Source organism: Meriones unguiculatus, chromosome 10 (genome assembly GCF_030254825.1).
Source record: "Meriones unguiculatus strain TT.TT164.6M chromosome 10, Bangor_MerUng_6.1, whole genome shotgun sequence".
Taxonomy (NCBI): Eukaryota; Metazoa; Chordata; class Mammalia; order Rodentia; family Muridae; genus Meriones; species Meriones unguiculatus.
The window spans coordinates 109,309,529-109,450,250 of NC_083358.1; the positions used below are offsets into that span (position 1 = coordinate 109,309,529).

The 140,722-nt window shown below is 45.7% G+C and overlaps 4 protein-coding genes across 16 annotated transcripts; all 4 read left to right on the plus strand.

Annotated features, from left to right (window-relative positions):
* Positions 1-3,161: 3,161 nt before the first annotated feature.
* On the plus strand, positions 3,162-28,503 carry Prpf3 (pre-mRNA processing factor 3). 4 transcript variants are annotated; one of them, XR_009594825.1, is made up of 16 exons: positions 3,162-3,300; positions 5,517-5,709; positions 8,278-8,408; positions 10,878-11,024; positions 12,229-12,312; positions 12,485-12,705; positions 14,714-15,020; positions 15,572-15,738; positions 16,546-16,625; positions 19,623-19,766; positions 23,320-23,419; positions 23,585-23,698; positions 24,765-24,883; positions 25,126-25,219; positions 26,789-26,850; positions 28,167-28,300. XR_009594825.1 is itself a non-coding variant. In XM_021650527.2 (16 exons), exons 2-16 carry the CDS (start codon positions 5,565-5,567, stop codon positions 28,311-28,313), a joined length of 2,052 nt encoding a protein of 683 aa, XP_021506202.1. In that variant the 5' UTR covers positions 3,162-3,300; positions 5,517-5,564; the 3' UTR covers positions 28,314-28,503. The 4 variants fall into 4 exon arrangements, 3 of the variants coding, with proteins under 3 accessions (XP_021506202.1, XP_021506203.1, XP_060249067.1); XM_021650527.2 differs by having other exon boundaries at positions 25,126-25,209; positions 28,167-28,503; XM_021650528.2 differs by lacking the exon at positions 3,162-3,300 and adding an exon at positions 3,502-3,730 and having other exon boundaries at positions 25,126-25,209; positions 28,167-28,503.
* Positions 28,504-36,925: 8,422 nt separating this feature from the next.
* Rprd2 (regulation of nuclear pre-mRNA domain containing 2) lies at positions 36,926-86,429 on the plus strand. 4 transcript variants are annotated; one of them, XM_060393087.1, is made up of 12 exons: positions 36,926-37,708; positions 58,484-58,613; positions 62,696-62,796; positions 63,658-63,735; positions 64,979-65,031; positions 65,846-65,972; positions 68,835-69,010; positions 71,180-71,462; positions 73,507-73,767; positions 75,766-75,966; positions 80,601-81,782; positions 81,923-82,149. In XM_060393087.1, the coding sequence occupies exons 1-12, from the start codon at positions 37,504-37,506 to the stop codon at positions 82,009-82,011; spliced, it is 2,886 nt and encodes a 961-aa protein (XP_060249070.1). In that variant the 5' UTR covers positions 36,926-37,503; the 3' UTR covers positions 82,012-82,149. The 4 variants fall into 4 exon arrangements, with proteins under 4 accessions (XP_060249070.1, XP_060249071.1, XP_060249068.1 ...); XM_060393088.1 differs by lacking the exon at positions 63,658-63,735; XM_060393085.1 differs by having other exon boundaries at positions 36,929-37,708; positions 80,601-86,429.
* Positions 86,430-91,459: 5,030 nt separating this feature from the next.
* On the plus strand, positions 91,460-107,980 carry Tars2 (threonyl-tRNA synthetase 2, mitochondrial). 2 transcript variants are annotated; one of them, XM_060393090.1, is made up of 19 exons: positions 91,460-91,747; positions 91,976-92,172; positions 93,734-93,857; positions 95,476-95,600; positions 96,166-96,283; positions 96,379-96,443; positions 96,680-96,758; positions 98,173-98,319; positions 98,680-98,778; positions 99,176-99,390; positions 100,145-100,307; positions 100,575-100,712; positions 100,874-100,951; positions 104,799-104,899; positions 105,058-105,159; positions 105,319-105,391; positions 106,526-106,640; positions 107,365-107,447; positions 107,646-107,782. In XM_060393090.1, exons 1-18 carry the CDS (start codon positions 91,670-91,672, stop codon positions 107,409-107,411), a joined length of 2,064 nt encoding a protein of 687 aa, XP_060249073.1. In that variant the 5' UTR covers positions 91,460-91,669; the 3' UTR covers positions 107,412-107,447; positions 107,646-107,782. The 2 variants fall into 2 exon arrangements, with proteins under 2 accessions (XP_060249073.1, XP_021506197.2); XM_021650522.2 differs by lacking the exon at positions 107,365-107,447 and having other exon boundaries at positions 91,465-91,747; positions 107,646-107,980.
* A 132-nt stretch (positions 107,981-108,112) lies between these two features.
* On the plus strand, positions 108,113-114,510 carry Ecm1 (extracellular matrix protein 1). 6 transcript variants are annotated; one of them, XM_060393091.1, is made up of 11 exons: positions 108,113-108,618; positions 110,308-110,370; positions 110,539-110,643; positions 110,769-110,849; positions 110,929-111,009; positions 111,692-111,745; positions 111,898-112,211; positions 112,484-112,951; positions 113,326-113,546; positions 113,786-113,873; positions 114,173-114,510. In XM_060393091.1, the coding sequence occupies exons 1-11, from the start codon at positions 108,372-108,374 to the stop codon at positions 114,440-114,442; spliced, it is 1,992 nt and encodes a 663-aa protein (XP_060249074.1). In that variant the 5' UTR covers positions 108,113-108,371; the 3' UTR covers positions 114,443-114,510. The 6 variants fall into 6 exon arrangements, with proteins under 6 accessions (XP_060249074.1, XP_021506198.1, XP_060249075.1 ...); XM_021650523.2 differs by having other exon boundaries at positions 112,484-112,858; XM_060393092.1 differs by having other exon boundaries at positions 110,542-110,643.
* The last annotated feature ends 26,212 nt before the right edge of the window (positions 114,511-140,722 follow it).

The following is a 140,722-nucleotide window of genomic DNA, read 5'->3' on the forward strand; positions in this document are numbered from 1 at the left end:
TCTAGAAACCATGGTGACAAAAAATTAGGATTGGAGCGATGAGTCAGCAGTTAAGAGTGCCTGCGGCTCTTGCAGCGGACCTTGGTTGGGTTCCAACACCTACTGAGTGGCTCACAAGGTCTCCAGTTCCAGCCTCAGGTCATCTGTTGCCACCTCTGGCCTCTGGGCACCGCATGCATGTAGTACTGGTACTGGCAAAACACTCACAGAAAACATATACAGGTGTACGTGGCGAGAAAGGCTCAGAGCGAGGAGTAGGTGTCAGCTCTGGAACTGTGCTAGGGCCCCTGCCTTAAGTCTGAATTGGAAGGTCAAGTGCAGTAAACGGTTAATAGGGCTGTGGATGATTGTAACTTCTGCTAGACTGGACCTGAACTGGAAGCTGTGTGCCCTCAGCTTCTAGTTGGAGACTCCCATTGTTCACACCCTCCCATAGCAAGCATTCTGACCCCAGGAAGAACTCCTGCATTTCCTGCCCTGCCGCCACCTGCCTCCTCCTCCAGGCAGCATCACCTCCAGTGTGGGAGGAATTGGCGTCAGCATCTGCAGAAGTGGCAGGAAGGCCAACCATCTTCCAGCAGGGCGTTAAGAGGACGGAATTTACCGTTAGGTTATCAGTGCCACCCCCTTGTGGTGTAACATTGCATGGACTTCAGATTTCCAGCCTTCACTTTCATTTATTCATTTTTTGAGTTAGGGTCTTAGGTAGCCCAGGCTGGCCTCAGACTTGCAATCTACCTGCCTTACCCTCTCCATCTGAGGTTACAGGCTTGTCCCTTCCCTGATGGCTAACGCTGTTGAGTCCTTCTGTGAATTCCTTACGATTCCTCCTTTGAAGAAGCATTCAGTCTTGGGCCACTCTGGACTCTGTGATGGCTGCTGAGCTGGGGGTTGTATTCCCTTGACAGGGTCTTTGGTTAGAGGCCAGATGCCGCCTCCCACCCTGTGGATTGTCCTTATTCTGTTAACAGTTTTGATGTTTGTTGTGACAGCCTCCGCTGGCTTGGGACTTGCCATCGTCCTGTCTCAGCCTCTCAAGGGCTAGGATTACTGCCGTCTGCCACCATGCCCAGCCAAAAGGCAAGTTTTCCATATTCATCAAGTCCAGGCCAGTTTGCTTAGTTGCCCTTGTTTTGGTCTCACATCCAAGCATTCATGATACAGTATCATGAATACTAACCCTGCTAAGAGTTTGTGTGTGTGTGTTTGTGTGTAAGACAGGGTTTCTTGGGGGCTAGAGAGACGGCTCAGTGGTTAAGAGCACCGTCTGCTCTTTCAAATGGACTTAGGTTCAAATCCCAGCACCCACTTGGCAGCTCACGACTGTCTATAACTCCAGTTCCAAGGGATCTGACACCTTCATACTAATGCACATTAAAAAAAAAAAAAAAAAGACAGGGTGTCTCTGTATAGCCTTGGCTGTCCTGGAACTCACTTTGTAGACAAAGCTCAAATACAGAGATCCGCCTGCCTGTGTCTCCTGTGCGCTGGAATTCAAGGTGTGCGCCACCAATGCCTGTTTCTTCTAAGAGTAATGCCCTGAGGGGAAGGACCACCTTACTGCATTTTTTCCCCACCTACTAGAGATAACAGTTGCTAGGAAACTGGCCCATCCCTCTAGGGAGGGACACCAGGTCATTATGGTCTGGGGACCTTCCTATAGCCAATCAATTAAAAATGTGGCATTTTGACCAATAGATGCTTGCCAGGCAGGAATCGCCCCTGCCTTGGGCATGCTGGGAGGGACCAGAATCTATATATCACCCAACTAACCTGGGTGCAGCGCGCTCAGCTCCCACCACAGAAGCGGTGGGTGTATTGGGCCCAAGCTGCAGCTTGTAATTTACAATAAAAAGACCCTCATGTGTTTTGCAACGGAGTCGATTCCTGTAGATCTTTTGGGGGCTCGCGAACTGGGTATAACAGAATCATTCAAGTTATTGAGAATTACTACAATAGAGGGTGTTCTGGGTTTCAGGATCTCTTGTAGCCCAGGCTGCCCGCAGACTCAATATGTAGTTGAAACTGGTCTTGAACTCCCATTTTTCCTGCATCCACCTCCATTTTTTCAGACAAAAACTTAAAAAAAAAAAAAAAAAGACACAGGGACTAGCAGTATAGCCTTGGCTGTCATTGAACTCATTATGTAGAACATCTTGACCTGGAAATAAGAGATCTGTCTGCCTCTGCCTCTCAAGTACTGGGATGAAAAGCCTGAGCCAACATGCCCAGCTTTCTTTCAGTGCTTTTTACGGGAAATGTTATCAGAGGAACCGATTTTCAGTATTTAACCAGGTGAGTTTAAAGTAAATCCCCTAGTTACTGCCTGTAATTCTTCCATATATTTTTTTTTTCTGAATTGTTTCCTCCATTAGGAAATGACAAAAGAAGTCAGGCACAGTGGCACACGTTTAGTCCCAACTACTTAAGCCGAAGAATGAGGATCACTTGAGTCCAGGAATTCAAAGACGAAAACTCTTTCCAAAAGAAGGGAGGGGGAAACGGGAATCTCTCCTGTCCCAAAACAAACATAACAGTATCATGAAGCTGGGTATTCATGAGCATAAAAATGAGTTTAAAGCTGGGCATGGTGGTGCGTGCTGGAGAACACCGGAAATATCTCTTAACTACATTTTGATGTCCCTTATCTAACCTCTATCAACTTTCCACCTTTCCCAGAGGAATCCCCATTCTTTAAATCAAAATTACATTTTATTTGGGGGAGGTGTAGTGGGCCACAAGCCACGGTAAACAAGTACTAACTTGTGTCACTGTTACTGTAAGTAGAAGCAGTAAACCCAAGTACATGATATTATATGTACAGAAAAAAAAAGGAAACTAGGAATCAAGAGTGTGAAATATCAGAATAAAACAGGGTGGCTAGAAAGGTTTCCCTGGAACCAATGTGAACACAAACACGAAAGACCACTTTGAGCGCGATCGCTGAAGTCCCCGCTTTTAGCGACAGCCCACAACCCTAGCGCACCAGTTCCCGACGCGAGGGAAAGGGCTGCCGATCGATTTCCCCTCCGGGCAATGAGCTCTGGACAGAGGCGGGCACCGCTCCGCCGGCAGCCAGAGAGCCAGGCGGCAGGCTCCAGCCGCGCATGCGCCTCGCCGCGGCCGGCACCCAGGTACCGCGGCTGCGCGGCCGAGTCCCCGCCTCCCGCGGTCACGTGCCGCAGGGGCCGCAGCGTGGCGGCGGCTGTGGCGGTAGCGACGGCGGGCCGTAGGGCGACCGGAAGGTTTCCGGTTCCGGTGTAACGTTCGGGCTCCGTCTCAGGGGCTGAAGTTTGTGAGGTGAGTAGCGGCCCCGCGCCCGGAGAGGACAGCCCTCGGTCCGAGCGGCTGCACAGGGCCCAGTCCCGGGGGAGGAGCGGGCGGGAGCGCTCGGCGGGAAGCTGGCCGCGCGGGGCGCCGGCCCCTGGCGGGGGAAGGAGTCCCAATGGGCTTGCTGGAGGAGAAGGGCGGGGGCGGGAAGGAGCAGGGTGGGCAGAGCCGCTGAGGTGGGGAGTTGGGTCGGACTTGGCGGCGCGGGGGCCACCTGGAAGGACGGTAAAGGTGGGAGCGTGGGGGGCGGCAGGGGCTTGGAGCTGAGAGGAGGAAGGAATTCCTTCGCAAGATGGGATTCTGCTACCTGCCCATGCAGAAGAGCGCTCTGCTTCCCTCTCCTTTCCCTCCAACCCCCCACCGACGCTGACGCCTTCTCGCCGTTACGGTTGGACATTTGGTTAGTGGCAACTCCAGGGACTGAAACTTTCTTACCCATTGACTGTTCTGTTTGCACATCTCTGGAGAATGGGGTCGAATTTAAAGACACCCATCTGTTAGTATAGTGCTTGGGCTCACATCCCGTCTGCTAACGTGCTTCACCTATTTGGATTTTGAAAATCGCTTACACTTTTTAGCCTGTTCAATTGTAGTGGGTTGTAAGTCTCATTAACCTGAGGGCTCTTGACTGGTTTTGTTCACTGCCGTATGTGTCCCTACAGGCAGTAAGTGGTCAGCTTTACAGGTAATGGTTACTTGATTGAATGGAGTGCTATGTCAAGTGTTCCCATTTTCCAAGATGAGTAAACTGAAGCTCTGAAGAATTAACTTGCTAAGGGCTTATATGTGGTGGTTCTTTCCATACTGTCCAGTGAGCTTTGTTAGTGCCCATGTTTGCTTTTTTTTTTTTTTTTTTGATTGACAGTATACTGCTATCTCATGATGGCCCAAAAGAGCCATAAGGATTATTCATAAAACTTGTCACTGAGGCATGTCCTTCCAACTACATTCAGATATATCAAAGTTAATACTGCATGGTGACAGATCTTATGAGAGGTGAATCTGACAAGAACGTAGATGCTAATTGGATGACATCTTTATGTTTTATGACAAGATCTCCTGTAGCCACCGGTGACTTTGGACTCTGTAACCAAGGGTGAACTTGAACTCCTCATTCTCCCTTGTGCTGGGATTACAGGCTTGTATGACCACGCAGAGGCTTTATCTTTTAGATGTCTTAAAGCATCCTGAAGGAGTAATTCCCAGGTTATAGTATGATGTGTGGCAGTGCTAAGAGGTCAGCTGGGACGTTGAGGCCAGTGCAGTTCGCTGATTGTCATACAGCCATTAGGAAGAAAATCAGAAATGATGTTTTTCTCTATGCTTGTGAGGATGTTTGAGATTTAAGATTTACATTTTAGCCAAATGGAAGCATGAATAGTGTTGAAATTTTATACCAGATTGCATTAAGTTAAAAAAAATGTTGTGGAGAGTTTGGAGCTAATAAATAATAAAAGTGAGAAGGGGGAGAATTGAAAATGTGGATAGTCTTTTTTCGAGCTTAGGGTTTATTCTCATTAAGTCAGCTGACAAATTCTATAGAGTATGGTATTGAGTTACTGGTGAATAGAATGCTCACCCTCATGAACAAAACTACAGAGAAATGTGACAGAGTTCTTAAGGATTATGAGACTTAACACAGGAAGACTGACTTGGATAAACCCTCTTATTTGCATCCCTTAGAAAAGTCTTCATCCCTAGAAGGTCAAAGCTGGGCTAGAGCATTCCATCCAGAAGTAGAAGGAATAGTAAAGTTGACTTCTAGATTGACTCTTTAATGTTCTGCCTGCCCCCCCCCCCATTTTTTTGTATGACAGGATCAAAAGTTAAAACTATTTCCTCAGGCTAGGTTATTCCTAATTTGTTTATTCTTCAGATAGCATTGATGACTGATACTGAGAATTAAAACATCGAATAGTGAGGCATGCTGGTGTAATCCCAGATCTCCACTGGGCAAGTGGAGACAGGAGAATTGTGAAGTGTTGGTCAGACCCTGTCTCAAAAACCAGAAAAGCTGATAGGACCACTTCCTTCTGCTTTGAAGCTTGGTTTTTAGGGAAACTATTTCCCTCCATATGACGTAGAGTGGGTTGAACATAGAAATGGGAGAGCACTCTTGTTAGACTATCATCTTGACATTTTTGTTTTGTTTTCCTTTTCTCTGACTCTTGCTTGGTTTCTTTTAGGTATAGTATTTTGTCCCATTTGAGCTATCATTCTCCTTTTCCCCTAAAATGGCGCTGTCTAAGCGGGAGCTGGATGAGCTGAAACCATGGATAGAGAAGACAGTGAAGAGAGTGCTGGGTTTCTCCGAGCCCACAGTGGTCACAGCGGCCTTGAACTGTGTGGGCAAGGGCATGGACAAGAAGAAGGCGGCTGGTATGTACCTTTCTGTGTCTTCTGACTTAACATGTATATTGATTTGTGTTGGCATACTTTTAAAAACTGTTTCATTTATTATTTCTTAAAGCCTCTACCTCCCTTCACCCCAGTCCCTTCCAATACCCCAGTACCAGGTAGGAGAAAAAGAAGGTTCAAATGGAAAAGGGGCATAGTTCTCTTTGGCTACGTCCTGCTCTTTAGGGTCTTGGGTTCCTTGTGGCAAGTGCAGTCTTCATTTCAGAACACCTTCAAGTTCTTCTCGTCAGACTGCATCAATGGCAGCAGGAGCGGCTGGGGAGCACCAGCATTCTTCCATGGAGTGCCCCCTCCCCTTTATTTACTCGCTCTCCAGACTCTCAGAATTACACTATCTGCCGCAGGCAAAGAGCCCCTCTCAGAGCCCAGATGAGGCAGAGTCTGTTGTTGTCTGAACCAGCCCCGTATCCCACACCTGTGATTAAAACAAAACATTTTTACAGTACTATAACAGGTTCTTAAAGACACCAAAACTTCTGCTACAGATCCCAGTCATTAATTGAACTTCCTCAGATTGTCTCTATTAGGGGCATCAAAGGAAAGGTCAGACTAGCCCCTCCTCTTTTACTGTTGGTTTCTGTTTGGTTTTTCTGAGACAAGGCCGTCCTGGAACTTGCTCAGGCTGGCCTTGAACTCAGATAGAGATTCACCTGCCTCTGCCTCCCGACTGTTGGGATCAAAGGTGTACACTACTCCCTTCTCCCCTTTTTAACTTAAAAGACAGGGTCTCATGGTGCTGAGCCTGGCTTCCAACTTGCTGTGTAGTGAGGATGGCCTAAGACTTTGGATTCAATTCCCTCTATGTCAGTGATTCTCAACCCATGGGTTGTGACTCCACAGGGGTTGTGATAGCCTATACAGCAGGTATTTACATTACGATTCATAACTGTAGCAAAATTATACTTAGGAAGTGGCATTGAAATACTTGCATGGTTGAGAGTCACCACAACACGAGGAACTGTATTAAAGGTCGCAGTATCAGTAAGGTTGGGAACCACTGGTCTACCGGCATGCACCACACCTGATTTTTCAGTACTGGGGCTTGAGCAAGCCAGGGCCCAGCAAGCCCTCTACCAACTGAGCCGTCCCCTCTTATAGTACAACGGGAAAAGCTTAAGTAGCCACTTTCTGTCCTTCTCTCTCTCTCGTTTGTGGTACGTTGTGAATCACAATCTTCGGTCACCATACCAAGTCACCTAAGTCAAATTTGCATAGGAAGTATACTGCCGTCAAATAGCCTGATTCTGACTGACGTCGTAAACTATAAAGGATAAGATACATGAAAAGGGTGCAGGGCAGTAGGTTTTATCATTGGTCTTTGATAATTTGTTATGTAGGAAAGGTTAAGGTGATATTTTATCCTAAGCTGTTTTTAGGGTGCTGGGGACTGTACCCAAGCCCTTGTGCCTGCCAAGCAAAGTACTCTTCCACAGAGCTAGCTACCTTTCCAGCCCTTATCTTGAAATTTGATGCTCTGTTTAGCAGATTCCTCTGGCTGTACAACTATCTGCTCCAAAAAAGATTAGAACCTTTTTACCTTATACAGCAGGGTCATTAAGTATATTAGAAACTGGGAATTCTGTGGAGAAAAATATTTATTTCGTAGTTTTACAAATTTCACTATCTATTCCTAATTCGTCTCTGTCTTCTAAGTGCTGGGATTAAAAACATGTGTTATTGAGGCTGGAGAGATGGCTCAGTGGTTAAGAGTACTGTCTGCGCTTCCAAAGGGCTATGGGTTCAAGTCCCAGCACCCACAGGGCAACTCACAACTATCTGTAACTCTAGTTCTAAGAGATCTGATATCCTCATACCAATGCACATAAAATAGAATTAAAAACAAAAACAAAAACATGTGTTATCATGTCTACCTATTTTTATTTTTTATTTTATTTTTTTATATGTATGAGTGTTAACTAGCAAGTGTCAGATCCCCTGAAACTAGAGTTACAACAGATGGTTGTAAACTTCCATGTAGGTTCTGGGACTCAAATTTAAGTCCTTGAGGAAAAGCAGCCAGTGTTCTTGACTGATAGGCCATCTCTTGAGCCCCTACAGTTTGTGGTTGTAGATTATGTGTCTATGTATGGGTATATGTGTATGAGGGAAGGTTTCCTCAGAGGGATCAGATTCCTCTGGAACTAGAATCATAGGCAGTTGCAAGCCGCTCATTGTGGATTCTGGGTACCAAACTTGGCTTCTCTGCTGGAGCAGTGTGTGCTCTAGTCCCCTACAAAGAAGTTCTTAAAACTTTTTCCTGCTGGGCAGTGGTGGTGCAGAGGCAGGTGGATCACTGAGTTAGAGGCCAGCCTGCTCTACAGAGCCAGTTCCAGGACAGCCAGGGCTACCAGAGAAAACCTGTCTTGAAAAACCTAAATAAACAAACAAATAATAAAAAATAAAGATACAATAAAAGAAATAAAAAGTTAGAGTGTTTTCCTTCCTAACTAGTCTGTTGTTTATTATGTGTCTGGTATTGGATTATATACTTTTACCTTTTCAATCTGTGCCCTCTTTTCTTCCTGTTAGATCACCTGAAACCTTTTCTTGATGATTCTACTCTCCGATTTGTGGATAAGCTGTTTGAGGCTGTGGAGGAAGGCCGAAGCTCTAGACATTCCAAGTCTAGCAGTGACAGAAGCAGAAAAAGAGAGTTAAAGGTAGGTACGGCTCACTGTCTAATAAGCTCAGGAGTGTTGAACAATGAGGAGTGTGCTGAGCTTGCCCGGTGCACTCGTCTACTGCTAGAGCTCCTAGTGTGGAGCTGGGGGAGAGCTCAGTAAGAAGAGTACTTGCCCGGCATGCATGAGGCCCTGGGCCCAGCATTGCAACAAAAAATAGAGTTAAAAACAAGAACAACAAAGTAGAATACCAGTGTTCAAGAGGGACCCTTAGACATTAAAGGGGTAGGATTTGTAGTATCACCATCTTTTGGTTATGAGCAAATTTTATTTGAAATAGTCCAAAGAAGTAATCGATAGCTTTGTTCTTTATTTCATACATGGTTTTATTTTTCACCATTTCCTTTTCGCTAATACCTGTAAATTGATCTAAAAATGTTGGACTACTTGATGCCTATTAAGTTGCTTCATTATTTCTCCACTGCTTCCTGACTGTAGACCTCATTCTGTTAAATAGAGATTTCTATTTAATGTAGTTGTAGATAAGATTCCTAAAAACAACTACAATGTAGTCCCTATTGCTGTGTACCCTGTTGAGGGTCCCTGGCTCCATGAATGGGATGTGTAAAAGAGCTAGAAATACTCCTTTTCTACCAAGTGCCTGCGCTGTGGTTGCTGTGTAGTCATGGCCAATTTATTTATGAGCAGTGTCAAGTAGCTGGTCTCTCTTAGCTCAGTTCCCTAGTGTAGCCAATTTCTCTATCTCACTTCCCTTTGTCTCTCTTGGATTTTGGTTGGTTTGTTCTGAAATGGAGTCTTGCTATATAGCTAACTCAGGCTGTCCTGGCACTATGGTGCTCTCGAGTGCTAGGATTGCAGGTGTGTACCACCATGATCAACTTGTTTCTGTCTTCAATAAGTTTTCTTTTGTTTATGGATCTTTCTCAAAGATTCATTTAAAAATTTTTATTTTGTGTAAGTGTATGCATACAGGTGCCCACAAAGGTCAGAATAGAATGTCAGATCCCTTGGGGTTTGAGTTACAGGTGGTTGTGACCCACTGCATAGGTGCTGGGAACCAAACTCTCTAGTCCTTGGAAGAGCAGTGATCACTCTAAACCTCTGAGTCATCTCTCCAGTTCTTGTTTTGATTTTTGAGGCAGGATCTTGCTACCAAGCCTGGACTATCCTCACACTCCTGACGTTCTCCTGGCCCAGCTTCCTGAGTGCTAAGACTCAGCATGTACAATTATGCCAGCTCTAAAGTGCTTTTGATACTTTGATATTAAGTTCCTTTTCCTGAGACACAGAAAAAAAATAAGTGGTGTCTTCTTGGGTTCTATGGCCATGCTATAGGACCAAGAAAAATAGAAATTCCTATCCCTTTGTTTTTAGAACATTATAGGGTAATCAGTCCTTGCCTTAAATCAGTCTGCAATTTACGAGCGAGGAGTTGCAATAAATCAGTCACAGGTTATAAAATCTGAGTACAGTTTTGTATAAATTTAGAACTGACTATAGAATTTCAGACTTGTGTTAAACTTAAGATGATTAGTCCACAGACTTTACCGATCAACACAGTGAAGGTGATGTTGAGGTAGTACATGCCGCTGCAGGTGCCACGCCCAGGCTATGAATGAATTGACTACATTGGGTGGGTAGTAGAAGTGGTTTCCTGAGGGAGATACCTAGATAGCATGGGATATGGGTCCCATTTTTGGTCCATTCAAGTCCCCACTCCACACAATATATTATGGGAGAGTCCTTTTTCTTGAACTGTAGGAGTTCCAGGAAGCGCTCGCCCCTGGCTGAGGATATGTCCTTGCAAAACACGAGCCCTCCTAGTGAAGAGGGGATGTCACCCAAAGCCTTCCACCGGTGTGTACATTTGCTTTTTCCCGTTGTCCCTTCCAGTTGGCCACTCTCGGTCCTAGTAAATTCATTTTGCAAATTATTCAACATATTTGAGTTCCCATTATATGATAAGAAGAAAATGTTATTGGGGAATACTAAAAAAAGAACAGGCCTCTTTTCTGGAAGAACTTAGGTTTTAATTGTTTAACACTTGGCAAACAGTGTCAGCAATATGATAGAATCTAATATGAACCAGCTCTGAGTGCTAAGAGGATGCAAAAAGAGCAGTCTGATCAGAGTGGGATGAGGTGGTAAGGAAAACTTCCTGGAGGAGGTGAGTTTTAGACAGGATTTGTGGGAAAGGAGGAAGAGCCTTACAAATGTAGACAGTAGCATTGGAGAAGATCTTGAGATGGGAACATTTATAAAAACATGGAGATGAAATTTGCTTGAATGGGGTAGTAGAATGGTGAAGTTGGGTGAAATGGTCCACTTGGTGGAGAGTCTAGAAGACCCTGCTTCTTGCAAGTAGTTATTTGGAAGATTGTCATATTCCCCTGGGGAAAACACAGGATGCTGGTAGGGGTCGGGATGCTTCTTCTGGTTTTCCCCCAGGGAGGGATACAATTCTTCTTTCATCTTGGGTTCCTTTAGGAGGTGTTTGGTGATGACTCCGAGATCTCAAAGGAATCATCAGGGGTAAAGAAGCGGCGAATACCTCGTTTTGAGGAAGTAGAAGAGGAGCCAGAGGTGATCCCTGGGCCTCCGTCAGAAAGCCCTGGCATGCTAACAAAGCTCCAGGTTAGTTAAAAGAAGCAAAGTGATTCTGTCATTGAAACAAGAAACACATGGGTCCAGGTTCACCATAATCTGGGTTTGAATTGGTGTTAACCATTTGGGGACGTTTTATTTTCTGCATTATATTTTAGCGGTCCTTGGTTCGATCAGAACTAGTTCAGCTAAGGATTATTGAAATTGTATTTATTGAGTACCTAGTGTGTTGTGTTATTGTTTGCCCATGCGTCTACCTCCTCATCCCTGGGGAAATTAAATGAAATGATAGCACTCACCTTGACTATATATCCTTAGAGCTTTTTTCTGAACTTCTTAGGACACCACAAGGGTTTATAGAAACACCCCTAAAGAGGCCTGCACCGTTGCCCATGGTTACCTACACTAGGAAGTCAGGGGCTCATAGCATGATTGATACTGTTTTTTGAGACAAGGTCTCACTATTTAGCCCTGGGTGTCCTGCGATTCACTGTGTGTAGACCAGGCTGGCCTCAGACTCACAGAAATCTGGCTGCCTCCTAAGTGCTGAGATTGAAGGTGTGTGCCACCATACCTGGCTGATAAACATGATTTTTAAACATTATATATATTTATTTTATGTGTATACCTGAGTATGTATATGTGCCAGGAGCCTGTTAGAGGAGTCAGATTTCCTAGACTAGTTAGAGATGGTTGAAAGCCACCGTGTGGGTGCCGGGAACTGAGCTCAGGTCCTCTGTAAGAAAGCTGAGAGCTTTAACTCTGACCATCTCCGTCCCCACCCATTAGTGTGGCACTTTGTTAGGGAGCACACATTTAATGCTTCCCCCTTTTTAGATTCCTAGAGGTTAAGTTGTTTTTGTTTAGTTTTTTACAATTTACTCATTTTATTTCCCAGTGGTAGCCCCCTCCCTAAACTCCTCCTGGGCCCACACTCCCCTGGAGGTTAAGACATTTATACAGGCAGAAAGTGGCACTCATATTGTCTGACTCTCGATCTCCGTAGTGAATACTACTTGATAGACCTGTCCTATCTTGGGGGAGAAAGATTGAAAAATTGTAGTGTTCTAGAAGATAAGCTTATTTTTATTAGATTTTCTCGTCTATGATGAGGGTAATATATGTATTGTGGAGACATTCACAGACTTCTAGGTCTCTAGAAATGAATGCTTTTTCAGTTAGGAACATTTACGGGAGAAATTAATCTTTTCCAATTTTTTTCTTTGGAGAGCAGATCAAACAGATGATGGAAGCAGCAACACGACAAATTGAGGAAAGGAAAAAACAACTGAGCTTCATTAGCCCCCCTACACCTCAGGTATTGTGCTCAGATTACTCTGAAAAAAATATTTAGCACAAAATTTGTTGTCATTCATTCACATGAGATTCCAGAAAGTGCCACAGTTATCTACCATAATCTGCCATGGTGTGTGTATCTGTATGCCTATCTATCTCAAATCCTTGGATTTCTTTAAATCTCTGTCTTACAGCCAAAGACACCTTCTTCTTCCCAACCAGAGCGACTTCCAATTGGCAACACTATTCAGCCCTCCCAGGCCGCTACTTTTATGAATGATGCCATTGAGAAGGCAAGGAAAGCAGCAGAACTGCAAGCCCGAATCCAGGCCCAGCTGGCTTTGAAGCCAGGGCTTATTGGCAATGCCAACATGGTGGGCCTGGCTAATCTCCATGCCATGGGCATAGCTCCTCCGTGAGTATCTTTCACACAATCTTACCACTTCTGAGCTCTCTGGACCTGTTCTTTCCTCAAAGAACATTAAATAATTTCTTACAGTTCCCTTTTTGTGTTGGATTTTTGCTTGCTGTTTGTTTGTTTTTTCAAGGCAGGGCTTCTCTCTGTAGCCCTGGCCTATCCTGGAACTCATCTCCTGAGTGCTGGGATTAGAGACATGGGCTGCCATCGCCCGGCTACAGTTCCATGTTTTTAATTATGACCTAAATACCAGTTACATGTAGTTTTGGCTTTGTTGTAGAGTTTGTTGTCTTCACCTATTAATGAGGCTAAGACTAGAACCAGATTTTTGGGCTCACCACTGAAGCTTTAGCCATTGAACCATATGGAGTGAGACCAAATACTGGATGTGTGAGACACGTGCTACATCTGCAACTCTCTTACTCAGGAGGGAGAGGCAGGAATAGAGAGGCATATATGGTCTGGCCTTTCTATAGAGCGGGTTTTAGGCAAGCTGGGACTACATAGCAAGACCCTGTCTGTTTTGTTACTGGTTTGCCATCCTAAGACTGATTGAGGAATTTAGGAGCAGATGGTAGAAGTGTAGCCCATAGATCCCAGTAGTGGAACATTTATTTGGCTGGCTTTCGGGAAGTCTTGGGCTCTCAATCCCCAGTCTCACCACCACCACCACCACCACAAAAGTGGAAAGGGCCAAGCTGGCTCAGTGGTTAAAAGCACTGACTGCTCTTCCAAAGGACCGAGGTTCAATTCCTAGTATCGACATAGTGGCTCACAATTGTCTGTAACTCCAGTTCTGAGCTCTAACCCCTTCACACAGACATACATTTAGGTAACGCACCAATGTACAGGAAATAACAACATGGGTTGGGGGTCCTCGAAAGGTGGCTTAGCAGTTCAAGAGCACTTGGTGCTATTCCAGAGGGCCAGGGTTTGGTTCCTACCAACCACAGGTGGTTGTCTATAAGTCCAGGTCCAGAAGACCTGAAAATAAATTAAAAATAAAGTAATTCGAGAATAATATTTGATAATGGCTGGGCATTGCCAACACATGGCGTTAGTCTCAGCACTCCGGAGGCAGAGGCAGGGGGCTCTCTGAGTTTGAGGCCAACCTGGTCTACAGAGTGCATTCCAGAACAGCCAGGGCTACAGAGAGAAACACTGCCTTGGAAAACCAAAATATAAAAAAAGATAACATTTTTCTCAACATGATTTTACAATTTCATTTGATTGTGCCCTCTATCTAAATACTCAATTTGATATATTTTTGTGGGAGCCCATGAACTTGAATCTGCTGTGCAAATGCTCTGATATTGAGATATATTCCCAGCCTAGGGTGATATTTTATATTCATTCTTAGCTAAGAAAACTGAACTAACTTATGTTGTTGGGTTTTGTTTTTGTTTTTGTTTTTTTTATTTTGTTTTGTTTTTGCTGCTGCAGTTTTGAGATTTATTTAACTTATGTATATAAGTATTTTGCCTGCATGTGTATTTGTGTAGCACATTGTTAACTGGTGTTCTCAGAGGTTCCAGGAGGGCACAGGATTCTCTGAAGCTCAAGTTACAGAGTGGGTGCTGGAAACCAAAACCAGGTCCTCTGCTACAGCAGCAAGTGTTCTCAACTGAGTCATCTCTTCACTGCCCCTACTTTCATCTTTAAATCCAGATTTTATTAAACCCTAATGAGGAGGCTGGAGCGATGGCTCAGTGGTTAAGAGCACTGTCTGCTCTTCCAAACAGACCAGGCAGGGTTCAACTCCCAGCACCCACATGGCAGCTCACAACTGTCTGTAACTCCAGTTCTAGGTAGTCTGACACCCTCATACCAATGCACATAAAGTAAAAATTAAATAAATTAAAAAAAAAAAAGAACGAGTGCGGTTGCCTTCCCTAAAGTTACTTTATACACTTGTGCTTGTGAGGTTTGGTTTCTTCTGTTTTCTGTTGAGTTTTGCTTTAATGCTCCATGTAGGATTTATTTCTTTGTGGGGTGTTTTTTGTAGGAAAGTAGAGTTAAAAGATCAGACTAAGCCTACACCACTGATCCTGGATGAGCAAGGTCGAACGGTAGATGCAACAGGCAAAGAGATTGAGCTGACACACCGAATGCCTACCCTCAAAGCAAACATTCGAGCAGTAAAGAGAGAACAATTCAAGCAGCAGTTAAAAGAAAAACCATCAGAAGACATGGAATCTAACACCTTTTTTGACCCCCGAGTCTCAATTGCCCCTTCCCAGCGCCAAAGACGCACTTTTAAATTCCATGACAAGGGCAAATTTGAAAAGATTGCTCAACGTTTGCGGACGAAGGTAACTTAGAAGTTAAGCTGGCACTGTGTCAGGTCCATATTTTTGAAATTAAATACATAGTTTAAAATAATGATAATTGGCTTATGTGCTCTATTTTTAGAACAATTGACATTTACTAGATTTCTCTTTCTGACTACTGCATGCTGACAGTTGAGGAAAACAGTTCAGAACCATTATCTTGATTTCTTTTGATGAAAGATAGCCTGATGTTAAAATTTACTACAGAAAATCCATGTTTTTGGAAGAGTTGGATTGACTATAGTCAGTTAAGTTGACCTTTTTGTCTTCTCAAGGTGAGGTTTTCATAGAATTCCACTAATGCATGTCTACTGCAAACACAGTATGGAGTGAAGGAAGAGGGAGAAAGTGAGGCCATTAAGTAAACCTGAGTAAAAAATAGAACAGAGCAAAGTTCCTCTTTCTGATCTCTCAGAATTTGTAAATCCAATGCATTAGGTGTAAGGGCTTTAATGAGGGGTATTGCGAAGCTTATGACTCTGTGACATTCCTTTGTTCCAACTTACCCTGGTCTTGTTTTATCTTGCTTTTAGGCTCAATTGGAAAAGCTGCAAGCAGAGATTTCACAGGCTGCTAGAAAAACAGGCATTCATACTTCAACTAGACTTGCCCTCATTGCTCCTAAAAAGGAGCTAAAGGAAGGCGATATCCCTGAAATTGAGTGGTGGGACTCTTACATCATACCCAATGGCTTTGACCTGTGAGTTTGTTAGTTACTCCTAGAGAGATGATACATACACCTCAAATAAATCCAAAGGAAATAGATAAATCCAAAGGAAATAGGTAACTGCACAAACATTTTCAAACTATCATGAGTTATTTTTAGCTTTTGGGGTTAGTGTACTAGAATCAGAGACAAAAAATACAAAAGTGAGTCTGCAGAACACTTAGTTCTTTCTTCTATGTATTTTGTATTTTTTACATGTTTGTGACGATCCATTTGTAGAGCTAGGGAAAAAAGACAAAGTGTATCCTTGCCCTTTTTTCATTTACGTTTATTTAGGGGTGGGTGTGTGTGCTCTCGCGCGTGTAGGTGCAGGTGCGTACATGGCCGCTGTATGTGTGGAGGTCAGAGGACACTTTTGGGAGTCAGTTTTACTTCCACATTGTTGAGTCAGGGTCTCTCTTGTCTCCTCCAGTGTGTTACACATAGGATTTTGCCAGCCAGTTCTCTTCTTCCTGTTCCCACCTTGTAGGAGTGCTGGGATTTCAGGTGTATGCCACTCCACTCAGCTTTTTTAAGATTGATTTTTAGTGTTTATGAGCCTTTTGCCCGAATACCCTGCATGTGTAAGGATGTGCGCCACCATGTAGCAACATGTCCAACTTTTATGAAACCCTATTTTCTCAGTTTGAAAATTATGTATTACCTAAGTAGATAGTATAGGTAGTGCTTAATGAGTACAGTAGAATGCATAGAGAGTGGATGTTTTCATTGTGTTTCTAGGGTACTCTTGACATCATCTCTACCCACATATCTTGTTTTCTCTTCTTCCTCCAATTTTAGTACAGAGGAAAATCCCAAGAGGGAAGATTATTTTGGAATCACAAATCTTGTTGAACATCCAGCCCAGCTTAACCCACCAGGTAATGTATAGATTATCCAGCCAAGGTTCTAGAGCAGTATTAGCCAAGAGAACTTCATACAGAGGGCATGAAGTCTGCCTGTGCTTTCTGCCTATAGCCACATGTGGTTGTTAGCATTTAAAAACAACTGAATTAGGAAAACTGAAGGCCTTGTGTTTTATTATTTATTTATTTATTTATTGTTTTTTTCGAGACACAGTTTCTTTGTGTAGCCTTGGCTGTCCTGGAACTTTGTAGACCAGGCTGGCTGGCCTCGAACTAACAGAGATCCACCTGCCTCTGCCCCTGTGAGTGCTGGAATTGCAAGCATACACCACCATGCCTGGCTTAATTTCTTATTTTGTATTTTATTTGAATTGCTGTTTTGCCTACATGTGTGTCTATGTCAGATTCCCTGGAACTGGAGTTGCAGACAGTTGTGAACTGCCATGTGGGTGCTGGGAATTGAACCTGGGTCCTCTGGAAGAATCGCCCATGCTCTTAACCGCTGAGCCATCTCTCCAGCCCTTTGTAGTTTTTCAACTAATTAAGTTAAATGGTATAGCCAGCCAGTGGCTAGTGGGCAACATTGAGATCATTAATTAGGCCCCACTGATGGATATCATAAGTTTGAACTTTTGCCATGTTACACCACCACTAAAAACTGCCCCTGTCGGTTGGGGATTTAGTTCAGTGGTAGAGCCCTTGCCTAGCAAGCACAAGACTCAGGTTCGGTCCTCAGCTCTGAATAAAGAAAAAAGGCAAAATAACAAAAAGATCTATCAGCAGAATCTATGAAACCAAACAAACTAAAGAAATGTAAATAAAAGTTAAAAAAACAAAACAAAACTGCCCATCCTCATTTTCTTGTTGCTTTTAATATCTATTTATATATTTTTAATTTTTTCCCCCCAAGACAGGGTTTCTCTATGTAGCCTTGGCTGTTCTGGACTCGGTTTTGTAGACCAGGTTAGCCTCAAACTCACCTGCGCCTGCCTCCCTGAGTGCTGGGATTATAGGGGCGCTTTTAGTTTATTTGTTTTGGGAAAGAACCTCACTGTGTAGCTTTAATGGCCTGGAGTTCACCATGTAGACAGTGCTACTCTTGAACTTTTGGAGATCCTCCTGCCTCTGCTTCCTGAGTGTTAGGATTAAAGGCGTGTACTGTCAGGCCCCATACTTTTACCTTGCTGCCTATTAGCATTGTTAGCAACAAAATCTGACTAACTCTTCAGATGTCCTTTAGAGGCGCCACTTTATTACTTATGCTATTGGGGTTTTTTTTGTTTGTTTGTTTGTTTTATGGTTTTATTTGGGTTGTTTGGTTTTTGTTTTTGTTGTTGTGTGGTGTTTTGTTTTGTTTTGCTTTGTTTTTTTAGCTCTGGCTGTCCTGGAACTTACTGTGTAGACCAGGCTGGCCTTGAACTCAGAGATCCACCTGCCTCTGCCTCCCTGAGCACTGGGATCCCAGGTGTGCGCTACACCTCCAGGCTACTTGTGCTGTTTGTTATTGAATGTAAGCCTATGTGTTTGTTCCTTTGCCTGGGTAGGGTAAGGGTGTGTGGAGTGGTGGAGTCTGTTGGAAATCCAAAGTTCTCTAACCCAAGGCACTGAAAAATGGAAGATGTGTGCTAATTCATGTTGAATTAAAGATTTTTTTGTATGCCTGCTCTAGCTCCCAAACAATGAGACAGAGACCTATTACATTTATTAATAAGCTTCAAAGCACTATAGCTGGCCAGAGTCTCATCTATTCTAACCTGTCTATTCTTGTATAGATTATTTCCCAGCCACATACCCTTTTACCTGTCCTGTAATCTTGCCCTGGCCACTCCTTTGTCCTTGACCCTATGGGGACTCCCTCCTTATGCCCCGGTGACCCCCTCATCTCTGATTCTGTCCCTGTCCCTGTCTCTCTGTCTCTCTGCACCCTGCACCATCTGGGACCCCCCACTGGGATTGCAAGTCCCACCTTAACCCTTCTGCCCACTATAGGCTCTTCAGCTCTTTATTGACCAATCAGAGATAATGGAGAACAATTTTTACACAACATTGAGACAGGAAATTGCTCCATAGCAATGGCAATACCAGAGTCTGTTAGCGTTTAGTTCACTGCTATGTATCTCACACACACACACACACACACACACAGATGCTTTTGGAAGTCAGATCCCCCAGAACTGGAGTTTGCAGGCATTTGTGTACTGCCTGATATGGGTGGTATGAATTGAATTCAGTTCCTCTAAAAGAGCAGTTAAGTGTTCTTAACCAATGAGCCATCTCTCCTGCCAGCACATTCCCCCTAGTTCTGTACTAAAATGGAGTCATTGCTTATATAGTGGTTAGCATAGCTTCATTGCCAACAGAAAATTTATGATATAGGTTAATGGTTTTCAAGTTGTATTCCATAGAACAGAAAATATAGAAAGTAGGACCTGTGTTTAATTCTAGTCCATACCCAGTGCACATTGCATGTGGTGAAAGTATTCAGTTCTTAGAGAAAAACAACTTAGAAAATTATGAGATACTTTTTTTTAGAAAGTATTCTCTTTTTTTTAAGGTTTATTTATTATGTATGCAATATTGTGTTTGCATGTACACCTGCAGGCCAGAAGAGGGCACCAGATCTCATTATAGATAGTTGTGAGCCGCCATGTGGTTCCTTGGAGTTGAACTCAGGACCTCTGGAAGAGCAGTCAGTGCTCTTAACCTCTGAGCCATCTCTCCAGCCAGAGAGATCATACTTTGACTTAGATAAACAACAATATTATCTCTCTCACTACTTAAAAATAACAGACAGGTCAGTTACAGTTAGTGAATGCCTTTAATTCCAGCAATTTTGAGGTAGAAGCAGTAGGACTTTGAGTATAAGGCTGGCCTGGGCTACAAAGCAAGATCATATGTCAACCTCCTCCCTCAAATTGTTGGTAGTTTTAATGTTTCTTCTTCTAAATCATGGATACTCAGCTAAATCCCTCTATAATTAATGCTTTGGTAACTCATTTTTCTTTCTAACAGTTGACAATGACACACCAGTTACCCTGGGTGTATATCTTACAAAGAAGGAGCAAAAGAAACTTCGGAGGCAAACAAGGAGAGAAGCACAAAAAGAACTACAGGAGAAGGTCAGGCTAGGTCTGATGCCTCCTCCAGAACCGAAAGGTACGTGTCTTGCTGGCCCTGCTACTACCACAAAGTAAATAAGTGTCTGTGTATGTGTGTCTGTGTCTGTGTCTGTGTAGAGGAATTTTAATTCAGAACATGGCTGTTCTGGCAAGAGATCACATCCAAAGACTTTCTAGGGTGTGTGATCCTGCTGGAATACAAGCATGCTTTTAATCCAGGAGACAGAGGCAAGCAGACTGAGTTCAAGGCCAGCCTGGTGTAGAAGTTTCAGGTAAAGAAAAGCTTAGTTCCCACCATGGTTGTATACATGTAATCCCAAACAATGAAAGTAAAGTTAGTTTGTAGGAGGAAGTGCTCGTGATTGAAAGTGATACCTAAAGCCTGGCACAGTGCCTCATGCCTGTAGTCCCAGCACTCAGGGAGGCAGAAGCAGGCAGAGCTCTGCAAGTTGAAGGCCAGCCTAGTCTAAAATGTGATTCGAGTACAGACAACACTACACAAAGAAACCCTGTCTTTAAAAAAACAAAAACAAAACTAAGTGTCAGAAAAAAGTAATAAATCAGAGTGAGAAAGATTTTGACAGAGTAGGCTACACCCAGCTCTCACGAGTAGAAAGAGGACAGGGAAGCTACTTAATGAGAAATGCAGAGAGAAGAAGCCTTTTTACTGGTTGAGTTTTACAGGGAGAAGTTGAATGAGAGAACAAGCTGACAGACAGACAGACACAGGTGAAGACAGAACAAGCCAGAGAATGAGAAGGAGCCAGAAGCTGAGAAAAGATTGCTGGAGTTAGTTTGAGGCCAAACAGAACAATTAAGGGGTCAAGAGAGAAGCCAGATTGAATAAGTCATCTTCGAGAGGAGTTTGAGTCGGAAGTGGAGTTGAACCAGCCAGCTTTGAGGACAGAAAGAACGAGAAAGGGTGAGCATGTTAAGCAGTAAGTCTCAGGTGCTTCTAGGCTTACGTTAAGTAGTGTGGGGGCTAGAAGCTTCCAGGACTTGGCCTATTGGCAGACAAAGGCAGTAGTAACACTCCGAGACAGCACCTGACGAAGGCCAACAGAAGTTCCTTTTACATGTCTGTCCTCTAGAAACTTTAACCTCTTTGTTTCTCTGAATCATTTACAGGTTCTCTTTTTACCTGTGCTGTGTTTCCTAATGACAGATCAACACATTTTATTATAGAGGTCACTTAGGTGTTGTATAAGTTATTAATATTTACTATGGGTTTAACTTCTGGTATCGCTGCTGTTAATCCTCAGCAGCTGTAAAACCAAATCACCACACAGAGACTGGGTTTTTAGTTAACCTAGAACACAATGCTGGGCAATATTTACTCCCTCTTAAACCTCCATGCCCTCAGTTTCCTAACATTTAGATTTCCCACATTATACTTGCTTTTTGTGAAATCTTAGGTCTGGTTCATGTTCCAAGTCCTCCAAGCTCTCCTCTGCTCTGCTCTCCTCGAGCTCCTCCCCTCTTTCCTGTCCTCTGGCTCCTCCCATTGCACAACATTGTATCCAGTTGCTTTATTTGTGTCTTGTTTACACAAGAGTTGGGACAGGATGCTTATAGTGAGTATCACAATGCAATATCCAAATTGAAACCAGAGAGTTGGGGGTGGGGAAATCAGCATTTGAATTAACAAGGGTAAGGCATATACATTTTAAAAGAACATTATACCAACACTTAGGGTTTATTTTTAATTATTATTTACTGTTTTAACTCTTAAGTTTATTGACAGGATATCAAGTTTATGAAGACAGACAGGTGGTGGTTGGCACGTGGCTTTAATCCCAGCACTTGGGAGAAGAGACAAGGAGAATCTCTTGAGTCGAGGCCAGCCTGGTCCACAGAGTGAGTTCAGGACAGCCAGGGCTCCACAGAGAAATCCTGCCTTGAAAAACAAACAAACAAACAAAACATTCATGAAGCTAATAGTTGTAGTATTTGTAGAGATTTATACATAGTCCTCGGAATACAGACATACAGGCGTGATGGCACTGGCTTGGTAATGCTAGGACTTTGGAGATGAAGCAGGAGGTGTGCACCACTGTGCCCGGCAAAAGATGGGTTTCCAAAAACATACACACAAAAATACAGAGCTGAGCATGTTGACACTCATCTCTATTCCAATACTTGAGAGTCTGGGACTCAGGGATGGCAAGTTTGATGCCAGTCAGGGCTATATAGGGAAACCCTGTCCTAAGAAAACAAAAATAGAGACTGGAGAGATGGCTCAGTGGTTAAGAACACTGGCTGCTCTTCCAGGGGACCTAGGTTCAATTCCCAGCACCTACGTGGCAGTTCACACCTATCTAAAACTCCAGTTTCAGAGGATCTGATGCCTTTTAGACATAAGCACTGCACATACATGGTACACATACGTGGTGCTCTTACAAACACAGACAAAACGCTCATGCACATAAAATTAAAAAAAAATTTTTTTTCAAGACATATTTTGTTTGTAGCCCTGGCTGTTCTGAACTGGCGCTGTAGACCAGGCTGGCCACAAACTGGGAAATCTGCCCACCTCTCCTTCCCTAGGGCTGGTATTCAAGGTGTGCAACACCACCCTGTGGCAGAAAGTCTTTTTAAAGGGAGAAATAAAAACAAAAGCAGCATCAATAAAAAGTATTTTGAGAAAACTAGAGCAGTACCTAAGTGTTTAATACCGCTGCTCTTGCAGAGGACAGGTTTGATTCCCAGCACCCATACTGTGGCTAACAAATGCCTGTAACTCAGAGGATTTAGTTCCAGAGGATTTAGTGCCTTCTTCTGACCTCCAAGTATGTACAATGTTGTGGATAGACATATATTTAGGCAAAACACCCATAGATAAAACTAATAAAATAACTTTACTCAGGAGTAGTGGCTGGAACTTATATCCTAGTACTTAGAAGAGGCAGGAAGATCAGGAATTCAAGACCAGCTTTGAGAACATAGTGAGTTAAAGTGAGATACTTCTCTTTTTTTTTTTTTTTTTTTTTTTTTTAATTTTTTTGTTTTTTGTTTGTTTGTTTTGTTTTTGGTGTTTGGTGTTTCAAGACCAGGTTTCTGTGTGTAGCCCTGGCTGTTCTTGACTCCATTTGTAGAGCAGGCTGGCCTTGAACTCACAGAGATCCACCTGCCTCTGCTTTCCCAAGTGCTGAGATTAAAGGCATACGCTACCATGCCCCTGGAGAAATTTTTTTAATTAATGTATTTTTTTATAATTACAGTTTTTTCACTTTGTATCCCATCTGTAGCCCCCTTCCATCATCCCCTCCCAATCCCATCCACCCTTCCTCATCCCCTTCCATGCCCCTCCCCCAGAGAAATGTTTTTAAGGGGAGAAGGAAGGATCCCTCTTTTTAGTAATATGTACATGAACCTAATGCTAATTAAATGTCAGGGTTTTGTTTTTGAACTTTTACAGAATTTGAGTTAACGGAGTGAGCTCGTCAAGGTAGGAATTATTGTAGAAAGTGAATTTTGAGCAGAGATTTGAAATAAGCAGTGTTTGAGAGCAAAACACAAACAAGCAAATAACAAAAAAACAAGTTGTCTAACATAGATGAGGAGATTCATTGTTGTCCTCTCCATTGTAGTGAGAATCTCAAATTTAATGCGAGTATTAGGAACAGAAGCAGTCCAAGATCCTACGAAGGTAGAAGCCCACGTCAGAGCTCAGATGGCAAAGAGACAAAAGTAAGTGGGGTGGGGTGGGGCGGAGCCCAGGACGATGCCTTCCAGACCCTTCTGGGATCCGTCTTGGAGGGAGGGGAGAGTCCTCTGTTGCTCTCTCTTTCCCTTAGCCCTGCCTCTGATCTGCCATGACTTTCTCACTTGTGGATGTCCTTCCTGTCACGACAGAGCGCATGAAGAGGCCAACGCTGCCCGAAAACTTACAGCAGAACAGAGAAAGGTCAAGAAAATTAAAAAGCTTAAAGAAGATGTTTCACAGGGGGCGCACATATCTGTGTATAGGTAGGTGCTCACACAGGCGCTGCCCCTAAACTTTTTGTTGTTGCTGTTTATCTTTTGAGATCTCTCTACATAGTCCCAGCTATTCTGGAACTTACCATGTAGACTAGGTTGGCCTTGAACCCAGAGATCCACTTGCCTCTGCCTCCCCAGTTCTAGGATTAAAGTTGTGCTCCATCATGATCTCCTTGCACCTGAATTCTCAATATATTCCCCGTGATTAAGGCAGAATCGCTGTGGCCTTAAAAGCATACCCACCACATTATTCATCCTTGTGAAATACAAATACCTATTTTATTAACTAGTTCTTCGTCACTATTCTACAGGTAGTGTATGTATAATAGTACACTATTAGAAAGCTAGTGTTTATTCAGATTAAAATTGTTGGACCAGGTGGGATGGCGCATGCCCATAATTCTAGCACTTAGGAGAAGCAGGACAGTTTTGAGTTGAGGCTAACCTGGGCTACATAGCAAATTTTTGGCTAGCCCAAGCTAGAAAAGAAGACAAATTCTAATAATACAGAGGAGCACTTACTAAAAGAGGTCCCTCTCTGTTCTCTGGCCTCTTAAGACCACTATCTATAGGTAGTTACCTTTTTTTTTTTTTTTTTTTTTTTTTTTTTTTGATGTCTCTGCTTAGAAAGTTTCATGAATATGTGGCATCTAGAGGGGACAGAATTTTTTGCTTTTCTACCTTCTGGAACAGTGAGCTTATAAATATTTTTTGATGGTAGTATGTACCTCTCCTTCATTCATAGAGAAAATTTTAGCTACCTGCTATGAAGAACTATAAGACCAGCACTTGGGGGGCAAAAGCAGGCAAATCTCCTGAGTTGAAGGCAGGCTTGGTCTGTGCAATGAATTTCAAGCCAGCCAGACTACATAACGAGACCCTGTCTTTAAACAGCAAAATAGAATGTATTTACAGGAGAATAGACATGTAACTGTGTGTTCCAGGGGTCTTGATTTTAGAAAGATCAACGTCTTAGATCCTTCTCAATTTGCCATTCCATCAGGCAGCTTCTGATGGTAAAACTGAAGACGTAACTAAAATTTCCCTCCTCTAGAGTTCGAAATTTGAGCAACCCAGCCAAGAAGTTCAAGATTGAGGCCAATGCTGGGCAGCTGTACCTGACGGGGGTGGTGGTGCTGCACAAGGATGTCAACGTGGTGGTGGTGGAAGGGGGTGAGTGTGCAAAGAGTTAGAGAAACTATCTCTAGACCACCTTAACCCTGCAGTGATTGGCGTAGTGGGAGAAGAGAGAGATGTGGTGTTTCAGAGGTGTCTGTGAAACATGTTTTGCCTCTGCTTCTCTGTGTGCTGAGTAGAAGGCCGCACTCTGGCTCCTATGGTTAGTTCACCTACCCAGTGGTAACTGGGTTCTTCCTACTGTGCCATCTTAGCAACTCTCAACATTTCCTTTCCAGGCCCCAAGGCCCAGAAGAAATTTAAGCGTCTCATGCTACATCGGATAAAGTGGGATGAGCAGACTTCTAACACGAAGGGAGATGGTGAATTGGGGTTAGAAGGGATTAAATGGGAGAGCTATGGGAGGTGGGAATAATAGTTCTGTCTATTCTTCTCTTGACTTGACTGAAATACTCTAGCGTTCAAGAATTCTAGACAGACTTACTTAGTTTTGGTTTGTTTGTGAGACAGGGTCTCAGTGTATAGCTCTGGCTGGCCTTAAACTCATAAGATCCTGCCGCTGCTGGTGGGATTAGAGGTGTGTGCCACCATGCCCAGCTAAACTGACTTACTTAGATGGTACTGCTACATGCTTATGAAATATTTATTGCATTATCATACATATTAGCGTAAAATTATCATTCTCCGTATCTTTAAAGGATTTTTTTTCCCAGCTGGGTGGCTTTCTTTGTCTTGGTTGTGAGTTCTGGTTGTAAGAGTTTTATTTAAAGTCAGAAAACTGCTTTCACTAACAAATATGTACTATAATCTATTTTATAATATATATATATATATATTTTTTTTTTTTTTTTGAGACGAGACGAGGTTTCTGTGTTGTAACCATGTCTGTCCCAGCCTCAAACTCACAGACATCCACCTGCCTCTGCCTCCTGAGTGCTGGGATTAAAGGTGTACACCGCCACTCTCTACCGCCTTGGTAGGTTTCTTGTTAGCTATGGCACGTTGGTCCACACTGTAATCCCACTTCAGAGGCTCTTCTAGGAGTTTGAGGCCATCCTGAGCTATATAGCAGTTTTAAAGCAGCCTAGGCTATATGAGTCCCTGTCTCAAAAAAAAAAAAAAAAAAAACCAGTTGGTATTTTTTTATTAATTGCTCCAGACATAGTGGTTTCCACCGATAACCCCTGCACTCAGAATATGGGGTAGGAAGATGGTTTGAAACCAACTGAGGTCACATGCCAGTTTAAAGCAGATCATACAGAGAGCTTGCCTTCCCCACAGAAAAACAAAGTTTAGAGTATTGAGTGTATAAAAACATTTTCAGACCAAGACCAGCTTTCTACTTTAATCAGAAAAATAAATTTTGGGTTTTGTTGTTGTTTTGAGACAAGGTCTCACTATGTAGCCCTGGCTGGTCTGAAACTTTCTATATAGACCTACCTGGCCTCATACTCAACAGAGGTCTATTTTCCTCTGCCTCCCAAGTGCTAGGATTATAGGCAGAAGCCACCATGCCCAGCCAAAGCAAAGATAATTTTGGAGCTAGGGTTTAGAGTTAATTGGTTAAGCATTTGTCTATCACATTCAAAGCCCTGGACATTGGGGTTGGCCTGGGGCACAGGTAAAGAAAGAAAAGCTGTTTAGTGGGGTGTGATTGCAGAAGCTTGCAATCCCAGCATGCAAGAGGCTGAGTCAGGAGGATGGTCTTAAGCTGGAGCTAGCCTGAGTTACAGGGTAAAACCTTATCTCAAGGCTGGCAAGCCCTTGCCCGTGCGTGCATGTGTGTGTTTGCTGTTTGTTTAGTGTGGTGCACAACTTTTACCCAGCACTTGGGAAATGGAGGTGGGCAGATCTGTAAGTTGGAGGCCATCCTGATCTGTATAGTAGTGAGATCCTGTCTCAAAAAATAATACAAGTATTAAGCTCTTTTATCTTTTCCAGATGATGAGGAATCTGATGAAGAAGCTGTGAAGAAAACTAACAAATGTGTACTAGTGTGGGAGGTTGGTAATCTTTGTAAATGCTGAAGTAGAAAGTTAGCTGGAATATTTATAGCAATTTTTAGTTAAAAAAAAATTGGTCTTTAGCAACTGGAAAAGTGTATGGAAAATGCTGATATTAGGAATACAAATTCTCAACTGAAATTATATATTTCCAGGCCGAATGTGAGATGGGAGTAAATTGTATTTTTTTTCTCTGGGAAAAATTATATTATACCCTCTGTGTATAATGAAACATGATCTAGGCCTGAGAATCTGATGTTGGTTGGGTGGGGCCTGGGAGTGTAGCCAGGCGACAGAGTGCTATTCTAAAATGCATACAGCTCTGCAGCAAAAGAGATAGCATGCTGGTGTCAGCCAGCTCTTCCCTCTGAGCCAGTGTCAGATTTCATTGCCTTGTCTATAAAATATGGCTGTTATTTGATCTCCCTGATTTGTTGGTATTGAGAATAATTTAGAGCAGGCCCAAATTCAACTCCCTGTACTCACTTTGGAAGAGCTTACAACCTCCTGTAACTCCAGCTCTAGGGAGTTACAAGGACCCCTTTTCCTTGTTAGGTACCTGCACTCACAAGATCACAAACACATTTTTTTCCTTAAGTTTTTAAAAAGGTTTACTTTTGTGTATGAGTGCTTTGCCTGTGTGCACGTGCGTGCATGCATGTGTATTTGTATGTGTGTCTCTACATCATTTGCATGCCTTATTGTTCATAGAAGCCAGAAGCAAAGCTGTCAGATCCCGTGGAACTGGAGTTACAGATAATTATGAGCCACCCTGTGGGTGCTGGGAAACAAGCCTGGATCCTCAGCAAGAACAGTAGTTGTTCTTAACTCCTCAGCCATCTTTCAGAATTTTTTTTTTTTTTAAAAAAAAAAGGTTCTTGCTAGTGTACAGTGCTTTCTTTACATGCCTGACACCTAGGCTCAGTCCCTAGTACTGAGGAAAAAAAAAAAAGTTGTTTAAGTCTCTGGTTCTCTTTAAAAATAGTAAAAGAAAAAGACAGAAACCCTTATATATAATGATGCAAATATCTAAGAGGTGGTTATAATTATTTTATCATAGAATCACATTTCAGTTTGGTATGTGGCTACACACATTATTAGGTCTTTTGTTTTGCCTAACATGACTAAGGCTCTTAAGTTCAATTCCAGATATTGGAAAGGGGAGTGAATTAGAAAGCTTATTGCAGTTTTTGTCTCTCCTGGGCATGGTGGTGCATTAGGATGCTGAGGTAGGAGTTCTAATTCAAGGGCAGTGTGGGCCAAATAGCAAGTTATTCTTTTCAGATAAGTGAATACCAATTTTGCTTCTTACCTAGGGTACAGCCAAAGACCGGAGCTTTGGAGAGATGAAGTTTAAACAGTGCCCTACAGAAAACATGGCTCGCGAGCATTTCAAGAAGCACGGGGCCGAACACTACTGGGACCTGGCGCTGAGCGAGTCTGTGCTGGAGTGCACAGACTGAGACTACTGCTGCCCTGTGTCTCCTTCACCTTCGTTTCTTCGTCTTCTCACTCTACTTCCCAACCTACCCACTGTGCGTGTGATCTCAGAACTGTGCCAGGCAGACGTTGGCGCAAAGAGACTACCAAGTCGGTCTGCCTGGTGCTACCCCTCATCCTGTATGTGCATATGATTAAAGAGTTATTTTTAAATTTAGTGTTTTTTTTATATAGTCACAGGTATTAGAGTTTGGTTCTTCGAGTAATTTTTCCATTGTTCCTAGGATCCCAGTAGTTGAAGTCAATTAATACCTGATCTCTAAATACAAAAAGTACATTTTGCTGGAGCAAGTAAGTCAGGTGGTATTAAGTGGTAATGGGATGAGTGACCAAATAAAATGTGTATTTCCTAACCTTTATAGCTGTAGTAACAAGGTCAGGCCCTAGGAAATTAGTTCTTCAGATGGGTATTGATGTTTTAATTGAAATAGACACACACTGTCCACGGGCATCAGCTTGTAAACAGAGACAGAGTTTGGCAAGTTAGCCCAGTTTTCATGTTAATGATGCCATGTGGCCCCTCTCTTGGCAATGTGCTAAATAAACTTTAAGAGAAACTTGAAGATAGCATCTCATATAACCTAGAATAGCCTCAGACTTGCTTTGTTCAGTTACCTTGGATTTTTGACCCTCACTGCACCTCCCACATGCTGGAATTACAGCCTTTATTTGTGTTGGATATTGAACTCAGGATTTTGTGCATGCCAGGCAAGCACTGTACCTGCCGAGCTCATCCCTGGTCCCTAACTTAACATTTTGTTCTGGGGGAAGAAGCCAGGGGTTTTGTTTAGGTCTGTAATCTCAGTACTAAGGAGGCTACCTCAGGCAAGTTTCTGTGCATCTACTGTCAAGCCTGGTCTGCGTGATTCCGCAACAGCCTGGACAAGAGTGAGAGCCTTCCTTAAATGCCCCCGTGTATTAGTTGCTGTGATGAAACACTGTGACCAAAGTTTGTTTTGGCTTACGGTTTCAAAGGAGGAGTTGTATTGAAGGTTTAGTAACAGATGGACGGAACAGGAAGCTGGCTGATCACAGGAAGCAGTGGGCAAAGCTAAAACCCTCTCGGCTGGCCCCCAGTGACATTCTTCCTCCAGCTAAGCTCCAATCCTTCCAGGTTCCATAGCCCCCACACACAACAGTGCCACCACTCAGGTTAGGGGCCAAGTGCTCAAATATATAATTCCACAGAGGTGGTTTTGGACCAGAACTCTCCCTCAAAAACACAACAGCCAAGTGGTGGCTGCGCACTCCTTTAATCCCAGCACTCAAATTCTGATGTTCTTGCCATTTGTCACTCAAATGTTGGACATGAAAGTATGTGTGCACAACCTGTGCATGGTAAAATGGTTAAGGGCTTTTGGTTATTTGTCTCACCACCACCACTACCATTTCCCAGACAGGGTTTCTCAGTGTAACCTTGGCTGTCCTAGAACTGGCTCTGAGGCTGGCCTGAAAGTAAGAGAGAGCCACCTGCCTCTTCCTTCCTGAGTGCTGGGATAAAAGGTGTGGGCTACACACCCAGTTCCATTTTGTCTTGTCTTCATACAAAAAAAAAAAAAAAAAAAAATTCCCTAATAGTGGATGTAGCTGTATTGCTACACCCATCAAATCCTCTTCTAAAAGATAGTATGTGGACTGGGAATGTAGCTTCGCAGAATACTTGAATAGTATATACAGTCTTGGGTTTAATGACTAGCACCCCAAAAACGTGGTACACACCTATAATCTCAACACTGAAGGTAAAGGCAGGAGGGTGAGGGATTCAGGATGATCCTTGAGCTATGTTCGAGTCTGGACTGTGATGCTTGAGAACCCTGTCTTGTCTACAGAGTGAGTTCCAGATGTCCAGTGGTACACAGAGAAAATTTGTCTCAGGAAACAAACAAAAACTCTGTCTTAAAAGGGGGAGAAAAGAAGAGCCAAATGTGGCACACACCTTTAATCCCAGGACTTGGGAAGCAGAGTCAGATCTCCCAAGTTCAAGACCAGTCTGGTCTACATTGAAGTCCCGGCCAGCCAGGGCTACAAAGTGGTCCCTGTTTCAAAATAAATGAAAAGACCTGGAAGTGGTAGCAGGCCTTTAATCCCAGCACCCAGGATGCAGAGGCAAGTGGATCTCATGAGTTCAAAGCAAGCCAGAGCTATACAGTGAGACCTTAAAATACAGGGTTGGAGAGATGGCTCAGTGGTTAAAAGCACTGGCTGATCCTCCAAATGGACCTGAGTTCAATTCCCAGGAACTTGCAACTGTAACTACAGTTTTAGGGGATCTGACACCCACACACAAGCAGGCATAACATCAATGTATATAAGATAAGTTAAAAATTCATATTATAAAATACATAAATTCTTATCTCAGAAACTGACTTTCTGATGGTCTACTTAGAGGTGCGGAGCTGCCTGTGTATCCCGCTATCTTGTGTTGCCTGTTGAATGGCTCCAACCAAAGCCAAGTCGAGCACTCACAGCCCTGCTACCTGGAAGGCTTATAAAGTCCTGCCGGCACAGTAAACATGGAGAAACACAAGACCTGAGGGAAACCTAGTAGTCTCTCTTGTTTGTGTTTCTGTTGTTTTCTGGGAGAGCTGGCCTACAAACTCAAGATCTTCCTGCATTGGCCTCTTGAGTGCTGGGAATACAGCCCAACATGGGATGCATTTAAATGAAACCCATTGCTTTGTATTATGAATGTATTCTAAAATAGTAAAGATCGAGGACTAAGAGCCCCTGTTGCCCTTGCAGAGGACCTGGGTTCAATTCCCAGCACCCATATGATGGAACATAACCATATTTAACTCCAGTTCTAGGGAATCTAATGCTCTCTTCTGACCTTCATGGGCACTGCATGCCAATAGTGCACATTTACACAGGTAAACACTTCTGCATGTGAAATAATTTAAAAATAAATACAGATTAAAATTGTAAAGATGAGTAGTTGTGAAGAGTTAAGAGGGTAGATGTCATAATACTTTTGTCTAACCATAGAATGTTCAGGAGTGAGCCCTAACCATGCAAGGTTGCACACATCTATAATCCTAGCACTTAGGAAGCTGAAGCAAGAAGATCGTAAGTTTGAGTCCAGCTTGGGCTACATAGAGCCCCTGTGTTTTGTTTCATTTTTAAAAGAGCAAAATAGCCTGCTGCCTGGCCTGATAACTTTTTAGTTCAATTCCCAGGACTCACATGGTAGGATAGTATGTTAAGGCAATGTATAAAAATGCCTCAGCTGCACTGTGGTGGTACATGACTTTAATCCCAGCACTCAGGGACACAGAGTTCAAGGACAGCCTGGCCCACAGAGTTGGTTCCAGGACAGCTACAGCTACACAGACAAATCCTGTGTCAGAAAACCAATAAAATACCCAAGAGGCAGACAGAGGAAGGTGGACCTCTTTGACTTCAAGGCCAGTTAGGTCTACAAAACAAGTCCAGGACAACCAGGGCTACATAAAGAACCCCTGCCTCAAAAATAAATAAACTCATGTACTCAGACTGTTTAACCTGCCTTTAACAGAATAATGTAACAACCAACCTTACTTGCCCTGGATTGAATATTGGATCTTTCTTTTTTTCTTTTCTTTTTGTTTTTTTGAGACAGGGTTTCTCTGTGTAGCCTTGGCTGTCCTGGAGCTCACTCTGTAGACCAGGCTAGCATTGAACTCACAGAGATCTGCCTGCCTCTGCATCCCAAGTGCTGAGATTAAAGGCATGGGCCATTATTGCCCAGCCTGCCCTGGATTTCACATGTAATCAGCCTTTACATCTGAAGCTAAAATATAGCTGTAAACTTCAATGACATGCTCTTCCATGCCCATGACCCATGGTGCATGTTTATCATTTGCTGAAAGCAGAAAGATAGAGATTGGAAGCAATCTTCTAAAATGAATATCCACCATAAATGTTGGAAAGCAACATTTGGATATGGGATGATAAAGAATGATGTGTGTAGCAAAGTTATCTGGGTCAGTTGGGGTCTTTGGAGTCAGTGCCATAATCCCTCGTAAAACTGTTAAAGGTTTCTGTTAAGTATTTCATATTCTTTTCCCATGTGATGCTTTCCACACTGTTCAGTACAGACAGCAAAGCCCTTTTGTTAAAGACAGATACAGAAACAGTCATTGTTGCAAGACAGCCTTAGGGCAGGCACAGATTCAGATCCTTTCAACAGACAGAAAGGATGAAACACACAGAGAGCATGAAGCAGAGAATCCAAAACTGGACTCACTCTTGGTTATGTGACTCCAAGGGAAAGTGATTTTTTATGTTTTTTTTTTTTTTTTTTTTTTTGAGACAGGGTTTCTCTGGGTAGCCCTGGCTGTCCTGGAACTCTCTCTGTAGACCAGGTTGGCCTCAAACTCAGATCAGCCTGCCTCTGCCTCCCAAGTGCTGGGATTACAGGCATGCACCACCATGCCTGGCTGCTTTGATTTCTTAATGCAAAACCAACAGGTTATTGGTAATCACTAATCACTAATGTATTTAATCCACACAGAACAACTGCAAGTTGTCCTCTGACCCCCACAAGTATACTGGGGCATGCATACACCCCTTACCCACTTACATGTAAAGTTTGTTTGTTTTGGTTTTTGATTCATTTTTGAGACAGGGTTTCTCTGGGTAGCCCTGACTGTCCTGGAACTCTCTCTGTAGACCATGCTGGCCTTGAACTCACAGAGATCCACCTGCCTCTGCTTCCCTGAGGCTCCCAGTCTACTTTTTATTTTGAAAAACTGTCTTAAGTTGTCCATGCTGGCCTTGAACTCACTCTGTAGTCCAAGCAGAACTAGAATTTATGATTGTCAATATTTCTGAAGATAAAAATAAATATATACAAATAGGGACCGGAGGGATGGCTCAGTGGTTGAGACCACTGTCTGCTTTTCCAAAGGTCCTGAGTTCAATTCCCAGCAACCACAAGGTGGCTCACAACCATTTATAGTGGGATCTGATGCCCTCTTCTGGTGTGTAGGCATACATGCAAGCAGAACACCATATGAATAAATAAATCTTTAAAAGAAAATTAAGAATAAAAATTAAAAATCACAAAAATCCAAATAAAAAGGATTTAAGTAGGCAAGGTATGATGATGCAGACTTTTTTTTTTTTCAGACAGGATCTCTCTGTGTAGCCTTGGCTGTTTTAGAATTCAAGATCTGTAGGCCTTGAACTCACAGAGATCCACCTGCATCTGCTAGGATTAAAGGTGTGGGCCACCAGCACCCAGCTGATGACAAAGACTTTTAATCCCAGCAGCTGAGTGGCAGAGGAAGGTACATCCTTGACAGTTTGAGACCTGCCTGACCTACACACAGTTATAGGACGGCCAGGGCTGCAAAGGAAGACACTGTTTCAAAACAGAAACAGAAGATTTAAATGAGCTTTGGGTATAGCATGGGAAAGGCTGTGGCTTTGAACCCAAGACTAGAAGAAAAAACAAAAAACAAAAAAGGCTGGAGCAGGAAAGGAGAGACGGCTTGACCATTAAGAGCACTTGCTACACTTCCTGAGACCAGAGGTTTGTTACTCGCATCCATACCAGGCAACTCACAGCCTGTAGGGGATCTAGTTCCTCTTCCTGCCTTCGAGGGCATTCACTCATTCTCTCTCTTTGTCCGTCTGTCTCTCTCTCACACACTTTTTTAAAGTAGGACGTAGTAGTAAGGGGTGTCCTCAGGCCGCCGTGTGCGTTGAGCCCTTCTCTCCTACAGCGACTCCTCTAATAATTACGGCAAAGTGGAGAGGTTTTGAGAAGACAAGTGAATTTGTAGCTGTCTGACTTTTATTGTTTTCCTTTTTTTCCTGATGTTTGAGACAAGGTTTCTGTTAAAGCCTCAAACTCACAGAGATCTGCCTGCCTCTGCCTCCTAAATCCTGGAATTAAAGGCTGCACCACCATGCTCAGCCAAGTAGCTATTTTTAGACACCTTGTGTGACAGCCTGTGAAAAGAAGCTGTGAATTTACTGTGAACTCTGGATGGAGCAGTGTGCAGAATGCTCTTCCCACAAAGCGGCCTTCTAGAAAGAGGCATAAACTATGATAAGTGAATCCACCTGAAAGCAAGGACAGAGGGAATGCCTTGGCATGTCCACATTATCTCTGTGGGAAAAGCGAAGGCCTGGGAAAAATATTCTTGGCTCTTGTCACAAAGAATATTGTGACAAGATGTTAAGACATAGCATCAAGTGGATTCCCTTGCTGTCCTTGTATTTATGTAAGCTAACTGTAAACATCACCTCTTGCTTGCTTTTACACTAAAAATAGAAGTGCTTTGTTTACACTACTCTTGAGCTTTAAAGTCTTGCTCTGAAACCATCATACTACCCAATAGAAAAATGAAAAGTTAAGACCATAAATGTTCATGGTTGAAGCACTCAGTAAATCCCATCACTCAGGAGGCAGAGGCAGGCAGGATTACATAATGAGACTACTTCTTAAAACACACACACAAAGACAAGCCAGGTGTGGCAGCTGCAGTCTGTAACCCACAAGCCCAGATTGTTTTTGGCAGAGACAGGAGGGTTGCTCGAGCTTGCTGGCCACAGGCAAAACAATAAGGAATAAAGAAGAGACAAGGCAGGAGCCCCGACATCCTCCTCTTATCTCAAACAGTGAACAGACACACACCCACACACACCAGCACTGTTCCCTGATTTAAAAAGGGCTTCCTTACTACTTCAGTTAAAGACTGTTAACATTTATAGAAGGCCTTTGGTCAACTAAATCAAAATGGAGTTAAAGCCCTGTGTGGTGTGATCAAGTGAAACTTAACTTGTTTATCTAATTTTATTTTGATTTCCCAAGAAATCAAAAAAGGGGTAATAGCCAAATCCCCAAGCAGGTCAGGTCCAGCTGGCATGATAAGAAAATCCTGCTTTTAACCTTTGGAAGAGAAATAACTTGAAAATAATCAATCTGCTTTGAGTTCAAATTCTTCTTTCCTCAATTTTTTTCTTTTCTTTTTTCTTTTTAGATCCTCAACTCTTTTTCTTTGCAATGCCAAATTCCGTTCTGCTCAGCTCATCAGAATATTCGTTGTATAGAATTAGAAGATGCCTGTAGGGTCATTAAAGTTATTACGGTCTTTAAATGTTGTAATTTTTTTTCTTATACGAAACCCAAATCTCACTGATCGTCCTGGCACACGCCTTTAATCCCAGCACTCAGGTAGGCAGAGGCAGGTGGATCGCTGAGTTTGGAAGTTTGAGGCCAGCCTGGTCTACAAAGCGAGTCCAGGACAGTCAAGGCTACACAGAGAATCCCTCTCTAACAAAACAAAAAGGAGCTCAAGTCTCAGCACTCAGGAGGCAGGCCGATCCTGTCTCTGGTCTTCAGAGCTGGTTCCAGGATAGCTAAGGCTACACACAGAGAAACCTGTCTCAAAAGAAACAAAAAACAAACCCAAAGTCGTTACAGTGGCTTTCCATTCCGGACGGGAACCCTCTTCGCTCCTAGCCTTTTGTCTCACTGGCTTTCTCTTATCTTCCAGTCACACTGGCTTCCTTGTTCTTCCTCTTGGTTTTCTTTGCTAGCGCTTCCTCTTCCATCCCCTCATTTGAGCCTGGTTGCTTTTCTCAATTATCTCTTTTTAAAAACCGATGCACATCATTTTTTATTCATATTCTCAGTCTTTCTCCCTTAATCTTATACCATACCACTTTTATGACTCCTTAACTCCCTGACACCAAATCAAGACGGAGGATTGATTTTGTTTTTTTTTTTTTTAATCAGCTTTGCTATCATTTCCCTAATTCTAAAAGTTCTTGGCACAGAGACATTAATACTCAATGATGAGACGGGCTCCTTGCCTCAAAAATCTTTTCTATTAGGGAGGCATAATTAAGAGGAAATTGCTGGGTTCAGTAGGAATGTACGAACCTAAAAATTTTCCCAAAAGATTCGCACAGGTAGATGTAATGGTTAATCTGAAGCTATGTTAATAGACGCAAGACTTAAGACTTTGTACACTATAACGCACTACACAGCTGTGAGGTTATCATAACCGACCAAGGAAGCCACATCTCGCCAGAGGAATTTGTGTTTAGTGTTCTCATTCCGTCTTTCTAGAACGCGGACGGTCGAGTGACCGTGAAGGGCCTCCAGGCCCGGTGTTTTAACACCGTTTGGTCTAGGAGTCTGCGTAGAGGAGGGCGCACTGGACCTGACGCATGCGCACTTCCTACCGCGCCGCGAGATGGGGGCCAGCCATTTTGTCGCGCGTAGGCCCCCGATTTAGGGGTGGTAGCGGCTGCAGCTGCCAGAAACAGCGGCCACAGAAGGACGGGCGTTCCCCACCCTTGTGCGGGCTAGGGGCTCCCAATGAGCAACCCCTGTAAGCAGGGGAGAGCGGGGCGGGGCCCTGAACGCCGGTCTCCTATCGCCCGGCTCCTCCATCCCGCCGCCCCACGTTTTCCTCCCAGCCAGCTTCGCGCACGCCCAGCGCGCAGGCGCACGAAGCCCCGCCCCGCCCCCTCAGCGTTCAGGGCCGGAGGACTCCTGCGCGCGCTTCTCCGACCCCTCCGTTGATTGGTCAGATTGCAGCGCCATCACGCCTCAAGGTTGAGAAGGAAGCGGAGGGGCGGGGCCGCCGTGCGCGTGCGCGCTGCTTCTGCTGGTCCATTGCTGCTATTGCGTTGCAAAAAAAAAAAAAAAAAAAAAGAAAAAAATTCTGACTAGGTAGTTCTGGGCCTTCTCTGTGGTAGGGAATCTAAGGGAAAAGCCTTCCGCAGCCAAGGAGTTTTACGTTTGCGGTACCAAGGCCTCCCACCCTGGCTCGCCGGAGTTTGGCCGACGGGATGAGGCAGGGCCTTGAGAGTTGAGGCCCGCGGAGGATAAAACCATTAGTCTCGCTCGGCCTGGGCCCTCTGAAAGGCGCCGCAGGTTCCGTCTTCCTCGTAGCTCGCTCCCGGCTACCGGTTCAAACACGACCCCCGAACCTTCGCAACCCGCAGCCCCTCGTTGCAGCGTGTGGGAGCCGACGGCGCGCCCGGCAGCCGGCCCGCCTCGGTCCGGGAGAGCCCGGCGCGCGCACCGGCCCACCCCCTGGCCTCCCTCCCTCCGGCCGCCTCCACGCACTCGCAGTGATTGTTTTGCCCGCTCCCGCCGCCGCCGCCGCCGCCGCCAGAGGACCAGCGGCGCTTGTGCAAACCGGGAAGATGGCGGCCGGCGGCGGCGGAGGCAGCAGCAAGGCCTCCTCCTCGTCGGCCTCGTCCGCAGGGGCCCTGGAGTCTTCGTTGGATCGAAAGTTCCAGTCGGTGACCAACACCATGGAATCCATTCAGGGCTTGTCGTCCTGGTGTATAGAGAACAAGAAACACCACAGTACGATCGTCTACCACTGGATGAAGTGGCTCCGGAGATGTGAGTGTGGGGGCGACCGGGAAGGGGGAGACGGGGGAAATGGAGGCAATGCGGCCCCAGCCCTCCGGGCTTTGCCCGCGGAGCCTCTGCGTTCAGTTGGGGTTCACGTTACAGCTCGGACGCGAGTGTCCCCAAGCGCAGACTCCATTCCCAGGCACGGTTGCCCCGATCTGCAGGGGGCTCATTGCTTGGAATTTCGTAGCCTCTCATTTGGCGTGACCTTGGCCGTTGGGCCTAGACCCGTAGAGGTGTACGTGTGTCCCTTGCGAGCTCTGTAAGGTGTAGTGCTGGCTTTTCTGAACCTTCACGGAGACTGTCGCGTCCGTTTAGTTCTTAAAGGCCTTGACGTGTTAATGGGTTTCCTGGTGGTAGTCAAGCGATGGGGTTAGGCTATCCGCTTCTCTGCAATAATGTTGGACCATTCAGTGGTTAACGCCGACGTGAAACTTGTGATATGTGTGAAAAGGGCCTTCTCTTGACTCCCGTGGGTAGACTGGGCATGTGTTTTAAGGGAGGACTCCCTGGATGAAGGTGAGGCAGTGTGAGCGCCCCAGAGCTGGGAGGCGACCACCTGTTTTCTCTTTACCTGTGTTTGCAGCAGTAAAATACACACTTCGGGGTAGTACTGGTGTAGTACTGCCAGGACAGAACTGCGAGACCGTAATCGGTATCAGCCACTGGTACCCAAGTATAAAATGTATCCGGCCACTTTTTAATCACCTGAAGTACATTTTACAGAATTGAGTTTGTTTGCATAGGCGATCAAAATAGGAAATGTGGACTTTTAAATATTTATTCATTTTAGCATCTAACTAACCCCTCCCCCCAGTTACACTCTTGCCGTCAACCTGTGGGGCTCTCCGACACCGCTGCTTTAGTACAGAAAAGAGGTCTTCTAAAAATATGGATTGTTAAACTGGGCGTGGCGGCCCGTGCCATTCCTGAGGCCGAGGCAGGAGGATTGCCCCAAGTTTGAGGCCAGCTTGGGCTACGTAGTAAATTTCAAGCAGCCTTAACCCCGATTCCATAGACATTTGCTTGAATTTTAGTTTGGTTCCTGTCTGTAGAGCCCCTTGCCAGTGGTAGTCATTTACCATTTTTCTTATTCCATGTCTGTCTTTGCATTGGTAATATTTTTGAGTTTACTTGTTTAGTGAACAAATACTTAAAACTTCAAAATCATAGGCCCCAAATTGGAAGTCTTTTGTGTTTAAAGTTATTGATAGGACCGTTGTTCTGCTTCTTTGAAATACACTGTTGAAAAGAATATTCGGGAAAAAAGACACTATTAGCTAATTTTTATTTACTATCATCAGGTTTTTGTTTTTTTGTTTGTTTGTTTGTTTGTTCTAGCCGAGGTAAAATTAGAATCTGTAATATCAAATATGCTGTCACCTTCAAAGACTCACATATTATGTATCTGCCACACGCCAGCCATTGCCTTATATACTTTATAGGCTGTCGAGTTACAAAGGAAGAAAGTAGGGCTCAGAAATGTCATGTTGCTGAAGATTACACAGTAAAATGGTGTAGTTAGGATTCCACTCTGTCACTAACTTTGTGAAACAATGTTGGGTGCATTTGGTACATCAGTGTATTAAACAGTGCTAACATGAGAACATCTTCCACCCTGTTTTAAATCATTTTACCAAATTATGAAGCATTTTTACATCCCCTTCTATTGGGCTCTGGTGCATTAATCATATGGCTACATTATTTTCAAGAATAAGTTGGTCCCCATCTCTGCTTTCTGAAATCACAAGTGTCAGTTATCATACTTTTTTTTTCCTAGTCAGCAATAATGAGAGATGCTAGCACCAGAATTTTTCCTGCCTATGCTGTGTTGTGTCTGAGCTTATTTCCTTTGTTGGTACTAAGAGTGGTAGAATAATATTTTATCTCAAAAGTGCATTCTACATAATTTAAATGAGGTTAAATCATTTGCCCTTTTAAAACCTGCTTTCAATTTCATAGTGGAATAGAACTTAGCTTTCTAAAATGATTAAGAATAATTTGTGGATGTTTGTATTTACATGTGATAAATATCTGGCTTATAAGTAAAGCCTGAGTGATGGAAGGCTAGGATGCAAATAGTTGATGTATTAGGCCAATATTTTCTCTCTGTTTTGTAGACTTCACTATTAGAGTTTGGTTGCTAGGTTTGCTTAGGCAAAATTTAACCTTTCTGTCCACTTGTGCTTCTTCCTTGAAAAATTTTTTTTACATTTTTTTATTTTTTTTCCTGAGACAGGGTTTCTCTGTGTAGCCTTGGCTGTGCTGGAACTCCCTCTGGATACCAGGCTGACCTCAAAAGCACAGCGATCCGCCTGCCTCTGCCTCCCTGAGCGCCAAGGCTACAGGTGTGCGCCACCACGCCCAAAGCTTCTCTCTTCTTAGGACATCCACTATTTACTCATTTACCTCAGCTAAGGTTAAGTGACTGTGCTGGGTATATCAAGAGATGTTTTATCTCTGCCATTTTGTGGTGCGTCTAACTCAGGGCCTCCTGAATTCTGTGCAGGCACTACCATTGATATTCATATACCTCAAGCCCTCAGAAATGTTTTCACTGTATCCTTTACCTTATGATGTATAATTAATAATAATAATAATAACAACAGACTTTTTATTCATTGTAAAGGAAAAAATTAATGAGCAGAATGCCTCCTGAAGATGTATTCCTTAGGCATGGATTTCATGTAGGCATGTCTGTAACATTATTATCTTCTGTCAGTCTGGGTTACCCTAGCTGGTTTAGGATCAATGTGTAGCCACGTTGGCCTCCAGCCCGCAGCATCTTCCCGTCTTGGCATCCCTGTTGCTGGGTTTGTAGCTATTCACAGCCATCATCTTCTGAAGTGATCTTTCTGTGGTGTGAACAGATATCATGCCTCTACTTTTCTTTCTTTCTTTTTGAGACAGGGTTTCTGTGTAGGCCTGGCTTTCCTGGTACTTGCTATGGCAATCAGGCTGCCCTTGAAAAGAGATCAGCCTGTTTCTGCCTCCAGAATGCTGATTAAAGGTGTTGGCTGCCATGCCAGCTCATGCTTTGACTTCTTAACTCCCAGTGCTATACTGTTCTGGTACGGTTAAGTTACACGTTTTTGTACTGTGCTCTCGGAGAGAGCCTGTCGCCTGTTCTTCCTGCTTCTCCAGATCCTGCCACTTTTTCATGTAGATTTCCAATACCATCCTCCTGGGGAATTCTCACTACCTTCAACTGTTATTAGAGCTTTCCTTTCTTTCTCTTTTCTTTTTTCTTTATTTCTTTCAGTTTTTTTGAGACAGGGTCTCTCTATGTAGCCTTGGCTGTCCTGGAACTCATTCTGTAGACCAGGCTGGCCTCGAACTCACAGAGACCCACCTGCCTCTGCCTCCCTGAGTGCTAGGGTTAAAGGTGTGGGCCACTACACAGGGTCTTACTGTGTAGCCCTGGCTAGCCTGGGCTTGCTATGTCTACATGGCTGCCCCCCAGTTCACTGTGATCTGCCTGCCTCTGCCTCCTAAGTGCTGGATCAGAGGTGCTGGACACTGCACCTGGCAGGCCTATCCTCTTATTTTCAGCGTGCTAAGTTACTGTATTTACTTGTTATGCTTTTATTGCCTATTTTTCTCAAGTGTCAGGGCTGTGTCTTGTTTGTCTCTATCCCCAAGCACTTGAAATAGATTAGTAAATATTTACCAAAATAATGTTGCAAAATGGCTACTAAAGTACTTGTTTCTGGCCCGGTGGCACAGCCTGCAGTCCTGGCACTTGGGATTCTGAGGCAGAAGGATTATAAATTTGAAGCCAACTTGGACTATACTGTTTTAAACATGCATCTCCCCCAAAAAGCTTGAACAGTTTATTTCGGTTCCTTTTCATGAAAATATTTATAATTTAGTGAAAATGTAAGGGATGGCTTGCCCGCTGGTTCAGGATGCGGCTCTGACGTGGACTTGATGTTTCAGTTAACCAGGCTATCGTTTCTATACTTCATTTTTCTTCCCTATTTTCACTGTAAAACAAGGGTCAGTATAGGAAGTTAGAAAACGCGACTTTAGAATTAGAGCTAGATTCAGGTCTTAGAGCCATTGCTCCATCTTGGGGGATACAGCATGCAGAGTGCTTCAACCGTGGCCTTTCTCTCTTACCTGCAGGGAGCGTCGCACTCTGATAGAATCTGTGGACTGGGTTGAAGGCGGTAATGCATATATCTTCGTGTAGAATTAACTAAGAAACTAATAATTCACAGAGATGTGAATGATTTACTCCTGAGACCTGAGCATTCAAGAGAGCTTCAGCAGCAGCCCCTCTTAGTGAGTGAGGAGGTGCTAACAACCAGTGGGACAGAAATGAACACTATTGTATTTCCGATGCCTCTTTTAATTTTTTTAATGATTTTTTTAAAATTATATTTAACTATACATAGTGTCTGACTAGGGGTGTGTGGGTTGGATCCCCTGGAGCTGGAGTTTGAACACCTGAGGTAGGTGCTGGGAACTGAACTCAGGTCTTCTGTAAGAGCAGTATGCACTGTCATTTCTCCAGACCCTGTTCTATCTTCTTTCTAACCACTGAGTGCTTTGATGTGTTTTAGGAAGCAGAGTGAGTTCCCGCAGGGGAAGTAGAAGCCTAATTACGTTAGTTGTAAGCCATAAAATTTCTTAAGGCTCCACTCAGCTATTAAAAAATATTCCTTTGCGTTTATTTGTTTTAGGGGGAGGGACACACCCATGCCACCGTGCATATATGATCAGAGGACAGCTTTTGGGAGTCAGTTCTCTTCTCCCATCGTGTAGGTCCCAAGGTTGGCACTCAGACCATCAGGCTTGTTGTACAACTCCTTTTCCAGCTGAGCAACCGCCCTGGCCCTTCAGCTACTTTTAATTAAAATTACAAAAAATAAGCCTTGCGCGGTGGTGCGCATCTCTAATCCCAGCACTTGGGGAGGCAGAGGCAGGCGGATCTCTGTGGGTTGGAGGCCAGCCTGGTCTACAGAGGGAGTCCAGGACAGCCAAGGGTTTCTACACAGAGAAGCCTGCCTCACACAGACAAACAAACACCAGGAACAGCGGTTATGCGCTTGCCTCTGCTTACAGAGCCGATACGTAAACCAGAGTTTAAATTGGCATTTTCAGCCACTGTATATATTACACAACCTTTCATATTTTTACAGTATTTCTATAATGCAGCAATCCTTAATACCTTATCATGCAGGCTTAGGCCATGTAGGTTAGTTAGAATGTGAAGGTATTGGTGTTTTGTTTTTAAGATTTATTTTATTATGTATACAATGTTCTTCCTGAATGTATACCTGCATGCCAGAAGAGGGCACCAGATCTCATTGTAAATGGTTGTGAGCCACCATGCTGGGAATTGAACTCAGGACCTTTGGAAGAGCAGCCAGTGCTCCTAACTATTGAGTCATCTCTCCAGCCCAAAGGTATTGCTTCTTATTTTAATCTTTTAGGTTGGTAGGGGTTGGTTTGGTTTGTTTTGTGGATAGGGTTTCATGTTGTTGGGGCAGGTTTTTGCATCCCTTAGCTTCCTGCTTCCAGGGCTACTATGCCTAGCTTTAAAACAGCAACAAAACCCAGGGCTGGACTCTGTGGTGTTGGTTGTGGTGGAACTTACTATGAAGACCTGGAGACTAAACTTCCTCAGATCCTCCTGCCTCAGCCTGCTGAGTGCTAGGTTAAAAGCATGCATCTGCACCACCACACCCTGAGAACCTATTTTGTTGTTGTTTTTAAATTGATGTAAAATTGAGCATACTTATGTTGACTGCATGCATGCTTACGTAATAATGTTCAAACCAAGGTGAATCTCCTCAGACACTTACTTGCTTGTGGAGGATGGTGAAGTGTAATTTTCATTTATGTGTGTAAGTGGCCCTGCATGTGTGTGCAGGGCCTGGCGCCTGCAGAGCCGCAAGCGTCGGATCCAGGTGGTTGTGAGCTGCCATTTGGCTGCTCTTGCCGTTTTGTTGTTGTTGTTTGTTTGTTATTTTGACTGTGTGGCCCAAACTGGCCTGGAACCACAGCTGTTGTCTTTGAGCTATGCAATGAGTGATTTCTTAGTTTAAATTCAGGTTCCAAAGTGGACCAAAGGACCTTACAGAGGGACCTAGTAAGAGCAGCAATTGTTGTAATCACTAAACCTTCTTTCTAGCCCTGAGGTTTTAAATTTTTTTTGTTTGTTTTTTGTTCTTTCCCAATGGTGGTGAAAAGAATTATTTGATGTTCTGAAAATCATGTTTGTTTTTAACCTAATAAAAAGGAAAAACAAATTGAACATATTTAAGCTGTGTAAAAACCCCTCAATGGGAGGTTTACTTGCATTAAGTAATAAAAGGAAGTTTTGGTCACATAGTATTTGGACGGCGTGCTGGTCAGTAGGGGATTCGGTCTGTTATCACATATATCTTGTGGGGTAAAAGCGTTTGGGACTGAGCCTAGACTCTTGGGATGTGATCTGTGTGTCACATAAACCCTCAGCCTGCTGGCTTACGTCTGATGATCAACCCTGGAACCGTTTTCTGCAGGTCCAGTCTCTGAAATGTAGCTCTTCCCTTCCCTGTCTGCCTTCCTTGTCATCTGTCTGTTGCAGCAGGGATCTAGACTGGATCTGTAAAGTATTCCAGTGCCACATAGACATGCAGGTGAGCGCAGATGCCACATTTAACCCTGAGCTGTAACACGCTTCTTTGTGTGTTTGAGATGAGTGTTGTCTAGTCTAGAAGGTCCTCTTTCTTGCCTTAACCTCCAAGTAGCTAGAATGAGAGAAGTAACCATAGTATTCAGCTTCGAGATAAATTTTGATTATAATTCATTTATATCTACTTTCCCTAATGATTATTTTCAGTGCATTTAAGATTATTACTGCTCTTTTTTTAATTTAATTTTATTTTATGTGCATTACTGTGAAAGTGTCCAATCCCTTGGAAATGGAGTTACAGACAGCTGTGAGCTGCCATGTGGGTGCTGGAATTGAACCCGGGTCCTTTGGAAGAGCAGGCAGTGCTCTTAACCATTGAGCCATCTCTCCAGTCCCGCATTTAAGATTATTAATAACTGAAAAACTGTACAGTGGGCGGTGATGGCACTTGGGAGACAGAGGCGGGCGAATCTCTGAATTTGAGGCCAGCCTGGTCTACAGAGTGAGTTCCCAAACAGCCAAGGCTACACTGAGAAACCCTGTCTTGAAAACAAAAGGGGGCGAGGGTTGGAATGATGGTTCAGTGGTTAAAAGAGAGCACCATCTGCTCTTCTAGTCTTCTAGAGGTCCTGAGTTCAATTCCTGGCAACCACATGATGGCTCACAACCATCTATACTCAGAAGAGGGATCTGATGCCCTCTTCTGGCATGCAGATAGAGCACCTGTCTACATCAAATAAACAAACAAATACATCTTTTAAAAATAACTGTACAAATTTGTTTGGTATAGTATGATATATTTTTATTTAACTATTTTTAAGATTTTATATTTATGTATTTGAGCATTTACCTACATTAATACGTGTGTACCTGTTACCTCTTGAGGCCAGACAAGGACTGGCTCTCTTGAAACTGGAATTACAGATGCTTGTGAACCACCATATGGATGCTGGGAATTTAACTTGGATCTTCTGGAAAAGCAGCTAGTGTTTTTGACTACTGAATCATCTCTCCAGCCTGTTGCTTTTCTTTTTTGTTTTTGCTTTTGTTTTTGTTTTATTTTGTTTCTCAAGACAAGTTTCTCTATGTAGTCCTGGCTGTCCTGGAATTCACTCTGTAGAGTTTGTGCTAGCCTCAGATTCAGAGATCACCTGCCTTTGCCTCCCTGAGTGCTGGGATTAAAAGTGTGCACCACCCTCACCCGTCTCTATTTTTAATTGGCAGATAATAATTGTACAAATTTATGAGTACTATGTTCATATAGTAGGTATTAAATAGATAGTTAGTTGCTTATGTGGGTACCTTAGACCCTTTTTTTTTTTGTTTTGTTTTTCATTTGGAACTTTGAAAATCCTCTCCAAGAGGCTGGAAAGATGGCTCAGCAGTTAAGAGTGCTTGTTGCTTTGTCATGAGAAACAAGTTTGTGTTGCAGAAACTATATTGGGTACTTCACAAACACCTGCAACTCAGCTCTGAGGGATCAAATGGCCTCTGGACACCAGCACACACATGCATGTACATTCTCAGACACAGATCTGTAAACAATAAAGATGAATCTTTAAAGACAGAACAGAAAAGCGTCTATTAGCTGTCTTGAAATATAGTTAAGTGTTGATTACCTTACTGTGCTATAGAACAGGAGGTCTCTTTCTCCCCTGTAACAGCACTCCAGTGCCTGTTAGCCATCAACAAATATTTACAAAACACCTACTGTGCCGGGTACTGTCTGGACACTGGGGATATAGCAGGTGAACAAAATGGGCAAAGCATTTTCCTGTCAGACAACTTACTCTGCTGAGGTAAGGCAGACGAAAGATAAAGTAAATAAGTAATTAAACCTGCTAGAAGGAGGTAAATGCCATAAAGCAAAAATGGGGAATACAGAATGTTGGGGTGCTTTGGACTTTGAGATGAGTAGGGAACCTGAGAAGGTAGCATCTGAGGAGAAGCTAGTCCGAAGTGTTGTTTACAGCCGGAGAGGCGCTCAGCTGGTGAAGGTGTCACCACCAAATCTGATGGCCTGAGTTCTGTCCCCAGGACCCACATGGTAAAAGGAGAGAACTAACTCCTGTGACACCTCGTGGCGTACACACACACACACACACACACACACACACACACACACACGAGTTACAAAATAAACAATAAAGAAAGGTAAAAGCCAGAAGAACAGAAAAACCAATTTCCTGGGGCAAGAGTATGCTTGGTGAGTTGAAGGAACAATGAGGGACATCTGTGGCTAGAAAACACTCAACGGGGAGCTTCATTAGCACACAGTTCAGAGGTGATAATGGGGTAGATAGTACTAAGGTGGAGTAGATCAAGGCTTTTTTTTTTTAAGTTTATTGTTTATGTATATGAGAGTGTCTGTGTCCATGGAGACCAGAGAAGTATCAGATCCATCAAAGCTAGAGTTTCGGAAGGTTGTGAGCCACCTGACATGGGTATTGGGATCTGAACTCAGGTCCTCTGGAAACAGCAGCAAGTACTTTTAACTGTCTTACCAGGCACTTTTGACTGTCTTACCAGGCACTTTAAGGACTTTGGATTTTGTGGGTTTGTTTGTTGTTTGAGACAGTCTCTCGTGTACCTTGGGCCGTCTGGCCTCAGACTGTTCTTGTAGCCGAGGATGACTTTGGATTTCTGATCTTCTTGCGTCCAGGTCTTAAGTGCTAAGATTGCAGTCATATAACACTGTGCTCAAGTTATGCCTTGCCGGGGTTGGACCTTGGGCCTGCTGAATTCTAGGCATGCCCTCTGTGATTGAACCATGTCCTTAGCCCAGAACTTCTATACTGAGAGCATTTGAGCAGAGGAAGGACAGCATCTGATTTATGACAATGTGTGCTTGAATGTGTGTGTGGTGGTGTGCACATGGGATTGAACCAAGACTGAATATATACTAACTGATGTTTGGTTTTTTTGAGACAGGAGTCTTATGTAGTCCTTGCTGGCCTTAATGACATTGAACTGCTCTTCCTGCCTTTGCCTCACAAGGGGTAGGATTATGGATGTTATGGTGATAGAACGTAGACTGTCATGATGCTAGAGAGGCATTCTACAGCCAGAGCTCTAGGTGATGGAGAGGTGCCTCAGCAGTTGAGATGGTAGGGCTTGGTGCTCTTGCAAGGACATGGGTTTGGTTCCCAGTACTTGCATGGCACTCACAGCCGTCAGTAGTAACTCCAGTTCCAGAGGACCCAGCAACTTCTGATTTCTGTGAGCACCAGGCATACATGTGGTACACATGCATACATGCAGGCAGAATACTCACACACATAGAATAAAATAAATGTAACAAATTGAACTGCATCACCTGCCCCTGTTTTAAGTGTGTAAAAGGTTTTTCTGCAGAAACAAGGGCAGCAGCTAGTTTGGTTACTAGTGTCATCTGCTGTCAGTTTGTGGTGAGAGGCGATGGGAAGTAATCTTGAGTTTCCAGGAGATCTAACCAGGTCTCTATTTTAATTAGTATTATGTATGTGGGCTTGTTGTTTGCTTGGTTTTGGTTTTGGGGATTACAGGCATGCACCACCATACCCAGCTCTATTGTATTGTTACATAGCCTAGTCTGGCCTTGAACTCACTATGTAGCCCAGGCTGGCCTCAAACTTAGAACAGTCTTCCTGCCACAGCTTCTTATGTGCAGAATGTGGCCAACAAGATTTACTTAATACTATATTTTCCTAGTATATAGTCACTGTAGGTAGTGATGAGTTCTGTGAAAACGTTTTCATTCAGCTGGGTACAGTAGCACATACCTCTATTCTCATCACTCAGGGAGGCAGAGGCAGCAGATCTCTGTGAGTTTGAGGCCAGCCTGGTCTACAAAGGGAGCCCAGGACAGCCAAAGCTACAAAGAGAAACCCTGTCTCGAAAAAACAACCTTTTCATACAGTGATATCACATACTTTTGGATAGATTCGATGTTGGGCAAGAAAAGTAGTCTGAAATGTCTTTTTTTGTGTGTGTGTGTGGTTACTGGTGAAGGTTGCAAATGGAACAGACTTTGAAAGGTAGATTAGAAATTTAGTTTGACTATGTTAAATTTTTGGGTGTCTACTTTTAAAATAGCTGAGCTAGAACTCCCGGCTGTAAAATTCGCCCGTTTGAAGTTGTTGTACTGCACTCACAGTAGTGTTTATCGCCATAGGGCCCGGGAGGTTAGACGTGAGGACCGTGAACTTGCAGCCAGGGCTACACTCCAACAGCAAAAGCATGCTTAGCACACTCTAGACAGAATAGTTCAGTTTTGTGCTTGGGTGGGAACTGGTATGAAGGTCAGTGGTGGAGTGCTCATACTGTGATTCATTCTGAAGCAAGAGGGAAAGAAAAAAAGGTTTCATGTTTTGAAACATTGCTAAGAAACATGGGAAAATATTATCTGGATCATCATAAACTTATTAACACACTGGAAGAAAAAAAGGAGATACAAACATTCAAAGGGAAGACAGGGCATGACAGATAATGCAACACTAATTTTATTTTATTTGAGACAGTGTTTCTCTCTTTTTGTTTCTTTTTTTTATTTGTTTATGGTTTTTGTTTGCTTACTTGCTTGCTTTTTTGAGATAGGGTTTCTCAGTGTAGCCTTGGCTGTCCTGGACTGGATTTCTAGACCAGGCCAGGCCCGAATGCACTACCATGCCAGGCTAATGCAACATTAATTTTTTGACTGAACTGTAAAAAGCAGCAAGTATTTAGTGACTCTACTAGGCAAAATGACAATGTAGCCCAGGCTGCCTTGGACTTACTCTGTAGACCAGCTGAGACAGGGTTTCTCTTTATAGCCTTGGCTGTCCTGGACTTGCTTTGTAGACCAGGCTGGCCTTGAATTTACAGCAATCCGCCTGCCTCTACCTCTCCAAGTGTTGGGGTTACAGACGTGACCACAGTGCCCAGCTGACTTATTTTTATTTTTTATGTGCATTGGTGTTTGCCTGCATGTGTATCTGACCATTGGAGTCCTGAAACTGGAATTATAGACAGTTGTGAGCTGCCATTTGGATGCTGGGAATAGAACCCAGGTCCTCTGGAAGAGCAGCCAGTGTTCTTAACCACGATGAGCCATCTCTCCAGCCCAAAATGCCTCATTCTTGGGCCAGGCATGGTAGTGTACCCCTAATTTCCAGCACTCAGGAGGTAGAAGCAGGCAGATCTCTGACTTTGGGGCCAGCCTGATCTACATAGTGAGACCCTGTCTCAAAACAGCACCACACTTCATAGTCAATCCCTTAACTCCCAGAAAGGATAATTTTTCATACCCATCTCTGGTTTTGTTTTGTTTTTGTTTTTGTTTTTTTTTAAAGCTGGCTTTCTCTATGTAGCCCAGGGTAGCCTTAAACTTAAGAGTTTCCTGTCTCAGCCTCCTAAATTCTAGAATTGTAGCTGTGTGCCTCATTGGGCTGAGAGCTAGAAGCTTTTTTTGTCTCAGGCAGGGTCTGTCTGTGCTAGTTCGGAACTCAGAAGATCCCCTTGCCTCTGTCTCCCTAGTGCTGGGATTAAAGGTGTGTCACCAAGGCTAGTGACAGTTAAATACTTTTTAGTGAAGTATAGTACATGCTAAGCACTAGGTTTAAGCTTTACTACTAGTTTGATTATGGGCTGTCTCCTCCTAATCTGTTCCTCCTTCAATTTTACTCCCCATAGTGAGTTCACTTTCTAGTTCGTTGATATTGGCTTTCAGAGATACATATTATTACTCTGTGGTAAAAGTTGCACTGCCCTGCCATTTGTAGTGGTGCATGCCTTTCATTTCAACACTCAGAGGCAGGCCGATCTCTTGAGTTTGAAGCCATCCTGGTCTACAGAATGAGTCCAGGACAGCCAGGGCTACACAGAAAAACCCTGTCTTGAAAAAACAAAGCCAGCCAGCCAGCCAACCAACCAACCAACCAAAGAATTGCACTGTTTAAAGAAAGAAAAAAAAAATCTTTTTTTGTCATTGTTTTCTTCTGAGACAAGTTCTTATGTAGCCCAAAATGTCCTCAAACACACTGTAGCTGAGGATGACCTTGAACTCATGATCCTGCTTCTACCTCTCAAGTGTAGAAATTATAGGCATATACCAACCCCAGTGTAACTTTCCTTTATTGATTTGTTTGTCCATCCATCATTCATCTATCTATCCATCTGTCTGATCTATTTGAGATAAGATAAGGTCTCACTATGTAGCTTCATCTGGCCTGGAAGTCACTATGTAGGCCAGGCTGGCCTTGAACTCAGAGGTCCATCTCCCTCTGCCTCTGGAGAACTGGGATTAAAGGCGTATACTACCATTCCTAGCATAATTTACATTTTATTTTTTATTTATTTAGTGGTGGTGAGAATCCAATTCAGAAACTTGTCAGTGCTAAGCAAAGTGTTCTACCATTGAACCATATTCCCCAGCCTCTTCCTCTTAAAAAATATATATATACCTAAAAGTATGAGTGTTTTACTATCATGTATGTTTGTGCACCACATCTGTCCCAGGAGCCTGCAGAGGTCAGGAGAGGGTGTCAGATCCCCTGGAACTGCAGTTATGCATGGTTGTGAGCCACAATGTGGGTGCTAGGAACTGAACTGGGTTCCTCTGCAAGTACAAGAGTCTTTCAGCTCAAGGCTATCACTCCCACCCCTTCCTTTCCTCTAAAGTCCTTCATGCCCTAGCTATCTGTCTGTCTATCTATCAAAAGGGAGAGATTGTGTGTGAGTTCATGTATGCGTGTGTGGGTATGTGCACTTGTGCTGTGGCATGTATGTGGAAGTTAGAGGACAGCTCACAGGAGTTTATGTTCTCCTTCCACCGTGTGGGCTCCAGGGACCTAGAACTCCAGTCACCGGCTTGGTGGCACCGCTTGAGTCACCGTGCTCTCTCTCTCTCTCTTTCTCTCTCTGTTTATTTTGTGGCACTAGGAATTGAACACAAGACTTAGCAACATGTGGGCAAGCTACTGTTTGATTTTAGACTAGGAATTATGTTGGTCAAAAACTGTTAGCATTTCCCCGGCCTTCACGTCCTTATTGCTGGGCTCACAGCCGTGCACCATTCTCTGCAACTCAGCTAACTTCTGTGTGCATGTTCATATGTAGGGTGCACTGGGTCGCCTTCACCCAGAGAAGGTGACCCTTGGGTACTGTCCACCTGTATATATATTTAGATTTATTTTTAATTTATTTGTCTCAGTTCTTTGCCGTGTGTGTGTGCACCGTGTGTATGTGATGCCCACAGAGGTCAGAAGAGACGTCAGGCCCTTGTAGCTGGAGTTCCATAAGGCTGTGAAGCGCCGTGTAGGTGCTGCAGTCTAACCCGAGTCCTCTGCACGAGCAGCAGGTGCTCTCGCTTGCTAAGGACACCCCCTCCTTTTAAAGTCAGCATCTCTTGCCTGCTGCTTGACCGGTAGGTAAGGCTGCCTTGCCAGCAAGCCCTAGAGAGCCACCTCCCACACTGCAGTATTTTTATCAACTGAACTAGCTTCCAAATTTACTTTTTCTTATTTTTAATGTGTGAAATCTTAAGTTTGTCAACTTTTTTTTGCCAAAGAGCATAAAATGCTGCCATTGATATAATTACTATTTTACAAACTCTTAGAATTAGAAGCATAATATCTCACAGTAAGTAATAAATCCTCAAGCTATTTAAGTTGAACTATTTGAAACTTGGCCTTGACATCTTTGCCTTCCAATGTTGCAGGTGTCACCTCTAAGCCCTTCCCATCCAGTGGTCTCTTCTCTGTTCTTAACCGTGTAGCCTTGTTTTATTTTCCTAGTAGCTTTCTCATGAGGCAGCAGCTCATTTACTTACAAGTGCGTATCTGCCGAGGCTCGTCGTTTTCCTTCAGTTAGAAGGCGGTCCCCAGTAGAGGCTGTTTGCTCTGCCATGACACGCGCCGTACCCAGATGAGGGCCTGCAACATAGAAAGGATTGATTAATGACCCCAGATCTCACTTTGAGAATTACCACTTCAGAGGTTATAAACACTTTTGTTAAGTTTATAGGTAAGGGAGACTCACACCCTTCTATATTAGCTGATGAAGAACATGAGCTTTGGATTTTTACAATTAGTAGTGAATTTTTTTTTCTTTTTGGTTTTTAAAGACAAAGTTTCTCTCTAGTCCTGACTGTCCTGGAACTCATTCTGTAGACTAGGCTGGCCTCAAACTGGAGAGATCCACCTGCCTCTGCCTTCTGAGGCCTGGTGTGTGCTGCCACCACCTGGCTTTTTTTTTTTTTTTTTAAGTTCTGCTCATTTTTATTTTATATTTCTGACTGTTTTGTCTGTGTACCATGTGCATACTGCCAAGGAGGCCAGAAGAGGGCATTGAATGTCTTGAAACTGGAGCTGTAATTGGTTATGAGTCATCACATGGGAATTGAACCTGGACCCTCTGGAGCCTTCTCTCCAGCCTCCGGTAGTTAATTCCTAAATGCCCGTGATTAAATGGAGAATTCAAATAATTCACATAAAATGCTTTGCAAACTATTTCCTATGTATTTAAAAAGCTTGATGTGATAAAATACTATTATTTTATTTTTCAATGTGTTAGTTTTTATGTTTGTGTTTTTTAACTTTTTTTGTATGTTTGGGGAGGGACATGGCTGCTGCAGCATGTGTGTGCATGTCAGAGAACAAGTTGTGGAGGTTGATTTTCTGAGTACTTTTTTTTTTTCCCCTGGTTTTTCGAGACGGGGTTTCACTGTGTAGCCTTGGCTGTCCTGGACTCCCATTATAAACCATGCTGGACCCAAACTCAGAGATCTGCCTGTCTCTCCCCTCCTGGTGCAGGGAATGCTGGCTGCTGCAGCTGAGTGCTTTTATCTGATGAACTATCTTTCTGGCTCTTGTTTGCTTGCTCTTTGGCTTTGAGACAGTTTCACTGTGTACACCTGATTGGTTTGTACTCACTTTGTAGATGAGGCTGACCTGAATTCACGGAGGTCCACCTGCCTCTGTCTCCCATGTGCTGGAATTACAGAAGGTATTGTGGCTGCGTGATGGTGGCAGAGTGGCAAATGTTCTTTATCCCAGTACTTGGGAGGCAGAGGCAGGCAGATCTCTTAGTTGGAGGCCAAGCCTCGTCTACAGAGTGAGTCCAGGACAGTTAGGGATATACAGAGAAACCTTGTCTTGAAAAAAACAATAAGGGGAAAAAATAAAAAATAAAAAAAAAGGTTATTATGTAGCCCGGCAGGCATGGCCTTGAGTTTATGTAGTGGAGGAACTTCACTCTTTCATTTCCCTAGTTCTGAGTTTACCAGTTTATTCATTAACCTATTTATTTTTTGGCAGTGTTCAGAATTGGACATAGGGCCTCATGTATGCTAGGCAAGCACTCTGCTGCTGAGCTACAGTCCCAGCTTCATGCCTGGTTTATAATAAGACTTTAAAAACTTGATGGTAGACAGCTAGAGTGATGGCTCAGCAGTTGAGAGTGCTTTCTGCCCTTGGAGTGGACCAGGTTTTTTTCCAGCACCCACACTTTAGATCACAACCATCTGTAACTCTAGTTCCAGAGTGTTAGACAAGCAAACATACATACATAGAATAAACAAATCTTTAGAATACGTGGTGGTCTGCACATGGTGTCACATGCCTGTAACTCTACACACTTAGAAGGCAGACGTGGATCAGCCTGAGAACAGGGGTTTGAGATTATGCTGGGCAACATATTGAAATTTTTATCTCAAAAATAAAGTGAGTAAAAACCAGATAACAGGACAGTGAAGAACACTGAAATTCCTTTGTGGAACCTTTGAACACAAATGTATTCTAGGATCAACTAGGTTAAGAATGTCGAGAACTAGGGATGTTACTCACAGGCAGACTGTTTAGCGTATACCGTACCCTAGGGTCGATCTCTAGAGTTGAAAAGAAATAATTTATTTCTCTCTTCTTAGGGTCATCAGACTACAATTTGTAGCACATGTGTGAACAAATGTGTGTGTAGAATATAGAAAAGTAGCGAAAATTTAGCACTACAGGTTGATGATCGTACTTTTCCCAAAATGTGGTGATGTTGAGAATGCTGGGTTTGTTTGTTTGTTTTTATTAAAAAAAAATTAATCCTCATTTTATGTGTATAGGTGTTTTGCCTACATGTATGCCTGTGCCTTATTTATGTGTGGAGGCCAGGAAAGGGTATCAGACCCATAGAACTGGAATTCCAGATTGTTGTGAACATCATGTCTCCTGGAAGAACAGCCAGTGCTCTCAATCATTGAGCCCAAGAAGGCCATTTTTAAAGTGAGGTGCTACCAAATTACAATTAAACCTGCTTTCATGCTGTAGAATATTACTTAACCACTAATAAATGTTTCTTGGACTTCCTGAAGGATTAGAGTAGGATATTTGACATTTTCTGTACTCATTTGACCATGGACTCCCTCATTATATAGTTAGGGCTAGCCTCAAGCCCCTGGTGCTTCTTTCTCCACTTCGAAAGTAGATTCCAGAATGCACCAGCTGCCTGGGGAATCCTTTTCTTGTTTTAGCTATCTCCTGTGATGATTGTTTCATAGCAAGCACTTGTGGGGATACTTGGTTACATAAACATTTCTAGGATATCACCAGTGACAGAGCAGAAAGTAACTGTGTGTCTGTGGGAAAGGCTTCAGAGACAGGAAGCAGGTGAAAGAAGACATCTTACAAGTAGACGTGGAGAGAACCAGAGGATAAGACACCCACCTCAGAGTGAAGGTGTGTGTGCTTTTGAGGGTCTTAATGTATTGATGCTGTCCTTAAGCTCTGAGCTCTGTTTTATTTTTGTTTGTTTGTTTGGAGGCAGCACTCACAGTGCAGCCCTCCACTAGCCAGGAATTTACATCTAGGCTGCTGGTCTTGAACTCACGGTTATTTTTTTTTTTTTTCAAGACAGGGTTTCTTTGTGTAGTCAGGGCTGACCTGGACTCACCTTGTAGACCAGGCTGGCCTTGAACTCACAGCGATCCACCTGCCTCTGCCTCCCTGAGTGCTGGGATTAAAGGCGTGCACCACTGCCTTTAATAATAATAATAATAATGTAATAATTTCTCAAAAGATCGCATCTTAAGCCAGCTGTCAGCTGCAGGCCTTGTACCTCACTTGGGTCTTTTTGCCTGAAGCATCTCTATAGTTCTGTGTGGCTGTAGTGGCCTGCAGTGGATTTTAGTGTCTTCTGCTTCATTTACCCTCCTGAGGAAGTAGCTCTTTCAGAACTGTTTGGTTGGTCAGCACTTCAAAATTTCTAAACTTTAATGGAGGCAGAGGAATTCAGGGTCATTTCTGGCTTCATAATAAGTTTGAAGCCAACCTATGCTACATGAGCCTATCTCCAAAAAGAGAAGAAAAAGAAGAGTGAATTTCTAATTTTCTTTTGGCTAATTTAGGAAAGATTGCCCTTTTCATGATATAATCCTTTCTCCGTGGGTTCCTCGTTTGTGAGGTATGAGGGGGAGGGTGCTGGGATTAAACCTAGGGCATTGTAATGCTGGGCAAAGAGATGCATGCCAGTCACCCTTGACTTGTAAGTCAGAAAGGTAACCACAGCAGAGAAAAGTGAGTGAGGGGAGTTTCCTGAGCTGGGTGGAATTTGGTGAAAGAGACATTAGGTATAATTGACATTAGAATAATCAAGAAAGAAACTTGGTGTGGTGGCAGAGGCAGGTAGATTTCTGAGTTTGAGGCCAGTTTGGGCTACTTGGTGAGGTTCTTTTTAAAACAAACAAACAAATAAACAGAAGACAAAAACAAGAAAGTAATGAAGTTTGCTGTGCATGCCTTTAATACTAGCACCAAGGGAACCAAAGCAAAATTAGATCCAGCCCAAGCTACATACCAAGTTACAGGGCAGTCTGAGCTAGACAGTCAGTTAGCAGAAAAGATACAAAGCTGCTTCTGTTTTATACCATCAACATTATTGTATTTTTTTCTTCGTTTTTGTTGTTTTGTTTGGTTGGTATCTGTGCCCAAGTAGTCCAGAAGATGGTGTGAGAGCCCTTGTGTCTAAGGTTAACAGTCAGTTCGCTCTGGGAGCCAAACTTGAGTCCTGCACAGAAGCAGCAAGTTGCCATAACCTCTGAGCCATTTATTTAGCCCCAGTTAATGGATTGTAAAGAATATTTTTGTTTTGTTTTTGGGTTTTCGAGTCAGGGTTTCTCTGTGTAGCCTTGGCTATCCTGGACTTGCTTTGTAGACTAGGCTGGCCTGGAACTGACAGAGATCCACCTGAATATTTTTGAGGGGAAAGGAAAAATTCGTCTTTGTTGAAGGCATAAGCAATCAAATGCTGACCATTTTCCAGTAACTAACATTTTAGGAGTTTTGTTGTTTTGAGACAGGGCTTCATGTGCTTCCAGGATAACCTCAAGCTTGGTGTGCATCGCTAGAATGACCCCGGAATCCTAGTCTTATTGCCTTTGTACCCCTCCAGGGCAGGATGTAGGCATGTAGACATGCCTGGCAGAGATGTTTGATTTTTATTTGATAGTTTTGCTTGTCTTTGTTTTGTGGCAGGCAAGAGTGGTGAAGTAGCAGAGAGAGAGACAGACAGAGAAACTGGGCCTGGTATAGCCTTTTGAAACCTCAAAACCCACCTCCAGTGACACACTTCCTCCAACAAGGCCACACCTCCTAGTCCTTTTCTAACACTGTCAGAGAGTTCTAAGCATTCAAATACATGAGCCTGTGTAGGACATCATCATTCAAATCACCACAGGTGTCTCAAAGGCAAAACAACAACAAGCCCCCAAAACAAAGCAAATAGAACAAAATAACAGCAACAAAAAACAGAAAAGAAGGGCCTGGAGGGAGGCTACACATGCATGATGATACAGGATGAACATATATATACAGGCAGGCCAAACACATAAAGTAAAATTAATAGATCTAATTAAAAAAATAGAAAAGAAAGGTATCCTGAAAGCATTCATTTAGACCAATCCAAATTTAGGATTTTGCTGAATGCGTGTTCTAGAAAACTAAAGTAGGTAGAGAAGGGAAAGAAAAAGGTTTGATAAGAGTAATTAAATAATATATCAAATACTCTGAATTAATAAGTGAATTCTAAAAGAGACTGGGGAGTAAGAGAAAATGAACTATTGTCTGTTAAAATTGTAGAACCAGTATAATGGGAGTAGGCAGTCACAGTCAGGAAGGAGGTAGAGGAACCTGAGGTTCTGTAGAAACGTGGATCATCTGTGTGAATATTGGAATTGCCAGCAGTGGGCAGTAAACCTTAGGTGGGTTGAGCTTCATGTAAACATGGAGTCAAATTATCCCCAGAACATTGAAATAGTTATAATAGCTTCACCAGGAAATGAGAAGACTTAGGTGCTGTGGGAGCAGTATCTGGATCGGTTGATCTAAGGATCTGTATAATGTACGATTAAACATCCTCTGCAGTTATTTTCTGATTAGAGTTCAATGTTGAACCTTTTCTGCTAGTCTTGGTAGTTTATTCGACTCTTTATTTGTTTGTTTATTGATCTTCACAAATATTTGGGCAAACTGTTTGATTTGTTGGTTGGTTGGTTGGTTGGTTGGTTGGTTGGTTGGTTGGTTTTTTGACAGTAGCCCTGTGTAGCCCTGGCTCTCCTGGACTTTTTTTGTAGAGCAGGCTGGCTTTGAACTCACAGCAATCCGCCTGCCTCTGCCTCCCTGAGTGCTGGGATTACAGGCGTGCACCATTGCTTTTAGCTTTGCTGAAGCTAATGGATTTCTTTTCCTTGTGCAGGTGACGTTTAATAGTACATTATATAGATCCTGGGATCAGCCAATCCTGATACTGCTCCCACAGCACCTAAGTCCTTTCGTTTCCTGGTGAAGTGGTCTACTTGAGGAGTACTTGAACAGAAATTTAACCTCAAATAGCTAAGGGGCTTAATACATCTAATAAATCAATCCATTAGTTAATTGTTTAGTCATTATTCCATCCATGTAGTTAGTTCATGTGAAAACAGTTGACTGGGGCTCAGAGGTTGGAAGCACCAGCTGCTCTGGTGCCCCCTTCTGGCCCATGTGGCTACTGCATGTGTGTGGTGAACACACAAACAGGCAAAATGTCCATAAGCATAAAATAATAAAATGAAATTTTTACAAAAGTTAGCTGTTTGAAAACAATATATTTGGAAGCGTTGCACTAAGTATAAAATGACTTTCTTTGTCTTTTATCTCCAGCTACATATCCCCACCGTTTGAATCTTTTTTATCTTGCCAATGATGTCATACAGAATTGTAAAAGAAAAAATGCAATCATATTCCGCGAATCGTTTGCTGATGTGCTTCCTGAAGCGGCTGCTCTAGTGAAGTAAGTAAATCCTTATTGTGCTTTAGGATTTTAAAACATTTTAATTTTTATTTGTTTGTTTGGGTTTTGTCTTTTTTTTTTTTTTTTTTTCCTTTTCTAGTTTTATTTTCAAGACAGGTTTTCTCTGGGCAGCCTTGGCTGTCTTGGACTCCCTTTATAGACCTGGCTGGCCTCGAACTCACAGAGATCTGCCTGCCTCCGCCCGCCGCTTCCCCCCCCCCCCAAAAAAAAAAAAAATGCTGGGATATTTCAAGATCCAAATAAAACATTTTGTTCATGGCCAAGAGTAATGCGACTTGTCTTTAATTTCAGCACCTGGGAACAGAGGCAAGCAGATCTCCTGAATTTGAGGCCAGCCAGGGCTACACAATAAGACCTTGTCTCAAAAAAAGCAAAAGCAAGGCCAGGGTGGGCTTATTCTTCTTCTCTGTACTCATTCATAGTTTGATTTTTAATGTTCTTCAACTTACAGATTTTTTTTTTAATAATGAAAGAATCTCAGCATAAAAATTTAAGGAGAAGAAATGGAAGTATAATTTATTGCAGTTAATAAACCTCTAGAAAACATTAGGGTTAGAGTTTTACAAACATTCAATATAACTTTCTGCTTTGTATATATGTCATTAGGTATCAAAAATAGTCATCTGTGACTATGTAATCTGTAGAATGAGGGCAGGAAGGGTGCCAGGATAGGTTGTTGTTTTGCTTAGTTTTGGGTTGGCAGGGTTTTGTTTATTTGTCTTGCCTTTTTTTTTTTGTTTGTTTTTACTTATTTATCTTTATGTGTATGGGTGTTTTGCCTGCACATGACTGCAGGGCCTGCAGAAGCCAGACAGGACGTCAGGTCTCCTGGAAATGCAGTTATAGATGGCTGAGTGTCACAATATGGGTGTCTGACCTTGAGTCGGGGTTCTTTGGAGGAGTGGCTAATACTACTAACCATTGTATCATCTCCAGCTCCCCTATTTTAAAATCTTTTAAAGATTTATTTTATTTATTACATATACAGTGTTCTGCCTGCATGCCAGCAGAGGGCACCAGGTCCCATTATAAATGGTTTTGAGGCACTAGGTGGTTGCTGGGATTGAACTTAGGACCTCTGAAAGAGCAGCTAGTGCTCTTAACCTCGAAGCCATCTTTCCAGCCCCTATTTTAATATTTTTTAAAGATTTTATTTATTATGTATACAGTGTTCTGACTGCATGTACACCAGAAGAGAACACCAGAGCTCATTATAGATGGTTGTGAGCCACCATATGTTTGCTGGGACTTGAACTCAGGATCTCTGGAAGAGCAGCCAGTGTTCTTAACCTCTGAGCCAACTCTCCAGCCCCCCTATTTTAATAATTTTAAAGGCAAGATCTTGCTGTGGAGCCCAAGCTAGCCTTGAATTGTGGCCATTTTTTTTTTCTTTGCCTCTCAAATGTTAGAGTAACAGGTATGAGCCACCATAACCCATTAGGTTAATTTTTTAATCTTACACTTTAGTGTCTTTATAGGTTGACAGATTTGCTTAAAAAGTTATGATTCTTTTGTTGGGTATATTAGGGTATTAGAATGTTCTCTCATCTGTCCTTATTTTGCATTTTGAAACTATACCGGTTTGATCCCTCCTTTTTCTTTTCTCTCTTTTCTTCTTCCTCACCTGCCCTATCTTTTCTTTTGGTGTGTGTGTGTTTCTGAGACAGTCTGTCTACATAGCCCTGGCTGTCCTGGAACTCACTATGTAAAATAGGCAACCTTGAACATATCTCCACCTGCCTCTGCCTCTCTGGTGCTGGGATTAAAAGTGTGTGCCACCATGCTCAGCTTCTGTTTTATTTTGTTGTTTTGCTTTTTAAAGATTTCTTTATTTTATTTTATGTGTATGGGTATCTTGTCTGTATGAACAGATATTTGCACCACATCCATGACTGGTGCGATGGATCCCCTGGAACTGGAGTTACAGACAGTTGTGAGCTGCCATGTGGGTCCTGGCAATTGAACCAGGTCCTCTGGAGGAGGAGCCAGAGCTCTTAGCCGCTGAGCCATCTCTCCAACACACTTGTGTTTTTGTTTTTTAAAGGCATAGTCTTTATATATATTCCAGGCTAGCTTTTAACTGGAGATCAGCTACCCAGCTGCTGATGTTATAGGCGGATACCATCACGCTCAGCCCATTGACTCTTCTGTTTTGTTTTTGTTTGTTTGTTTTTTGGTTTTGGGGGGCATGGGTAGTATTTTTTAGATTAATTTTATTTTGTGTGCATGGGTATTTTGCCTGTGTGTATGTTGGTGAGCAGTCAGTCTGGAATCCTTCTTTAAACACGGGTTGTAGTGTGGAGTTGATTCATGATTATTTCTCAGTAAACCGTAAAAGGAAGAAAACCCGTATTTCTATTCTTATGCAGTTCTTTTGGGTTTTGTATTCATGTTTTATTTGATGCTGAGGATGGAAACCAGGGCCTTGTGTGTGGCCTTGTGTGTGGCCTTTGTGTGTGGACACTTGCTTAAGCCAGTGCTCTGTCACTGTGCTGCTGCATCCTAGCTCTTTGTTTTGATTTGTTAAATTTTTACTGTATGTATATGATTGTTATGCGCGCGCGCATACACACACACACACACACACACACACACAGCACATGCATGCCTTGTAGAGACCAAGAGTTTATTATGTCCTCTAGGGCTAGAGTTGTAGATTGTTGGAAGCCTGGTGTGAATATGAGGAACTGAACCAGGCCCTCTGCAAGAGCAGTGAGTGCTTCCACCTGCTAAGCTGCCTTTCTACTACCATTTGTTACATTTTGTTTTATGAAAGAGGTCTCACTGTAGTCTATCTGACCTCCAACTCATGATCCTTCTGCCTCAGGCAGGGCTGGGTCACAAGGCCTACCCTTCTATAACTCTATTGATTTTTGCTTTATTTGTTTGACTGGTTTTGTTTTGTTTGTTTGATTGGTTTATATTTTTTTATGTGCATTGTGTTTTGCCTGCATGTATGTCTGAATGAGGGTGTTAGATCTCCTGAAAAAGGAGTTATAGACAGTATTAAGCTGCTATGTGGGCGCTGGGAATTGAACCAGGGTCTTCTGAAGAGCAGTTAGTGCTCTTAACCACTGAGCCATCTCTCCAGCCCCTCTTTGGTTTTTTGTTTTGTTTTAAATAATTAATTTTTTTTATTTTATGTGCATTGGTGTGAAGATTTCAAAACCCTTAGAAATGGAGTTACAGACAGTTGTGAGCTGCCATGTGGGTGCTGGGAATTGAACCCAGGTCCTTTGGAAGAGCAGACAGTGCTCTCAACCACTGAGCCATCTCTCCAGCCCCCCTCTTTGTTTTTTGTTTGTTTGTTTGTTTAAGAATTACTTCTTATTATGTATACAATGTTCTGTCTGCACATACACCTGCATGCCAGAAGAGGGCACCAGCTCTTATGGGTGGGAGCAACCACATTTGGTTGCTGGGAATCTTGATTTTTGCTGTTTTGATTGAGTTCTGCCTAAAAATCAATCTGTCTTTCTGTCTAGGATTTTCGAGACAGGGTTTCTCTGTGTAGTCCTGGCTGTCCTGGAACTAGCTCTGTAGACCAGGTTGGCCTGGAATTCACAGAGATCCTCCTGCCTCTGCGTCTCCCAAGCACTGGGATTAAAGGTGTGCAACACCACTACCCAGTTTTTTGTTGTCCCTCACTCCAGTTCTGGGATATCCATCATCCTCTTCTGACCTCCTTGGACACCGGGCAAATGTGTTACACATGTCTGCAGATAAAAACACACATAAAATAGATCTTTTTTCAAAAACTTAAGAATATATAACAGAAGACATTTGTGTAATATTTAAGTTGTTGGTAACTTAGTAAGATATCTAGTTTGGGGGTAAGTCAACTTTTTGTTTTTGAGACTAGGCATCTCTATGTAACAACCCTGGCTGACCTGGAATTTGCTTTGTAGATCAGTCTGAAGACCTGCCTCTGCCTCCTAAGTGCTGGGATTAAAGGCTTGCATCATCACACCTGGCCCATAAGTCAACATTTTTATATATCATATTTATATTATATTATCATTTATATATTATTATGTTTTATATATTTTCTTTTCTTCCAGGGATCCATCTGTCTCAAAGTCTATAGAACGAATTTTTAAAATCTGGGAAGATAGAAATGTGTACCCAGAAGACATGATTGTGGCATTGAGAGAAGCTTTAAGTAAGTTCCTTTTCTTTACTAAAGTAATTGAAGTCAGTCTTTACAGTTCTGTCTGTATTTGTAAATCTAGCCCACTTGTATATTACTAAAGGGGTGGAGGGCTCTGGTCTGATTTGTTTAAAATTGCATACATAAATACATGAATGTTGTAACTCAAAGCAGAACTGGCTGGCATAGGGAGGTGGATCTCTGTCTCTGATGATAAAAACAAACATGTTAAGTGATGAAAGTCATCTGATTATTTCATTAAGTGTTTCAAACTATTTATTGGTTGTGGTTAATAAATAAATACTGCTCTGGCTTCTTACTATAGGAGAAAGTTTGGGCATGGTTTCACATCTTTTAAGTTGTTGGTGAGCATGCTTGTGTAGTCTCTAAGCTCCATTTGACTTAGATTCTTGTGTGTTTGTGTTGTGTGTGTATGTGTTTAAATAAATTAGTTCATGCATATGAGATTTATGTATTTAAATCACCAAAAAGAAGTTGATAATAATTATTGCTTGTGACCGTCATCAGACCATCACTAGAAATTTACTTTTCAAAAAGCACCTTCTAAGAAGCTGTTAAATCCTTCATATGACTTTGTGTTCTATTCAAAAGTAACTTATTTTTAGCCTTTGCCTTATTTTTTTTCAAAATCAAAGGTTTCATTAATTATAGAGATTACATTTATTTAATAGCTTCTTAGATATGGTGGGTGTTTTCTTGTTTTGTTTTTATAAAAATGAAAGCAAAGAAAGGAAAAAAAAAAAACTACACAGTCTCGGATTGCCTTTTTTCATGCTACAACTTTGGCACTGAAGTGGACAGAAAGAACAGCTTCCCATAATGCCAGACTGCAAAAACTGCAATGTTTTCCAGGTACCACTTTCAAAACTCAGAAGCAGCTGAAAGAAAATCTGAACAAACAACCGAATAAGCAGTGGAAGAAATCACAAAGTAAGGAACAAAATCTCAACTAATATAAAATTACCTCCTCCATTTGGAGCAGAAGAAAATGTAGACCATTTGACATCGTACCTGGCATAAACCATGGGCAAGCCTGTGTTTTCCAGGCCTGGGAGGCTCCCAGTGACTTAGACTAATCAAGCCAGCATGAAGTTACTCCTTTTAAAAACTACTATTAAACAAAGGAAATACAGAAAAAAAGGGGGGGGGTTTAATTGAGTGAAGATCCAAGAGTAGTTGGGGGATTGAAAGAAGAAAAAAAAACTTGCTAGTATTCCAGGCTAATTCCCACATTCAAAGATGTGTGAAGTTAGAGGCTGGCATTACACCACAGAGCTGAAGAGGAGACTAGGCATTAAGAAGCATTTCTCTGGGAGCCGTGAAAGCCGTCAGATTTGGGGATACGCTCTGCCAAATTAGACATGGACCTCCAATTTTGGCCAGAAACATTGTCTGTCTGGAGCTCCTGTTGTTCTTGTCCTATATACCCAGCACGATGTCAAGGGAGTGGAGTGCTGCATGCGGTAGACTGTTGTGGGCAAACAGAAATACCGAGAGCCTGGAAGGTGTGGAGGGAACGAGGTGAAAGAAAGACAGTGGAGAACTGGGAGGTGAAACGAGAGAGTTGGGATGTTTGGCTCCATCAAGCATATGGTAACTTACTCACCGTGGTTCAGGGAGTCCTCTGGCATCCTTGTGGTCATTGCATGCTTAGGAACAACGGGAGCCATCAGTTTGGCCAAAGTCCAATCGCAGTGATAATGCGTTTAGATTTTTTGTTGCTGTGAACTGAGTCAGCTAAAAAAGAATGCAAACTTTCCAGATGGGACTGGATATTTGTGAGTACTCTTCTTCAGCCAGTGCTCAGGACTAATTGGGGTGCCTTGCTCCTGGACACTCTTACTCTGGGATCCTGAGGTTTCCTTACCTTGATGAGACTAGGGGAGGGTGCTTCATGTGCCCACCTCACTGTCTCCACATCATTCGTTCTGGGGTGTGACAAGCCTATTGGAGGTAAGTTGGTTAGACTTATGTAAATAGCTTATTTTCCTATTGGCTATATTTAAATTTAGTGTTTAAATTTCATAGCTACGTATTTATTGCAGGATTGTATTATGATTTATGTGTGCATGGCTGCTGTATGCTTGCAGATTACACTTAATTCTACATCTCAGGTTTTTCCTATTTTGGTCTTTGTGCTATGTTCTTAATGATTTTTTATTTCATTCAACAGCATCCACGAATCCAAAAGCTGCTCTCAAGTCTAAGATAGTCGCTGAGTTTCGAGTAAGTTATGGAATGTTAAGTATACCAGAGAACTTTTATTCACCTTTGGAGCTACAGTTCCCAGTCATACTTAACTTCTTCTCAGTTCTACATGGGGAATCCAGAGTAGGATTAGATTACGTAGAGTTTTTGTTTCCCTGTTGGAGAAACCAGCCTTCCAGAGCGTCTGTTGCCAGCTAAGCCCTGTATATAGGTTATGATATCAGGGAGCTTCCCTTTTTAATTCTGTACTACTGAATTAAAATTTACTTAGAGCAACACAAGACTGTACATTAAGGAGGGTGTATCTGTAAATTAACCTCAATAATTTGAGGCTGGAGAGATAGCCACCAAGCGTGCTAACCTGAGTGTGATTCCTGAGACTCACGTGAGAGGAGAGAGCTGTCTACACTCGTGTGCTTACACATACGGAAAGATAAAAAAGCAGATGTTAAACACATTTTTCATTTAAAGAAAAGGATTTTTTAAAGTATGTAATTTGCACATGAACACGTGAACACACATATTAAAAAAAGTATGTAATTTGTAGATTGTGATGGTGAAGGCCAATACTAGCACTCAGGAGCTCAAGCAAATTTGAGGCCAGGCTGGCCTGTGGAACAAGTTCCAGGGCTACATTAGTAAGATATTGTCTTCCAATATTTAAGTACCTAAAAGTAAGTTTTAAAACAAGTGTGGAGCTAAGAATACGGTTTGACATGAGAATTGAAGACTGGTTTTTATCCTTTTAGGGCTTTGCGTGTCTTTAGTCTTACATATCTAGGAGAGAGATACTTGACCCTATGAATGAAATTTGACTGTGGTCTGTATTCAGTCTCAGGCCCTCATTGAAGAATTGTTGATGTACAAACGCTCAGAAGATCAGATAGAACTGAAGGAGAAACAGCTGTCAACTATGAGAGTGGATGTTTGCAGCACAGAAACTCTCAAGTGTTTAAAAGGTAACAAACACTTCTTTTCAAATAAGATAGCTCAGGGTTTTCTTTCTTGATCTTTCTTTTTTAATCTAAGCAGATTGACTGGTTTGTCCCATAAAGAGAATTTTAAATGTGGTTCTGGGTTGAATCACCAGCAGAGAATTTAAAGAGTAAGGAGGATTTTTTTTCCAGGGGAAACAATTTTCAGAAGCAGTTGTTTTTCCATTGATTTCCAGGTAGCAGTTTGATTTGTATACACCTCAAAATAAAATATTTTATCTTATATGTATCAGTGTTTTGCCAGAATGTCTGTATATGTGTCATATCTGTGCCTGGTGCCTACAGAGGGGTGACATCCCCTGGGCTGGAGTTAAAGATGGTTGTGAGCCACCATGAGAGTGTTAGGAATGGAATCCAGGTCCTTTGCAAGAGCAGCAAGTGCTCTTAACCCCTGCGTCATTGCTCCAGCCCCTGGTTTTTGTTTTCTTGTTTTCTGTTTTTCATTTTGGGGGCAGGGAGTTACTTGTTTGTTACAGGGCTTCACTCTGTAGGCCAGGCCAGTCTTGAACTCACAGAGATCTGCCTGCCTCTGCTCCCTGTGCACCATCACAGCTGGCTTCCTATAGAACTGGGTTTTTTGTTTGGTTGGTTTTGGTTTTTTGAGACAGGGTTTCTCTGTGTAACAGCCCTGGCTGTCCTGGAACTCTTTTTATAGACCAGGCTGGCCTTGAACTCACAGAGATCTGCCTGCCTCTGCCTTCCAAGTGCTGGGATTATAGTGGTGTGCCACCACTGCCCCTCACATATATTAATTCTTATTCTCCCTTTCTTGCTATACTGAATTAAAAAGAAGTGGTTGTGTTTCCCCTTTTTGGTTACTTGGTTTGGGTATGTTCTTTAGTAAGATCACTCTGTTGTCTTGTAAAGTCTAGTTACAATATAATATTTTATATTATAAATAGTATATAATTAAACTCATAATTTATTAGAATCTAAGCCTCTTGCAATCAGAGATTATCTTTTACTTAACTGTTGCTATACACTAATGCTTGAACAAACATATATAATATGCATTTCACATATATCTTTGAAGTAATAAGTAAATGATGCTCAGCTGTTCATTTTCATATCTATTTTGCTCCTGCACCGTGCTTTATTTTTATTTGATTATTTATAGAATAACAGAATATTTTACTAGAACATAAGATTTATAGATATTTCCAGATAATCCATACTAAATGGATTATCTTTTTTTCCCCCAAAGAACAAAATCTACACGTAATAGCAAAGCCATAATGCTATTAGTGAGTGCTATGGTGTTTGTTTAGTGTTCCCATTTTGCTTTGGACAATCATCTACAATATCTATATGAAGTTAGACCTGGCTAGAGCACATATTCTAAAGAACTGGGTAGCTGTGTTTAAGCACTCAGCTAGGGCCTATAAAGAGGGGGGTAGGGAAGATGTGCTCCACCAGCTGTTATGACACAGTTTTTAAACAATTCAGAGGTACAGAAATGATGGATCTAGCCTCTGTTCATGCTTTACAGCAGTGACATAGGTTTGCTAATGTGCATTTAGTTTCCAAAGATGAAAGTACCTGGGCTTTTCTTCTGTAAGGGTGTGTCCATTGAGTGTAAGCAAAGTTCTTGGCTTTGTTTACTTGATGATCAGAGTGACGTGAATAGTCTTCATTGAATTCAGCCCTGTCCGCTACCCCATGCTCTAAGTTGAACATAAGCCATCTACTTTAATGTCACACCCAAAGCAGAGGCCTCGTGAAAAGCTTGGTAGCTTGCTCAAGTGCGTAGTTGACGAAAGGCCTGGACAAAAGGAATGCCCATGCTCAGTGCTGTACTTCAGCATGCACAGGGAAAGGACACTTTTCAGACAAGAGGGGAGAGTTTTTGTCTGATACCCAACAGAGGTAACTTCTTTGAACCTTAGTTTCTCATGTAAGAGACATATTTTAGAACCTTCTGCACAAGTGAAAAGAGTGGAGTTGTATTCCAAAGGAGTAAAAAAGTTTACAAAAAAAATAATCAACTGGGAGTGGAGGGGTCAGGGAGGAGGTGTTTCAGTGGTTAAGAACATTTGCTAGTCCTTCCGGAGGACCTGGGTTCAGTTCACAGCATGCATGCTGAGTGACTCACCACCGTTGGCCTGTACTTCCAGTTCTTCACTTGCTCATGCACATAAAATTAAAAAAAAAAAAATTAAAGAAAACAGTAATTGGTTCAGGTGAAGTTTCTCTACCTTAATTATTAATTACAGGCACCTTCATTATGGAGTCACTATAGCAAGTGACATGGATCTGTTAATCTGTGCTGAGAGAGAGAGAGAGAGAGAGGGAGAGGAGAAAGACAGTGACAGAAAGAGACTTGGGTTTGCCATCTTGAATGAAGAAAAAACTGATTATAGCATGGTGGCACGAGTCAGCCACTCAGGAGAAGTTGAAGGACAACCTGAATGTCTGTCTCAGTAAAAGCTCAGACTGCAAATATTACATGCTGAAAGACAGATGTGGGGCTCATGCCAGTGCTCTGGGCACTCAGGAAGCTGGGGCAGAGGACCATGAGTTTGAGGCCAGCAGGGGCTGTATAGTGAGTTTAAGACATGTCTATAGAGTCACATTCTTTTTTTGTTTTTTGAGACAAGGTTTCTCTGTGTAGCCTTGGCTGTCTGCCTCTGCCTCCTGAGTGTTGGGGTTACAGGCATGTGCCAATAGGCCTGGCCAAAGTCACATTCTTAAAGCAAAAATAATTGTACACTAAGCAGCAAGAAGAGAGTCACAGAGCAGGAGGAGCTATTGCATGGGAAGGGATTTTACTCAGAGGGTTAGTGTTGTTACTTTCCCAGTCTTGATATACTTTCTCCATTCTTTCAGATAAAACAGGGGGAAAGAAGTTCTCCAAAGAATTTGAAGAAGCAAGTTCAAAGCTGGAGGAATTTGTGAATGGATTAGATAAACAGGTGAAAAACGGGCCGTCACTAACAGAAGCACTAGAAAATGCTGGAATTTTCTATGAAGCACAATACAAGGAAGTGAAAGTGGTGGCCAATGTAAGTAACTCACTGTGTGTCAGACACTGCTCACATAGGGTCACCTGCGCTGAGGTTAAGCATTAGGGTCCCCACTTCACAGGTGAATAATTAGTGTCCTTACACAAGATGCTGTAGCTGCTGGTAAAAAGTGGTGTCAGTTAGATTAAGACATGGAGCCCTCACATGCTGAGGCTCATGCACATCCTAACCATTGTGTGTCTGTTTGTCTGTCTGTCTTTTCCTTTTCTATACTATCCTGTACATTTGGACTATTACAAAGAATTTTGTAGCTGGGCTATTATAATGACTAGGGGTACCCTAGTTTGGCTTTTGTTTTTGTTTTTTAAAACAGGGTTTTACTCTGTATCCTTGGCTGTGCTAGAACTCTGTAGACCATGTTGCCCTCTAACTCAGAGATCCACCTGCTTCTGCCTCCCAAGTACTGGGATTAAATGCGTATGCTATCATCACCCAATTTACTTTAGTAATTTTTAACATGGAAGTGGCCACAGAAGCAAACCTTTGATAATTCAGGGTGCTGGAGTGAAATAGTAGCTTTCTTGGGAAGGTGCCGGGACCCCCACCCCCAGGTCGTGCATACGCACAAAGACAGAAGACATAGACATACAAAACTTTGGGGACTTTATCCCTATAGGGGACAGACCTTAAGGAAAGAAAGCCTGCAATCATTTTCTAGATTTTTGTTTTGTTTTATTTTTTTTTTCTTTGAGACAGTTTCTCTGTGTAGCCATAGCTCTCCTAGAACTCCCTCTGTAGACCAGGCTGGCCTCAAACTCAGAATTCAAAGATCTGCCTGCCTCTGTCTCCTAAGTGCTGGGATTAAGTGCATGCACCATCACTGCCCGCTTCCTAAAATGTTTGGGAGCACTGCCTCTTCTTCCTGAGGACCTGGGTTTATTTCCCAGTACCACATGGCAGCTTACAACTGTCTGTAACTCCAGTTCCAGGGGATCTGACATACATGCAGACAGAACAACAATGTACGTTAAATAAAAATGAATAATAATTTTTTTAAGTACCCACCTTCAAGATATTAGCAGTTAAGATAATCAATAGATAATAGGGGCCCATTAAGATGGCTCTTCAGGTTAAAAAAACAACAAATAAAAACACTGCTGCCAAGCCTGATGGCCTGACTTCGGTCCTCAGGACCCACAGGATGGGTGGGAAAGAACCAACTCCCAAAAGTTGTCCTCTGACGTTCGCTCGCATGTCATGGTGCATGTTCTCACACACACAGACACACACATACACATACACACAATAAAGTAATAAGAAAAAGGAAAGAGATGACCTCTAATTCCAGGACTCAAGAGACAGAGGCATGTGGATCACTGTGAGTTTGAAGCCAGCCTGGTCTAAAAATCAAGTCAAAGACAGACAGGGCTACACAGAGAAACCCTGTCTCAACAACAACTACAAAAATTAAAATAAAATAAAGGAAGGAAAGAGGTGATTAGATACACACTCAAGTTACTGGTATTAGCATCAGTCATGATGAGTATGTTGGGATGACCACTCTGGTCTTTCTCCTAAAAACTCATGACCTTTTTCTAATCACAAATACCGATTTTGTACTTTCCAGTCCTCTTCAGAATTGTTAAGTAAATACACAGAATTGTTAAGGTCATCAGAAGCAAAGATATTGCAACCAACTATCTCAAACAAGAGTAACCTGGGGAAACAACTTCTGTGGGGTCTTGAGTGCAGTACTGACTCAGAAAGTGGATAAGAAAGAGGAAATCTGGACAAAGTACAAACTTTAGTAAATGATTTCCAACTCATGACTGTGACTGGTATGGCATTCCTAGGGAACTGAGCAGGTTCAATAGTTACAAGGCACTCGGCACATAAGCCTGCTGAGACCTGAGTGATCCCTGTCTAAAGGAGGAAGGAGAGAACTTACTCCAGCTTTCCTGTGACCTCCACATGCACACCTTGGCCTGTGCTCTCACAGCCATCATACATATTCACAGTAATAATAAGCTTTTAAGGATTTCTAACTCAGAGAACTGTGGGTAGTAATAGTCACTGAGCACAGGTAGGTGCCAGAGACTTCTCTGTACTTAGCAGGTGGCGATATTCTTGTTTTGTGCTAATTGTGTCAAAATGGCACCCGGGAGGTTCTTATCTCAGAGAAATAAGCTCATTTCCCCCCTCTTTTAGGCTTATAAAACCTTTGCTAACCGAGTCAACAACTTGAAGAAGAAGTTGGATCAGTTGAAGTCGACCCTTCCTGATCCTGAGGAGTCACCGGTCCCGTCTCCAAGTATGGATGCTCCTTCCCCAACTGGTTCTGAGTCTCCATTTCAGGGAATGGGAGGTGAAGAATCCCAGTCACCAACCATGGAAAGTGACAAATCTGCCACACCTGAACCTGTGACAGATAACCGGGATGTGGAAGACATGGAACTCTCAGATGTGGAAGATGATGGATCAAAAATCATTGGTAAGTCCTGATATGGTTATTAAGTAGCTTATTCTGTGTTGCTTCCGCAACTTAATCAGTCATACAGAGAAGGATCTTTCTGCCTTTCTCCATAGCACTGGAGAGCAAACCAGGGCCTTGCACCGGCATTCAGCTCTAAGCCGTGCGCCTGGTGCTAATAAATTATTTTATTTTATACCTTACTGAAATATACTTTAAATCTATTGAGAGAAATAAAATATATCACAAGAATTTGTAACTAAAGTTTTGTTTTTAATGTGACTAGTCTGAAGAAATAGCTCAGCAGTTGAGAGCACTTGCTGCTCTTGCAGAGGACCCAAGTTCAGTTCCCAGCACCCCAAGACGATTCATAACTGCCATTTCAAGGGATCTTTCGTTCTCTTTTAACCTCCCTGGATACGGGGGGTGTGTGTGCATGTGAATACAGGCAAAATACTCATAAATAAATCCAAAAATAATCTAAAGAAAAACAATTCCAAAGCTGCAGTTTATTGACTACATTTTTACAACCAAACTGAATTGGCTGGTTGTCTAGCACCGGTACTTTGATGACTCTCCTGTGCACTGTCCACTATGCTCTTTAAGGCAGCAAGAGGCGTGCGCTCGAGAGCTGTTGGTTTTCTGTTTGTTTCATACATATGCTACTTGGGAACTTCACAGTGACCCAGATAATACTCACTTTCCAGTCCCCTGAGCTCCCCGCAACTTGTGACATTCCCCAGCAAAATTAAAAAAAAAAAAAAGAGGAGGAGGAAAAAAGAGAAAGAAAGAACAAGTCTAGGGCTGGAGAGATGGCTCAGAGTTTAAGAGCACTGGCTGCTCTTCCAGAGGTCCTGAGTCCAGTTCCCAGCAACCACTTGATGGCTCACAACCATCTATAGTGAGATCTGGTGCCCTCTTCTGGTGTGCAGGTGTACACACCAGAATACTAAATAAATAAATATATCTGAATACTAAATAAATACTAAATGAATACTAAATAAATAAATATATCTGAATACTAAATAAATAAATATATCTGAATACTAAATAAATAAATATATCTGAATACTAAATAAATAAATATATCTAAAAAAAAAAGAAAAAAAAACCAAGTCTAATTCCAGCCACAGTTTTTAAGTCTGAAAATACTGCCATTTCAAATCAGTCCCTGGGGGCTGGAGAGGTTCGTGGCAGGTCCTCCTCCAGGGACCCAGCACTCTCACTGGCAGCCCGCAGCTGTCTGTAGGTCTACTGCAGGGAATCTGACCCCCTCTTCTGGCCTCTTGGGGCACTGCATGCGCGTGGTCCGTAGGCACACAGACAGACAAAAGCACTCATACACATAAAACAACTGAAAAGTGATTAGTGTCACCACAGTGTCGTGCGGGCAGTTTATATAACCAAAACAGAAAGACCAGTACTATGCATATGGAATTCTTGTCACTAAGTTCTCAGTGAAAAAAGGACGGGGCACCTTGTGGCAAACCCACCTTCATAAAGCAGCACAGATGAATAGCAGACAACACCGTGCTGTCAGGAACGGGCTCCTTTCCTCTTATCGGGGCGCTGCTGCGGTGCCAGGTCTTGTTTTATTTTTATTTTTGGTCACCTTTTTTTTTTTTTCCTAAACATCCTCATCTCCCTCCCTGGCATCTCTCTCCTATTCCAGAAATATACACATTTCTAGAAGTACTCAGGGTATGCAAGAAAATCATTAAAAAGTAAGATGCAGGTAATTGATGGTGGAAATGATCATAAACTGGATTTTTAGTCTTACATTTCTTTATGTGTATAAGTGTACATCTTCGTGTGTGCACATGTGTACATGTGCCCACAGGGGACAGAAGAGGACATCTGACCCCGGAGTTGCAGTTACTGGGGTTGTGAGCCATCAAATATGGCTGCAGGAACTGGTTTGGTTCGGTTTGTCTTTAAAGTGTAAAGTGAACATAGGGCTTTTTTTCCCTCGAATTAGGAAATATTAGGATATGACATTGTTTTATTCTAGAAGTAAAATTTAGAAAATAGGTCATAAAATTGTCTTCTTCATTTATTCAAACAGTGGAAGACAGGAAAGAAAAGCCTGTGGAGAAATCAGCGGTCTCTACTTGTGTACCCGCAAAGTCAACAGAAAGTGTCTCAAAAGCCTCACCATGTGCCCCGGCGCCTGTGCCCACCACTGCAGCTCCACCTCTCCCAAAGCCTGTGAACACTTCTCTTCTGTCCCCTTCCCCAACTTTGGTTTTGCCAAACCTGGCAAATGTGGATCTGGCAAAGATCAGTTCCATCCTTAGCAGCTTAACATCAGTCATGAAAAATACGGGTAAGTGAGCCCAGTGATGATGGTGAACACTGATTTCCATCTCTTTTAATGGAAGCATCAAGTGTGTTGTTACTGTTGTTGACGGTGGTGAGAGCTCTTTAAACTTTTTACTAAGAATACATTAACAAATGGATTGACATCATAGGAAAGCCAGAAAATGATCTTACCACACCACCCATGGATATGCATGCGTGTAGATGGAGGGATCCAAAACCTGGACACTTTTCTTTTAAAAATTGAAACATTGCTCATACTGTTTTAAATCAGCTTATTTAAAGCCTCATATCACACATTTTAATGTCATTCAATATCTAAAGAGCTGATGTGGTGGTGCATACCTGTAATCTCAGCATTTGGAAGAAGGGGAAGGATCATCAGAGTTCAGAGATAGCCTGGGCTACACGAGACCGTTCCAGGAAGATGTTGTGGCGGCGTAGGGAGATGGCTGAGGGAGTGAAGCGTGTGACTCATAACCATGGGCCCCCAGCTGAGCAGACCCACATAAGCCCAGGCTTAGCTCTTAGTGTCTGTGACCCGCTGCAGGCCCTGAGTGGAGACAGGTAGACACCGGGTGGTGGCAGTCAGTCTAGCAGAAACTCTACGCTCCAGATTCAGTGACGGGCACCATTTCCAAAACTTAGAGAGCAGCAGAGGAAGACTCCCGGTGCTGCCTTGTCTCCACGTCTCCACAGCACACACACAAGAAAGGAAAATTCATCTAAATCAACTTTAGCTATTGTAGTGTCTGGTGGTTGTTGTCATTAGGCATTACTGTGTTTTCAGCTTTCCACTTTAGAAAGAATACTGAAGTCCTTTATATGCAAACCTGCTAAGACCTGCATTCCATCTCCAGGGTCCATATGAAGGTGGCAGGAGAGAGCGGACTCCACAAAATTGTCTTCTGACCTCCACACGCCCCCCCATTCTCCCAATAATAATAATCTAGTATTAGAACACAGCACGCAGGTGCAGAAGGATATGAAAACAAGCCTTACTTCCTCTGTGCCCTGCCCACTCTGTGTTATTTTGGGGGAAATAATCAGCATATGAACTTGGTGTGCTGCCACTTGTAACACTAACTCTCAGGAAGCCGGAAGGGTTAAGAATTTAGGGCCAGTCCCGGCACTCAGGAGGCAGAGGCAGGTGAAGCCCTTGAGTTCAAGAGCTGCTTTACATAGTGAGTTCCAGCAGTCCCAGGATAGCAGGGCTGCCAAGAGAAACCCTTTCTTGGGGTGGGGCGAGAGGAGGGGTTGAAGCCTGGTTGGGTTACATTGTGAGACCCTGTTTCAAAAACACAAAACCAAAAAAACAGCGTGTAGGTTTAAAATTGTATCTAAGAACTAAATTGTTACCGAAGAGTATACTATTTTATATACCTAGTATTTGGAAATTTAATTGTTCCTAACCCTTTCCATTGTCACATAATCTTGAAAAGATAATATCTATATTTTAATTAAAGATTTTTTTTCATTTGCTTATTTATATTTCTTTGTAAAACACCTGCTCATAGTGGTTTAAGAAATCAAATGTTTTCCTCGTGTCTGCATTTACCTTTTTGTTGTGTTAATAACCGATCCAATGTTTTGAAGTGTAAAAGTGTAAAGGAGTTTACTTGTATAATGTCATTTTAAAAGCTGTTTAAGAGAAAAACCCTTGCCACTCACAGACGTTCTGCAGTGGTAGTGCCTTTGACCTCCATCACCCTGCAGCATTTGCTGAGCACCACAATAGCAGAGGCAGGTTGCCTGCTCTGTTCTGCTTGCCTCTCTGAAAACCAAGGAATGTGCATGAAAATAAAATAGTGCTTGTTTGTTTTTTAAAAAAAAAAAAATTCCAAACAGAAACAATAGTTCATATTTTCACGTTTTTCTTTGTATGTGTCAAAATGGGCACTATTTGTAGACCAGTTACAAAATTACTATTAAACAATCATTCACTGAGTGGAAAGTGTCATAAATTGAGTATTGCATTTTCTTGAGTTCATCTTTCTGCCACCAGGGGTCAGTTCTGCATCAAGACCTTCTCCAGGAACTCCTACCAGTCCCAGCAACCTCAACAGTGGCCTGAAAACACCGGCACCTGCCACAACACCGTCTCACAACCCTCTGGCAAATATCCTCTCAAAGGTGGAGATCACCCCAGAGAGCATCCTCTCTGCTCTTTCTAAAACCCAGACACAGTCAGCCCCTGCACTCCAAGGTAAACTGACATGTGCCAGAGGGTCTTGAATTGTGAGTGTTTGTCTCCAGTTCTAAGGAATCCAAAGCCATGAAATGTACCATACAGTTAATTCATTACTATCTTTACCATTTATGAGGTGACAATTATAGACTTGAAAATATCACTAAACCAGACCCATTCAGGTAAGGAAACTAGGCTCAGTGAGGTGAAGTGATGTGATTGGTTAAGGTCACAAGTTTGTCTGACGTGGGATGAACTGAAATTAAAAACCAGGTTTCTTGATTGCTATTACTCTGGCTGGCAACATTGCACTGCTGGGTTACATAAATCTCAGCTCTTAGTACAGGGATTTGTGCTAAGCTTTAATGTTGACCTATAGTACATCTTTTCTTTTCCCTTCTATCTGTAATCTCTTTCTCGTTTAAACTTCTCTTTTTGGCCTTCTCAGTTATTTCTTGTATATAAAACTGTTTCATTTTTCCATGAATCATATCTGGTCTTTCAATTGTTATTTCTAGATTCTTACACAACCCTTCTTAAGCACCTCAGTGTAATTATGCAGTTAATTATAAAGACCAGAACAGTATCAGCATTGTTACAGCCAGGGACTTCTAGGTGGCAGTCTGTGGTGACTAGTGTCAGTTGGGACAGGGATACCGTGTAACATCTGATGTGTCAGGGCCAGAGAGACGCTGTTAAATATCCTACAGTGCATAGCATAGTCCAACCACAGGCACTTCCCCAGTGTAAAATATCAGCAGTGCTAGGGTGACGAGCTCTGCTCTGTATGAGCAGAGCAGTGTAAGTATTTATTACTTCTGATTCCTAAATTGTTCTTGTCAGTCTGTTCCTATTGTTTATCTTCAATGAATTTTACTTTACAGAACTACATACTATTCAGTGATCATCTGAAACCCCTCTCTGTTGGAACTAGCAATAAAGAATTGATGTTCCCAGTAATCCCAGCTCTTAGGAGACTCAGATCTCAAGTTACAGGCTAGCGTAGGCTACAGTGGGCTTCTGTTTTGTTTAATTAAAAAATTTGATAATCTACAAGAGCTCATTGTGTACAACTCAAGAGAGGTTTATAATGCTTTTGATTTTTCTTTCCATTGCCTTTCTATAGATACAGGAAATCTTGAAGTCACCTTGTTAGTTTCCCCCATAGATGCAGCGCTACATCTCACAGAGTCCTGTGTGCCACAGGACTACAGCTGCTACAGCAATGCCAGGTGGTACTTCCTGTCAGGTGGAATTTTAAGAGGTGTGTTCTGATAGAAATAAGAACACAGAACGTGAACCTGCTGGAATGGCAGCGTTTATCACCTTTCTTTGGCTTTTAGAAAATGGAACTTTTAGCCAGGCGTATTGGCACACTCTAATCCCAGCACTCGGGAGGCAGAGGCAGGAAGATCTCTTTAGTTTTAAGTCACCCTTTTCTACAGAGAAAGTTTCAGGACCACCAGGGCTACATAAAAATTGTGAAAAAAAAGAAAAACGTATTTATTTATTTATGGGTAGGTGTTACATGGACCTCACTGTCAAAGGACAACTTGTGGAAAGTGGGTCTTTCCTTCTACGAATGCTGAGGCTCAAGCTCAAGTCTGCAGGCTTGGGTCAGGTGTCTTAACTGTTGAGCCATCTCACTGGCCTGACAGGAAAAACAGTGCTTTGAAAAAATAGTGCTCTGTTGAAGAACATGTCCCACAGTATCTGAAAGATAATACTGAATGTCTCTTTAAAATCATACATATCTTACATCTGTAATTCCAGCATTCAGGCTGGATTGCAGTAATTTTGAGGCTAGCCGGGGCTGTGTAGCAAATGTCTGTTTAAGAAAACAATAGTTTAGCCAGGCATAGTGCTGCACACCTTTAATCCCAGCACTTGGGAGGCGGAGGTAGATGGATCTATGAGTCTGAAGCCAGCCTGGTCTAAGCAGTGAGGTTTAGGGCAGGTTATATATTTTTTTGTCTCAAAAAACAAACAAGCAAACAAGGATAGGCATAGTGTGTGTGACCCTCACCTGGGAGGCAGTGGCAGAAGGATCACAGTTTATGCCAATGTAGGCTAAAGAACAAGTGCTAGGGCAACCTGGGGTCTATACAACAAGGCTGCCTCGAAAGATGGGCCTGAGCCCGGAGTGGAGCTTAGTGTACAACACTTACCTAGCATATGTGAAGCAAAAACAATTGTCATGATAAAGTTGTGTCCAGAACTGGGGTTTGTACTTTTTAATCACCATGGAGATCGGGATGAGCTTTTCTGAAAACACTGGTGATGGTGCTTTCATAAGACTCTGATACAGTTGTTCCTGGGTCTGTATTTGAAGAACTCAACACACCACAGAGGTTTGTTGCCTCACTTTCAGTAATCAAGAAATGGAACCAGTGTAGGTCCCCATCCACAGACAAAGAAAATGCACATACACACTTTTGAGTTTAATTCAGCCTCATAAAGAAAATGAAAAGCACAACATTTGCAGGGAAGTGGATGTAATTGGAGATCATTGTGTTAAAGCAGAGTAAAGCCAGATGCAGAAAGACAAATAGCTATATTTTCTCAAAGGCAAAATAAATTTTATCTTTGTAGATATCAAAATAGAGACCTGTGAGAGGTGAAGAAAAGATCTCGATTGGGGTGAAATACATGTGACATGAAAGTAGATGGAATTACTGTTTGCCAAGAAATGGCCAGCAATAGGGGGTCGTAGGGAGGACAGTAGGAGAGGTGGATGAATAATGGAATAAAATGATAACATGGTATTTGGATACAGTGTGATGAGATCAATATACTTTAGGATTTGTTCTGGTGGTAAAGTGCTTTTTGTGTGTGTGTGAGGACCAGCACCCACATCAAACAGCTGGCCACAATGACACACGGCCTCGAAAGATAAGGTGGACGGCTCCCGACACTTGGAGCTGACCTCTGGCTTCCACATGTAGCTGCCATATGTGCATGTGCACACAGACCTAATTTTAACATTTTGAAGTCAAGGAAAAAACAAATTTTTAAAATTCAAACCTTAACCAGGCACTGGTGATGCATGCCTTTACTCAAGAGGCAGAGCAGTTGGATGTCTGTGAGTTCAAGGTCAGCCTGGTAAGATAGTTTTGGTATATTTGGTTAAGAACTGAAAATTTCATTTATGACCAGAAGGTGAATAAACCTGACAAAGTAGGATGAATTTAATAGGATCTTATGTTACTGCCTTGTCAGGTTTTTTTGTTTTGTTTTGTTTTGGTTTTTTGTTTTGTTTTTTTGTCTTTTGGACTATTTTCTGCCTGGACATGGAAATAAACATTTGTAATTCAGGCAGCGCATGAGTGTGAGTTCAGCCTGGTTATGTAGGAAGATTATCAGTTTTTGTTTTATTTTCAGGAACACTATGATTTCATTAACTTCAGGTGACACCAAAGAATTCCTTCTCCATAATTCTGAGGCTTATCAGTCAATGTACAGGGTTGAATCTCATTGTCAGTTTGTACTAACTAATACTCCTTGGATTTCTCTAGCTATAAAACAGGATTTGTATGTTTTTGTATAAAAAGATCAGTACCTCTATGGTCTGGCTTTGTAAGTCTTTGTATATCTGTTTTTATATTTATCATTGCCATCTTTGGAGCAGAGTTCTTCTAACCGAAGACACTTTTTTCCCTGTGACTTATCAAGATTTATTTGTTACTTACACAGTATTATGCCCGCATCTATGCCTAGAAGGCCAGATGAGGGCACCAGATCTCATTACAGATGGTTATGAGCCCCCATGTAGTTGCTGGGAATTGAACTCAGGACCTTTGGAAGAACAGTCAGTGCTCTTAACCTCTGAGCCATCTCTCCAGCCCTCATCTCTACGTTTGTTTTAAAGAGAGTTTGAGGCTAACTGATCTATATAGCAATTCTGTGAGAGATGGCTCAGTGGTTCAGAGCACTAGCTGTTTTTCCAAAGGACCTGGGTTCAGTTCCCAGCACCCACACAGCAGCTCCCAACTGTCTATAACTCCAGTTCCAGGGGAGCCAATGGCTTTTTCTTCTTGGGCAGCAGGCATGCATGTAGTACATAGTCATACATGAGGGCACAGCACCCATAGACATACAAAATAATCTTAAAAGTAACATCGATCTAACAAGAGATAGACCTGTTGAAAAAAGTATTACCCTTCCTTCCCCCATTGAAGCAGATATCTGAATTTTGCATATGTTTTCCTGTTGACAACAACAGTGCATGCTAGCATAGTAGAGTAAACTAGAGGATAGAAAGATAGGAGTATTTGCTTGTGTTTAGAGTGATTGCATAGCTCAAGCACAGATACTGGCTTGGGATGTTTTGTTTGCTTCTTTCCCTCTCCTGCTTTGCTTTGTTTAAGCTGTGACTGATTCTGACATTAAAAATCCCTCTCTTTCCTGTTACCTTTGTTACTGGACTTGTATCTGGTTATCTGAGGGCTTTGCTATCTTAGATTGATAAATAGGCCTGATATTTTCTGTCTCATCTAGACACAGCCTGTTCAGTCTGGATTCCTTTTAACTTCGTATTTTAAAATCTATCTGGTTCCCACCAGAGTGAATGATAGTATCTAGTAAGCCTGCCTTGTTTTCATTAGAGTGTGGGTAGTTGTTCTTTTTAACCCCTCTAATCTGTGTTTCTACAGGCCTGTCATCTTTACTTCAGAGTGTTACTGGGAACCCAGTGCCAGCCAGTGAAGCTGCTTCCCAGAGCACCACAACCTCCCCTGCCAGCACCACAGGTTCTGCCATGAAGGGGAGAAATCTGCTCTCCAGCACCCAGTCTTTTATCTCCAAAGGCTTCAGTTACTCTCCTAACTCTTCGACTTCTGAAGTCTCTTCGACCTCAGCAAGCAAGGCGTCAGTTGGGCAGAGCCCAGGGCTCCCGAGCCCTACTTTTAAACTACCATCCAGTTCTTTAGGGTTCACAGGTACCCACAACACTAGTCCTGCCGCCCCACCTACTGAAGTTGCCATGCCCCAGTCCTCAGAGGTCTCCAAGCCAAAGCTGGAGTCAGAGTCAACCTCCCCAAGCCTGGAAATGAAGATCCACAACTTCTTAAAAGGTAATCCTGGCTTCAGTGGCTTAAATTTAAACATCCCAATCCTGAGCAGTTTGGGATCCAGCGCCCCATCAGAGAGCCATTCCTCAGACTTCCAGCGTGCTCCTACCAGTACTTCAGTGGACAACATTGATGGAACTCCTGTTCGGGACGAACGGAGTGGAACACCCACCCAGGATGAGATGATGGACAAGCCCACATCCAGCAGTGTGGACACCATGTCCCTGCTCTCTAAGATCATCAGCCCTGGTTCATCAACACCCAGCAGCACCAGATCCCCACCCCCTGGAAGAGACGAAAGCTACCCCCAGGAGCTCCCCAATTCTGTGTCTACGTATCGACCCTTCGGTCTGGGCAGTGACTCTCCTTTCAAGCAGCCTTCTGATGGGGTTGAGAGGCCGTCTTCTGTGATGGACTCTGCACAGGATAAGTTCTTCCCAGATACTTCTTTCCAGGAAGATGAGGATTACCGAGATTTTGAATATTCAGGGCCTCCACCCTCTGCCATGATGAACCTAGAGAAGAAACCAGCCAAATCCATCCTGAAGGCAAGCAAGCTTTCTGACAGTGCTGAGTACCAGCCAATCCTGTCTAGTTATAACCACAGGGCCCAAGAGTTTGGGGTAAAGTCTGCCCTCCCTCCATCTGTAAGGGCCCTCCTGGACTCTAGTGAGAACTGTGACCGACTCTCATCTCCCCCTGGGCTGTTTGGTGCCTTCAGCATAAGAGGGAGTGAACCTGGGTCTGACCGGTCACCATCACCGAGTAAGAATGATTCCTTTTTCACCCCCAACTCCAACCACAGTAGCTTGTCTCAGTCTACCACTGGGCATCTCACCTTGCCACAGAAGCAGTATCCAGACTCTCCTCACTCAGTCCCACATCGTTCCCTTTTCTCTTCGCAGAATACCCTTGCTGCTCCAACGGGCCACCCACCCACATCAGGCGTGGAGAAAGTCCTGGTCTCCACGATTTCCACCACATCGACGATTGAGTTTAAGAATATGCTTAAAAATGCCTCACGCAAGCCCTCAGATGATAAGCATTTTGGCCAGACCCCCAGCAAGGGTACTTCAAATGAGGGTGTCAGTCTGTCAAACCTCACCCAGCCCAGCTTGCCCACCACTGACCACCACCAGGAAGAACACTATCGCATAGAAACCCGTGTTTCCTCCTCCTGTTTAGACTTGCCTGATAGCACAGAAGAAAAGGGGGCCCCCATAGAAACTCTGGGTTATCATAATGCAGCTAATAGGAGGATGTCAGGGGAGCCAATACAGACAGTAGAATCCATACGAGTCCCTGGGAAGGGAAATAGAGGACATGGGCGTGAGGTTTCAAGAGTGGGTTGGTTTGATCTGAGCACACCAGGCAGCTCTTTTGACAATGGTCCTTCAAGTGCCTCTGAGTTGGCATCCCTTGGGGGTGGGGGCAGCGGAGGCCTCCCTGGCTTTAAGACGACACCGTACAAGGAACGGGCGCCCCAGTTTCAGGAGAGTGTCGCCAGCTTTCGTTCCGGCAGTTTCAACTCCACATTCGAGCATCATCTCCCCCCATCCCCTTTGGAGCATGGGGCACCCTTCCAGAGAGAGCCAGTGGGGCCATCGCCTGCCCCACCTGCCCCTCCTAAGGATCACAGTGGCATCTTCTCTCGAGAGGCGCCCACTCATCTGCCCTCGGTGGATCTTTCAAACCCCTTTACAAAGGAGGCATCTCTGGCCCATGCTGCCCCTCCTCCTCCTCCGGGAGAGCACAGCGGGGTTCCTTTCCCTCCGCCGCCCCCTCCGCCACCCCCTGGGGACCTCGGCAGTGGGGGAAGTGGTGTCCCGTTTGCTACTCCGCCCCCTCCTCCGCCCCCTGTTGACCACTCTGGGGTTGTACCTTTCCCAGCTCCACCATTGCCAGAGCATGGAGTGACCGGGGCCGTGGCAGTTTTTCCCAAGGACCATAGCTCCCTCCTTCAAGGGACCTTGGCTGAGCATTTTGGGGTGCTCACAGGACCCAGGGACCTCAATGGCCCTGGTCTTAGTCGTGCACGAGAGAGCCTGAGCCTGCCTTCCCACCCTCTGGAGCACCTGGGCCCAGCCCTTGGAGGAGGAGGTGGAGGCAATACCAGCAGCGGTGGCCTTCCCTTGGGTCCTGCACACAGAGACGCCATCGGCCGGAGTGGTATGATTTTACGGAGTCCCCGGCCAGACTTTGGGCCTAGGGAAGCTTTTCTTGGCAGAGACCCATTCCACAGTTTAAAGAGACCCAGGCCACCTTTTGGTAGAGGCCCTCCGTTCTTTGCACCAAAACGCCCGTTCTTCCCTCCCAGGTACTGATGGAGATCAGGAAAAGATACTTCCAACAGTCTAGAGAGCATTGAAAGTAGCAGTTTGGTTTCTGGTTTCTATTTGTTTTTTTTTTTTGTTTGTTTTGTTTTTTTCTCTCGATTTTATTTTGTTTTGTTTTTTTAATGAAGGGCTTCCCTTCCAAATTCAGAAAGCATACATAGTGACAATTTACCATTATCTTCTCTCCCACACTTAGGACCTTTCCCAAGTTGTTTCTATTTTTCTTTAAAAAAAAAAAAAAAAGGTAAACATAACCAAAGCCACTTTACTTGGCTGGGGTTTGGGGGAGTGGGGAAGAAGACAATATTATAATCTCACCTATTGGAGATATTACTTAAATTTTAAATAAAACTTTGGTCAGTACAGGTAATAATGTGCAATGCTGAGGTGTTATTTGGGGTTTGGCCTTGCTAGTAGTGAGAGGACCCCTGTCTCCTTCCTCTCCAGCTAAGCAACTTCTGTGACCAGCTTGGCTCCCTTGGTATTCTCTGCCCTGCTGAAGACCAAGAGGTGTTTGCAGAGGGACAGTGTGGGCAGCTTTGGGCCTGTCAGGTGTATTTGCTTTAGTCTAAAGGCATGTTGAAACTGAGTTCTTTATTTTTGTTTTTCAAGTAGCTTCCTCGGAACTGTTACCAGGCAGTGACTCAGAGGCCATACGGGCTTCATTCTATGTAGTAGAAAGTCTTCTCTTGCTTAGTGTGGGTGGCACTCACACACAACGCCAATGCTGGGAGGCAGGGACAAGATAATGGTAACTCCAAGGCCAGCTTGGGCTATATAGTGGAACTTTGTCTCAAAAAGAAAAGTCTCCTTGTTAAAAGAAGCTGAATATAATTTCAAAGTTAAAATGGGAAATGATCACAGCGTGTGAAGCTAGGGAAGGGATCGTTTAATGGTGCTATGTGACCCACTGTCCTTTGGAAAGAAGGAAAAGGAAGTGTTTTGGTGGCTTTGCACATTGTTCTCAGCCCTGTCCCCTGCTTTCCCCTTTCTCCCTCAGATATTATTCCTGCCTTCTTAAAAGTAGACACTCATTTTACTATGGTGCCTCACTGGTGGTTTTCAGCAAACATTAACTATTAGAGAAAGTATTTTGTCTTTCCCACCCCCATCTGAGTCCTGTTCTTGCTGTTTCAGAGGAGATTGAGTGGTGTCCTCACATGATACTCTATAGGTGTGTCTTAGAGACAGGTGGGTATTACTGGCCATGTCTTCACAGAGAAACAGGGTCTCAGCACCCACCCCCATGCCAACTGATGGATGCCTTGCCTGAGTCATTGCTGTGGAGGAGAAAGCTTTCTTCCCTGCACCGAGCAGTTTTGTATTTCTGCATATAATGCTTAGGGAAAAGACAATCACTGTGCTCTGATTGCTTCTCTCTTTGTACTTACCTGGGAAGCAAATACTGCTTATTAGAATTTCTGTTAGTGTGTTGCAGCAAGGTACATGCTGATGATCTCCAGCTGGGTGTGTAAAACAATGTGTTGAGCTTTTGAAGGAATTCTAGCAAGTTAGTATAGAACTCTAAGGAAGTAAAAGGAGCGCTTTCAATTTCTCAGTGAGATAGCGAAGATGGAGGAAAGTGCAGCATGTGGTGGAAGACAATCGTGTCTCAGAACAAACCACTTTTCCAAAGAAAGGCTGTCCAACACAGCCTGAGAGCTGTGCTCTGTGTGCGCGTGCTGCAAGACACTGGCGTTCACTTCCCGCCTTGAACCAGCTCTTCCTCTCTCAAGCCTCTCTGCCCTGTAGTGCTCCCCACAGAAATGCATGGCACCGTGACTTTGTGTGGGGTTGGGTGTATAGCAGAGCAAAGCAAGGGAAGTATAGTTACATACCGAGTCTTCAAAGCATCATACAGAGAGAATGGGGTGGGGGCAGGGGAATTGGGACTTTCAGAATTGATTTTTTTTTTCCAGAAATTAAGTGGGGGGTATTTTTCAGTGTAGAATAAAAGAATGTGAATTCTTCTTACTGCTCTTGTTTAAGCTAAACATACTGTTTACTTGAAAAGGCTCTTTGACCACTTGATTTTTCTAAGAAAATGTGGGAGTATCAGGAAAGTGGTTTCTCAAATGTTGAGGCAGGATAATTGTCCTCAAAAGTATAGTGGCCAATATGTGAAAGGAATACTTAGTACAGTTCAAGGGTGGACTTTCTAGGGGTTGGGCTTTGTGGGGTATTTTTTGTTTTGTTCTTGTCACAAGATCTTCAGTGTGTTTGTTTCAGGATGGAAGTGAGGATTATATGAAGCTGTCAGATATTTTAAGGAAATCTGTCTACAACAGTAAATGAAGACAACTGTATATATGTGATATAGTGAAACAAAACATTTCTGGTATTCATAAAGATAAAACAAGGGATTTTATTCTTTCTGTGTCTGTGATTTAAACTCCATACCATGCTCTGACTTTTGTATTTTACCCCAAGTTAAAAAAAATAAACAAGATATTTTTTAAAGAATGCACAACATAGTGTGTCTTAGCAAGGACACGAGTCATATGAAGCAGAGTGAGTAGTTGTCACTAAGGCCCTTGGTGCTCACTATAAAGCCACAGACAGAAGCTATGAGTACAGTAGTACACACAGATCAGTGATGCTGGATCAGAAGTAGGATCCCTGGGGTTTTCCTGAGAGCTCCCTGCACCTCTCTGCCTTCCCAAGGTCAGCAGAACTTAGTTTGACTCCTGGGAGGGTGCTGTGAGCAGAGTAGGACCTTTATCCTTTCTGATAGCAGAAACTGTGACGTGTGGTTAGGCAGGTCTGTCTAGACTGTGAATAGGCGCAGCTTTCTTACTGCAGACTGTCCACTCAGTCCGAACGTTACCTGTTGATACAGTTAGGCCTCAGCTGTTAGGTTTAAAGCGGCTGTAAATTACTGCTCCCCTACCCCTGCCTCCGTATTTTTAAGTGGTGGGGTTACCTGTTAAGATTTAAAAAAAAAAAAAAGGTAGATATGTTGGGTTGATATTCTCACGTGTTCAGTGTGGAAAACAAGTACATGCTTTAGAGGCAACAACAATGAAATCTTTTGGAATGTGTATTAATATCATTTAATAAAATAACTAGTTCTAAAGGTTTGACATTTTTCTTTGAAACTGGGGCGTTGACCAAGGGCCCCTGGCTTCTCTGGTGAGCGCAAGCAGAAACGACTTCTCCAGGAGCCAAAAGTACAGCCTTGTAGCACAGACCTATGGTTAGAGATGCTAAATTTTCTCCATCGAAGACACAGCCTGACTGTCCAGGGCCAAAGGTGAAACGGGCTACAGAATGCAGGAAGAAAAGCTGTGGGGTAGCCCTGAAGATGCCACTGTACGGGCTTTTCACCGAAGGGTGTGTGGGGAAGGACAGAGTGGTGTGTGTAGATGCACATACCTGAGGCGTGTGTGTCACAGCCCCCCAAAAGTCTGTTTTCTTTACAGCCACTTGCACTTACCTCTCCAAGCTTTGGGGGGGGGGGGGGTGATACTGTCTTCGATATTTTGTTTTCCAGCTTAATAAAATAATGGTTTTGTTTGTTGTGTGGTTAACTTCTCCCCTCTCACATTAACCTTTTCCAGCTGTCCTCTTGACTTGTGTACCTGCGTCAGTGAAGTCTAGCTGACCCTCTTAGATCTTCATGGCCTCGTGGGTCTTTTGTTTGATCCTCTATTGTAATGGGTGGGATATACTGTATAGATCATTGTTTGTGTGTTTTTCAACTATTGTACAGTTGTGAACCAAGAAAAAGGCTTGTTTGGTGGTCATGCTTACAGTGCTGAGCATCAAAGTACATCCCCAGCCCTCAGCGACCGTTTCTAAAGCAAGCACAATTGGAGGGAATGTGTGGAAATGGATCCTTCTGGTCAACTGTCCGTATCTGTCCTTGGTCACATACTGTTGATTGATCTGTCGTGCAGAAGCTCTACTCAGCTCCTCTCTCCCTCTCTTTTCATGATCCAGGGAGGCTTAATAAATACATCACAAGGATAGTCGCTACATGGGGCCAGGCTTGGGTCCCTGGCAGGGTAAAGGCTCTAAAATAGCAGCCCTGATTATGTGGAGTTCCACGTGTCACAAGACCTCAGACGTGGAGCAGTCTAGGGGACGCCCAGCCGCTAGAGCGCACCACTATACCAACTGGACACAGGCTGCCCTTTTCTTCCACCTCAGAGTTCAGTTGACTGCCTGGGTGCCCTGCCCTGAAGGAGCAACAGTTTTTAGACATCCTCATTGGCCTCTGGGCATGTTATTGAAAACTACATGGCTCCTGCCCTCCACTCCTAACTTACTCTATTCAGGCCAGTCTTACACAGCAGGAATGATTACGTCCTCATGTGGAGACTTAGTAATGCCATCAGAATGGGTTTAGGGCTGTTAGGGTGTTTCTCGTACTTGCTCATGAGTAACAATGGACAAGTCTGATCAGTTGCTGTTCACAATTGCTAAGGAGTAAGTCACTGAGGCTCTAAAGACAGGGCTTTCAGAAGGTCACCTGTAAGGCCTTCTGTCTCTAAAGTAAACATCCTGTTCTGAGTGCAGAGGGAGAACATGGCTTAAAGGAAAGGAAGAAATGATAGAAAACTAGATATTAGAGTTACTTGTGAAAAGAGGAAAACTTTTCTTTAGCCCCAAAGTTGGGGTATTGGGGGCAGGGCAGGTGAATTCATAGTAGCATATAAAAGGCCCTGGGTTTCCTTCCCTAGCACTAGGAAACAAGACAGGAATTTATTTGTTTAGACATACAGTTACCTTGGGGCAGGGTACAAGGGGAATTGGTTTGGGGGTTGTTCCGGTTGCTTTGTGCTTGGGCTTGAACTCAGACCTCATACATACTCAGCACTAAGCTGCATCCAAGCCCCTCCGGTTTTTTGTTTGCTTGTTTTCCTAGTCCCTTTGTTCTCACCTAGGCAGGAGGATATCAGAATGGGTGGAGGTACTAGAGAGATCCATAGTGACAACCGAGAAACAAAAGCCACAGCTGTTTGTTCATGTTTGACTCAAAAGGATGCCGGCTAAAAGTCTACCCTGGACAAGTTTAGGTTCATGGCAAACTAAGTGTTTCTTTCCTGTCTTATTATATCTTTGTATTCGTAAGATGCTTAAGTCAACTGAGGTGTGGGGGAAAGGACCTGATGTTTCCTTTATTTTTCTTGGGCCGTGAGAATGGGAAGAACATTGACCACAGCCAGTCATCTCTCCCTTCATGTGCTAGAGCCCTTGGCCCCTACATTAGACTCAGATAGAGCAGCTAGTCTTTGCTGAGGGCATTAGGTTAGTAAAATATAAAGATGGCTTTGAGCTAGACCTTCCACAAACATTACTGATGAATCCTTTCTCTGAACCTGACCTCCCAGCACTTGCTTGAGCTGTAAGAGTGGCAGAGTGCTCATTTTTGAGGCTCTGAGCCCCAGTGCCCCCTGGGGCAAGTGGCAAAGACTTCACAGTTTGGCTACCGGTAAGTAGAATTTCCTTCTAAGAACTAAGATGGATTGGGGCCTATGTACTGATCCTATAAATGAAAAGTACTCATTGGAGATAGTTACAAGTAGCTTAAAGGTATAAGCCCAATACCTTTACCAAAACTTCGGTCAACTGAGGATGCTTGTTCTAAGAGTAGAAGGAACCTGAGGCGTTCCTAAAATTTGATTAGGGATCTAGAATACCCTTTGTTGCAGATTTCCATTGTACCTCTGTGGATCCCTTATTTGCTTAACCAGTCTGTAGAGGCAAGTTGGGAGCCATCACATTTCTTGACTTAGTCTTGAAAGTGCTTTAGTCTAAAAGTCCTCTTTGGCCACAAGTGCCTGAGTTGTTTCTCCAGAAGGAGTAGGAAGCAAACACATGCAGGCAAGCTCCATCATGAGTAATCTGTCCTTAGAGAGGTATTGTGGCAGTGTGAGCAACTCGGGCTGTGGGTTTGGACAGACTAGGACTTGGCCTTGAGATCATTTTCCATGGCTTAAAGGGAGCTTAAGAGCACTACTGACCCAGTTGTTCTGGAATGACTTAGAAATACGAAATAGCACTGCACCTGCCAGGAGTGGGGTGGGCAAGAAAGTTACAGATAATGTTTTCCAGGTAGATTAAAAGGGTAATGTTCCCTGAGGCCAAAGCATGTAGTAGGAGAACAAATAACATGTATTGATCCTAGCTGCCTGCCTGGTTACAATGGGAACGTTCCTTCCTCCCTGGCAACACAAGTCACACGCATGATGATGTGGTAGCTGATAGGTCAGCCTTAGTCCAGTGTGTTGCACACAGTAAATACTGAAGGATGAGTGTAAGGAGCTGTCATTCCAAGGTGGCATTCCTCTGCTCTTAGCAAAGGGACACAGTGGGATAATTTTAAAAATTGTGTCTGAAAGCCGCATCTTTTGAAGTTTCCAGTCAGTACGGGATCAATACATATTTAACATATCTTGAGCACCTCCCACTTTGTTGCCTGAAGGATGACACTTCCCTGCCACAAGAAAATCTTGGTCTGCCATTGCCATTCTTTCTCAGTGCTGCTTACGAACTGCACGCTGACCGCAAGAACACACGCACACAATCTTCCTCCCCACAGCCTTTTCTCTCTCTTTTTATTTCAGGATGTCTAACAATATCAGAAGATGGAGCCCCAGAGTGGCCCATGACTCCAGTCAGCTGCCCTCCCCAGACAGAACTCTGGGCCTCTCTGGAAGCCTAGGGTGTGCAGCTTTTTCTGACAACTCTTCCACAAGACCCCTTGATCCTATCGCCACTGCAATCTGGGAATGGACTAAATGTCCCCACCTGAGGTGAGGGCCTCATAGCGCCTCAGCGGGTGCTGACAAGTTCATTTCCCTTTATGCTTCTCCACACAGCTGTGTTTCTGTTTTTGCTATGTAAAGCTAATAAAGCTAGCCCTGGGCCAGGATTTAAAAGAAAGGATAAAGGAAGCGGAAGGCTGGGGTGGTAATGAGAGGCAGAGACTTACGTGCAGAACAGAGAACTAGATAGTTGGCTGCCTCTAAGATGATCAGGGGTCTATTGGAGTAAACTATAGAAAGAGTGTGGTATCCTGGAAGAGGGCAAGGTTGGAGTCATCAGCATTCACTTTTTGACCTTAAACTATCTCCTGTGATTTACTGACTTGTTTTGTTTTTTCGAGACAGGGTTTCTTTGTGTGTAGCGCTGGCTGTCCTGGGACTCACTCTCTAGACCAGGCTGGCCTCGAACTCGCAGACATCTGCCTGCCTCTGCGTCCCCAGTGCTGGTATTAAAAGCATGTGCCACCACCGCCCAACTTCTGTGATTTTTAAATTCCACACCTGGGACCAGTAAGATGGCTCAGCAGATACAGGTACTTGCTGCCCAAGCCTGGCAACACGACTTAGATCTTAGGACTCATGTAAGGTGAAAGGACAGAACAGGCTCCAGAAAGTTGGCACCTGACTACCGCAACTGTGCCACTCAGGCCCACAAAGATATTTCATACACATGCACAGTCATGCTAGAAATGAAGTTCCATATCTCCAAGAGGTCTCTAAAGTCCCTCTACCGTGACTTCAAAGGATCAAAGGAATGGCCTCCTCAGATAAATCCAGTCTCAAGAGTTTTACATCCAATGGGAATAGTGTCTCGCTGCTGCTGCTGATTATTATCCTATACCACGCACTGAGTTTCGCGGTTTACAAAGGATGCACCACGACAACTGGAACAGTTTTTTTTTGTTTTGTTTTGTTTTGTTTTTTCTCCCAGAGACAGGGTTTCTTTGTGTAGCACTAGCTGTCCTGGAATTCGCCCTGTAGACCTTGAACTCACAGCCTGCCTCTGCCTCCCGAGTGCTGAAATTAAAGGTTTGCGTCACCACCACCCAGCAGAACAGATATTTTTATTCTTGTTTTATACGTGAGAAGATGGGGATTACAGTTTACCAAAAAACTTAGTTAATGCCAGATCGAGGATTCACACTAGATCTTTAGTTCCAGTGTCTGTGCTCTTGTTTCCCGCCAGCTCTAAAGATGTTTAAGAAACGTTATGATTAAAGGAAAATGACTAACTTTCATTTTTGTGTTTCTCTCACTCTTGTTCTTAGGAGGTCCGCCCCTGTCCTCAAAGGTGGACTCCTTGCGGCTTCGGGCTTCGGGGCTGCCGGTGTGTGCAACAGCTTCCAGGTTCCGGCCAACCGGAACCTTTCCCAGAGCGACTGCGGCTGTGTGGGACTTGCCTCCGCCGAGTTCCTGGGGGTGGTGCCCGACCAGAGTGGCGGCAACGTGACCCAATAGGAAGGGGTCTTATTGGCTCGGCAGCCAATGAACTTGGCGAGGAAGAGGCGGCGATCTGAGCATGGAGGCAGCGACTTGAGGCGGCATGGGTCTGTGTCTGAGGTGGCGCCGGCTCGGGTTCCCACTCGCGGGGGTCCGCCGGGAACTCCACACAGTGCGTGAGGTACGCAAAGCTCCCAGCATCAGCCCAGCAGAATCCAAAGATCAGGCTGTCCAGCCTCCCCCGGCCCCTGCCGCCCTTCTCCGCAATCGAAATGTGCCGTCCCCTTGACTCCCCTATTTTCCCCCAGTCCCCACCTTAGAACCAACGCTACGCAACATGCACGAACCCTACCGCCCCCCTTCCGGAATAGTGGACCCGAGATGCCTTCTAACGTGCCTCTCTCTTCAGGCCTCTGTGCGAACTCCCCCACACTGGTTGGCAGAGCGATTTGGCCTTTTTGAGGAGCTATGGACCGCTCAGGTGAAAAGGCTAGCAAGTATGGCACAAAAGAAACCCCAGACTATACTAGTGTCACTTCCTGAAGGTCAAAAGGTAGACGCTGTCGCATGGAACACAACCCCTTACCAGCTGGCCCAGCAAATCAGGTATCAAAGCCATCCTCTATCTACAAGAATTATCTCCTTGTCATTTATTTTCTCTGTCCCTCATCATCTTTTGTTTGTTTACATTTTTATTTTTCTATCAAAGGAGGTCTTTGGGCAGGAGAGGGATTGAATCAGTCATTTAATTGATTGCCACGAAAGCGTAAGAACCTGAGACCAGGATTTGATCCTTGCAATCCACATAGTGGAAGGAGACTGTCCCCTGACCGCCACATACACTGTCGCATGTATGCCCCACCCATAAATAAGTAAAATAATAATAGTTTAAGGTTAAAAATTAAGAAGTATGGTAACGTTCTTGTAATCCCAGCACAGGCTAGGCAGAGACAGGCAGATCCCTGCACTGTCTGGCCAGCTAGCTTAGCATGCTGGGGGAACTCCTTGCCAATGAGAGAGCCTGTTTCTAAAACCATGGCTGATGGCTCCCAAGGAAGAATACACACCTACTCCTCCAAAAAAGCATCCTTTTAAAAGAAAAAAAAATTTTTTTCAGCTGCTTGTGGTGGTTCACGCCTTATCATTTTATTTCTGTGTGTGCGTGCAAGCACATCCTTGTCTGATGCTCACATGTGTCTGTGCATGTCCACAGTACACACGTGGAGGTCGGGGAACAACGTTTAGGAGTAAGTTCTTTCCTTCCACCGCTTAGATGGCAGAGACTGAACTCAGTTCATCAAGCTTGGCAGCTCACAAACATTGTGGGCACCCCAACTTTGAGCTGTCTTGATCCTTCCCCTCCACTTTCTGGCTTCTGAGGTGATAGGTGTGCACCACCATTCTAGTTCACATAATGCTGGGACTCAAGCCCAGGTCTTCTTGCATGCAGGTCAAGCACTCTGAGTTAGCTCCTCTTCCACTCTTACCTGTTTTTGTTTTTTGTTTGTTTTTAAATCCAAGCAGATTTTTATTTGAGTTTAAAAGAAAAACCGCCAGGGCAGACACGCTGTACATCTCAGTAGCTTCCCTGAAGAGAACAGGGAGAGAAAAGGACAAGCCATGCTATTTGAGTTGTCATGGAGGTCACAAAAAGTAAAGAGGCCAAGAAAAATTGCTCCTTTGTAACTGGCCACAGATGAGTGATGAGACCCAGCCAAACCTCATGGCAAGGCATAAAGACTGCATCCACCTTCCCTTTATTGAGACAGTCTTATTCTAACCCAGGCTGGCCTTGAACTTAGAGAAAACCTGCTTAAGGCTCCCACGTGCTGGGATTACAGGTGTGAGCCATTGTGCCTAGATAGCCTTTTCTGCCAAGCATGGTGTTACAGACCTGTAATCTCAGCAATTAGGAAGTGGAGACAAAAGATTCAGAGTTCAAGAGCAGCCTCGGCCATATTGCCAGCCCTGTCTTTAAAACAGAGGGGACGGGCTGGGGCGCTTTTTTTCTTGAGGATTTGTCTTTATGGTTTCAGAGTCTACCCTTCTGCTATCCATTGGGAAAAAGAAATAGTAGGTTTTCTTGCTGTGGAAGCTAAAAAAGACAGCAGCTTCTTATCGTGTGGATTGTAGCACTTTCTTCATCACCCTATCTCCTCCACTACAGTTTAACACTGGCTGATGCTGCAGTGGCTGCAGAGGTAAATGGAGAACTCTATGATCTGGACCGACCCTTGGAAACAGATTGCTACCTCAGATTTCTGACATTTGATTCCCCAGAGGGCAAAGCGGTAAGTTTCTCCCATAGGGTGAATACAGTGCCTGTATTAGCTGAAGGAACTTTAAACAGGAAATTCTAATTTTTCTTTTGCCTCAGTTTCTCAGTTCGAAACTGGTAAGGAGACTGATCACAGATTATATTGACCCTCTGATTATTTCTGACAAAGCCTTGATCGACTAAGTAAATGCCTTGTGTGCTAGTGAAAGGGGAGAGTACGCTGAGAAACAGGATAGTGTGCTGATTCACCCTCCTCAGATCTTGAGTGCATACAGTGTAAGCCATCCGTGATGTGTACTCAGTTCTCATAGGTTCCATAGAACTGAAGGCAAAACCTAGGGGCCTTCTGCTTTGCTTATTTCATGTCAGCTCAAATATCATAGACCTTATTAGAATCTAGAGAAACTGTATTTCTTTTCTCATGTAAATGTAAATAGTGAACAGATCCAAGAATAGTTCCATCACAGTTGATTCTTGGAACAAGAAAAAAAAAATGGCACTAAGAGGTAAAACAGAAGGCTGGGATAGCTGATGGTGAGCTCCTGCTTTGTAGCAACACACACACAGACAATAACAGCAGCAAAACAACTCTAAAGAACTTCTGTTTGCTTTTTGTTTGGTTGGTTTTCTGTTTTGTTTTGCGTTCTGTTTGGTTGGTTTTGTTTTGTTTGTTTGTTTGTTTGTTTTCAAGACAGAGTTTCTCTGTGTAGCCTTGCCTGTCCTAGACTTGCTTTGTAGACCAGGCTGGCATCGAACTCACAGAGATCCACCTGCCTCTGCCTCCCTAAGTACTGAGATTACAGGTTTGCACCACCATGCCCAGTTCTGTTTTGTTGTTGTTGTTGTTGTTGTTGTTGTTTAATTTTGTTTGTTCTTGTTCTTGTTTTCGTTCTTTTAAGACAGTGTCTTGCTGTGTAGCCCAGGTTCAACCTCCAACAAGAACTTTCCCACTAGCCAGCACATTCAGTGAGGAACCATGTTTTTATAAGGTCACAGGAGCTTATAGGAGCAGCATAGAAGGCCAGTGGCCTCCTGCCCCTGTGGCCCTGGTCCAGGAGACACTGCGGACATGTAGGGTGGACCCACACCTCCTCTCAGCAGAAGAAGAAACACTGCTGACCCTCTGCTTTCTTTTAAGCTCTTTTATTTTATTTGGGGCTGGAGAGGTGGCTCAGCATTTTAGAGCACTGGCTGCTCTTCTAGAGGGCCAGGGTTCAATTCCCAGCGCCCACATGGCAGCTCACTCCTTCTGAGACTCCAGTTCCAGGGGATTCGTGTGTGTGTGTGTGTGTGTGTATATATACACATGTGATTACCTTCATGTGTGTGCCTGTCTACATGCGCGCCTGGTGCCTATAGAGTCTAGAAGAGGGTATCAGGATTCCAGGTGGTTGTCAGCCACCTGACATGGGTACTGGGAACTAAACTCGGGTCCTCTGCATGAACAAGTGTTTTAACCATTTAAAACAACTTTTTCCTATTTACAGACGTCATCCTCACACATGTAGGCTATCCATTTTGTGGCAGCCGATCTTAGAACAACCATAGCAGCTTCCCCACCAGGCTCTCTGAGGAAAGCACAGAGCTGGGCTTAAATGAGAGGAGCTCAAACCTTGTTCTTGTGCCTCCAGGTGTTCTGGCACTCAAGCGCCCACGTTCTGGGTGCAGCTGCTGAGCAACATCTGGGTGCTGTTCTCTGCCGAGGTCCAAGTACAGAATCTGGCTTTTACCACGATTTCTTCCTGGGGAATGAGCGGTGAGCAGTCCAAGGAAGGAGAGTGATTCTGGTGTGGTGTCTGGGGTCTCAGGGCAAGCTCAGTTCAGAGGAGAAGCTGAAGAGGTCTTGTAGATACCAAGCAGAAACTTACATCCCTTCTCCAGTAGGTCTCTCTTCTGACCTAGAAACTCACCTTTTCTAGTCTTCATGACTTCAGGTGTTACTCATCCCTCATTACTCTTGTAATTTTGTTTATCCCTCTTCCCTTCTCTCAACACACATACTCCCTTTCCCTCCCTTTCCCCATCTTTCTCTCTCCTTCCCTTCCTCTCTCTCTGCCTTTCTCATTTTGTAGCCCAGGCTGGTCTTAAACTCATGATCCTCCTGCCTTGCCTATAGATTGCTTACCAAGGATGAGCAAGAGCCTGGCTTCAATCCCCTGTACCACACACACACACATAGAATCTGTGCTTATATCTTAAGAGTTTTTCTCTCCGTGTAATGATAGATCTGTCAAAAGACAGGACTCTATACCCTAGCTAGCACTCAGTCGTCACTCAGGGCTTGTCCCTGAAGAAGCAAGCCAGCAGACTCCCTTTTCCAGGACAGTCCGCAGCTCAGAGTTGCCCGTTTTGGAGCGGATTTGCCAGGAGATCATAGCTGCTGCACAACCTTTTCGAAGGCTAGAGGCTTCCCGGGATCAGCTTCGCCAGCTCTTCAGGGTGAGCGGCAGTGCAAGAGGAATCCGATAAGGCTGGAAGGAAAGGATAATTGCCAGGATGGCCTTGCCGCTTCATGCCCCCTTTCTGCCTTCTAGGATAACCACTTTAAGCTTCATCTGATTGAGGAGAAAGGGACTGGCCCAGCAGCAACAGTATACGCGTGAGTGAAGGGGCGCTCTGAGAAGGCCAGAGCCGTGGTACGGGAAGGGTGATGGCAGATGGCCTGTATTGCTCCAGAAAAAGAAATGGGAAGAGGAATTTGCTTTTGTCTGTCATTGTTCTCTGTCAGCAAACAGTTCCTTCCTCAGCACTTCTTCATTCTGTCAGTGGAAGCCTCAAAACAGAGAAAAGTGAGCAGGAGAAGCTGGGAAGCACTAACTGGTCTCTTCATCTCAGGTGTGGCACATCGGTTGACCTTTGCCAGGGCCCTCATCTTCGGCACACCGGACAGATAGGAGCACTGAAGCTGCTGACAGTGAGTTGTGGGGTATAATTAGGGTGATACTCCTGTGTTCACAGGTGAGAGCTGGAGAGTAGAAAGGGTGGTCCTGTCCTAGCCCCTTCTCTGCTCTCATGCTAATGTGGGAATCTAGGAAAAAGAGTTTTCTCCATTCTGGAACCCTAAAGTTTCATGGCAAATACTGGAGCCCCTGCCAGAGTCCAGAATTCAATTTAGAGTCCCTACTCCAGTTCTGCATTAAGGGAAGTAAAACAAGAGATCAGGAGCATTCTAGACAGGTTCATATGGGGAAGCACATATCCAGGAGGATGGCTGACGCTGTGTGACAGATCCTGGGGAGAGCACTCAGGCAAGGGCGTGCCTTCCGAGAAAGTGCTGTTCCTAGACCTCGTGCTCCTGAGTGGGGTGGAAGGTAGCAAGAGTCAGGCAGGTGTGCAGGAAAAACCTCCCGTGAGCAGCCGTCCTCATTCTGCCACTAATGAGCTGTGCAGCTTTGGCCAAATCTCCTTACCTGTTGCTTCTGTCTATAAAACGAGCATGACTAATTCTACCACTGGTAAAGCCACACCATAGAAGCAAAGCCAGCTAGCAAGGAGAGAGTATGTAAGGGACAGGCTATAAAGTGTCAGTTCTTTCAAGGCAAGCATGCTAGTACATGCGTGTGACCCAGCACCTGGGAAATGGAGGAGGGAAGATTAGGAGTTCCAGATTATCCTTGAGTGATACAGCAAGTCTGAGGTCAGCTTTGACAGCCTGAGACCCCATTTTAAAAACAACAGCGAAGGTTCTTATTAATACTGGGGGGAGGGGTTGCTTTTTGGTTGATATGATTTTGAGGGTTTTATTTTGTTTTGTTTTGTTTTGTTTGAGACAGGGTTTCTCTGTATAACCCTGCCTGTCCTGGAACTCACTCTATAGACCAGGCTAACTTTGAATTCAGAGATCCTCCTGCCTCTGCCTTCCGAGTGCTGGGATTTAAGGTGTGCGCCACCATGTCCAGCTCTTAAGAATACTGTTAAAGAGTAAGTAGGGAAATTTGAGTTTCCTGTGGTTAGTCATATAGAAGACTGACTTTTCTAGTAGCTGTGTGGAATATTGATAGGGATTGGTGGGCAGGCTGACACTTGACTGTTTAGTTTTCCTAAGCAGTCATTAATTAGGAGGTGGAACTAGATGTAGAGAGCAGGGGTCCTGGGGGGCAGTGAGAGTGTAGAGAACAAGGTGCTGTGTGAGCTTGAGAGAACTTACCATGATGCAGATAACCCAGGGAGCAAGGTGCCATCCCACTGGTACTGACGGTAGGAGACACTGAGAGATGAACTGACGTTCAGGTGGCGACCTCTGATGGGAGAGTATCATAGACTTTACAGGAAGGTTGGTGCCTCCGGTCCTCCTCCTCATCCCTTTGACTCCCTCTGCCCTCTCACAGAACTCCTCAGCCTTGTGGAGGTCCTCAGGAGCACCAGCGGCACTGCAGAGAATATGGGGAATTTCCTTCCCCAAGCCAGAGTTACTGAAGAACTGGGAAGCACGAAGGGAGGAAGCAGAGTTGAGAGATCACAGACGCATCGGGAAGGTACAGGGCCCAGAAGAGGGGGGAGGGTGGCAGTGAGGTGAAAGGTGAAGGAGTGTGAGCCTTCTTTTGTTGTTTTTTTTTTTTTTTTTTTTTTTGTCTTGGCTTGTCTCAGTTTTTAATTTTTAGACAGGTCTGATGTAGCCTGGGCTGGCTCCTGCTTGAGCTGAGAATACCCTAAACTTCTGACCTTCCTACCTCCACCTCTCAAGTACAGGAAGGACAGGTTCAGACAGCAGGCCTGGCCAAAGAATGGACTGAATTTGCCGGAAGATTCATTCAACAGAGGGAGCAGCTCTGTCACTTGCTTTTGTAATTCCAGAGCCCTCCCTCCTTGATTGACAGGTGACATTCTTTCCCCAGGAACAGGAGCTCTTCTTCTTCCATGAGCTGAGCCCCGGGAGCTGCTTTTTCCTGCCACGAGGGACAAGAGTCTATAATGCCCTGGTGGCTTTCATTAGGGTAAGGAGGAGCAAGTTCCAGGGAAAGGAGCAGAGGCCAAGGTGTTTGCGTTCAGCTCAAGCATGGTGGCATGCGCCTATAGTTCCAGCACAAAGACACTAAGGCAGAAGATCATGAGTTTGAGGGCAGCCTGAGTCACATAGCCAGATCCTGTCTCAAAGGAAAAAAAGGGGAGTAGGGATTGAGAGCATTAGCTTTGTGGAGCCCTGTAACTTTTCACAGGCTATTACTGTTGTGTGGTCTGCAGTAACACAGCTTACCGAATGGACATGGCATTTAATAGCTTGCGGCTTTGGGGCTTTGGTCAGCATGGTGTGAGCCCCCGGGAGAACCACAAAGCTCTCGTCTCCTCCCCTTCCAGTTACATTGACTTTTGATGTCTGTGTCCACCTTCCAGGCTGAGTATGCCCGCCGTGGTTTCTCAGAGGTGAAGACCCCCATGCTGTTTTCCACAAAACTCTGGGAGCAGTCAGGGCACTGGGAGCATTACAGGGCAGACATGTTTTCCCTGAAGCCCCCACGCGCTGACGTCGACAGCCCCCAGAGTGGCCTCCCTGCCAGGTCTCCCCAAGACATGCTTGCTCTCAAGCCCATGAACTGCCCTGCACACTGGTGAGTTGGGAACCAGGAGTCCTGGCTCCTCCTGGGGCTGGGATAACAGGTCACAAAATGTGAAGTAATAGAAAGTACCTTGGAGTCAGGCACTTGGGAGGCAGAGGCAGGCAGATCTCTGAGTTCTAGGACAGCCAGGGCTACACAGAGAAACCCTATCTCAAAAAAGAAAGAAAGAAAGAAAGTAGAATATTGAGGCATCTAATTTGGGCTTTGAATCTACCTCCAGTAGATTTAAGTTTACCTAAGTGAATTTTGGGAAACTGTTCCATTTCTTGGGCCTTTATGTCCTTAGGCATTGTCAAGGCTCTGGACCCATCACAGAATACGGACACACTAAATGATGTTTACTATTGTGTGATTGAGAGTTCAACTTTTTTTCCCTAGATAGGGTCTCACTATGCAGCCCTGGCTGGCCCCAGACTCACTACACAGATTAGGCTGGCCTCAAATTCACAGAGACCCAATTGTCTCTGCCTGGTGGTATTAAAGGCAAGTATCACCATGCCATGCTCAAAATTTGACTTTTGACCTCACACTAATGATAGGACTGACAAGATTCAGTGGGAGAGCATGTTAAGAGGGAAAGAGTGATAGCTGGTATTACAGAGAAAATGGGTAATCCGTGCTAGGCATGGTGGCACATAGCTGTAATCTCAGAACTGGAGAGGTCAGTCTAGGCTACATAACAAGTTCTAGGTCATCCAGGGCTCATTTTCCTTATATCCCTAACCATTTCCCATCCCAACTTCAGCCTGATGTTTGCTCACCGGCCCAGATCCTGGCGGGAACTGCCTGTGCGGCTGGCTGATTTCGGAGTCCTGCATCGGGCAGAGGCTTCCGGCAGCCTGGGAGGATTGACACGGCTGTGGTGCTTCCAGCAGGATGATGCTCACATCTTCTGTGCGCCCAATCAGGTGGCTTTCCTTGTTCTTCAAAAGTGTCAACTTCTTTTGCTTTAAAGACAGGGTCTCATGTAGTCCAGGCTGGCCTCAAACTGTATAGCTGAAGATGTCCTTGAATGTCTGGTCCTCCTGCCTCACCTCCTGATCAGATTTCTGGTGTGTGCTACCTTACCTTTTTACTGTAGGGTAGCCACCTTCCCCTCTTGTTTTCCCCAAAACTACCCATCACCTCAGATTTCTAGTTGGCGGGCAGCTAACATCCTGACTTCCTGTTTCTAGCTGGGAGCAGAGATCCGGGGCTGCCTGGATTTTCTCCGATCTGTTTATGCTGTTCTTGGTTTTTCCTTCCACCTGGCTTTATCTACTCGACCATCTGACTTCCTAGGGGAGTCTCACCTGTGGGACCAGGCTGAGCAGGTAAGAGAAAGGGAAGCAAGACAGATAAACCAGTGGAGACGCAGGGGACGCTGTAGCCAGGGTCCTCAGATAAAGACATAAACTATGGGTGTCAGTTCTCAAAGACCAGCAGCTTGCCTTGCTCATTAGTCTCCTGACAGTCCTCATCTGTTCTCTCTAAGGTCCTACAACAAGCCTTGGAGGAATTTGGAGAACCCTGGGACCTTAACCCTGGAGATGGTGCTTTCTATGGGCCTAAGGCAAGCTGGAACCACACTTGAGAGTTGTATTTAGTTACCTTGTTTTATTAAGTTGTATCTACAAAAAATTACTGTAAAACTTCTGTGGGAGCCAGGTAGTGGTGGTGCATGCATTTAATCCTAGCACTTGGGAGGCAGAGGCAGGTGGGTCTCTGGGTTCCAGGTCAGCCTGATCTACAGATAGAGTTCCAGGACAGCCAGAGCTACACAGAGAAACCCTGTCTCGAAAATCTAACAATAACTTGTGCAGGATGTAAAAGAGAACAGTACGTCTCTGCCCTTGTGGAGCTGGAGCGTCCTGAGAGCTGTGGTAGGTAAACAGGCCCTGCCAGCACAGTAGAGCTGAGCTGTGGAGCTGTTATGAGAGTGCAGTGGGGATAGCAGTACTCAGGCTATGAAAGGCCTTCTGCAGGAACAGTTTCCAATCAACATGTGAGGAGCCCTCCCTGGGAGGGAGTACTGCAGGCAGAGGTTGGAAGATGGAGTGAAAATCCGCATAGCAAGTTAGAAGAAATGAAAAAGTAGAGGGCAAAAAGGACTTGGTCCAGGTCTGCTGAATGTAGGCAGAAAGCTGCTAGGAGCCTGCTGTGGGCACTAGCCTGTCATTCTAGCTGCTTGGGAGGCTCAGGAAGGATCACTGGAGCCCTGAAATTTGAGGTCAACCAGGGTAGCACGAAGACCTCATCTCCAAACCAGGGCAGTAGGAGTAAGGGTTGGCGTGGAGCAGCTTGCCAGGCTGCATGGGCTCCGGGTTTCATCCCCAGAGCCACAGGAACCACAAGCGTGAGCTGTGAGGTTGCCGGGTAAGCTTACCTGGGTCATCCCTGGCTTGTTTTCTCAGGACACAGACTGGTTTGGAACTTTCTGTGTAGCTAGCCTGCCCTCCAACTTGCCCTCCTGCCCCCGCCTTCAGGCGCCCCGGGTTACAGGTGTACCTCACCACACCCAGCTTGGCTTTTGGGTTCGTTCAGTTTTGTTTTGTTTTTAGGGGTTTTTATTTGTATTGTTCTTTTTAAAGATTTCTTTCTTTCTGGGGATTGGGGAGATTGCACAAAAGTTAAAGCACTTTCTGCTTTTGCAGAGGACCTGAGTTCATTTCCAAACACCCCTGTGTTGCCCCACAACCATACTTCGTGAGTCCAGGTCAGGGGGTTGAGTGTCCTCTTCTGACCTCTGCAGGCACCAGCCATGCATGTGGTTCAGATCAAACACACATCCACGAAAATAAAGATGAGCCAGGTGTAGTGGCTCACGCCTGTGATCCCAGCCCTCAGGAAGGCAGATGCAGGTGGCCCTCTGTAAGTCTGAGGCCTGCCTGGTCCAGAACAGTTCAGGTTACACAGGTAAACCCTGTCTTGGGGGAAAAAAAAATTTTTTTTTTTTTAAACTTATCTGTAACCAGGCATAGTGGCACATACCTTTAGTCCCAGTGGCAGAGGCGGATGGACCTCTGAGTTCAGGACTAGCCTGGTCTAGTTGCAGGCTAGTGAGGACTATACAGTTGAGACCTTGTCTCAAAAACAGTTTTGGATCGTGCATGGTGGGAGGCAACCAGTTCCCGAAGCTGTCCTCTGCCTTCCGCATTCTCACCCCATACCCACACACATACAGAGTAAAAAGATGTTAAAAAAAAAAAAACATTTCAAAAAATACACAGTAAGGCAGTGATGGCAAACACCTTTAATCCCAGCCCTGGGGAAGCAGAGGCAGGTGAGTTCGAGACCAGCCTGGTCTACAAAACAAGTTCCAGGGCAGCTAAGGCTACACAGAGAAACCCTGTCTCGAAAAACCAAAATGTGTGCGTGTGTGTGATGAAGACTCTTGGTGCACACGTATGACTGAAGCACTCTCAAGACTAAGACAGGAGGATCTTGAGTTCAACACCAGCCTGAATCATATAACAAGACCTTGTTTCAAAATACTAGGGGAAAAAAGAATTTTGTCTCTTAAAAAGTCAAAATTAGGGGCCTTGCGTGGTGATTGCCTTAATCCTAGAATTTTAATCTTACAAGACAGATTCGAGCAGACCTCTGTGAGTTTGAGGCTAGCCTGGCCTATATGTTGAGTTCCAAACCAGCCAGGGCTACATAGTGAGACTCTGACTCAAAAAGTTAAATTAAAAAAAAAAAAAGTCAGAGTTGGGCTCATCTCAGTTGGAGATAGCTCAGTGGCTAAGAGCACCTGCTGCTTTTGCAGAGGACTTGGGATTGATGCCCAGCACTCACATCAGGCAGTTCACATCTGCCTAACTGCAGTGCCAAGGGATCTGGCACTCTCTCCCAGCCTCCATGGGCACACAAACACAAGTGGGATTCTCTACACAGACACACACTTAGAATAAAGATAATCTTTTTTTGTTTGTATTTTGAGAGAAGGTTTCTCTGTGTAGCCTAAGCTGTTCTGAAACTCTATAGATGAGGCTGGCCTACAGCTCACAGAGGTCCACCTGCCTCTGCCTCCTGGATGCTAGAATCAAAGGTGAGTGCCACTGCTGTCCAGCAAGACAGTTTTGTTAAAAGGTGCCTGGAGAGATGGGTCTGTGTTACGAGGGCTTGTTGTCAAACATGAGGACCTGCGTTTGGAGCCCAGCCTCCGCTTAACAAGCTCCTGCTGGCCTCATAGATGCCCCAACCCCAGTGTTCTGGAGCTTAGAGACAGGAAGATCACTGGGGCTTGCTAGGTGCCAACCCAGTGGGGAAAAAGCTCCAGGTTTAGGGAGAGAGCCTGCTGCTGTGCTCATATGCTCTTGATAAAAGCAACTGACAGGAGAAAGGGTCTATTCTGGCTCACATTTCAGGGTAGAGCTGACCCACAGCAGCTGGCCTCAGTGTACCCACGATCAGGAACAAAGAGCAATGGATGGATCCGGTACTTAACTTAGGTTCTCCATTTTATACAATCCAGGATGACGGCATGGGAAGTGGCCCACACAGTTAGTTAACCTAATCAAGATAATCTCCAACAAGCATGCTCAGAGGTCTGTCTCCTAGGTGAGTCTAGGTCCTGTCAAGTTGACCCTTGACACTAACCATTACCCTGCCTCAAGGGAATGAGGCCAGAGACCAGTAGGAGCCACCAGACACACATACTTCTCTAGCCTCATGCACGTGTGTATGTGCAGGCACACACTTAACAATTAAATGTCTTGTAGTTGACAGAGGGAGCTGGAGTTCCAGATCAGTTGCAACTACATAAGATGCTGCCCCCCAAAAAAAATTTTTTTAATAATAAAAGAAAACTTAGGGCTGAGAGGGCAAAGAGTTTGAAAATCCCTAAGGAGAACAAAGCAAAGGGGATTACAGTTGGACCAGTTGAATCTTGAGACTGATTTCCATCGAGGCTTCAATCTCTGCTTTGGCTTTTGTGGCAGGTGACATGTTAGGTGTCACTGAGCTTACTGCAGGGCTAAGGATGAAGGAGAAGAGAAGACTAGCAGGGTAGGGTTTACCACATCGATCTGACAGCAAAACAAGAGGCATGAGGGGAACTAGAAAATACTACAGCTGAATAGGGCAGTAAATGGGGGGATGGGCCAATGGCTAGGAGAAAGGAGCAGCAAGGCCAGTAATAGGATGGTCAGTTCCAAGGAAGCAGTCGGGCTGAGTGATGGACTCAGAAGTGCAGCCACTGAGGGAGATGGCAGCATGTGGTGTGGCGTAGATGTAGGTCTCGGAGAGGAGAAGCCGGAGTATGGATAGCCCTCACCGAGTGGAGAGGAGGGAGGGAGCATGGACCGTCGAGGTGGCATGGCTCTCCTTATGGCCTGGGGCCTGGGTAGAGAAGAGCTGGCCGCTGAAGGCCGTGCAAGCTGTTGGGTCTGGTGTCTGTCACTTCTCCCCATCTCCAGATTGATGTGCACCTCCACGACGCCCTCGGTCGGCCCCACCAGTGTGGAACCATCCAGCTTGACTTCCAGCTGCCTCGGAGATTCAACCTTCAATACAAGGGGTACAGAACCCCCTCAGCCCTCCTTTCCACCTTTGACCACTCCCCAGACTAACCCCCGCTCCACACCCTACCCATCAGGGAGACTCCTTACTGACTGGAAGGTGATTTGGAGTGCTCAGTCTGGCACTCCGCCATGTCACTCCTTTTTTCCTTCCAAGGCAGGCGGGGGCCCTTGAATGTCCTGTCCTTATTCACCGGGCAGTGCTTGGCTCCGTGGAAAGGCTGTTGGGAGTGCTGGCAGAAAGCTGCGGGGGGAAATGGTGAGTCAACGCACACTGGAGTTCCGCTCTGTCCTCCAGCCAGATAGTTCCTGACCTTCTTACCTGTCTGTTTCCTCCTCAGATCTCACTGGAGCTACACCTAAGCCTAATGGCTAAAGCCAAAATGAGTAATTTCCTGCTCCTGTTTCCTCCCAACAGGCCCCTGTGGCTATCCCCATTCCAGGTAGTGGTCATCCCTGTGGGGACAGAACAAGAGGAATATGCCAGGCAGGTGAGTTGGGAGCAAGGAGAAGAGCAAAATCAGCCAAGAGCAGGGTACCTGACACCATCCTGGTCAAGAAGAGGCTTTGGGGGGGGGGGCATGAGAGCCCTGTGTGCTGAACAGTCTCCCTCTAAAAAGTGAAACCACTTCCTGCCTTGTAGAGAAGTGTGAGAAGCAGACTGATCAATAGGTACTCAGCGTTGCCAACAGAGCACTTTGAACAAGATTGGCCTTATCTAAATGTTGGTTTATTTCTCCCTTCTGAAGAGAATTTATGGCCAGGTATAGTAGCACAAGACCACCAGTACATTTGAAGCTGAGGCAGAAGGGTCACAAATTTGAATCAAGAAACCAGGGGCTAGAGAGATGGTTAAGAGCACTGACTGCTCTTCCAGAGGACCCGGGTTCTTCATTTGCCATTACCCACATGGCAGCTCACACCTGTCTGTAATTCCAAAATCTGACACCTTCTCACAGACAGACATGCAGGACAAACACCAGTGCACATAAAAATTTACAAAAAATTAGGGGTGAGCCTAAAGGTGTAGGCCAATGGGTATTTACCGAGGGCACACTAGCAGTGATTTAGTCCCCAGCAGCACGGGGCATGCCCACAGCCCTCACACTCGAGGGAATCAGGAGCGGCAGATCAGTTAAGTGTGCGTGCGTTCATAGCCCCAAGTGTGTGAGGTTGTCTTCTTTAAAAATTAAGACTACGTGGATGGGATGGGGGTCCTAGCACACACATTTAATCCCAGCACTTGGGAGGCAGAGGCAGCCTGTTCTACAGAGGTTCCAGGACAGCCAGGGTGGTTATACAGAGAAACACTGTCGCAAAAACAACAAAAAGAAACAAAATAAAAACTAATATGGACAGTCCTAGAGTTCAGCGGCTGGCTGGCTGCCTGCCTAACAGCAGGCTGAGCCCAGAGAGTAACTTGAGGGTTTGTCTTCCGTGGAAGCACACAGAGGGTTTTATGGGGTCAGGGATGGGAAGGCCTCGGTGTCAGAGAAGAGGCAAACACTTACAAGGCAAACACCTGAAAGTAGGGTGCGGCAAGACAGGCATCTGAGGGAGAATAGTGGCCAGCTGTCTGGAGCTGCTTCCATTAAAGTTTACTCGTCTCCAAATCTGTGTCCCAGGTACAACAGTGCCTGCAGGCTGCAGGGCTCATCGGTGATCTCGATGCCGATCCTGGACTGACCCTCAGCCGGAGAGTCCGCCGGGCCCAGCTTGCCCACTACAATTTTCTGTTTGGTAAGAGAGGGTTAGACTTGCACCGCAGAGCTCCAGGCTCTGCATTCTCTGTAGTCAATCTGTTACTTGGCTTTGTGTATGTTGGCTTAATTGGGACTCGTTAACGGGGCTTGGTAGGAGCCTGGCTAATCTGCCTTCCTTCCATTGCTCCTTCACACAGCCACCTCCATCCCTCAGAACAGTTTTCTTCTCATTAACCCTACCTAGATGTTTCTGTTAATTAAGCAGGCCAGCCTCAGAGAAGCAGGGACAGGAGAGGGTTAAGAAGGCATCAGTTGAATGGTATGGTTGAATGGTATGGTTGAAAGGCATGGTAGAAAGGCATGGTAGGTGCACCTGTGATCCCAGGATTTGGCAGGTACATGTGGGAGCTAGTTTGGGCTATATGTACCGAGATTATCAGTAAACCAAGAGCTGTGTATGTAGCTCTTTGGTGGAGCACTGGCCTCGAATGAGTTTGATCCCACTAAAACCAACCAAGGCATTAGTTAATTAGCCTTGTTTGTCATTATGTGGGTGGAGGCAGTTCTGGGGACAAGAAAGGCCTTAAGGAAGACAGTGGCTCCTAGCTGTTGGGCCTCTGAGGGAAGCAACAGAAATTTCCCAGCCAGACCGCCTGACTAGGGAACACACATGCCTGTTGCCTTGCCAACACTGAGAGCATGCTGTGCCACAGCCCCACCCCTGCCATTGTCCCTTTCCCATATTGTACCCATCCCCCCAGGTCACACACATGGTTGTGTGTGTAGCTCTCCATCTGTCTTTGACTGACTCTGGTCTGCTGCGCCCCTGACCTACAGTGATAAGGCAAGTAGAGCCTGTACTATGTCTTTATCTCCTTAGAATGGACGACAGCAGCTAAATACTAAATATGCACTTCTTTAGCCACGTCTAGGCTCTGCTCCCATCCTCCTACAGAGTCAGACTTTGAAATTTCTACAAAGCAAAAGCAAACAGCCCAGAGGGTGAGTTTGTCCTAGGTTGCACGTCTTCCTCTTCCTGCAGTGGTTGGCCAGAGAGAGCAGAGCCGAAGAACCGTGAACATACGGACTCGCAACAACCGACAGTTGGGGGAGCGAGGCATGGCCGAGGCTGTGCAGAGGCTGCTGGAGTTACAGGGTTCCAGGGTCCCCAACGCGGAAGAAGTGTTCTGACCTCTATTCCCTGCTGAGCTGTGGACTGGTGAGAGCTGTCCATCCTTAGCACAGGAGACCCCCTCTCACCTGGCAGCCCAGCATGTCCCTGAGTCCTCATAACTGCTCTCCTGGAACCTTGGTGAGGGATTCCCCACAGGAAGGAACACTGTGCTTGAATAGAAGGAGAATAAAAAATAAACTTAAGCTGAGGCTGTGTGTTCATCTGATTCTGAATGAGACCGGGTTCTGCTCTGCCTTCCTCTGTCCCAGAGCTGAGGCCTTGAAAGGGATACTGAGGCCTCTGACCAGCAAGGGAGAAGCCTCAGCTTCCCCCCAACCCCAAGTAAAATCCTTAGTGCCCTTTCCCCTCTTTCGTACAGGAGATTGTCAGATCCCTTCCCTATAAAGGATAGTACAGATGGGAAACTGAGGCACAATTTAAGGGTTCAGATGTCAACTTGCTCCATGATTCTCTGCAGCTTTGGAGGTCCTATGAGTTCCCGCCATCACCTCCATTCTTCCCAGTCTTGTAAGGAGGCTCCAGGAGGAGTTTGGGAGGAGTGGCTGTGAGAGGAGGAGCAGCTGGGACTGAGTCATGGCAGGAAACAGGAGGGCGGGAGATAGATATAAAGAGAGACAGCAGGCCTTGAAGTTCACAGCAGCAGTGGCAGCAGCCAGAGGAGCAGGCTTGCAGCAGTGTCCAGCCCTTCAAGTCCAGACGTGCCTGGGACTACCAGCTTCTGGGTGGCCAGTGCCCAGTTCTTGCCCCAGGATGGGGACCATGTCCAGAGCAGCCTTGGTCTTGGCCTGCTTGGCTCTTGCTTCTGCTGCCTCTGAGGGAGGTGAGTCGGGGTGGGGCCAGCGGTTGCTTAGGAGCCTGCTCCAAACAGCTCCTCACCAGTTGGGCAATTGGCTTCTTTTTGAACATGCTCACAGCGGGGCTGGGGCACCTGAATCCTTAACAAGGGAGGCTAAGGCATGAGAGGGATACCTAGAGATAGTTGCTAAGAAACACGAAAATTGGAGTTAAATGGACCACACAGGACAGGTGCATACACAGGCTAATGGGCCTCTTGTGTGGAGATGTGTGAGGAGGGTCGATGAAGCAGGCGAGGAGGAAAAAGGGGCCCTCAGGCTGCGCAAACTCAGTCTACTGACTCACTGCTTAGAGGAGCAGTTAGGGGTGTCCATCCATAGTCGCCCTTTGTTACGCACGTACACACTGCTTTGAACGCTGAAAATGGATGCCAACTCTAGACAGGAGGAAGACTCGGTTTGTTCGATAGAGCCTGCATCTGGTCAAGCTCCATCTCATTGTCCTGGCCCCTAGGCTTGTGCCTTCAGTTCAGCTCCAGATGCCCTAAGCTCTCAGACACCTAAAGCTGGGCCAGTAAGATGGCCGAGTGTGCAAAGGTGCTTGCCAACAAGCCTGGTGACCTGAACCCCATCCCAGGAGAGAACTGACCCCCACAAGTTGTCCTCTGACGTACACTCACTGTGACACACTGGCCCCTCCACACGTATTGGATGGATGGAGGGTGGATAGGTAGAGAAGTAGACAGATAGGAAGATAGATAATTCATTATTCATTTCATTTTTTTAAGAAGCCCAAAGTAACCTAGAACCCCTGCACAGATGTAGCCACGGCAGCTCAGTCTCCAACTGGGTTCCCTAGTAATGGGAACAGGGACTGTCTCTGACGTGAACTCAGTGGCTGGCTCTTTGATCTCCTCTCCCTGAGGGGACAGCAGCCTTGCCAGGCCACAGAGGAAGACAATGCAGCCTGTCCTGATGAGACCTGATAGGCTAGGGTCAGATGGAAGGAGAGGAGGACCTCCCCTATCAGTGGACTTGGAGAGGGGCATGGGAGGAGATGAGGGAGGGAGGATAGGATTGGGAGGGAATGAGGGAGGGGGCTACAGCTGGGATACAAAGTGAATAAACTGTAACATTTATATATATGCATACATACATACACCTGGGGCTGGAGAGATGGCTCAGTGGTTAAGAACACTGTCTGCTCTTGAAAAGGTCATGAGTTCAATTCCCAGCAACCACATGGTGGTTCACAACCATCTATAATGTGAACTGATTCCCTCTTCTGGCAGGTGTAAATGCAGATAGAACACTCTTATACATAAAATAAATAAATTAAAAAAAAAAAGTAAGAATCTGAGATTGACTGGAAGGGTGCTTAAACACTTGGCTGAGCTTCCTACCCAAAGGCCTAAAGGTTTCTGAAAGGCTTATAGGAGGAGGTTTGGGGAGAGGTTTGCCATCAGAGCATTGGCGATGGGGGCGGCAGCCACAAGCCCCAACCAGTGGGGATACTAACTGACTGGGCCCCCTCTCCCTGCCACATTTCCTTTAGACTCAGGCTTTCCCAGAGCGCAGCCGCTCACACGAAGGCTTGTGTTGGGGGTTGGAGGGGAAGAGCGGCACAAGCCGTCCCCACAGTGGACTTGCTGCATTCTTGGCCTCCAGTCCTTTATCCCTCAGAACTTCCCGTGACTTGTTCTTCCTTCCTCCAGCCTTCAAGGCTTCAGGGCAGAGAGAGATGAAGCCAGAGCCCCTCTTCCAGCACTTTCATGAAGGTAAGAGCTTCCTACCCAAGGACTAAGCAGGCCGACCTCTGTAGCCTTCCGGGTCAGAGAAGGACGGGGCAGTCAGGGCAGTGTGGCTGCAGCGTTCGCAGGGAGCAGGCACCAGACTGGGGGTGTAGGCGAAGAGCCGGCTCTGAGCGGCTTCCCTCTTGCCTCTAGTAGGCTACGCAGCGCCCCCTGCCCCGCCGCAAGCCCAGAGACTCCGCACAGACCACTCGGAAGCCTCTTTGCATGACCCTCCCCTCTTTGAGGAGCAAAGGGAAGGTGAGGCCATCACAAATTGCCCTCTAGATCTCTAAGCTGGCATATCTCCTGCCTGTGGGTGGGGAGGGGCCCACAGACGCCGTCTGGCTAGAGGTGGGGGACTGCTCACCCCACCCACCCTGCAGTGCAGCCCCCTCTGGCTCCAGAAGACAGCCCTGTCTACAAGGAAGAGTGGCCGGCTTTCCCAAGCCCTACTGAAGACAAAGGTGAGCGCTCCCCGTTCCCCTGCCCCGGCCCACTGCGGTCTCCCTACACCCATGTGCCTGACCTCCACCCTTCTTGCAGTGGGCTATCCCGTCCCTCAAGAAGCCATCCCCCTGCAGGAGCAGCAGCCCGCCCGCCAGGTCCCTATTGAACAGAAGGAAAGTAAGTGAGCCCTCTTTCCGCACAGCATAGGCTTCGGGGCAGAGTGGGTGGGGCTGCGGCCACTCGGGGCCTGGGTGAACTGCTCGCATCCCTGAGCCTCACCGTCTCCATCTGTGCCCTTGGAGGCCTGGCTGGGTGGCACCGCGCTGGGTTCCACGCCCGGCACCACATCAACCGGATGTGGCGTCACTTGCCTACCATCCCAGCACTTGGGAGAAGGCATAAACACTAGAGATTCAAAGGTTATCCTCAGGTCGGGTGACTTGGTGCACAACCTTAATCCCAGCACGTGGGGAGGCAGAGGAGAGCGGATCTCTGTGAGTGCGGGGCCAGCCTGATCTATAGGGCAAGTTCCAGGACAACCTGGTCTAGACAGAGAAGCCCTGTCTCACTCCCCCACTCTCCCCCCCCCAAAAAAAAAAGGCTATCCTTACCTTCATACTGAGTTCAAGGCCAGCCTGGGATACAGGAGGCCCTGTCTTTGGAGAGAAAAACAAAGAGGAGGAGGAGAAGGGAAGGAATAATGGAAATAATGCCTAGTTAACAGTTATGTGATTAAACGATATAAAACAGCCTGTTTTTCACTTGCCTCTCTACTGAGTTGCTTCTCGCTGGGAGCTAGCCGGTACCTATAGCCATGCCCATCCCAACAAGCCTGCTCACACAGCTGCTTCTACTCCAGTAGGCCCTCCTGTCCAACATCAGGAAGAGACCGTCCAGGCCAGCCAGAAGGAGGGTGAGTGACTGTGCTGCTCCCCACGCTTAGAAGCCTGGAGAGGGCCGCCCAGCCTCAGGCCCCAGCCAAGGCCTGGACGAACCAGGTTCGGTGTCAGTTACCAGCTAGCTCCCCAGCCTTAGCGTGTGCTCCCACTGTTCTCCCTGCTCTAGAGCCGCCAGCTGCCCTGGGTGCCCAGCGCCCCCCGCAGCCCCGGAGTCCGCCCCCGCAGTGCCAGCAGGGCCGGAGGGGAGTCTGGGGCCACCGGCTGGACGGCTTCCCTCCTGGACGGCCTTCTCGGGACAACCTGGCCCAGATCTGCCTCCCCGAGCGGCGGCACGTGGTGTACGGCCCCTGGAACCTGCCGCAGACCGGCTACTCGCACCTCAGTCGCCAGGGAGAGACCCTCAACTTGCTGGAGACCGGCTACTCCCGCTGCTGCCGCTGCCGCAGCTCCACAAACCGCCTGGACTGCGCCAGGCTCGTGGTAAGGGTCTGGCTGCTGGTGCTGGGGCGTCGCCTAACCCCCGGAGAGCGCGTGTGCGTGCGTGTGTGTGTGCGTGCGTGCGTGCGTGCGTGTGCGTGCGTAAAGGTAGCCACCTCCCCAGGTACGGAGGAGACGCCTGTCCCTGTCTCTGGCTCCAGCTCAGAGGCCCCCCCATGTGCCCCGAGACAGCACAGCCATGCTGCTTTCCCCACCCGCCGAGGGGCCCTTCCCGCGGCCCGGGCTGCTGCGCTGACCCTCCCCTGTCACTCTAGTGGGAGGACGCGATGACCCGGTTCTGTGAGGCCGAGTTCTCCGTCAAGACCCGACCCCACTGGTGCTGCAAACAGCGTGGGGAGGAGCGCTTCTCTTGCTTCCAGAAGGAGGCTCCTGGCCCCCACTACCCGCCGCGGCCGTGCCCCGGCCTCCAGACTGGCATGTCCTCGGGGCCCCAGCTGGCCTTCCCCCCGGGGCTGCCCACACCGGACAATGTCAAAAACATCTGCCTCCTGAGACGCCTCCGCTCCGTGCCACGCCACCTCCCGGCCACCGACCCCGTCCTGAGGCAGCTGCAGGCCCTCACCCGGCTGGAGACGGCCTTCCAGCCTTGCTGTCGCCAGGGCCACAACCACACCTGCGCACTGAAGGCCGTAAGTGGCGTCCCGGCCGCCCGGAGCCCACCCGCCCGCCCAGCTCCAACTGCTGACTCTACAGCGGTCCGTCCTCCGTCCGTCCTCCCGCGGGCACGTCCGCGTTCGTCTGCTTGTGACTGTCCGTCCATCCACTTGTCTGTCCTCTGAGTCTGTTCACCTTGAGTCTTCGTGTCTCGTCCTGAGCTCATCCACCCGTGACCCCGCACGCGCACCTGTCTGCCGTCCGTCCGTCCGTCCAGCTCTGCCTTGGCTGACCCTCTGTACCCACCGTCCCAGCTCATCTCCAGTGGCCGCCTAGGAGCCTCCTCTGTGTTCCTCCCTCCCTTCCCAGCACACACCTCCACAGCGGCCTCCTGGCCTTCTGGTCCTTCACCCTCCCCTGTCGGCCCCCAGGGCCTCATCTCATAGCTGCGGTAAGGAGGCCGCCCTGTGGCCAGGCCACTGACTCCTCTCTCTGTCCGCAGTGGGAGGATACCCTGGATGGATACTGCGATCGGGAGCTGGCTATCAAGACCCACCCCCACCCGTGCTGCCACTACCCTCCTAGCCCTTCCCGGGATGAGTGCTTTGCAGGCCTAGCTCCCTATCCCAACTATGACCGGGATGTCTTGACCCTTGACCTCAGTCGAGTCACCCCCAACCTCATGGGCCATCTCTGTGGAAATGGAAGAGTTCTCACCAAGCAGTGAGTCTTGCCCAGATCTTCCTGACACTCTTGCTTACCCAAAAAACCTCTTCCTTCCTTGGGGAGGACAAAGTCATGATCTCCCGGTTCCAAAGAGTCTTACTCTGTGGTCAAGGGTAGTTGTGACCCCAGGTGACCGGGCTATAGGCACCCGCCACCCCTACCCCTGACAGCCTTTGTTTGGGTGCTGTGGAAGTGCACAAAGCCCCTGAGCCCCACCTCCTTCCTGCCCGCCACAGTAAACAGATCCCCGGGCTGATCCGGAACATGACTGTCCGCTGCTGTGAGCTGCCGTTTCCCGAGCAGGCCTGCTGTGGTGAAGAGGAGGTGAGTGTGTGGGCACCCGGAGAGGAGCGGGGAGAAGGCTAGAGGTGGAGGGCACCCTTCTTTTTAGCACCTCAGACCTGCTCTTAAGCCTGCCATGGGCCTCAAGCCTATCCTTTCCAGATGTGCACATCTGCCAGCTGCAAGGAATCTTGCTGTGCTAGGCCAGCTTGCAGTCTCTGGCCTCAGGAGGGAATCCAGAGGGCAAGCAGTGAGGCTGAGCGGGGGAGGACCTAGGGCACCACGGCTAACCTCTGACCTCCCCCATGCCCCACTATCTCTCCTCTACATTCCTTTTTCAGAAACTGGCCTTCATTGAGGATCTCTGCGGCCCCCGGAAGAACTCCTGGAAAGACCCTGCCTTCTGCTGTATTCTGTCTCCTGGGGATGAGCAAGCCAACTGCTTCAACACCAACTACCTAAGGAATGTGGCTTTAGTGCCTGGAGACACTGAGGATGCCACAGGCCAGGGCCAGGGGGAGCGGGGCCCAACTCAGGGAACAAATGTCAGCCCCAGCCCCAGATCCAAGAAGAGTGAGTCACTGGGAGCCTTCAGAGCCTCGGAGGATTAGATGGGGGCCCCACCCTCCTCCACCCTCCTTGCACACTCATTAACAATAAATGCCTCTTGGATTTGGCATCCTCGTTGTCTTCAGCGCACAAACACGCCCTCACATACTCCCTAAGACTGGCCCAGCGCCGGGCTCCCACTGACTGAACGGAAGATGCTCTTTAGGCGGTGGGATCATAGCTGAGTGGCTTGACTTCCCTTGTCATCATGACCTTAATCAGACATCTGTAAAGCACACCGCCCTGGCAGCCAGCTGTTGGGATTCAAGGTGGAGAAGATGTAGTTGTGTGTTCCTGATGACCGACAGCCCACCCTGACATTTTAATTTTGCTGCGCCTGATTAAACGAATCCCAAGTTCTGCCGCTGAGCTACCCCCAGCCCAGGGTGTGCGGTCTCTTCGGGTGTTTGTGAATGTGCACATGTGCCTGTATGTAGCCTGTACAGACATGGCTGGGAGGCCAGAGGTCAAGGCCCAGAGCCTTTGTCTTCGCTCTCCAACTCACTGAGGGCCTCTGAGTCTGGAACCCACCAACTCCGCCCAGGGGCTCTGACGGTCTTCAGGATCCACCTGCCCTCAGCCTTACAGGCAGATCTTCAGCACCTCTGGCCTTCACTTGGGCGCATGGCAAGCACTTACCGTCTCCCCAGCCCCCGCCTGACCTTTTTAACCACTTCTGATCCCTAAGAGCTCCCACTTGGGCTCATCGATTTGCTCAACTATCATGTCAGACATAGTTTAAAAGCACATTGCCTCCGCCCTGGCCCTTCACAGTCCAAGAACCTGTTTGAGGTGTGACAAGTGCACGGGGTGGACAGGGTGCCTGCTCGGGTGGGGCGGGGTTGAACCGGAGGCAGCCCACACGGGGATGGTATCTCATTCAAGTCGCAACGCTTCCGTATGGGAGAAGGGCAGGAGCGGGCAGAACGAGAGCCTCAGGCGCGAGCCTCAGGCCTTAGTCCACAGTGTCCTCCTTGGCTAGCCGGACCAATAGAGGCCACTAGGAGTTTCCCGCGGAAGACGTGCTTCTGGAAATGTCTAGTCAGCAGCATGCCAGGCAGGGGAGCCATGTTCCCAGGCGAGAGGGCGGAGATGAACCAGACAGGGGGAGCGATGGAGACCCTCGTCCCTCGGAAGCTGCCCCTGAACCCCGAGCCCCAAGGATGGGCATGAAAGAATACTCCTGGGGAAGGGGCTTCTGTGTGGCCCGCGTGGCAATCGTCTTTCCGGAAACACAGACTTCCGAGTCCCGGCTCTGGCAGAGAGGTCATGCACCCTAGCAAGGACCCAGCCCCCACCAGCCGCTTCCTGCCGACCACAGCCTTTTATTTATTTTTTTGGCCAGTGGTTGTTCCTAAGCAACTACTTAGCAGATCCTTCCTGCCCGTCAGCCCTGGGGCCCATAAGCAGTGATCACAGCCCCATCCCAGCCCCTGTCCTGAGCTCAAGAGCTCTACCACGCCTGCGCAGAAGTCCTAAGGCCTCAGACCAGGAGAGAGCTGGGGAAACTGAGTCACACATGTAGACCCTTCTGTCTTTAGCCGGCTGTAGCCACATACCACAGTCCGTCAGAGGTTCCCAGTGTGTGGGGAGGAGAGAAGGGAACTGGAAACAAGCAACCGCAGAGAGGGAAGCAGTAACGAGGGCAAAGATGGAGGCTGGGAGGCTGAGGTTAGTGACTAGGCCGTGAGTTTGAACTGCCTGAGGATCGCTGTTCCCGAGGAAAGGAGGAAGTGCTCAAGTTTACAGCAATTGAATGTGAAAGTAAACTATAGAATTTAAGTGTCTGGGAGACACAGGAATCAGATGACTGAGGAGAACTCAATTCCACAGAGCAGTTAAAGCTGTGGGGTCGGGTGGGGGCGCTGGAGAGACGACTCAGCAGTTGGGAGCACTGGCTGCTCTTCCCCAGGACCAGGAGTTCAGTTCCCAGCAACCGCAAGGCAGCCCACAGCTGCCGTGACTCCAGTTCAGGGTGTCACAGAAAGACAGAAACACGTGCAGGCCAAACTCCAATGCATGCAAAATAAGAATGTAAAAAGCTTGAGGGGCTGGAGAGATGGCTCGGTGGCTAAAAGCAATGGCTGCTCTTGCAGAGGACCTAGATTTGAGTCCCAGCATCGGCCGTGGCTCACAACTCTAACTGCAACAGGGGATCCGAAGCCCTCTCCCAGCCTCCGCTAGCACCAGACTCATGCAGACCAAACGCACAGAATTAATCTTTCTAAAATTAACAACAAATAAATACATGAGTTCAAATTTTGTTGGAAGGGATTGTAGAGATGGCTCAGAAGAAGACCAAGTTCTGTTTCCAGGACCCAGGAAGCTCACCTCTACAAGCAACTACAGATCCTGGGGTCCCAGTTCCTGCACCAGCACATGCACACACGCGGCAGACATGTTCAAATACCAACAGTTAGGATGGTGGCTCCAGCACTTTTTTTTTTTTAATTTATTTATTATGTATACAGTGTTCTGCCCCGTGTGCATGCCTGAACGCCAGATGAAGGTACCAGATCTCATCACAGATGTTTGTGAGCTACCATGTGGGTGCTGGGAATTGAACTCAGGACCCCTGGAAGAGCAGACAGCCCTCTCAACCTCTGAGCCATCTCTCCAGCCTCTGTGGCTCCAGTACTTAATCCCAGCACTCAGAAGGCAGAGGCCAGTAGATCTTGGTGAATTTGAGGCCAACCTGGTCTATATAGTTCCAGGACAGTTGGAGCTACCTGAGTCCCTGTCTCAAAAATAAATGGGGGAAAAAAAAGAGGGTGGTGGTGACAGAAGCCTTTAATCCCAGCATTTGTGAGGCAGAGGCAGGCAGATCTCTGAGTTGGAGGCCAGCCTGGTCTACAGAACAAATTCCAGGACAGCCAGAGTGGCATAACCTGGCTTGAAAAGCAAAAACAAAAGCAAAAAACAAAGAAGAAGAAAGGAAAGAAATGAATGAGTAACTAAATAAGTATCTAAACCTGACTGTAAGAAAAGTACCAGAGGAGGTGAGAGGGGAAAGGCCTGCAAGCCCAGCCCTGGGAAGGTTGGGATTAGAGCATTGCTTCAGTTCAAGGCTGGCCTGGAAGGCTGGATGTAGTGGCAAAGCCTTTAATCCCACAGGGCAGTCTCTCCGAGTCTGAGGCTAGCCTGATCTATGAAGTGAGCTCCAGGACAGCCAGAGCTATGTGGATAGGTCTGTCACAAAAACAAAAAGTCAAAACAAGACGAAAACAAAGCTGGCCTGGAACGCACTGCGTCCTTGTCTCAGCCTTTCAAGTGCCACAGTGTTGGGATCACGGGAACGTCCACCATGAAGTGAGCTCCGTTTGACCCTACCCTGAGCCGCACACACACCCAGCGGGGGGTCAAATTACCGTTAGATGGATATCTGTGATAAACTTGAGAGGTTTACGGTGAAGGAAAATCTAGACAGGAATTCAGGAAACTGCAGCTACTTACTGGCTTGCTCCTCACGGTTTGCTCAGCTCTCAAACAACCCAGGACCACCAGCCCAGGGGTGGCACCACCCTCCCACATCAGCCATTCATCAGAAAATGCCCCACACACTTGCCCACAGGCCAGTCTGACTGAAATACTCTCAGTTGAAGTTCCCTAGTCCTGGATAACCCAGGCTTGTGTCAAACTTGTCAAAAATTGAAACTGCCATCCTTCATTGCCAATAACACCTTACAAGTTTCTCAGATTCTGCATTAATGCTATAGACAAAACAAAGAGGGAAGGGAACAGCCAAGTATGTATCCTGTACCTGCTACTCAGGAGGCTGAGACAGGAGGATTGTACAGTCAAGGCCTGTTTGAACTATGGAGTGAGCTTAAGACGAGCCTGGGAAGCTTAGTGAGACTCTGTCTCCAAATAAAAGAGAAAGATGGCCGAGGCTGAACCTCAGACCTCAGGACCAGCGCACTGACCTAACCTACGAGAGGCTCTAAATTCAACCCGAAGTACCACAGGAGCATGAGCGTGGTGGCTTACGCCTGTAACAGCAAACGTGAGAGACTGAGGCAAGAGGAGCCGTAAATTGGAAGATGGATGGATGGATAGATAAATATATAGATGGATAGGTGGATGGATAGACAGACAGACAGACAGAGGCTGGAAAGAGGCCCAGAGGTTAAAACCCTTGACTGCTCTTCCAGAGGACCTGGGTTCAATTCCCAGCACCCACATGGCAGCTCACAACCATCTGTAACTCCAATTCCACAGGATGAAATGCCTACTTCTGGCCTCCGTGGACACCAGGCATACATCTGGTAAACAGACAGATGTGCAGAAAAAAAACATGTAAAAAAGCTAAATTACAGTTTTTAAACTTATAAAATGTGTGTGTTTCCCCCAGGGCAGTCTGGGTTATACAGGGAGATCTGTTTCCAAAACAAAGACAACTTAAAAGCACCATCCAGATGTGATATATTTTAGTTTTAGTAATTCATTAAATTCAACTAAGCCACAATTATCCCTCTAGATTTACCGGAAATTACTTTTGTGTCTTCTAGTTGGAGATAGAGGATGGATTAGGCTTCCATGATCCTAAGCACACAGATCTTTGTTTCAAGATGACATCTACGCTTAAACTGGATAAAATTCATTTTATAATAATAATAAAATTATGGCTAAAAATGGTAACAGTCATCTGAACCATTGGAAGTAATGGTGCCTGTGGATGCGTGCTTCACAGTCCAGAAACCTCCAATTAAAAAAAGTCCCTGAAAAGCAATAAAGCAAAGAACAACAAATGGCCATAGAATAATAATAATAATAATAATAATAATAATAAAAGAAAGGAAGAGGAGAGTCCCCTCATTCGGGAGGCAGATGTGGGTGGATCTTAGTGCATGCGAGGCCAGCCTGTCTACAAGTGAGCTCCCAGCAAGACAAGCTACACAACAAAACCCTGCTCCAAAACAAAACAAAAAAGGAAGAAAGACAGAGCAGAGAAGGAAATAGAAAGAAAGAGAAAGGAAGGAAGGAAGGAAGGAAGGAAGGAAGGAAGGAAGGAAGAAGGAAAGAAAGAAGGAAAGAAAGAAAGAAAGAAAGAAAGAAAAGAAAGAAAGAAGAAAAAGAGAGAAAGAGGCCAAGGCCTGGTGGCACACCTCGGTAGCGTTAATCACATCTGTGTCAGGCTGGTGTTTACCATGGAGTAACACACACAGGGCAGAGAGACCTGGCAGCCACCCCACCTTCCTACAAGAAGACATTGTAGTCGGTGCCTGATCCTGATCCAATTAAGCCGCTTCCAAAATTCCTAAGCACAGATTCTGCAAAAACATTTTGCTGTTTCCATTTACTTAGTGTTGGGCTAATTAGCTACATGGTAATAAATCACTGATCTCAAAGGAAACCTAGAGAACCGTTTACATTCATTTGTTTGTTACCGGTGCTTTGTAGGTACCTTTTAAAGTTTATTTTGAAACAGCTTAACTGTTTAAGATAGGCATCTTAGGCTAAAGGGTCACAAGTTCAAAGCCAGCCAAAGTGCTGGGCTTGCAAGCATGGACCATGCCTGGCTTTGCTTTTTTTTTTTTTTTGGGGGGGGGGGAGGGTTGTTTGTTTGTTTACTTTGCTGTTTTGTTTTGTTGTTTCTCTTGCTTTAGAAGACATGGTCTCTCCATGTAGCCCTGTCCCAGAGCCCACGATCTAGACCAGACTGGCCTACAAACTCAGAGATATGCTGGCCTCTGCTGAGATTTAATGTCTGCATACCGTACCTGGCCTCTTTCATATATACTTTTTTAAATGATTTATTTTTATTTTATGTGCATTGGTGTTTTGCCTGCATGTACAGCTGTGGGTGTCAGATCTTGGAGTTACAGACAGTTGTGAGCTGCCATGTGGGTGCTGGGAATTGAACCTGGGTCCTCTGAAAGAGCAGCCAGTGCTCTTAACCACTGAGCCATCTCTCCAGCCCCATCTTTCATATTTTTTTTCTTTCATATATTTTTTAAGTCCTTTTAAATCAGAATTTCTCATCTTGGATCTTTTTTTTTTTTTTTGTAAACATTTTTTCCTCTGTGGGAGTTTATAAAATTTCATAAACATTTCCAAGTGCTTTTAGCATGAAGCTCACAGAATTCTCTTGACTTCTTTCTTTGTGGTGGGTCTAATGCAAATCAGGCTGACCTCAGCTTGCCATGCAGAGAGAATGAACTTAAACTCCCCGTCCTCAGCTCGGCAGTCATGGGGCACATCTTTAATCCTTTAAGCTTGGGAGGCAGAAGTAGGTGAATCTCTGAGAGTTCAAGGCCAGCCTGGTCTACAGAGCAAGTTCCAGGACAGCCAGGGCTACACAGAGAAACCCTGACCCACGAGAGAAAAAATGTATTGATTTGATTGATTTGACAGGTGCTGCTTGGCCTCCAACTCACAAAGATCCACCTGTCTTGGCCTCCCAAATGCTGGCCTTAAAGGCAAGTGAATCACACCTGCCCTCTCCACCATCCCCTTTAAGAAACATGTCCGGGGCTCAGTGGTTAAGTCCGGAGAGATGGCTCAGTGGTTAAGTCCGGAGAGATGGCTCAGTGGTTAAGAACACTGGCTGCCCTTCCAGAGGACCCAGGTTCAATTCCCAGCACTCACATGGCAACTCACAACTGTCTGTAACTCCAAGATCTGACACCGCAGACACACATGCAGGTGTTTTAGCAATGCAGGTGAAATAAAAATAAATATGGAACATATATCTATGAAAGGAAGAAACATGTTGACTGTTTTTTTGGGGGCGGGGTGTTGTTTGGTTGGTTGGTTTTTTGAAACAGGGTTTCTCTGGATTCACTCTGTAGACCAGGCTGGTCTTGAACTCACAGAGATCCCCCTGCTCTGCCTCCTGGGTGCTGAAATTAAAGGCGTGTGCGAGCACTGCCCAGCCATGCCGACTCTTTTTAAAATCTGGAGGAAGTAAAACAAATGGTGGTACAAGCCTGTCACCCAGCGTTCAAGAGGCTGTGTCGGAAAATCTTAAGTTCAAGTCAGCCGTGGCTACCCGGTAAAAAGAGGATAAAAGTAAATAAATAAACCTATGTCAATAAATATAAAAATAAGTTGCGTTGGCCAGCCTTGAACTTGTGACTTTCCTGTAATTGGGATTATGAGCATGTGCCTCTGTGTCCAGGTCCTTTTCTGCCTTTTACCTATGCTTCATTCTCCTGTCCCATATGCTGCTAGAGCTTGCTTCACTTGTTTTTGTGTCTTGCTGGAACTGAACCCCAGGGCCTTGCCTGCACACTAGCAAACACTGTCTCAGCACTGTATCTCTTTTTATTTCAGTTCTTCTTTTTAGTCACTGTGATTTTCGGTTCCCAGAATTCACTTTTGTGTGAGTGTCTGTGTCGTGGGCAAGCATTCTACCACGGAGCCACAGCTCCAGCACCCAGAATTCACAGGTTTGTTTTGGTCCTATTTAGATTCACTGTGAAGCTGGACGTATAGGTCCTAGAGAGTGGCTAAGGGGCGCAGTGATCTGTGGTTGCGCCCCGGAATGGTAGGGCTCACCTGGAATCCCAGCACTCAGGAGGCAGGCCATAGGATCAGAAGTTCAAGGTCATCTTTGGTTACACAGCAAGTTTAAGGCCAGCCTGGGCTACACGAGAGCCTGGCTTCAAATAAGTAAAGCTGGTATGTCATTTTTCACCCTTAAACATTTTTTTAAATCTATATGGGTATTTGGCCTGAGGTTATGTCTGTTTACCACAAGTGTGTCTGGTGCCCTTGGAGGCTAGGGTCATGGTGGCACAGTGAAATCTCTGAATTCTAGGCCAGCTGGGTCTACAGAAAAGAGTTCCAGGACAGCCAGGGTAACACAGAAAAACCCTGCCTCAAAAAAATGAACAACAACAAACCAACCAACCAAAACAAAACCCACCGACTTTGGTTATTCAGGAAACAAGGCCAACAACTGGGTAAGGGAACCTCATGAAATTAAAGGGCTTTGGGGGAGCAGAGGAAACTCAAGAAGCTAAACAAGCAAGCAACCCATTCAAGGAACGAGTTTATGAAACGAACAGACCGTCCTCAAAAGAGGAAACATGAAAAATGCTTCATCTCACCGGCCATCAGAGGAATACAAGTCAGAACCACCACGATGAGATTCCATCTCTCCCTCCTCAGAATGGTAGCCATTAAGAAAAACAACCTGCTACCAGTGTTGACAGGGGTGTAGACAGAAAGGAGCCTCCCTCACGGCTGCTGGGGATGCAAACCGGCCGGGCCACTGTGGACGTCAGGAGGCAGGGTTCTCGGGAAACCGAGAGCAGGTCTTCCCTGGGACACCGTGTTACACTCACAGGTAGTTACACACGGCTGCCCACAGTAGCTAAGCGATGGGGCCAACCTAAGTGTCTGGCAGCACTGGGATGCAAGAGGAAATACAGCACGGGTTCATGTGCTTGTGGAGGCCACGCGTGCGCACACGGCGGCCAACTCAGCTGTCTTCCTCAAATGCTCTGACTTAACTTTATTATTATTATTATTGTTGTTGTTGTTATTTACATTTAATTCACTTTGTATCCCAGCTGAAGCCTCCTCCCTTTTCTCCTCCTGGGCCAACCCTCCCTCCTCTTCCTCCCTTATCCCTCTCTCCTAGCTGACTTAACTTTTTGAGACAAGATCTCTCGCTGCCTGACCAAGGGGCTTCAGTGACCCGCTGTCTCCTGCCTTTGCCTCTAAAACTCAAATTACAGGCATAGACCACCACGCCTAATGTGTACACATTCCTGTGCTACAGGTGCAAAGTTAGGTCTTAAGCAGCAAATACATCATCAACTGCGCTGTTTTCCAGTCTCCACATTGCTTTTTTTTTTTGAACCAAAAAGAAGAATGAAATTATGTCCTTTTCACAAAGTAGACCCAGTGAACGATAACCATATTGTTAATGTTTTTTGATTTGGTTGGGTTTTGCTAGACAGGGCTTCTCTCTGTAACAGACCCCTGGCTGTCCTGGACTCATTTTTGTAGATCAGGCTGGCCTTGAACTCACAGAGATCCGCCTGCCTCCTGGGATTAAAGGCGGCCACCGCCGAGGACTGTTCTATCGCTGTGAAGAGACACTGTGGCCAAGGCAGCGTGTGTGAAAGAAAGTGTTTAATGGGGCTTACTTACGGTTTCAGAGGGTTCGGCCTTCGGTCCTGGTGGGGAGCAGACAGAGTGGCCCCCGAGCAGCAGCCGAGGGCAGAGAGACCGAGACTGGGTGGGCCTGGCATGGCCACAAGGAAAGAAAACTTGGGACAGAGGGACCTAAGGAGGGCGGAGGGTGAGAAGTGGCAACTCGCGCCACAAACTACCCGCACGTGTTCAAAGGCTTAACAACAAGGAGAAAAAGCCCAGCTGTAACCCCAGCACTGAGGGACAGAGGCAGACGGATCTCTGAGTTCCAGGCCAGCCTGGTCTACAAAGAGAGTCCAAGGAGGCTAGGGCCACACAGAGAAACCCTGTCTCAGAAAAAAAAAAAAATAGAAAAATTGGTTGAGTCCAACCGATGCCTGGAATTCCAGTACTCAGGAGCCTGAGGAGGCAGAATCACAAAGCCGAAGTCAGTATGGGTCTGAGGACTGACTTTGAAGTCAGCCTGAACTACCTGTGAGGGGCCACCTGGGAATGAGAAACAACTGGGATTCTTTGAATTGAAGCCAGGTGCAGAGAGCTCCTGAGGGCGGGGTGAACTGTTCTGAGAGACAACCAGCTGTCAACTACCTACAACCAGCTGTCAACTACCTACAACCAGCTGTGAACTACCTACAACCAGCTGTCAACAACCTACAACCAGCTGTCAACTACCTACAACCAGCTGTCAACTACCTACAACCAGCTGTCAACTATAGAGCAAAGTGACCTGATTTTCAGGTATAAAAACCCTGGGCTTTGCATGTTCGGGGTCGGCTCCTGCTTTTGGAGGGACGACCCTATCTCAATAAACCTCTTGCTTTTTGCATCCAGCTGTGGTCTGTGAGAGTTCTCTCTCTCTCTCTCTCTCTCTCTCTCTCTCTCTCTCTCTCTTTGTCTCTTCCTCTCTCACAGCCGGGTCCAGCCCCCTGGCTACATTCAGTTCACTTCTTTCTCTCCCTGCTCTGACTCGTCCAGGGGCCTCAGGCTGTTCTCTCCCTCGTGTCTACAGTAGAAACCTTCCCCTCAACCATATTTTGGAGCAGTCATGTCCTCAGTGTGTGCAGGGGTGGACATGTGCGTGCAGGTACTCATGGGAGCCAGAGAGGGCGTTGGATGTCCTGGAGCTGGACCTACAGGGGTGTGAGCTGCCCCCCCAATATGGATGCTTGGAGCCAACTCAGGTCCTTCGAAAGAGCAGCTCATCCTCTGAACTGTTTCTCCATTTCTCCAGCCCTGCAGTCTCTCATTTTTTTTCCCCAGACAAGGTTTCTCTCTGTAACAGGTCCTAATTGTCCTGGACTCAATTTGTAGACCAGGCTGGCACTCACAGAGATCTACCTGCCTCTACCTCCTGAGCACTGGGATTAAAGCCGCCACACCTGGCTTCTGATTCTTTTAAAATTAGTTTTTTCATCCAGGCCTGGTGGTACACACTTTCAGCCCCAGCATTCGGAAGGCAGGGACTTGCAGATCTCTATGAATTCCAAGCTAATCTGGTCTACAAAGTGAGCTCCGGGCCAGCCAGAGCGACACAGTAAAACCCTATGTCAAAAACAAACAAATGAACAAAACAACAACAACAAAAACCAAACTGTAGGGGGTTGAAGAGATGGCTCAGCAATTAAGAACACTTGTTGCTTTGAACCCAGGTTCAGTTCTCAGCACTGACTAACGGCTCATAACCTTTCTAACTCCAGTTCCGGGGCATCCAACAGACACACACATGGTATGCAAAATATTCATGCATATAAAATCAAATAACTAGTTTGTCTTGAGAGGGGAGGGAGGAAATGCAGGCAGAGACAGCTAAAATTAAGGGCCATTTGAGGGGAAGTATGGAAATCTAATACAGTAGAAGCATCCTAAAATAGGCACATATATCAAAGTGATCTAAATAAAATTGATAAATAATGGGGAGACAGGGTCCCCAGGTGAGCATCGATTCCAGCACCAGGATTGGGTCACAGCTAACTGAGTTGTTGGCCAATAGGGCCATGTGGGAATCCCCAAACAACCCAGGTTGTTTCCAAGACTACAGGTTGCTCTCAGCAAACTGATGGCAAGGCCCTATTGCTGAGGACAATGATCTAAACAAGTCATTGAACATGGAGAAGTTGAGCTGGTGCCTGTACAGAGTCTTCACCCCTGTGTTCTAGCATCTTTGGTACAGGAAGGTGCTCTGCGCACAGAGAAACGTAAACACCAGCCCAGCCACAAACCCTTTGTCTACAATGGTGTCAGGCCTGCACAGCATGCCGGGGCAATGGCAGCACAGAGCCTGTGGGAGTGTCCAACCACTGTTGAAGAAATCTCTTATGTCTGTGTGGAAGCATCACCTGTTAATAAAAAGCTAATGGCCTACAGCTGAGCCAGGAGTTAGGAGGCAGAACATCTGGCAGACAGAAAGGATTCTGGGATAGAGCCAGTTGCATGGGAGATCCATCTGGGTAGATGTGAGGAGGACAGATGCACAGTACCTGAGCAGAGGTAACCAGCCATGTGGCAGATTATGGACTAGTATAATTGTTTTTGTTTGTTTTATTTTTTCAAGTGCAGCCTTGGCTGTCCTGGAACTCACTCTGTAGACCAGGCCAGCCTTGAACTCACAACAATCTACTCTTGCATGCTGGGATTAAAGGCGTGCACCACCACTGCCCAGCATAAATGGGTTATTTTAAGTTATGAGCTACTCAGGGAAAAAGCCTAGTTAGATGGCCTAAGTATTTGTACATATATTTTGAGTCTCATGAGTTGGGGCAGGGAGAAAAAACCCTTACAATAAACCAGTATCTGTTTTGATTTAAGGCCAACTCCACGATATGGAACCTGTACTGGCTAGTTTTAGCCAACTTTACACAAACTAGAATCATCAGAGAAGAGGAAGCCTCAATGGAGAAAATGCCTCTCAAAGACTGGGTTGTCGGCAAACATATAGGGCATTTTCTTAATGACTGATGGGGAGAACCCAGCCCAGTGTGGGTGATATCACCCAGGGCTGGTCCTAGGTTCTTCAGAAAGCTGTCTGAGCAAGCCAGTAAGCAGCACCCTCCATGGCCTCTGCGTCGGCTTCTGCTCCAGGTTCCTGCCCTATTTGAGTTTCTGCCCTAACTGCTTTGGATGACTAACTGGTATATGGAATAATAAATAAAATCTTTTCTTAAGCTGCTGTGGTCACGGTGTCTAACACAGCCATGGTAACCCTCACTACGTCAGAAGGCACACCGACACTGCTTGGTGATATCAGTGTCGATTGTTATTAGATAGCCCAGGGATCTGGGGTAAAGCCAAATACTATTGCTCAAAACAAAAATGCAGTAAAAAGACTCCTAATGACGTTCTTCTACACTCATATTGCTCAGCCATCATCAGAGAAGCTTCCTCATGCAGCAATGGGGACAGATCCAGAGACTCACAGCCAGGCATTACGCTGGGAGCGACAGACATTAGAACACGCAACCCTAAATGGGGTCCTCCAGCAGTTCCCTCCACAGGCTCAGGGAACCCTGCAAAAGAGGAGGCAGAAAGCGGGGAAGAGCCAGAGGGCACAGAGCATGCCAGGACAAGAGCCTCTAAATTAACATGCTCAAAGCTCACGTGACCTCACAGAGACTGGGGCAGCAGGCACAGAGCCTGCACGGGTCTGCACCAGGGCCTCTGAGTATGTAGTGAGTTCATGGCTTCCAGGGGTTCCTGAGTGTGTGAACAAGTGGAGCTCTGATCCTTTTGCCTTCTCTTGGCCCCTTTTCCTTCTGTTTGTTTGTCTTCTCCAATTCCAGCATTAATGTTTTTTTTATTTATCTTATTCTATTTTATTATCATTCCTTAGGAGCCTGTTTCTTTTCTAATGAGAGACAGAAAGAGAGTAGATCTGGACGGGGCGGGGGGGAGGTGGAAAGAAACTGGGAAGAGAAGAGAGGGGGAAACTGTAATTGGGATATATTATTTGAGAAAAAGTAATCTATTTTCAATAAAAGTAAAATACAAATAAGCAAATAAATAAAGTAAAATCTGTTAAAAACAAACAAACAAGAAGTGGGGCTGTTTGTGATGGGGAAGGGACACGTGATGAACGCGGTCAGCACACACAGGGCGTGAATGGAAAAGAACATGAAAAGGAAAGGCCCTGACCGCTCCAGGTCTGATAGAGGAGAAGGCTTTTTGTAAATAAAAGGGAGGGCACAGCCAGAGGCAGGAATTCAGGGGAGGACAGGGTAAGCATGACCCTGAGCTGGGCTGTGTGAGGAGGGAAGGAGAGAACAAGGAGAGTGAGGGGCAGACAAGGGGGGGGTAACCCAGACAGTTAGTTTATATGACAAGGGGCAGCTGAGAGGTTTAGAATAAGGGGTGGGGTATGCCAGCTCTTTCCAGTCACGAACAGTGTGGGTTCTGGACTAAAGCATTCTGGGAGAACCTTGAAGCCAGGACCACTTCAATTGGCTGTTTGTCCAGAGTTTGAGGCCTAACAGTATGTGTGAAAACCTTTAATCCAGCACACGGGAGGGAGGCAGAAGTAGGTGAATCTCTGAGTTCGAGGCCAGCCTGGTCTGAAGAGTGAGTTCTAGGACATCCAGGGCCACACAGAGACACCCTGTCTTGAAAAACAAATAAAGAAAATAAAAAGAAAGGAAATGCCATAGCGAGACCAGTTTGCCTTAGTTTGCTTTCTGTTGCTATGATAAACACTACAACTGAGTGCAGCTAGGGAAGCAAAGGGTTCATTTTGGTTTCCAACCCTCAGGTCACACTCTGTCACCTCACCCAGAAGGGGCAGGGCAGGAATCCAGTGTGTTAGCCTGGCTTCAGCAGTGACCACGGAGGAGGTCAGCTTTCTGGGTTGCTCTCCTGGCTCCTCATCTTTTTATACCATCCAGGGCCACCTGTCCACAGTGGGCTGAGCCCTCCTTTAGCCATTGGCAATGAAGGAAAGGTCCTACAGTCTTGCCCACAGGTCAGTCTGACGCAGGCATTTTTCTCACTGTAGGTCCCTCTAGCTTGTACCAAACTGACAAAAAGCTAGCCAGAATGCCATCATTATGCATGACTAACACGTGCTGATAGAAAGGGCTATCCAAGAAAATGTTCTTTGGGGATTGGAGCGATAGCTCAACAGTTAAGAGTGCTGGCTGCTCTTCCAGAGGGCTGGGATTCAATTCCCAGCACCCACAGCCATCTGAAACTCCAGTTCCAGGGGATCTAACACCTCTGGCCTCCCCAAGCACTGCATGGACACACACGGTGTGTAGACACGTGAAGACAAAATACCCACACACATAAAATAAATTGTTGTTGTTGTTATTATTATTATTATTATTATTATTATGGTTTTCTGAGACAGGGAGGCAGGGTTTCTCTGTGTAGTCCTGGCTGTCCTGGACTCGCTTTGTAGACCAGGCTGGCCTCCAACTCACAGCGATCCACCTGCCTCTGCCTCCCTGAGATTAAAGGCGTGTTCTGCTGGCCTGGCTGTAAGTCTTTTTTAAAAAAGGAAAGTAAGAATTCTTGGGTAGGAGGCGAGAGGGCCTGATCCCTGTGGTCAGGTGAGGTGGGTTCTCACAAAACCATGAAAAATAAGTCATGGTTGGTCTAACCCATGATTGCTTCTTGGTCCTGTCTGAGGGGCTCTGTGGCCTGTGTGTGTCCAGAAGACCTGAGACACTGAATTTTCACGACTTGTGGAAGAAGGCTGTTTGGGGCCAGACTCCTTGTTCTTGGGCTCTGAGACTGTTTGCAGTGAGGATGTCCCTCTGGTGGCTGTGTTGGCCCTCTTTCGACTGTGGGGAAAGCCGGAGAATTACAGTTGTCAGTTGGTGGTCTCGGGTATTTTTATTGCATCTTTATTTATTCACTTGGGTTGCATGCTCATCTGTGTGTAGGCACACACGCATGTCCATATCAGTCCATCTGTCTGCCGTGTGTGTGTGTGTGTGTGTGTGTGTGTGTGTGTGTGATATGCATGCTTCTCAGCATGTTGTGTGGAGGTCAGATAAGGTTACCTTTCCGTAGTCTGTTTTTTTTCTTCCACCTTGTGGGTTCTGTCTCAACGACCTGGCCCTGGACATCCTTGAGCCCAGGAGAGGATCTTGGAACCGTTTGCTTCCGTGTGCTACGGAAATGACAACAATCCTTAGGGCTTCGTGCTAGGGGAAACACAGGCAGACTGAGGCCTTCGCTCCTGGGAGGAGCTCAGGCATCTCTAACGTCCTGGTCTCTCAAGTGTCCATTTAAATGTCATTTTCTCAAGGAGACATCCTTGAGCATTCTAGAGACCTCACGTACACCGTCATCCTTACATCCCTCTCAGGTCCTGGCCCCTGGGGACACTTGGAATAATTTAAACAGAGACAGGAGACTGTCAGTCTGGCCACTTGAGCAGGTGGGAGAATTACACACGGCAAAGACAGGGCCACAGTTATTTCTAAGCGCTCCAGCGCTGCTCTTTTTGAACAGCTGTTACCAGGGCACCTGCCCACGTGTCAGAATTATGCTTCCCTGATGGGAGCAGAGAGGATTTAATGACCAGTTGTGACCCTGAGCTGCCCCCACAGGCTTGATATGAGGAAGGGGCTAACGGCCACTTGTGAGTTAGGGCCATGTCCTTTAACTGTGGGAATGGAGACTAGCGAAGGTCAGTCTCGGCAAATAAACCTCAGCAGGAGCTTTCTCAGCAACCCTACACTTCCGTCCTGGTAGTTTTCCTGTCTTACACTCTCCAACCAGCCGCTTAACACACCCATCTGCAGCCATGTTGGAGGCAGCCTTCCTGCAGCTCGACTCTGCTCTCTGGAGCGCGCTATCTCCCGAGCACGATTAGCAGGAAATCCTGCAGAGCGCTGCTTTGCTGCTTCAAATATCTTGCACTAAGACTAGCGTAGTATCCTAGCATCTCTCCCAGCATCAGACTCATGAATCAAAAGATGATAGAGAGGGAGTGGGGGGGGCTGGAGAGACGGCTCAGCGGTTAAGATTGCTAACTGCTCTCCAGAGGACCCGGGTTCTTCATTTCCCAGCACCCACATGGCAGCTCACGCCTGGCTGTAACTTCAAGATCTTACACCTTCTCACAGACAGACATGCAGGACAAGCACCAATGCACATAAACTAAAAATAAGTAAAAAAAAAAAAAAAAAAAAAAAAAAAAAAAAAAGATGGGCCTGGTGGCACACACCTATAATCCCAGCACTCGGGAAATAAAGAAAGGGCAAGAAGGATCAAGTTCAAGGCCAGCTCATCTACAGAGCAACCTGGAAACTAGCCACTCTTTCTCAACAAAATGAAAAAGCAGGTGGGAGGGGAACAGGATAAAAATACTCAAGTAGGAATTAAAGCGAGCGCAGTTGTGCCTCTTCAATGAGCTGAAACCTTTAAAGCTGGATTAGTCGTTCAGAGAGCTGTGGGATGGGCACTGTGGGGAGTGGGTGCGTGCCCTGTCTGGCTCAAGGGAGAGCTGCCAGGGGGCATTACAGCCTGCGCTGGGCCTGGAAGCCAGAAACGTGCATTGGCGGGGCTGGCAGGATTGTGAGACTTTCCCCACAGCCCACTGTGTGGGAGAGGGCTGCGTGATGAGACCAACCCCAAACCGGGGCTCAGAGCTGGACGGCTTGTGCCCATGAGGCACTGGGGGCAAACGCAGGAAGCGAGCCCTTTCAGAGCGCCGTGGCTCATCTTCTGGTGCCAGACTGAAGAGTCCCGGCCTTCAGCGTCCCGCCCAGAAGAGCTGGATGATGCCCTGGCAGTTAGGATGAGACAACAGCCTGAAAGGGGGTGCGCGCGTTTCCTAGAACTAAGACGTGTGTTTGAGAGAAGACTTCTCCGAGGGCTCTGTGACCAGGAGCACGAGCCCACCAGGGAGGCTGGACTCTGGCTCAGGGCTTGGCTGGTGGGCACGGACCTCCCTGCTTGTCCATATGCCAGAGTGCGACCCGGCAGAGGAAGACCCAGGGTGTGGGCCGTGGCACCTTGATGAAATCCCCTCCTCGTCGGCCTTTTTCTCCTGAGCTTCACAACAGCGCAAAGAGCTGAGCGCACAGAGCTGAGCGCACCTGCTCCTTTCAGAGGTCGAGAGTTCAAGTCCCAGCATGGACATGGTGACTCGCACCGACTGTAGCTGTAGTCCCGTGGGATCTGACACCCTCTTCTGGTGTGCCGACCCACCTGTGCACAGAACACCCGTATCCGCAACACAGATCAAGATTCAACATTTTACAATTGCTGTCGCCTCTCTAAGCTTTGAGAGGTTATAGCTAGGCAGGCCTGGAGGCCTGGAATCCTGACACTTGGGAGGCTGAGGCAGAGGGATTGCTACAAGTTCAAGGGCAGCCAGGACTACATAGGGTGGTTCCTGTATCCATTAAACAAAACGAAAACAACCACTTCGTGAGGGTTGCAGGGTTTCCCAGGGCTTTGGTGGCTGAGGCACATTCCCAGACAGCAGCGCTTTGCTGTCAGGGCCCAGGGCTACATTTCTTTAAGGAGACAGGCCCTTCCCACCGTTCCCACGGCCCGGAACGTCTCGGCTTACAGTCTCCCCTCTCACCGCAGCCTACAGGCTGCAGAACCGAACCACAGAGAGGAAGTGACTAAACCCAGGGCCCCCCCACCCCCTCCCTCACTGCGTTCCCTGACAAGATCTCTCTTTCCTTTCTATGAAAATTCTGTTTTCGGGTCCCAAAGCCCTTAGGATCCTGAAATCGGGGCTCCTGGTTCCAACCACACGGGACTGCCCCGTCACAGGGCATCACACAGCCCACCCACCGGGGCCGCTTCTCCTTTACTTATTTACATTTTTAAATCATTTTCATTCACATGTATGGGTGTTTTGCCTGCCTGTTTGACCATGTACCCCAGCACTGGTATGAGCTGCCATGGGGGTACTGGGAACTGGGTGAGGGTCCTCCGTAAGAATGCACATGGCTCTAACTGCTGAGCCATCTCTTCAGCCCCTTGCTTTTGTTTCTCTCTCTCTCTCTCTCTCTCTCTCTCTCTCTCACACACACACACACACACTTTTTAGTTTTAGTTTTGTTTTTTGAGACAAGGTTTCTCTGTAGCCTTGCCTGTCCTGGATTCACTTTGTAGACCAGGCTGGCCTTGAACTCACGGAGATCCATTGCCTCTGCCTCCCTGAGTGCTGGGAGCATAGGAGTGTGCCACCACACCCGGCTTTGCTTGCTAATGTAGTTTAGGATAACCTTGAACTTTGTGTGTGTGTATTTTGAGAAAGGGTTTCTCTGTGTAGCCTTTGCCTGTCCTGGACTTGCTCTGTAGACCAGGGTGGCCTCGAACTCACAGAGATCTGCCTGCCTCTGCCTCCCTGGGTGCTGAGATTATTGGCATGCACCACCATGCCTGGCTCAGAATAAAACTTTTTAAATACAAAACAAACAGAGAAAGCATTAGAACAGAGAAAGATACACACGGGAAACAAACAAACAAACAAACACAAACAAACACCCCCCCAAACAAAACAAAATAACAAAACAATTCCAGGAAATACAATACACGAGCAAAAGAGCAGTAGGACAGGACGAGGAAAGTCCAGACAAAGCAACCCGAGTCAGGAAGTGTACAAAAATACGTTGTGTCTTGTGTGGGCACAGGGCCTGCCCCCGGGGGGCTCAATAAGCCAGTGAGACTCTGTTGGAGAAAACGTTTCCTTTGTCAGTGCGTGTCACTGGAAAGAGCTGCTTGCCTAGGGATGGGGCCCTGTCCGCGCCCCCCTCAGCAGGCCCCCTCCCGCCGGCACCGGGCAGGCCTATGCGCACTGCCAGTTTCTGGGAGTTCCTATGTGCGTCAGTGCTACTGCGTCTGGGAGACACTGTGGCCTTGGAGCCATCCTTTCCCTCTGGCTCTTACCGTCTTTCTGCTTCCTCTTCCTCATAGTTCCCTGAACTCTGAGAGGAAGGGTTTGATGAAGACATCCCTTTTAAGAATGATGGTCATTTTGGGAACAGGGTTTCTCGGAGTAGCCCTTGCTGTCCTAGAATTCACTATGTAGACCAGGCTGGCCTTGAACTCACAGAGATCCACCTGCCTTCCCCAGTGCTGGAATTACAGCCATCATGCCTGGCTTGTTATTTATTTTTAATAAACTAATAATAATTATTTTTTTGCTTTTGTCTTGATACCGGTATCTTGTGTAGCCGATGCTGGCCTCAAACTTAATTTAATTTACTCTTGCCTCAGCCTAGGTTTTCAGGTGTGTGCCATTACACCAGTCTTCTTTTCTTTCTTTTCTTTTCTTTTTTTTTTTTTTCTAGACAGGGTTTCTCTGTGTAGCCCTGACTGTTCTAGACTCGCTTTGTAGCCCAGGCTGACCTCATTGAGCCCACAGAGCTCCTCCTGCCTCTGCCTCCCCAGGGGCTGGGATTACAGGCCTGGGCCACCATCTTTTGTTTTCTTTTCTTTTTTGTTTTTCTCTCCCTCCCTGTGTCTGCCCTACTCTAAATTATTAAACTGTAAGCTAATCAGGTATCCTGAGTGGGTCTTGTCTGTAATTCTAGCCCTTTTGGGAGCGGGTAGAGTCTTGGAGAGTCAAGGCTAGCCTCAGCTACAGGAGATCCTGGTTAAAAAACAAACAGCTGGGTGTGATGGGGCACTCTGGGAAGCAGAGGCAGGTGGATCTCTGTGTTCGAGGCCAGCCTGGTCTATAGATCGAGTCTAAGACAGCTAAGGATACACAGAAAAACCCTATCAAGAAACAAACGACAGGGAGGAGAGGGTTATGAAACACTGAAGGAATCAATGTGTGCACAGGGACCATTCAAACATCTGTCACTGTTGTGATTTCACTACATGGACTTGTTAGGGAGTTCCCAACTCCGGAGAGACCACAGACTCAATCCAATCAGAAGGAAAAGATTAATTGATTAGCTGCTAGCAGGATGAACAGTCTCAGGGCCAAATTTGAGATTTCTTTCCAGGAGGAGTATGAGGAAGGCCTTTTTTTTTTTTTAATAAAACAAAAAAAAAAAAAAATTAAGCGACCTATTTATTCTCATCTTATGTACATTCGTGTTTTGCCTGCATGTATGTCTGTCTGTGTAAGTGTGTTGGATGCTCTAGAAGTGGAATTACTGACAGTTGTGAGCTGTCAGGTCCTCTGGAAGAGCAGCCAGTGCTCTTAACTGCTGAGCCATCTCTCCAGCCCCTATGGAAGGATTTAAAGGGGAAAAATTCAGGAAGACCTTCAGTATCTAATGCAAGCAAGCAAAAACTGTTCTGTTCCACCAAGTTAGGTGGTTAGGGCAACTCAAAGCAATCTTTGGGCATCTACGCAAGCAAGTTATAGAAGCAAAACAACAGCAACAAAAAGCAGTCAGTTACATAGTCACGGCTGTAGGTTTTGAGTGTGGGTCATTGAGTCAGGTTAATGGGAACTTATCCTCCAGAGACTGGAGTCAGAGACAAATGGCCAGGATGTATCAAAAAGATGCTGAGCATAAAATGGAACTTACTTAGTTTTAACAGGCTTCAAAGGCAGGCCTGCCAGGAAGGCCTTGATAGAGAGAAAGCTGCTGAGTGAAGGAAAGGAAGGGCTCCCAGAGTCAGCAATTTCCGGCACTCACACCTTCACAGAAAGGCCAGACCCATCACCCAGGGAGATCTGGAACACTTTGGAGATAGAACCATACTTAAGACCCTTAGGTAAACTACCCGAATGCAGGCAAGCGAGATAAACCAGGTGGGAAAGACCAAAGACCATAAGGTTCAATCCAAATTTAGATCATATGAATGTATTCTCACTGCTACCAGAACGACGGCAGCCTTGGAGCCAAAGAGCACACGTGCAGAAGTGGGGTCACTGTGGGGCTTTAAATCAGACGTCAGAAAGGTGGGTATCACAGCTATCCGTGGAATCCACACTGGGCAGAAAAATTGTTTTACTTCCCTAAGTTTCTTAGTGTCCTACTATGCAGTAATAAGAGCATTTCATCCACATCGATTAAGCAGGTTTTACAGGAGCAAAGTTCATACCTCACAGTAGATCATCCTAATCTCTTCTCACCTACAGGCTGCTGGGAGCTCCCCAGCATTCCAGAGCAAAAGCTCAACGGCTGGCGTTGAGGGATGCCTGGCTCCAGATTAGGTTCTTTTAGTCATCACACGGAACCCGTGTAAATTATCACTCAGGTTTGATCACTCTAACGACCGGAGTAGAACAGTTCATCCCGGGCAGGCAAAAGCACAGTGCCATCGGGTTAGGACTGGCTGTCACATCCCCACAGTGGCATCTGTAACCCCAACATGTAGGAGCAGGAACTGAAGGTCATCTTGAGCTGCTCAGCCAAGTGTTCTTCCATGGCCTCTGCTTCTAGTCCTGCTCCCAGCTTCCTGCCCCAGCTTTGCTCTGACGTCCATCAAGGATGGACCGCAGACTGTAAGATGTAAGAAACCCTTTCCTTTCCAGGTTGCTTTGATCATCGTCTTTATCACAGCAACAGAAAGTAAACTAGGAAATGGGACTATTAGGGTGAATATGAGCAAATGCATCATATTTGTGTATGAGAACAGCTAATGAAGCCTATTGCTACAGATAATTACCATATGCCAATAACCATAAAATCGCGTGCACACAAACACACACACAACGTTGAAAAAATATTACAACTGTATTCAGAAACCTGCAGCCAGGAGAACCTGTCAGGTCCACAAAAGTAGTCAGATTTGTAGGAGGCCAAAAGGCCATCTCTTGGGACTGTTAGATTTCTGAGGCAGCTTAAAGAGACAGGAGGCAGAAAAGACAGGAGCCTGACCTTCAACAGCCAAGACTCTTGCTGAGTGTTTACTAGTGCTCAGCAAGAGGCCGCCTAACTCCCCTGGGAAACTGAGGGATATGCAGGGGCTAGGGCGAACTGGCTGAGACCGTTTAGAGGGTGCCTTGAGAGACCCTGGCAATACGGAAGGTCTTATTTGCCAAGATGGAGGACCTTTCTGGGATGCCCATAAGGTTAGCTGTAACCTTGTAGGAATCCTGCTTTACAGGCGAGGCACTGCATCAGTGGCAGCTGAGGAGGCCACGTGCCGTCTCCCAGGGCCGGCAGCCTCCTCCCGGCTTCAGATCCCACCCTCCCGACCCCCGGTTCACAGTACCCCGCCTTAGGTTTGCTGATTCAGTCTCAAGTGATCTCTGCTTCCCTAGACCCCAGCGCACACAGCCTGCGAGGGCATTAGAGACCCGGCTCAGGGGCGGGGCGGGCTCCGGGAGGGGTGGGGCTTCGGGGCGGGGCTTCGGGGCGGGGCTTCGGGGCGGGGCTTCGGGGCGGGGCGGGGCTCGGGGCGGGCCTCTGGACCGCGGGGAGGAAAGGCTGAGCAGACCTTTGGACTCTGCGCTGCGGGAACCGCTTCAACTGTTGACTCAGATGACTCCCCCAGGCATAAAATCACAAAAGAGTTTTTGTTAGATGCCGATTGGGGAGGGAGTAGTTGAGCGAAGTGGGAAAAGGCGGCCAGATTCAGAGAAGGAAAGACCCGACCTCTGCAGACTGAGCCGGGAAGCCAGCCTGAGAGGACCCTGAGCTGGGCTCGCGAGGGTTCACCGGGTAGTTGCTGGGTGCCTGGGGAGGCCAGGGCGAAGTGTGAACAGCTCTTGATAAATGACTGAAAACCAAGGGCGTCCATTTGCCCTCAATCCCAGCACTGCAGAGGCAGGAGGTCCTGTTTTACAGTGAGCTCCGGGCCAGCCAGGGACGCAGGAGAACACCCTGTCCAAACAAAACAAAAAAACAGGCAAAGTGGCAAATCAAATAGCCTGATGGGGAAAGAAAAGAGAATGAAAAGGAGAAGGAGCTGGAGAGATGCCGCAGAGGTTAAGAACGCGTGGTGCCTTGTCGCTTGTGTGGGAGGTTACAGTGAAGCCACTAAGCTGTGCGTGGAAAAGGAAGAGTTTGTCTTATCTCTCAGGGGTCAGAGAGGGTAGCCAAAAGGTAGGGAAAGCCTTCCCAGAGGAAGGCACAGAAGCCAGAACAGCCTGGAAGTTCAGAGTGGTGGTAGAGGAGAGAGTCAGAAGAGCCCAGGGGTTTTGGTTTGTGTTCCAGGAATATGCAAATACGGAGCTAGATGCCCCATTTGGTAGGGGAAGATGAGGGAAATGGCTCTTCCTGGCAGAAACCCATGTCATAGGTGTCTGGAGAATGCTCAGTGTAAGCTTTTGTCTATCCCCAGGCAAACTTTTGTTTTACCCTGACAGAGTCCATTCTGAGCTGGGCCCAGACCGTCATTTGGGGACACTGTTAGTGGTGCTGCCATTTTGGGAGTTTGGGGGGTTGGGACCTAATATTGTTCTTTCAGAGAACCACGGTTTGATTCCCACCACCCACATGGCAGCTCAGAAGTCAGTTTAGGGGATCTCTCAGCTTCCTCTGGCCTCTTGAGGCCATGCATGCACATGGTGCATAGTCATAGAAACAGGCAAAATACCTACACAGACCAGGCTGGCCTCAAGCTCACAGCGATGCCCTGCCTCCACCTCCCCCGTGTGCTGGGATTCTAAAGACATGACCACCATACTGGCATCAAAAGATGAGAGAGAGAGAGAGAGAGAGAGAGAGAGAGATATTTTTTCAAGGCAGGGTTTCCCTGTGTAGCCTTGGCTGTCCTTGACTTATTTTGTAGACCAGACTGGCCTCAAACTCACAGAGATCCACCTACCTCTGCCTCCCCGAGTGCTGGGATTACATGCATATGCCACCATCCTGGCTGGATGACAAATCTTTAAGAAGAAAATGAGAGAATGAAGTAGGAGGCGTTGACATGAGCTGGTGCCCAACACTAGAAAGGATGACCGGGGCTCTCGCTCTCGTAAATAACGTTTGCACTGACATCTAAATGGCCAGGAGGCTGCAGAGTAAATGTTGGAGAGTGTTGCTTAAACGAGGTGGGGCTAGCTTTGATGCTTTCAGTAAAGAACAGAAAGAAAAGCTACAGGCACAAACCCAATCCAACTGCTGGGGAAGATGAGGCACCTCCAGCCCCTGGAGGTTCAAGACCAGGCTGGAAATATTGTCTTAAACAAAAATTAATCCTGAAAACAACATCAGGACTGGGGAACACAGTGCATTAAACACTACCTAGCATGAATAAGGGTCTGGTTTAGAACCTCAGTGTTATGAAAGAGAAACAAGAAAAAACGGGAAAGAAGAAGAAGAAGCTGGCCATGGTGGCTCACACCTATAATCCTAACACTTGGGAGGCTGAAGCAGAAGGATTGCCATGAGTTTAAGGCCAGCCTGGGCTATCCAGGCTAGCTGGGGCTGTGTAGTTGAGACCCTATCTCAAAACAAACAAAAGCGTGTAAGCGATAAATCCCACCTGAACTGTACAGGACTCCCTGGAGAAGGACAGACGGGGTGGGGGCCACAGCTGATGTCTTCCCATGCCTGGTCCTGGGGGAACCTTCTCTGCATCCTTAATGTTGCTTTCTTAGTCAGGAGACTGTGGCACACCTTCCTCCAGGTCCTCGGGTGGCCCTGAGCTCCCCTGACCTATACTCTCACTTAAGCATCAAGGCACTTGCCTCACCAGGGCCTTGGCTAACCTCCCAAATGCCTGTTGTGCAGTTCTTGGAGAGATTCCACAATGACGCCCTTTGCTCAGGTCACCAAAGACACTGTCCTTCTAGGCCCACACCCTGGACTCCACTAAGCCCTCACATTTTAGGGGAGAAGCCAGAGCCAACTGGCTCAGCACTCTGACAACCTCTTGAACACTTTGCTAAGTTCAGCATGTCAGTGGCTTTGTGAGGGGCCTGTGCCCAGCTTGGCAGTCGCCTTTGCTGGCAGTAAAGGTCTGAGGTCTGCACCCAGCTCCCCCATAGGTGGAGGCAGGGAAGGGAATGTTCTCTTTGACTTCTCTAGAATCTTGGCTTGGATGGCTTGGCTCTGGCCAGTCCTGAGGACCCACCTGTTCTCAGCCATCAGCCTGTAGCAGCCACCAGCCTCGCTTGGCATGCAAACCTCCTGAAACCTGAGGCCGTGATGGTGGTATGTCAGTCACTGATGACAGGTCCTAGAAAGGTGCAAAGCAAGGGCAGAGCCTCCCGGCCCCACACTCTGCCTCAACAAAACATAAAAACGTTTAATGGGCAATTAAAACAACCACTTTCCCCAGTTTCCACCTGAGGCCCACAGGAGGGAGGAGGGGAGTGAGAACATGTCCCCACATACCCGTATAGACAAAACGTTTTAATGTCGAGGGTGGCGAGGTGGCTCAGTGGATAAGGCCTGAAGACCTGACCTCGATCCCCAGCAGCTCCAAAGTGGAAGGAGGTAACAGAGAGTTTTCTCTGCCTTCCATGTGAGCATGCGTGTGCCCGGCTACACACATAAAAAAATGGATAAGATGGAAGGTTTAAACAGCCAAAGTGACGGGTGTATCACACTTGGTGGTGGGATGGGACTTTAATCCCAGCACTTGGGAGGCAGAGGCAGGAGGACCTCTGAGTTTGAGGCCAGCCTGGTTTACAGATAGAGTTCCAGGACAGCCAGGGCTACACAGAGAAACCCTGTCTCAAAACACAAAACAAACAAACAAAAGAAAGGCATGAGCTAACTAAATAAAGTAATAGAGGGATTTAGAGAGATGGTTTAGCAGTTAAGAATGCTGCTCTTCCAGAGGACCTGGGTTTGGTTCCCAGCACCGACTCCTGAGGCTTAGAACTACCTGACTGTAGTTCTGGGACCTCTCTTCTGGCCTCTGAACGCCCCATCATACATATGATACATACTCTCACAAGCACACACACTTAAATAAAGGCATCAGCTTCCTGATGCTGGGATCCTAGGCTCTCTGCTGGGCTGCAGAAATATTCCTGGAAGGTTTTACCTCAGTGATGCTGGTCTCCTCTCAATCACAGCCCCAGCCCCAGTGTCAATTATCCAGTAGAGTAAAGGCTTCACTTCAGTGGTTCTGGCCTCTTCTTAATCATGCCTGGCTCTTCAGATGACCAGAATCACAGATTCTTTTTTTTAGATTTATTATTTATTATTTATACAGTATATAGTATTCTGCCTGCATGTGTGCCTGTAAGCTAGAAAAGAGGGCACCAAATCACAGTATAGATGGCTGTGAGCCACCATATGGTTGCTGGGAATTGAACTCAGGACTTTTTGGAAGAACAGCAAGTGCTCTGAGCTGTCTCTTCAGCCCCGTGAATCACAGATTCTTAATACAAAATAGCA

Excerpts from the sequence above, each read along its gene's own strand:
- Prpf3 (XM_021650527.2), top strand. The coding sequence starts at position 5,565 with ATGGCGCTGTCTAAGCGGGAGCTGGATGAGCTGAAACCATGGATAGAG. Across the intron at positions 11,025-12,228 it reads GCATGCTAACAAAGCTCCAG|ATCAAACAGATGATGGAAGC; the intron begins GTTAGTTAAAAG and ends TTTGGAGAGCAG. Across the intron at positions 12,313-12,484 it reads TTAGCCCCCCTACACCTCAG|CCAAAGACACCTTCTTCTTC; the intron begins GTATTGTGCTCA and ends TCTGTCTTACAG.
- Rprd2 (XM_060393085.1), top strand. The coding sequence starts at position 37,504 with ATGGCGGCCGGCGGCGGCGGAGGCAGCAGCAAGGCCTCCTCCTCGTCG. Across the intron at positions 37,709-58,483 it reads GATGAAGTGGCTCCGGAGAT|CTACATATCCCCACCGTTTG; the intron begins GTGAGTGTGGGG and ends TTTTATCTCCAG. Across the intron at positions 75,967-80,600 it reads GTCAGCCCCTGCACTCCAAG|GCCTGTCATCTTTACTTCAG; the intron begins GTAAACTGACAT and ends GTGTTTCTACAG.
- Tars2 (XM_021650522.2), top strand. The coding sequence starts at position 91,670 with ATGGGTCTGTGTCTGAGGTGGCGCCGGCTCGGGTTCCCACTCGCGGGG. Across the intron at positions 96,284-96,378 it reads AGCTTCGCCAGCTCTTCAGG|GATAACCACTTTAAGCTTCA; the intron begins GTGAGCGGCAGT and ends TCTGCCTTCTAG. Across the intron at positions 99,391-100,144 it reads ATGAACTGCCCTGCACACTG|CCTGATGTTTGCTCACCGGC; the intron begins GTGAGTTGGGAA and ends TCCCAACTTCAG.
- Ecm1 (XM_060393091.1), top strand. The coding sequence starts at position 108,372 with ATGGCAGGAAACAGGAGGGCGGGAGATAGATATAAAGAGAGACAGCAG. Across the intron at positions 112,952-113,325 it reads CTCCGTCCGTCCTCCCGCGG|TGGGAGGATACCCTGGATGG; the intron begins GCACGTCCGCGT and ends CTCTGTCCGCAG. Across the intron at positions 113,547-113,785 it reads GGAAGAGTTCTCACCAAGCA|TAAACAGATCCCCGGGCTGA; the intron begins GTGAGTCTTGCC and ends TGCCCGCCACAG.